General features: G+C 38.0%; 1 protein-coding gene across 3 annotated transcripts; it reads left to right on the top strand.

Moving 5' to 3' along the window:
* Positions 1-55,619: 55,619 nt before the first annotated feature.
* Positions 55,620-119,105, top strand: GPR141 (G protein-coupled receptor 141). 3 transcript variants are annotated; one of them, XM_027102168.1, is made up of 3 exons: positions 55,620-56,052; positions 114,274-114,413; positions 116,328-119,105. In XM_027102168.1, exon 3 carries the CDS (start codon positions 116,342-116,344, stop codon positions 117,251-117,253), a length of 912 nt encoding a protein of 303 aa, XP_026957969.1. In that variant the 5' UTR covers positions 55,620-56,052; positions 114,274-114,413; positions 116,328-116,341; the 3' UTR covers positions 117,254-119,105. The 3 variants fall into 3 exon arrangements, with proteins under 3 accessions (XP_026957969.1, XP_026957970.1, XP_026957971.1); XM_027102169.1 differs by lacking the exon at positions 114,274-114,413; XM_027102170.1 differs by lacking the exons at positions 55,620-56,052; positions 114,274-114,413 and adding an exon at positions 115,183-115,499.
* The last annotated feature ends 25,074 nt before the right edge of the window (positions 119,106-144,179 follow it).

Raw genomic sequence — 144,179 nt, 5'->3', positions numbered from 1 at the left:
GATGAATTTAATGTAATTGTGTTCTTTTTTGGTCAAGGCAATTAATTAGAGGCTTAACTAAATATGATTTGATTGTCATATTTTTCAGATTATTTGAAAATTCACAAATCTTTTGTGAAACAAATCATGTGCTTTGAGTCAGAAAAATGTATACTGTGTCTACCTGAGGCCCTTCTATCCAAGAGCCCAAGGATGGGCTGGTCCAAGACCTGTGGGGCAGTTAAAGTCAGGATGAGCACAACACTGCCGAGATAGCCTCTTCTTTCCCATAAGGGCTGGGTGAAGGTGCAGACTAAAGCTTGGGAGTCGGTGGTGTGTAGCCATTCGTAATGAGAACGTTAGCAAAAGCGGTGGGAAGGGCCCAAAGGGCTCTCCACGGCCCATGAAACCTCAGCACCACCTGGGGACTCGGGAGAACCATGGCTGTAGTGGGGAGAAGAGAGGGCTCAGGATTTGAGATCCTCTTCTCACGAGCCATAGTTCTCCTTAAAAGAGCATAGTCATGCATCTCCTGTGTTGCCTTTGTCATTCCATCACTTTAACAAAAATGCACAAAACCAATTACTATGAAGACATGGAAACCCAGACAAATTGTCCCAAGAAGTATCACTTGTTGATGGCAGAGCCAAGTCTTAATTAAAAGCTGAGTCTCAGGACTCCCGATATGAGGGCACCCACAGCAGGACGCTGCTGAGTGCTAACTGCCTCATGTCACCTTTAGGTCATTTTGCTGTAGGAGCTTAGCATTTATACCAAGAAATGAAAGCTTATTTCGGCAGCTGGAGACGGGGAGGACAAAAGAACATATAATAAAGGTAATATTTCTTTTGTTAGTAGACTTCAGAGCTAGGCAGAAGGGACTGGGGAATAAATAATTTAAAACCATGAGACATGTCTAAACCCACTGATCTACACGAAGCTGGCGTCTGTGACTAGACATGAGGCTTCCATCTGTCTGGTTTCCTCTGGGTAGTTTTAGTCTACGATTCTTCCTGCTAAAGGAAAGATGCTTATTACACAGTTCAGTGGCACTTAATGCAAATTTGAACTATGTGAATTTGAAACAGCGTGACCTGGAAGTAATAACAAGGTCTCAACTGGTTACTCAAATTTGAAATTTAAAAAAGCGATAAATTCCTCAAATTAAAAACAAATTCACACAACTGATTACCTTTGGAATGGATAAACAACAAGGCCCTACTGTACAGCACAGGGAACTATATCCAATCTCTTGGGATAAACCATAATGGAAAAGAATATTTTAAAAAGAATGTCTATATGTGTAAAACTGAGTCACTTTTTTGTACAGCAGAGACTGGCACAGCATTGTAAACCAACTATACTTCAATAAAATAAAAATTCTCACAATTTCAAAGCAGGGGGCCTGTATGAATTGCATCCTGTGTTCACACTATTGCCAGGCGACAGTGTCACTTCAGCTGCTTAATGGAAATACCCTGCTTTCCCTGTCAGAGGGCTGTGGATCACCCTCAGGTCTGCATGCACCAGAATTTCTGCAAGGGGTTTTGATCCCTTTTGTGCTGTTATTTTAATATTCATTGCTACTTAAACATTTAAAAATTTCTGTATCACATAACTGTATCATCCAAGATGTCACTGTCATATTGCTTGTGCAAGTGCTGAAAATCAGGTCTGAAAATCAGTAACTTTGCAGTGAAATTTACATAAAATGCCATTACACGAGCCAAGTGACCACTGGGATAGGCCAGGCAATAAATTCAGTGAGTCCCCAAAGGAAAATATTAGAGAAGAGACTGAGAAAAGAAAAAAAGAGATATTAAAGAACAACATGATAAATACATCTTGAGATAATTGTCCCTCCACCTTGCCCTCAACTATTGTTTTTCCTTTAGAAAAATTAATTATGAAAGCTTTATATCATATGAGGTTTTGGGTAATGAATCCTTGATATAAATAAGGATACAGTGTACCTAAGTTATGGGTTAAGTTGTGTCCCCTCCAAAATGTGTTGGAGTCCTAGCCCCCAGGGCCTGTGAATGTGACCTTATTTGGAAATAGGGTCTTTGCAGATGATCAAATTAAGATGAGGCCATTAGGGCGGTCCATAATCCAATATGACTGGTGTCCTTATAAAATGTGGAAATTTGGATGCACAGACAGATATGTACAGAAGGAAGATGATGTGAAGACACAGGTAGAAAGCCGTCTACAAGGCGAAGAGCTCCTGAGGGTAGCACAAGCTGGAGGAGAGGCGTGGGACAGATTGTCCCTCACAGCCCTCAGAAGGCAGCAACCCTGCTCACATCTTGATTTCAGACTTCTGGCCTCCAGAACACTGAGATAATAAATTTCTGTTGTTTAAGCTACTCAGTTTGTGATACTTCGTTATGGCAGCCCTAGCAAACTAACGCACTGACTGACTTTTGTTTAAATAACTCATTTTTGAAAAGGGTACAAACGTTCCCAATGTTTTGGCCAACAGAGGACCCTGAGGAATGCCTACCTGTTAGGTTACCAGTCCCGAAGGGAGAGCCTTTGCTTTCTCACAGTCATTTACATAAGTTCATCAGGTAAACTTCGAGGCTGATTGATTGTACAGCAAAAGGGAGAACTTTGATTCGGGTGAGGACACTGCAGGGCGATTTTGATCACTGCTTGGATGACCAGGCACGCTTCCCAGCTCCCACTTACAACAGAGCTGGAGTACAGTGGTGGGAACAATCAGGAAGGTTGAACTTCGCCTAAGGAGGTCCGAGGCAATGTCAATAACCTGCATTTTGGTCAAGAGCCAGATGTGTACAGGTACAGAAGAGCATGGCTAAATGGAGAGGTGAGGGCAGCGGTGGGCAGGTTGAGGGGAAGAGTCAGAGCTGAGGCGCAGAAGGGGGTGCAGTGGGATGCACCACAGTTTAAAGTGCTGCATAGAGCCGGCACCCCAAGGGGGATGAGGCTGGAGTTTTTGGTGGACAAAGACCAGGTTGGTGGGGACAGAAACAGAAGCCCTTCCCTCTGTGCGTGGCCAAAGGTGACTGGCAGGGCCATCCCAGGTGGAAGGGAGGGGCCAAAGCAGCCTGGGCTGTCTGCACTGGGCAATTTTGGAGTAACGTGTCTAATTATTCACAAAGCAAAATTTGTGATGGGTTTCTCGGGGTGATGCATATTTCATACACAGGTTGGTGATTTGGGAGATAAAACCAAGTGTCAGTTAGGCTGCTGTGATTTCTGAAGCAAAAGTGTCTAATGAGGACTCTGTGTACAGAATATGAAAGAGAGTTCATCGAAGAGGTTGGTACACAGATGCATCTCCTAGTCTTGGAATGGCTCGGACCCCTTCTCATCCAGCGGGCTCCAAGTCTGTGCTTCCATTTCTTCCATGCATCCCTCCCTCAGTCATCATATGAGCAAACATGGAGGCAAGCAGACCTGGTGGGGGGGAGGTAGGGGATTATGTATCTTTGGGGGAGGGTAGTCAAGACAACAGTCACAAAAATAGCAATGGGAATCACAGTAACGAATATTTCCTGAGGACTTCAGATGTGCCGGGCCCAGAATTAAGTACGTTGATTCTCACTGTAATCATGCAAGAAAACTATTATTATTCCTTCCCCATAGATGAGAAGCCAGTGTTTCCCAGACGTCAAATAAATGCTCTATGTCACACAGATGGTAAATAGTAAGCTATAATAATATATGGTATTATAGCAATATATAGTAAATAGAATCCGTGGCCTGGGTTTTCCTCACCACAACTCTCATAATAAAACGAGAGGTTTGAGGCACATTAGTCCCTTGCCACAAGCTGTGACAGGGGTGGGGAGGGAGAGCTCACAGGACAGCTGGCTCTGTTTTTCCTAGAGAGGTCTAGTAAGTGGCTGTGGAATGAAATGACAAGTGGGCCTAGTGTGTGTAAGTTTCAGGGGAGGGAGAGGGGCTTGCTATATAGTGAAATTCAGATTTCCTCAGTATGCGCAGCAATACCCGTCATTAGAAAAAGGTAAGGCAGGGGCAATAACAGCAAAAGAAATTCATGGTTTGGTCTACTTGTTATTACTGTGAATTGCTGTTCCTTCCTATAGATTGACATTCTGAGGTTATCAAGATGAAATTTCAGACATGGTCCCTTTGCCCATTATGTATTGCAAATTGGAGAGTAACGTTTCCTTATCAAACACTGTTTCAGGGAGGTTGATCACATTTGAGTTCCTCCTCTGCTCCATTTTCAGCTGGCAAATGCTGGCCGAGCTTCGGTGGTATTTGTGCACGCAGTCATAAGCTGTCATTTGGGTAATAAAGCGGAGGGAGTCTATCTTGAGAGTATGTTCTCCAGCAGAGCCAGGAGCGTTCTGTGCAACTAGAATTACGTGAATTATTAAGCTTATAGCTGAGTTAGACTATAGAACTTGGCTGAGGTCAAGGTGGGCTTGAGGGTGGCCTGCATGAGGCCATCTGAAGGCTAAGGTGGTGCAGTTGAGTGGAGGCCCAGAGGAATCCGGGCATGGGCCCCTTGCTTGGGCTACGGAAATGATCCTGTGTCAGGCAGAGAGTCTGAAGGGCAGGGGAGGCTGGAAGGAATGGTGGGGACCTGGGCCAGTGTCCTCTGCAGAACCCACGACGCTGACTCTTCCTCTGGCCAGCCTGAGCCATTCTGTGCCCACCGTTAGTCCAACAGGCTGCTATATTAGTTTCCTGAGGCTGTTGTAAAAATGACCTGAAACTTGGTGGCTTATAACAACAGACGTTTATTTTCTCATGTTTATTTTCTGGGGGCCAGGGGAGGATCCTCCCCTGCCTCTTCCAGCTGCGGGTGGCTGTCAGCCCTCCTTGGCCTCCTTGGCCTGCATCACTCCAACCTCTGCCTCGATGGCCACAATCCCTCCTCCTCTTCCTGTGTCACCTCTCCTGTCTCTTATAAGGACACTCATCACTAGATTTAGGACCCACCTGAGTAATCCCGGATGATTTCATCTCAAGATCTTTAACTTAATTACTTCTGCAAACACCCTTTTATGAAATAAGGGAACATTCACAGGTTCTAGACATGAAGAAATGGAAAAATCTTTTTGGGAACCACCACTCAACCCATCCTACGTGCCAAACGAGGGAACTGTGAGGACCTATATTTTTGTTGTTCTTTTATATTTTATTTTTTAATTTTTTTGTGGTACGCGGGCCTCTCACTGTTGTGGCCTCTCCCGTTGCAGAGCACAGGCTCCGGACGCGCAGGCTCAGCGGCCATGGCTCACGGGCCCAGCCGCTCCGTGGCATGTGGGATCTTCCCGGACCGGGGCACGAACCTGCGTCCCCTGCATCGGCAGGCAGACTCTCAACCACTGCGCCACCAGGGAAGCCCTTTGTTGTTTTTTTAAAAAAATGTTTCTTGGTCTCTGTGTCACACATATTGCCTGGGCTTGAATTTTTGTGGGTGGCATTTAGTTGCAAAGGGAGCCAAACTTCAGGGTGTCTTTTAACCAAAGCTATGCTCCTAGGTGACCTGTAGGTGACTCTCCTCTCTCTGGAGCCTCCCAATCTAATACTCTGCAGCTCCTCCTCTTCCTGTGCCCTTCATCCCATGGTGGGCACATTAGGCTCAATAACTATTAAGAATGCAAGGCATGGGAATTCCCTGGTGGTCCAGTGGTAATGAATCCACCTTCCAATGCAGGGGACACAAGTTCGATCCCTGGTCGGGGAACTCAGATCCCACACGCCACAACTAAGCCCATGCACCACAACTACTGAGCTTATGAGCCTCAATGAGAGAGCCCACGTGTCGCAAACTACAGAGCCCATGTGCCCTGGAGCCTGTGTGCCACAACTAGAGAGAGGCCTGAGCACCACAACAGAGGCCGCATGCATAACAAGAAGATCCCGCATGCCTCAACGAAGATCCCATGTGTCACAACTAAGACCCGACACAGCCAAAAAAAGAGGAAAAGAAATAAATATTTTAAAAAAAGAATGCAAGGGACTTCAGAAACCATCTAATTCACATGGGTTCAAGTGTTTAGCACAACTGTAACCGGCTCTACCCTAGACTCATGACAGATAATTACTTATGGTGACACCAGTCCAGCTGGAGCCTCAGACTTCTCAGGCCAGTCCTCAGAGCAGCCACTGCCACAGGTCAGAGTTAGCACATGAAGGGAAATCTCTTTGTGACCTCTGACCCAAAACTAGCCTCCTTTTCTGGATAAGGAAACTGAGACCCAAAGAGGAGGTGAGAATTGATAAAAGTGGTGCTCTACCCAAGGGTTATTTCAACACTTCATTTCCCATCTTAAAAAAAAAAATCAGATTAACAACCCCTAGATTCTTAAATTATGATTTTTTTCCATCTTCACAACACCTAAGTGTTGACTTGATTTCCTTTTTATTAACAGCTCCCTCCCTACCCCATGCAGACACATGGAACCTGTCACTCTACCAACTTGACTTATGACATACCACACAGCCATTCTGCTCTGCACCTTTCAGGCCCCACCTGCTAACCCATATAAAAAACAAAATTTATATTAAATGGTATTTTAGAAAAATTATCATGCCCTAAGCTGAACGTCATTTGTCGGGAAACAAAGCATATGTTGACAATTTTGTTTTGGATTCTTGGCTTGGGGCCATTTGAGTCCTAGGGAGGAGAAAGAGAGCCCCTCTTGGGGCATCCCCATTGTCCCCTGCAGTATTGTCCCTGACACCTCCTTTTCGCATGAGCAGTTCCCACTGTGAGGCTGAGTGGCTGAGATGCTGACCTCCTTAGAAATTCAAACTGGCCCTGTTTAGACCTATTGTTAGAAAAGAACAGCCCTAAAACATCACATTCAACTCAGCTTCTCCAAATAGTTCTTTGGGCTGCTACGGTTTGGGGGGAAATGGGCAGCATCAGCTTGGGAAGGGTTAAGAGAACAGGAGTGAACATATCGTGTTTGGAAAAAAAATGAAGCAATAAGGTTAGAATCAACGTTTAGTTTGGTTTATTTGCTTCTAAGGGACTAGTCCATTTGACACATGGGATGAAGGGACACTGAAGGGGGCTTGGGGTAGAAGGGACTGCAGTTTTCAATGACTGAAGGGCCATGTACAATAATATTCCATATTAGCTGCACAGCAACCCTCTGGGATAGCTGCTTTTGCTTCCACTTGGTTTCCTGGAGCAGGAAACCAAGGGTGGGAAAGTTTGTTATTTGCCCAACATCAGGTAGTAAATGGCAAGTGAAGTAATGGATTTTCAGTGTTTTCTTCTAATTAAATAAGATATACCAAGAAGAATCTGTAATAATTCCTCCGGCTGTTTTCTTTCTTGAATATGCATTTCCCTAGAAAAAGAATCTAGGAGTAAATGAGACAGGCACAATCATTAAAAGGAGGAGTCGAGGAAGGCGTCATCGCAGGCGGAGAGCTGAGATGGAGTACAAGATACAAGAGGACGAATTACATGATGATGTGTATTTCCTTTGTACATCCCAAACTGGAGCTTATTGAATTCCTGAAGTCCTTCTCGAGCTCTTCTGCTAATCTGAATTTTGCAGACCTCAACAGCATTGTTTGTTACATTTTGATTATATTTTGAGTGACTATTAGGGCCACCATACTAGGTGCTTGGCAATAGCTAAGATTAGATATCTCATTTAACCCTCACAATAACTTGGGATGGATGGAGTAGGTACTGTCATTTCCATTCTACAGATTAGGAAACCAATGCAGAAGGTTACATAGTTTGCCCTAAATCCCAAACCTAGGGCAGAGTGGGATTTACCTCCAAGGTTATGACTTTCCAGTGTGTTCTAGGTAACATTCTCTGGTTTGAAACTCTGCTGAAGGCAAGGAGAGTGGCTTGGTTTTCATTTGTTAGTTTCCCTTTAATTGGGGAAGAATGTATCATCAATGAGTCCCTTTCTTTGTTCCCTGCTGCTTTTGTCCCTTTAATATCTAGAGTCCTGACTCATTCCAGTTTGGTTTGTATTTCAACCAACTGAAACCTAATCCCTGATACTCTTAGCTGAGACACAGCATCAAATATTAATCCTCCAGGGAAAGTGTTTTAAAAAGGAGACTCTGGAAGGGCAAAAGGCCTTTAAGACTCAGATGCTCTACTAACAGAAACTGAAGCAGGCTGACGAGGAAGATGCTTTTGAGAGGAGAGATCTCAGAGCTTCAGAACAGGTAGAGAAAAAGGTGTGGCTCATGGACATGCAGCATCGACACCACTTGGGAGCTTGTAGGAAATGCAGCATGTGGGGTCTGCGCTTTCACAAGATCTCCAGGTGATGTGGGAGTACATGCATTACAGTTTGAGAAGTACTGGTCTAATCCACACTCTGACCTCTTTGTCTGAACTCAGGCAATGGACTGAGTTCAGAGCTGGAACCGAAAGATGAACTTGAACCACCTTTTTCAGGTGATCAGGCTGAGAGGCAACTTCAGGCATGAGCAGCAGAAAATCAGATGGGGGCCTACAAGAGCTGCCAGTTTGTTGGGAAACACAGTCGACCGCTTCAAAACCAAATAAATGGGCCAACCTCATCGTGTTGTGGCTGAGTTAGCAAAAATCTACCCGTCAAATCCAGTCCAAAGTGCTTTAGCTTTAGATAAGCTATATCTAGCTAGCTCATCTAGCATTCAGGGCAAATGTAAAATAGCCTAAAATTTGTATTAGCAGTTGGCGAGATGGCCAGATCCCTTTTCCTCTGGGAACCAGTGCATTCATTTCTCTCACAGCTCAGTTCATGAATTAACTATTTCCCCTGGAACTGAAACCGGAAGAGTTTCTCTGAGCAAAAAGCAATTTCGTTCCCCTCTGATATCTTTCTAAATGCGGGTTAGCTTGAAGCTCGGTGCTACCCTGCTCTTCAGAAATGCTCTAAGCTGACCTGTTCCCCTCTCTCCACAATGTCATCTCACAGATAAATCAGAGCCTAAGAATCAGCAGAAAAAGCAGCCCCAGAACTTGGCATTTTCTCAGTTTACCACACTGAGTTTTTGGCAAGTCTTTTAAATTTTAAGTGTTTAAAATTTTCCCTAATATGATATCATTTACCTCACCATCTTCTCCAGTGGTGAAGGTTAATGAGATGATGCAGTGGCTTTGATCTCGTGGGGAGAAAAAGAAGCCTATAAATTTATCACACACAATGACTAGGTATAGACAAGATTTTTAAAAGGGAGGATAAATCATTAACACAATTACAAAGCCACATTAACACGCCACCAAGCTGGTCCTATTTACAGGTGTGGCCATCACAGTTATTCCGATGAATGAGGGTTCTGGCTCTAACACAGCTGATGCTTTCATTCTCCTGGGGCATACCTTGTCACGTGTCCCCATTGCCTTCCGAGTTACTTCCCAAAACTTCCATTTTTGTGTTTTGACCTTTGCTCACCTTTTCAAGCTCAATTTTTATCACTGCCTATCCCTCCTTTGCTGTAAAGCCATTTTCTATTCTCATCTAACACACCAGGATTGCTCTCTCTCTTCAGGGTACTTTCTTATGACATTTACTTTTCTTTTTGCTCAGAATACTCTTCTCCCATCTTCCCAACATCATCACCTGGCCAGTCCTCATGGCCCCTTAGGTCTCTGTTGCCTCCTCCGGGAAGCCTCTCAGGGTCTTCCAAGCCTGGGCAGAGAGGGTCTCACGTGGCCCCATTGCATCATGTGCTTAAATCTTGCTAGTAATCCCCTGCTTATGCATCTTTCTCTTTCCCTACACCAGTGGTTCTCAGCCTTGGTGACACACTTAGAATCACCTGGGGACATTTGAAAACTCCAGATATCCAGATCACACCCCAGACTAATGAAATTTCAGTCTCTGGGGATGGGATTCAGGTATCAGCTCTCCTGGTGATTCCAAGGTACAAGTCAGTTTGAGAACCACTGTACTAGGCTGTAAACTACGGAGAGTGGGGAGAGTAACAACAATTACCGTAATGCTTGATACATAATTGGCACTCAATAGAACTTGAATGAAAGAGTGAATGAGGTGTCGGGGCCTCAGCTTTGCAGATCCTGAACTTTGCTTCCTAGGTCACCACTGGAGGATCAGGTTGTTAGGTACCTGAGGCCCTGAGATTCATCTTCGACAGAAACCAATTAATTTTATTTTCAGCAAATGCAACCAAGTTAACCAGATGCTTTTATCACCCTTCCTCCCCTGCTCTTGGTCATTAGCTCATTCTTTTCCCAGTAAGAAGGCCTCCTTAGAAAGCCAGATTAAGATTAGATAAGAAAAGGGAAGGAAGCTGAAGGTCTTACAGGATGTTTTTATTTGGCTGTGATGCTGATAAACATCAACTTTCTACTAAAAAGATCCCGTGGATATTCTAGGTATTTGATATAATTTATCTGAAAGGGCTTTGAAAACTATAAAACATCTTCGTTGTTATTATTATTGCATTTCACTTATTCCCATAACAAATATTCAGAGGGTCTTTATGATTGCACTAGATAATAGGAATATAAAATGGAAAAAGGGCCATTGCTGCTCCTGTGGAGAGAGCGTGCTAAAGTATCCTCAGAAAGGGTCGTTGACACCCAGATAAATCCAGGAACTCAGAGAAAGAAGTGCTATCCAGCTGCGGCTTCCCCCGGAGGGTGAGTACTGTAGGAGGAGAAGCCATTCTACTTACGTGCATTTCCTCAAGGCCTCACACAATTCCTGGAACATAGTAATTATATCAATTATCAAGATAAATAATGGGCCATTTGGTAATTAGGATTCTTTTAGTTCCAGGTATTAGAAAACCAAATAGATTCATCTAAGCATAAAAAGATACATTGGAGGTGGACTTCCCTGGTGGCGCAGTGGTTGAGAATCTGCCTGCTAATGCAGGGGACACGGGCTCGAGCCCTGGTCTGGGAGGATCCCACATGCCATGGAGCAACTAGGCCCGTGAGCCACAACTACTGAGCCTGCGCGTCTGAAGCCTGTGCTCCGCCACAAGAGAGGCCATGATAGTGAGAGGCCTGCGCACCGTGATGAAGAGTGGCCCCCGTTTGCCACAACTAGAGAAAGCCCTCGCACAGAAATGAAGACCCAACACAGCAAAAATAAATAAATAAATAAACTCCTACATTGGAGGGATCAGGGTAGTTCAGAAAGTCAAAACCAATATCAGAAAAAAAACCCACAACCTAAAAACAGAGCCTCAGGAAGGCTGTACCCACGACTTTTCTAAGGACTTTTGTCACTGGAACCTCGGGCCCCCTCGGTGTCCCTCACCTCTGCTTCTCTTGTGTGTGTCAGGTTCCTTTTCTCCTCCTGCAGGTGGGCTTGGGGCAGGCAGTAGGCCCAGGAGCAGCTGATGGCTCTGGACTCACATATTCCCAATCTTACCTCCAGAGTAGAAAGGGCTGTCTCTGGCGAGCTCAAGTTACACAGTTCCATGGGAAGGGCTCTGATTGCCCAGGATGAAGATGTTGCCAACCCCAGACTAGTCCCTGAGGCAGAGTATGTGTGTCCACCTGTAAGAGGACCAGGGTGTGTGGTCCTCAAGGAAGGCAGATGTTCTTCTCAGAACAGTACCACTCGCTGGCATGTGGTTGTTACAGGAGACCCCTGAGTCCATCAGACAGTGTTTCCCAATTATGAGAAACAGGATTAACAGGCTGAGGCTATTAGGTGCAGATTTTTAGGAAAGGAACAAGGAGTTCTACCTGCCACTCTATAGGCAATTACAACTACAATGAAGGCAAATATAACTTTTGCAAACCCTAGACTAAAATTCCATCTGTCTAGAAATCATGCTTACTTGCTTTTATGTTTCTACCAAAATTAGGATGACATTTACCCCATATTGTCCCAAATCTGGTAAGATAAGTTATGATCATACCTTTGGGCCTGGATGCAATAGCAAGAGGGTAGAGATGGCTGCCCTGCCCTGGAAAGGGTCATGCTGGTTGCTCACAGCGTTTTGGTTGCTTCGAGGGCCATCACCCACTGCTTGGGGCTCCCTGCAGGTCTGCAGCTGAAGAAGCCCTCCTTTATCCAGGAGTGCAGGTGCTATTTAAATATCCCCTGGTACTTCATTTAATAGGGGATTGGAGAGTGAGACCTTGAGCAAGTTTCTATTTCTTATTGTCCTGAAATTTCCATTTTAATGCAAGCAAACGACTCCAACATCCTCTTGTTCAGAACAAAGAGGCTGGTCTTAGACCAGTAATATTTCCATGGTTCTTTCTGATGGTTCAAAGTTCCAGAAGCAAGGCAGAGAGTGCACTCCACTCAAAGGTGGAGGATTGGAATAAGCCTCTGGGAAGAAACGTCAACTCCCAGTGGGAACTGGGATATTGGAGGAAGAAATGACAGGGAAAGGATGATGTTCCTCAAGGTTTTCATGTGACCTTTGGAAATTGGGACTGGCAGAAATGATATGAAGGCAGAGGTCACTGAATCCTGCTCATATGGAGCCAGACAGATTAGATGGAGTGGGGACAATGCACAGAAAGCAGATTTTCCAGGATCAGGGTGGATTCAGAACAGGTCCAGGGCCCTGGCATAGGAAGTACAAAGTAAGGCCCCCAAAAGGATTTGAGATCCAGGTCAAAAAGTCTGAACAGAATTGAAGAGACTAAATAGAGCTGTTGTGGGAGGGCTGAGTCAAGAATACCAATGATGGTTGGGCATATCACTGGGCTGGGAAAAGGGGGTAGGGGTAGTCTTCTCTACATTGTCTCAATTGTCCTGTCACCTGCTAGTGACCCAGGAAGATATGATGACAGTAGCATTCCTAGAGCTCATTTTAAAGAGGACTGCCTTTCTGCAGCAGGCCAAATAGACAAAGTTCCCATACAAATTGCTACTGAGTGTTTGCTACATTTTAAATAGGGTTCTTAAAAAAAAAAAATAGGGTTCTTTGGCGAAGCCACGGTTCAGGGTAGCAACAATTTTTCTAATTGCTATTTAAACAAACAGTGCATCTATGCTTTTGCCCTCTGCTAACGTGATTGCTCTCGGGGGCAAATGATTTTTTGCTTAACCAAATGAATTAATAGATCTGTGGCTCTATTGAGTGTAGCTCTCCCTCCTACCACTCAGATAGACACAGGGTTTGAAGGCAGGGGACAGAATATAGAGAGAATGAGTGGCTTTGCATGAGAAATTGAGTTGAATTCAGAGTTTGTGTGGACAGAGAGAGGGAGGGGGTGGAGGAGGAAAGGGAATCAGCTGAGTACGTGATGGGAGGCTGGGCCTTGAGGAGAAAAGAAAAGCATCAAAAAACCTTAGGCTGGTCCTCCTGGTAGTAGGACTGGCCAGGGGACTTCTAGAAATAGCAATGGCCACCTTTCAGTTGTCTTACTTTATTGAAAATATGACTTCAAGAATAGGATGTTAAAGTGCATTACTCATTTTAAAACCATAAAGGAAAATGGTGTTTATAAGTTTGATTGAAAAATATTCCATTTTTTGGGTGGAAGACCTAAATAGACATTTCTTCAAAGAAGACATACAGTTGGCCAACAAACACATGAAAAGATGTTCAACATCACTAATTATTAGAGAAATGCAAATCAAAACTACAATGAGGTATCACCTCACACTGGTCAGAATGGCCATCATCAAAAAATCTACAAACAATAAATGCTGGAGAGGGTGTGGAGAAAAGGGAACCCTCTTGCACTGTTGGTGGGAATGTAAATTGGTACAGCCACTATGGAGAACAGTATGGAGGTTCCTTACAAAACTTAAAATAGAGCTACCATATCACCCAGCAATCCCACTCCTTGGCATATATCCAGAGAAAACCTTAATTTGAAAGGATGCATGCACCCTGATGTTCACTGCAGCACTATTTACAATAGCCAAGACACAGAAGCGACCTAAATGTCCATCGACAGAGGAATGGATAAAGAAGATGTGGTACATATATAAATGGAATATTACTCAGGCATTAAAAAAGGAACGAAATAGTGCCATTTGCAGAGACGTGGATGGACCTAGAGATTGTCATACAGAGGGAAGTAAGTCAGAAAGAGAAAAACAAATATTGTATAATATCGCTTATATGTGGAATCTAGAAAAATGACAGAGATTAACTTATTTGCAAGGCAGAAACAGAGTCACAGATGTAGAGAACAAACTTATGGTTACCAAGGGGGGAAGGAGGTGGAATGAATTGGGAGATTGGGACTGACATATATACACTACTGTGTATAAAATAGATAACCAATGAGAACTTGCTGTATAGCACAGGGAACTCTACTCAATGCTCTGTGTGACCTAAATGGGAAGGAAATCCAAAAAATAGTGGATATATGTATATATATGACTGATTCACTTTGCTGTACAGCAAGAAACTAACAAAACATTGTAAAGCAACTACACTCCAATAAAAATTAATTTTAAAAAGAAAAATATTCCATTTTCATGTATTCTTTTGATGCTCTGTAACGTAAGCCCTGCCCCCAACCATTGCCCCAGGATCTTTGGTCAAAGTGATCGCACACACTTGCCTTGTGTAGGGAGTTTTGCGGGAATCAAGGAAGAAGGGCTCATATTCCGTGTTTGGTCTGTGTCAGCTGTAGAGAAGGGAGCATCAGCAAACCTGAGGAGAAAATGATGAGAGGATTTGGCAGGTGCAGAAAGTCACAGCAAGCAACGCCTGGGAGAAATGTGGAAGTGCGGCAATTACCCACTCACTGGGCAAGGGCCTTCATGAACTTTTTCCTTGCTTTTAATTATTTTTAAAAGATATTTCAACCTTTTATATTAATTGAAAAGTTTCAACATCCTGAAATGTTGAAAGAATAGCACTCTGACTTCCTTAAGCCCACTACATGGAGTCAAGGATTATTAACATTTAGCCACAATTGCTGTATTTCTCTTTTTCTATGTATGTTTTAAATTTTTATTATTCACCTTATTTTTGGAGGAGCCATTGGCATATAAGTTGCAGGGCATCATGACAGTTGAACTCTATAGACTGAAGCATATATTTCCTAAATATAAGCCACTGTCACTTAAATATTAAAAGGCAGGGTGAGCCCTAAAAGCTGAGGAACTTGGAAAGCACGGGTGGTTGGCATCTTAGTTACAAAGTAAGGGACAGAGAAAAGGCCCCCACTGCACCTCTCAGGGAGTCTGGCCCCAGCGTAGGTGAAGCAACGTGGGGAGATAACCCTCCCACACCTTCCCCATGCCCGCTCCCAGCAGGTTTACTTTGTAATGTGAAAATGGCTTCCCAGAGAGATTCATCCTTGTCTCAGCATCACCCTGTCTCTCTCTCTCTTCCTTTTCTTCTCCCCATGGCTATTTTCTCATGTTCTCTTTTCTTGAGTCTGTTTCTTACTCTCTTACTCTGTGGAACTGACATCTCCTTGTCACTGACTTCCCAGGCTGGGTCCAACTTGGGCATCCCGAATCTTAGAGGGCCGATGTGTTTTGGGGGAGGGAAGAGTGAGGGAAGTGTAGCAGGGGAGCAGAGGGAGTGGTGCTTGGGAGGAAAAAAGAGGTCTTGGATGCCATTGAGCCCAGCACAGCCCCTGGCACTCACTTGGGTGAAGGCTGTCTTGGACACACCCTTTCTCTCCCCGTGTCTCTGTCTTCTCTGTCTTTCTTTCTGGCTGTCTCTGTCAGGTCCTTATATCTGCCTGTCTGTCCAGTCTACCTCCTCTCTTTACCATTTTTTTCCTTCCTCATGTTCAAATGATGCTGAACTTGGAGAAGGCTGTTGAAGCAGGGACAGGATATGACCCTCAGCAGCCTCTGCTCTTTTGTTCAGGATGTTTGTGTCCAGACAACATCTGAGAAGTGTTTTGGTGCCTTTTAAAGGAAGGCAGCATGTGGCTGTGAAGAATAATGTTGGAAATAATGAATAAGGAGAAAGGCATAAACTACTTTGTAATTTTATGTTTGTTTCCTTTTGGGTGTAAGTGCTCATGGAATAAATGGGTATCATTTCAGTGGGCGGGATGCTTTTTTTACCACGCTGCTCTTTGTCTCTCTGTGGCCTTTCCAGGAGGATGGAATCTCCTCTGTGCCAATTAAGGAATTAAGGAAGACAAAGGAGCTGCATTTCTAGAGTCCTGCAGAGCAGGTCTGCTAGCCATCAACCTGAGGGCTGTGCAGACAGACCCCCGGGGTCTCCTGGAGCTGTACAAGGACAATTTATCAAGAAACTGGTAGTTCAAATGGCATCTAAGCAGGTGCATCTCCCAGAGCAAACACTGAGGACCCTGTAACGTGCCTTTCAAGCCCATAGCTCACCTCAGAACACCCAGGCCTCTGGTTATTGTTACACTGGACATGGCTGGCACCCAGGCATAGCTGCTGAGCTGAGGCACATGAAAGAAAATCAATGGGACTTTTTCTATCCAGCATCATTTCATCCTTCAAATTGGGTCTAACATAAACACATAATCTGGTTGGGCAGGCAGGTTCTTAAGCAGGTACCGGAAGTAACAGGAGCCACTTACAAGACAGCCATGCTGGGTTTGCTCCCTCTGAATTTTGTGTTAATCATTGAAATGTGATTTTCCCATTTTCCAGGAGAAACCTCCAGAGGATATTAAGATTAGCTGCAAATAAAGTTACAGACCCATCATCTTTAAATTCAATGTAACTGATATTTATTCGAAGCCAGTTCTGTGCCCTGCATTGTGCTGAGTCTGTAGAGAGATGCTCAGATGGCTGAAGATAACCTCAGACATGAGACAGGTGACAGAAGCCCAGGGAGAGTGACAAGAATTGGGAAGGGAATTGGGAAGCCCTCCTACAGCAGGTGGGATGGTAGAAGCAGGGACACAAAGAACACAAAGGACTTTGGTGGGTGGGAAAGGGACGTCCAGAGGGAGACAGCCAACAACATGAGATGCTGCAGACTAGAGCTTTTCCTGGAAGTGGAAAGTAAGAGCAGATCAATAGTCGAGCTGTTGGGTGGGAGGCTGTGAAAGCCTTTCTGGGAGTTTTGGTGTTTTCATTGTGTCATGGGAAACCATTAAAACTTCCTCTGCTTTTTGAAATCAGCATGAACTGAGTTTATGTGGAGGGCTGACTTTTGGAAATGGGGATTTTGTTGTATGCTTACACTTTAGCAGAAAATGTAGAGCTTTGAGGTCAGAGAGACTTGGGTTCAAATCTCAAACTGAACATTCAAAGAGAAATGAAATAACCCTGAGGACTGGGCTGTCCTTCCCTCCCTCCTCCCCTCCCTTCTCTGCTAACAGACTTAACTTTCTGAGTTGTGTTTTTCTGCAGCTTGGTCAGATAATACTTACCCCATGTGAAGTCATCAAGTGTCTAACATGAACTCACTTAACCGGGAGCCCAGTCAATCATTCCCAGATACAGTGTTTACCTTGACCGTGTGTATTTGTCAAAAGGCCAAATTTTCACTTTTCTCATTCAGTTCCTCCCCTGGGTTTCAGTTATCCTGGATGGACTCAAGCACCTCTTGCTTTATCAATCTTTTCCTAATGATTCTAATTAATAGTACGCATTTTATGTAAGGCTTATGTGTGTGTGTGTGTGTGTGTGTGTGTGTGTGTGTGTGTGTGTGTGTACATGGGATGCAAAGGGAGTTTGTGAGCAATGGTGAAGCGAGACAGAGTTGTCCAGGCAACACTGGGCATGCTGCCGAGCACTACCACATTGCCGGGCCATTGCCACAGTGGATTTAACTCTGGTGCTTGTTCCAGGCCCTTCTTTGCTGCAGATACTCTTTAAACCAAACATTCTAAATAAAGCCTTGGTAGGTGGGCAGCCACCTGGATGAAATTTCTCATTTCAAATCTGAAAATAAGGGACTTCCCTGGTGGTGCAGTGGTTAAGAATCTGCCTGCCAATGCAGGGGACACAGGTTCGAGCCCTGCTCCGGGAAGATGCCACATGCTGCAGAGCAACTAAGCCCGTGCGCCACAACTACTAAGCCCGTGCACCTAGAGCCCGTGCTCCCCAACAAGAGAAGCCACCGCATTGAGAAGCCTGTGCACTGCAACAAAGAGTAGCCCCCACTCGCTGCAGCTAGAAAAAGCCCACGCGCAGCAACAAAAGACCCAACACAGTCAAAAATAAATTTATTTTTTAAAAAATCAAAAAACTTAAAAAAATCTGAAAATAAGATGCATTGCAGTATCAACCGCAGAAGCAAGGACTTTCTAACTGAATTTTAAAATTCTGGCCAGGTCAGGTCTATCAAACTTTTTGCCTCAAGCATTTGGCAGGGAAAATGTTTCAGTGTGAGCACAGGCAGGGCAGGCATTTCACAGATTTCCCAGGGACCACAGTGTAGAGGTTTGGAAGGTGTGGACTGTCTCACCCCAGAGAAGCTCCTGTGACCCTGCTCCTTGTCTTCAGGGCACTCACCTTGGCTTGCAATTATAGACTCATCAGTGTGATTTCATCTTCCTCCGAGACCGTGAGCTCCGAGAGAACAGAGACGCTGTCTAGCAGAGTGCCTGGCACACAAAAGACTTTCCATCATGGGAAGGAAGAAATGGATATTTGCTCACTATGTATATATTTATGAGTTCGTGCCAACTGAATGCTAAGTAGACAACAAATACATCATTATCAAATGTAGCTGGGGAAGAACATTAATGTTTGTATAATTTGGATTTTTAAATGTTATATCAAGCCCTAATTAGCTTTTCTCCTCCAAACTGATATTCTAAATAAAAATCCCTTTATTTGGATTTTGAGTTTGTTTGCCCTGGTGCTCCAGTAACAGTCTTGCATGCAATTAAGATACACACATACAGTAAAAGAACAGGGCTGTGGATTTTAGTATTTTTCAAAACATTAAGCAGAGGCAGCTGCCGTTTTAAAAAACAAAATATTTAATTATTGGCAAACATCTGTTTTCTCAACTGTAGTGCAGTTAAAGGTTTTTTGTAGAAGGAAATGAAATATGAAGGTAAGCGTGAATTGACCAAGAATCACTCAGAAACCAAAGAAAACTAAATGTAGGGAACAAAGGGTATGATTCAGGCAAGAAAAATTTCTCGAATCCATTGCATCCATGCTGAACTAGAAATGGAATAATGACATGAATAAAGCTTCATTGATGAAACATGAGAGTTATTGAAACAGATGGAAAAGGCAGGGTATGAGATCAAATACAATTCACTTGTGCTGAAAAACAACTTTAGTGGCAATGTTTCATACCACGGTTAATATAAAATAAGTCATTATTGGAAAAGAAGAAAGATAGCTCACTTTATTACATCACATCAATAATGCATTTTCTAGAAGCTCATCATGGTCCTTTCCATAAAGGCCAAATAACACAGAGAAATAATCTTTTATGTCTGCTTCTGCCTTCCTGCCTAGAAGGGTGCATTTCATTATTCTGTTTTGGTTCAACCTATCAAAATTCTCAAGGGGTTTCAATGCAGATGAATCCAGGCACTCTATGTAGACATCTAAAATAATTCAAGACGAAAAGAAAAAAGTAAAATAACCTGTTTCTATTTCCACTCTCAACCTCATCATAGCAAAGTGCTTTTTGTTTTAATTATCTCATTTCTTCACTTAGTTTTGACTTTATAGAAATGGCCACAGACTGTGAGTGCACTTTTATTCTGTAATTTTTATCACTTACTACGCGCCAGGGGCTGCTGAGTGTGATCCAAATTCCTAAATTTTTGGTCTCCTTAGCTGGAAAGGGGCGTATAACACCTGCCTCATAAATCTTGGTTAGTATTCAATGAGATAAAGTAAATGAGATGTCCACAGCAGGATCTGATACACAGAGGCTGATTCCATTTGTTCTCTTATTCATTACCTGCTTTGACAACAATAATTGTTGATCACTCATTAAATGCTTCCCTATAGGAATGTAGAATCCAGTGTGTGAGAAAGACAAGCAAACAGAAAATGGTGTGCGATTAATGCAATGATGTAGGCATGCACAGGGCACCTGACCCGCCAAGCTGGGTGGTGAAGGTGAGGGAGTGGGAGGGTTCCAGTAGAAGGAGCTGTGAGAAGTCAGGAAGGGGCGTGTGGGCAGGAGCAAAGGCCCAGAGCAGGAGGGGGAGCTTTGCTATTTTTAGAGAACTGAAAGTAGTTCTGGCCAGCCTTGGACTGTGGTAGAACAGATAGTAAGAGAGAGTCTCATGGCAAGTAAAGGCCAGATCATGAAGAAACTTACATAGCTTCTAATGAACTTTGGACTCTATTATGAGAGCAACAGAGAGCATCTCAGTGTTATTTTTTAAAAAATAGTATTTGTTTCTTCAGATTGCAGTTTACTTGTTCATTAAAGGGAAACACAGAAAAGTTTATAAATGAAAACATAAATAGAAAGCCTCCACGGTCCTCTGATCCTGGGATAACCATCATTGATATTTTGCTGTAACATTATTCACGATAAGTTTTATTGCTTTTTGATGTTGTTATAAATGTTGCATATTAATTATAAAAGGAAATCACAGATAATTGAAACATAAATTCGAAGATTCATTTGAATCTTCTCTGCGTGTTGATCTTGTTCTTAGTCTCTTTTTGTCAATCTCTTTAATGTTTCTTACCCTGTATGTTATTTTTAATATATCAGGAGAGTATTTCCATATCACAAAATTTCATGTATAGTATAATTAATAATGAGAGAATAAACTATTTTTGTATAACAAAATTATTTAACCAATTTCCCGTTGTGAACATTTATGCTTCTCCAAATTTTTACTCTGAATAACAATATCATGACAAAAATTTCATAGCTAAGCCTTTCACAGATCTCTAAAAATTTTTATAGAATAAACATTAGCAATGGCATTTAATATATTATATACTATTTATAATATATTGTGTATTATATACTGTTATATTGCCCACTGAAAAACAGTTCGAGTTTTTCTCCTAGTAGGCATATATGTCTGTACCCCAGTCACTGATGTCATCAGGTTTTTTAATAGACAGTTTTATAGGTAAAAATGGTAACTCATTATTGTCAATTTGCATTCCTTTGCTTAATAATGAAGTTAAGCATCTTTTCATGTATCAGGTGGTTAATTTTCTCTTCTCTTCCAAACTGTGTTAATGAACCTTTGCCATTTATTGTATTAATTATTCTCTAATTAAATCTTACATTAAGGAGATTTACCCTTTGTAGTATATATTGAAAAGATTTTTGTTAGTAAATAGTTTTTTGTTGAATTATGTTCATGGATATTTTGTAGCTTGGAAGCTATAGCAAAATAGTTTTCAACATTTCAATAACTGAATTCATCAATCTTTTTCTTTATGCTCCTTTACGCTTGTGGCATTGGGCTTAGAAAAGCATCCCCCCCACCGCATGACTGCATGAGTATTACCCATGATTTATCCTGGCAATTACATTTTTATCCACGTGGAATTTATATTTATGTAGTAAGTGAGGGAGAATTCTAATTTAGTTTTCTTCCCCCCCACCCCTGCCGTGCCATGCTTAGCCAGCATCACTCTATGTGTTGATCAATCCAACCTTTCATCCTTCATTTAAAATGCCACTCATGGCTGACTCATTACTAATCATTGCCGTTTCTCATTGTTTTTTAGACTAATAGAACCCAATTGTCAGGAGCAACGGGCACATATTTCCTTGCAGCTGACTGTGTGTGCCAGAGAGCAGAACAGCTCACATCTTATGAAGTGGTGGTCTCACTGTTAAGTGTCATTTCACCTTTTTCCTTCCTTGTTCCTGAAATATGAGGTGGATGCTGTTAGTCAGTGAGGTAACCATCTTCCCACCCTGAGGCAAATCCACCTGCTGACGATGGTGGGACCGGAGGTCAGAGAACTCTGACCCCAGGTGATTTTCTGGAATAATCATGCTAGCTCTAGACGTCTTGGTTGTGAGAAACCGAAACTCCTCTTTAGTGAATTCTGCATAACTGGATTTCTGTTTCATGCAGCCAAATTTATCTTAACTGATAAATCACTTTCACAATGAATGTATTTTTATACATACTAGAGGGTGTTTCAAGGCCTTCTAATATGTGTCATTGATTTGTATACCCTACATTATTCTGATAGCACAGTGTGTTAAATAATGTGGCTTTACATCTAGGATTCCAAGTCTTCCCTACTCTATCCCTGATTGTTTTTCTTCAAAAAGTAACTTTTTTCTTTTCCTTTGTTTTGTTTTCTTAATGGTGAACATTGCTCTTCACACAGATGGCTGCAGAGGCTCTAAACTATAATCCAGGCATACACAAGCGTACAACCCAGACCAATTAGCCAGATCGAAAGTAACCTGGCTTCTTACCACAACTGCCCTGTAAACATTACAACTTTCTTTCCTCCAAAATGACCGTAATCTCACACGAAAACAGTTACTGTGGGGGAACCAGGAATCTGGCTTTGTAGCCAAAAGTAAAATGAAAGCAGGAAATTCTGTGCCTTCCACTGGATTGCTCTGCTGTTCTTACTCTTGCTTTCTGTCCCTCTTTTTCAGCCTATCCACGTTTGTTCTCAGTAGGTTTGAATACGCCATCTGAAACTTCTTTGGAGCTCACCACAGTGCTGATCTGCTTTCTCCCAACAGGAGTCTTAACAGATACTTGTCCCAGGGCCCAAAGCCCTCCACAGAACCTTTCCTTGGGGTGGATTTTGTTCGACCATCACATCATACTCTTTCAGGGCGATGAACTAGCTGCCCAATAACCAGCAATTCTGGTCGGGTCATGTCAGCTCTGTAAGGAACCATCCTGGCCCTGCTGGCTCCCCCTCAGCAGCCTACTTGCTTTTCTTGTACTGCATTTCTTAAGATAACTTGATATTTGCTTTGTCAGAGTCATGTTGTCTCTCTAGCTATCCAAGCCTTCATTTATGTCCCTGATTGGAGTTGAAGCATTTTGTTCAAGTCTAGGATACTTCTTTTACTTTTTTCCTATTTACTTCCTATATTTTGTGGTTATGGAAAATAGGAAAATTTTTCCATTTCCTAATAGTTTATTTTTTATTAATATACTTTTGAGCTTTTCTTGGCTGACTGATTACCTTGTTGAACATTCTTATGATTTCAACTTTTACTGGGTGGCTCTTTTCAGTTTTTTTCCTGATAACCAGTCATTGTAAACTAACACTATATTTTCCCCTCCCTGTATTTGTGTCTGTTATTTCTTTTCTTTCATCAGTACCCCAGTGGGAATATATAAGCATTCTTACATAAGTGTGCTGAGTCTTTTTTTCTTTTTCTGACTTTAGCAAAACTGCCTCTAATCCATCATTGTGAAATTTTATGTTGGCTCTTAGTTTTGAAGTACACTCCCGTTCTGGTTTTCCAAAGTGTGTTAGCAAAATGAATTTTGTCATTCCCTGTTCTACCATCTATCAAAATGATCACCTGCTTTCCCTTGCTTTCATCTATTGACATTGCTGAATATTTCTCAAACAGTTATCAAGCACAGCATGTCAGGCATTAAAAAAGATTTTATAATCAACTAAATTTGGAAAGACTGAAGACAATTGCTCCTTCTTGTATATGAACAAATTAAAGGCACTGAGAAGACTTGAAGCCAGGAAATTTCTTTGACTTTTTCAATTCAGCTTTTTCATGAAAAAGTTAGATTTTCTATCTTATTTAGGGTTTGTGCATTAACATTTATACATGAAGATGCAATACGTTTTTTTTTTACCCTCTGTGTGTTATTTCTATTAGGGTTAGGAATCAGGATTAGGTTAGCTTTTTTTTTTTTTTTTTTTTGCGGTACGCGGGCCTCTCACTGTTGTGGCCTCTCCCATTGCGGAGCACAGGGTCAGCGGCCATGGCTCACAGGCCTAGCCGCTCCGTGGCATGTGGGATCTTCCCGGACCGGGGCACGAACCCGTGTCCCCTGCATCGGCAGGCAGACTCTCAACCGCTGTGCCACCAGGGAAGCCGAAATGTTAGCTTTTTAATATTAATAAGGAAATTTTATAAGCTCAAAAAGAATCTAAACAGCAAGGACATACATTTTAGGATCTGAACAAACTTGTCTGAGAAATGGCTCCCCAGGGGCAGCAGCTTTTGCACTTCGACAGCTTCATCTTTTTCTTTCATGAATATTGCTCAGTTCAGGTTTATTTCCTTTTCTTGTTTTAATTTGGTTTCTTATTTTTCCTAAAAGGTCATCAGTATCAATGAAATTTTCAGAGTTTCAGCATGTGATTATACATAACATTCCCTAGAACTTAAAACAAAATATACCCCTTTGTATTTTTAGTTATATTCTCTTTCTAATTCCAGATGTTTCATATTTTCTTTATTTTTATACTGATTTGATTTTCAGAGATTTGTTTTGATGACTGGTATATTCAAAGAATCAATATGTATTCATTTCTTGCAAAATTTTTATTTTCCAATTAGTTAATTTCTGCTTTTATCTTCATTAATTCTTCTCACCGGCTTTTTTAATGGTTATTTATCATTGCTTTTCTAACTTCTTCTTTTGAATATTAGGCTATATATTTTCATTCTTATTTAATGGCAAGTACATTCAAGGCTATACATCTTTCTCTTAATACAGGTGTAGCTATCCCTTGCTGGATGGCAGGGCATAAGCCTTTCCACGAGTCTAGTCATGCTTGGAGGACCTTTAAGCTCAGGTGGGAAAACAATAGCACTAGTGATCTTAGGAAGGCTCACTGCATTTTGGAAACAGCAGAGATTCTCTTCCATGCCCCCTCTCTCCATGCACAGCTGGGTAAATAAATGTTCAGTTTCTGAATTTAGACTGCCCAGGCTGGCATTTCAGCTCTGACACCTAAGAGCAGAATAAGCTACTGAAGGTGCAGGAGGACAATGCCGCTCACGGGCTTACACATGGTTCGTCCCCTCTCCAAATTTGCTGTACTGCCCTTTACTCTGATGAAGCCACCACTGTTTGGAGGCAGAGCAACCTGCAAGGTGGTCTCCTCCCAGAGTCCAGGCAGGAAGTGGGAGGAAAGCCCCTCTGCCCTTGGCTTTCCCCTAGCCTACTCTGGGACTTTAGACCAGAAGAGGAGATCGGGATCCAAGTGCCTCACTACTTTTCTATCCTTCAGTCACTTTCTTCCGTCTATTTTAGGGACCAGAGTGCATTTTTTTTTCACACTTTCATCTTCCACTGAGGCTTCTTTACATCAGGCCTCCCCCTTCTCAAACCAAGCCTTTCGTATTGGCCAAGATACAATGATTCACAGTTAGAAAAAACAAATCAGAAAATGTTTTTTAAAACACTGTACCCATTACACAGACACCAATACCATTTCTCTGAAAAATACTTATGTATGTTATTTCTTGAATTCAGAGATATCAATGACAAATTCATCACCAATAAAAAAAATCCTATTAAATAAACTAAAAAACTGATTTACCAATTAACAATGGCATACCTTTAAATGCAAACCACTCTCTTTAGTTTCTCAATCAAAGTTTAGGTCTATGATTTTTTTCTCATTAAAAGTCAAAGGTTTTTCTGAAAAATTTTGGCTATGAGCAATCGATTATGTACTATACCATGAAAATAATATTTTTTTTTACAACCCAGGTGACTGAACTTGAATAATTTAGAAGATTTAGGTTTAACAATAAAATATAAGTCTTATCAAATAACACTAGGGTTTTTATCTGCATTTCCTATTCTATTAAAGGGGTTGTTTTGCTTTTTTTCCTTAACTGAATTATGTCTAACGGTTAGTTAAATAGCTTCTATTGAAAGTCAGTCAGTAACTTCTGACAAATAGAAGTTCATTTCCTGACTGGCCTCTGTGCATAAACAGGTCACTTCCACATATCTGAGCATTGAAATGTGTCATATATTTAGAGATACCCAGCAATGACCAAAATAAAGGCAGAAATTAATTAATAAAGAATATCATGACTCCAAAAGTTTGGTTGTTGAAAGACTACTAATATTGATAACTTTGGCAAGACTGATAAAGACAAACAAAAAAGAAGACAGAAATGACATTAGGAAGGATAAAGGAACATCAATACAAGATCTATAGGTATTGAAAGGTGATAAGAAAAAACAATGAACAAGTTTACACCAAAAAATTTAACAACTTAGATGAAATGGAAAACTTCCTTGAAAAAAACCCTCACAATTTACATAAAATAGCATAAAATTAAATAGAAAAAGTGAATAGTCTCATCTCTATTAGAGAAATTGAATTCATAATTAAATGCTTTCTTTCAGAGAAATGTCTAGGCTATTGTGGCTTCAGTGATGAATTCTAACAAACATTTAAAGAAGAAATAAAACTAATATTACCCAAGTGCTTTCAATAAACATAAGATGAGGAAATATATCAAAACTTGTTTTATGAGGCCAACATAACATATTGCCTTTGATGATAAGACAAACATATTAAAAGATATTATAAGAAAGGAAAATTACAAACTTATAGTGTCATTAACTTAGATAGAAAATTCTTAACAAAATATTGGGATATAAAATCCAGAAATATATAAAAAAGATAATACATTATAACCAACTGAGTTTTATTCCAGCAATGCAAGGTTAGTTTAACTTTTGAAAATCAGTCAATGTAATTCATTATCTTAACAGAATAAAGGAATAAAACCATATGATCATTTCTATATATACAGAAAAATATTAAATATCTATTTATGACAACACCTCTCAGCAAATTAGAAATAAAGGGAAGCTTTTTTTAACCTGATCAAGGACACCTGCAAAAAAAACTACAGCTAATATACTTAATGGTAAAAGACTTCTTTTCTCCCTAAGTTTAGAAATATGGCAAAATTTCCCACTCTCATCACTTCTATTTAATATTGTACTGGAAGTCCTAGCTAGTGCAATAAGGCATGAAGATGAAATAAAAAGTATACAGAGGAAAGGAATAATAAAAAACTATTTTTGTTCATAGATGACATGATTATATATGTAGAAAATTCTAAATGAATCCACAAGAACAACTGAAATTAAAAAGGGAATATAACAAGCTCACAGGATAGAAGTCAAGATGCAAAGTTAATTTTATTTACATACACTAGCAACAGCCAATTAAAAAATCAAATTTAAAAGCCAACACCATTTAAAATAGAGTCAAAAATTCAATATACTTACAAATGACATGTACAACTTCTATGCTGAAAACAATAAAATATTGCAGAGAGAAATTAAACAAGACCTATACCATGGATATATATCTATCCTTATGCCAATAGCATACTTTATTAATTAGTATAATTTTATAATAAGATTTAAAATCATATACTTGTAGTCTTCTAACTTTTTTCTTCTTTTTCAAAATTATTTTAGCTATTCTAGGTCCTTTGTATTTCATTATAAACATTAAAATCAACTTACTAATTTCTACCAAAATGTCACTGGAATTTTGAAAGGGATGACATTGACTCTATTAATCACTTTGGGAAAGATTCACTTCTTAATTGAGTTTCTCAATACATTAACATTGTATTTCTTTGCAGTTACTTAGTTTTTCTTTAATTTCTCTCTGCACTGTTTTAAGGGGGTCCAATTTAATTTTGTTTCATTTTATGTTGTAACTCTTTAACAATGGGATAATCATCTCTCAAAATCCTTCACATATTTACCTGTTTCAATTCCTCTGGTTATAACCAATCTCCTGTCACTACTGCCACACATCCTCCTCCATGCAGATGCTTTTCTATAACATGTTACTTGGCCTCTGACACCCTATGCTGGGGTTCCCCCCAGTGTGGGCATCCTCCTCTCCCTGCTTGGACTTCAGCACTGTGTGCCAGCCCAACCTTGTGTGCGTATGACCTCCTCATTCTGCTTTGGCCCTGATGTTTCATACTTTGATTCCCAAACATGTAAATGTCCACCTTCCTTCGTTGAGTTCTCACGCCTAACACTGGGTCCTCCTAACCAACACACACACACACACACACCCTTCAGGCACAACCCGAACTCTGATATCCTATTTAAGGCCTTTCCTCCTTGAGCCTTCTCACTCTACTCAGGCACTACCACTCTGTGTCACATGGGGACACTCCACTAAATAGCTTTGAAAGTGTATTATTCCAAAAATGGAGAGAAAGGAAGGGAAGAGGAAGAAAGAGGAAGAGCAAGGTGGACTTTTTAATAAATGATATTGGCATAACTAGATACCCATTTGGAAAGAGACAAATCAATCTATCCCTCTACTGTGTACTAGAATAAATTCAAATTTATTAGAAATTTAAATGCAAAAGATTATATAAATACTAAAAGAAAACATGGACAAATTCCTCTATGGATTAGGAGTGTGGAATACTTTCCTCTTACGACTCAAATTCCAGAAAAAAACTTTTACATGATAAGGCAAGTAAAAAGACAAATGGCTGACTTGGAAAAATACTTCAACTTATATCACCTCATGCATAAAGGACTTCTAGAAATAGAGAAGAAAAATTTCAACAAATCTTTAGAAAAAAATAAAAGTAATGCAGATGGTCCTGAAGTGTGAGAAAAGATGATCAACCTCACTCAGAATATGAGATGTGTAAATTAAAATTTCACTGAGATACCATTTCTCACATACCAGATTGGCAAAAATCCAAAAGTATGACAGCATGCATCGTCAGCAAGGCTGAGAGAAAGGAAAAACTCTCATTCACTATTGGTGATATTTAGCAAAATTACATATGCATTTACCCTTTAACTCAGCCATCTCATTTTTAATAATCTATCCAGAAAATACAATAGTAAAAATACGAAAAGATACATGTTCTAGACTATTTATTGCAGCACTGTTTCTGATAAGTAAAAGCCTAGAGACCAGACAAATGTAGACTAGTAGAGGAATAAGCCCTAGTAGGTCAGGACACTGGAGGACCATGCTGCATAAAGAAGATGCAAAAGCTCTCCGTATGTCACTATAAAGGGATCTCTAGGATTTTTTATTTAATGAAAAAAGCACTCTGGAGACAAGCTTGCAAACTATACTAACTTCTACCTAAGAAAGGAGAGGATACAAATATATACCTACATTTACTTATATTTAAAAACCAGTGGAAGGATAAACCTAAGAATAGTTATCTCTAGGGGGAGGGAGAAAATAGATTGGAAGGGGTAAAGACAGAAGCTAGACTTCTTTGCATGTATCTTATTTAGTAGATTTGATTTGGAATCATGTATATTCTTCACATTATTATGAACAAAATTAAGTCTAAGTAATAAAAGGCAAAATGACACAAATGAAACTAACTCTGTATTGAGTTGGTGGTTTTATCAGTGAGAGAAAAATTATTTCATTGATTGTAAAACACAGTAATTTGACAGTATATCCTTTGTGGAATAGATCCTATGGACAAAAAGAACAACAAAATTTAGCTGTTTTTAGTAATCATAGTGTTAATGTTATGGAAATTTTTTTTCCTAAACCAATGTGTGTATAATAAGGGTGTGTACACATGCACACATATGTGTGTGTGTATATATATATGGATAAAGCAAATAAGTAATTATGTTAATGCTGTTGAGTCAATATTTTCAGTATAAGAGGAAAGAGATGCAAATATAAAATCAAAGAAATTGTGTAAAAACCCATAGGCCTAAATTTGAATTGTAAATACGAACTTTATAAAAACCTGATGAGTTTTCTCTTCAAAAGTTACATATTTTCTAAGTTTGTCCACTGAAAAGGACTAGAAAAAATGACTAACCCAGAGCAAAGATCATCCCAAGCATCCAGACTGTAGTCCCTGAACACTCATTTCCATAAAAAGAACAAGAGCTCTTTGAAGAGATAGCTGATTCCAGGTCTGTGGCAGCAAATGTACAAAATTAGCCTGAAATCTCAATATTGAAAGTAAGGAGATTATTGAAAATCACTGGAGCCATATCAAAAGGACTCAAGAGGCAACTTGAATTGGCTTCTACTTGTCTCAAAAATGGGTAATTGAACCATCAATAGGGATAATAACTACAGTGAATTGAAGTGTAGTGAACGTGTTTAATCCATGAGTTCATAATGCTTTGAAGAAAAACAAACAAACTTGTGATCACTATTAGATGCTAGGGAACCAATTCATTCTGAAAACTGGTAAACAAAGGGAAAGCATTTATCCTGTAATTTGTATACAAACTATAATGAAGACTAAATATACATACATATTCATATTCCATTGATAAGAAAATGTTCTTTATAAAAGAATTCTAAATGATAAATGCAGAAAAAATGAGAGAATTAGAATACCAACATTTCACAACCCCTAATGAAAACTGCATCTAGGCAAAGAGTATCAAAGGCTATTAAAATTATTTGGTTAAAACTAATAAAAGGGCTTCCCTGGTGGCGCAGTGGCTGAGAGTCCGCCTGCCGATGCAGGGGACGTGGGCTCGTGCCCCGGTCCGGGAAGATCCCACATGTCGCGGAGCGCCTGCGCCCGTGAGCCATGGCCACTGAGCCTGCGCGTCCGGAGCCTGTGCTCCGCAACGGGAGAGGCCACAGCAGTGAGAGGCCCGCGTACCGCAAAAAAAAAAACAAAAACAAACAAAAAAAAAACTAATAAAAAACTTTACAGTGGATTGCTCAGGTTGGCAACACTTGAATCTACTGATCAATTTTAACACAACAAAAACCAGAGATACAATCAGATACTGTGTGACGCCTAAAGTGATGCAAAAGGAAGTACAAAATACCAGCTATGAAGTATTCTTGCCAAACATCGAAAATGAATCTATCAAGCCTCTAAGTACAACTGTACAGGAAACACAGGGACAGAAGAGCATGTTAAACAGCACTCTGGTGACATATCAGTGAAATCCAGTACGTGGAAGACTCTACAAATGACCCACTTTCTTCAAAAGATAAACAAAATACAAATAAAATGACAAAGGAGGGGGGAACTATTGATTAAAAGAGACACAAGGGATATATCAACCAATACAAGATATGGATTGTTTGGCTTCTGAGTCTAACAAGCCGGCTGTAAAAACAACCAAGTAACAACAACACAAAAACAACCAACCAACCAATAAACAATAAAAACATTTATGTGATATATTGTGATACTAAGATACCAAGGAATTATAATTTTTAAGTATAACAATTGTATTGTGGTTATGTTAAAAAGAAGAGTCATTATATTTTAGGATTGGCACATTCATTGAGGAAATATTATAATACCAGTGATTTGCTTCAAAATAATCTAGTGTTATGGGAGAAATGGTGGGGGTATAAATGAAAGATTTTTCATGTGTTTAAAATAATTGAGGGGCTTCCTTGGCAGTCCAGTGGTTAAGAATTTGCCTTCCAGTGCAGGGGGTACGTGTTTGATCCCTGGTTGGGGAGCTAAGATCCCACATGCCTCACGGCCAAAATAACAAAACATAAAACAGAAGCAATATTGTAACATATTCAGTAAAGACTTTAAAAATGGTCCACATCAAAAAAATATTAAAAAAAAATTGAAGTTTGAACCATGGGTGCATGGATTTATTGTATTATTCTTTCTACTTTTGCACTTATTTGGAATTTTCCATCGTGAACACACAAACAAAATCTAGAGGGTTTACCTATGCTGAAGCCAAGCAGATTTCTTAGGCAATGTCTTTGGAGATAGGTACCACATAACAAGCATCTCCTTATTCTTACCTATTCAAATTTGGTTATCTTTTCACAGTTAGCTAAGAACTTATCTCAGTGATTAACACACTCTTAATTGCCTTTTACTTCAACACTTTCTACTATAGCACTAACCAAATGTATTTTTTTTAATTTTCAGAATTTTATTCCAGCTACAGTTCTCTCTTCTAAATCACATGTATATAAAACATGTCCCCATAAGTAACCATTGTTTTTGCTTATCTATGGTTGCCTGCATGTCATAGGATCCCCCTTTTCATTCATACAATTTTTTAAACAAGCATTAATAGTTAATACAATGCTTGCTATATGTTCTAGACTGACATAGGTGCCTTAGGCAACACGGAATAAACAGAATTACATCCTTCTCTTCAAGGAAATGGCATAGGTAAAATAACTGGCACATCACAGGAGAGCTACAGAGGTTGATGCCCTTCCCTTCCTGTGTGCCTGGTGGTGTTCAGAAGGGCAGGGTACACAGTCGTGGAACAGAAAGCACAACTCGTATTATCCTGGGTGTTGTATTCATGCTGCCACCATACATAGTATGTGAATTAGGTTTAACCTAAGGATTGACTATAAGGTATCTGAAAAAGCATCCTTGATTTTTCCCAAGACCCTGGCTTTACAGTGGTGTGTTAGTTTCGGCTTTATAACATAAAGAATCAGCTATACATATACATGTATCCCCATATCCCTCCCTCTTGCCATCTCCCTCCCACCCTCCCTATTCCACCCCTCTAGGTGGTCACAAAGCACCGAGCTGATCTCCCTGTGCTATGCAGCTGCTTCCCACTAGCTATCTATTTTACATTTGGTAGTGTATATATGTCCATGCCACTCTCTCACTTTGTCCCAGCTTCCCCTTCCCCCTCCCTATGTCCTCAAGTCCATTCTCTACATCTGTGTCTTTATTCCTGTCCTGCCCCTAGGTTCTTCAGAACCATTAAACCATCAAGATGTAGTTTAAATGTATTTTAAATCCAAATCAAAATAGAAAAATGGATTTCAGAGGCATCTCAAGCATTGTGCCAAAACTCAGGTTGAGATAAGACAAGAGAGCAGAACAAAAAGAACCTAGGTATCCAGCATTTATTGTGTGTTTGAATGAATGAATGAATGCATAATTACTGTTAAATGCTTTATATGTATATAGTATTTGTAAAATATTTATGTATATAAAATACATACCACATGCACATATAGTTTCTTTAAATTTCCCAACAGCCCAGTAAGGTCATCATTGTAGTTGCTATTATTTTTACCAAAATTTTACTGATCAAGAAAGGTGACTAATTCAGGTTACCTGCTTAAATATGTGCTATTTTTACTAAACCTCCTAGGAACAAGGATTGTGTAAGTTTCCTTAGCTGTCCATTCTTTCTTGTCCATACTGGCCGTTTGGCTCAGTACAGAGCTTGGCCCTTACCTTGCCCCCTGTAAGAGCTAACAGCCCACATTAACCAGTGTCATGGTAATAAGAATGCATGTCCTCCTCTGCCAAGGCCAGTCAGGAAGCAGGTCTTTGTGTTCTTACAGTATAGGCACTTCTGTGTGCAGAAGAGGCTGAATTTTTGCTAGATCTTGCTTTGCAAAGCTTTGGTTCTCCCCTTGGGGCCTCACATGTATATACAGGACAGGCACTGCTTACGAGTCCTTTATCATCAATCTTTTATTAGGTTTTTCATATCTTTGGTGAGTCCTTTAGATTACAAGCTGAAAAACTTATTTTTAAAACTGAAGTCCAGCCAGCATATTATCCCTCCAAAGTGTCTTTTATTAAAAACAAAAGACACACACATGCCTCACACATAGAAAAAACTCACACTGCCAAAAGACCCATCAAGGTCTTATTGTATATTAGAAGAGAGGCACTATTTCTCCGGGCAGCATCCTCCTGGTCTCCCTGGAGACCATCAAGAGGACAAAAGCAACGTGAAAGTCATAGGAGCTTCGTGGGCAGTGGAATAACAAAGGCTGATTGTAGCCTTTTCAGGTGAGGAGCAGTCCAGAGAAACAGCGTGATTCAGATATAGGAGCTATTATTTTGACTTTACTACTGACTGGCCAAGGAGACTTTGCAAGTCACTGAATTTTTTGTGATTCAGTTGCCTCATCTAAAAGTTAAAAACAAAAGATATTGCTTCTTCCTTCCTAAGCATTGATTATAGAAACGCTTAAGAGGAAAGACATATTTTCCAAGTGATTGAATTTGGACACTAAACAAAGGACTCCAAGAGTTTAGTAGTCATTAGACGATTTAATATTTGGCTTTTCTGAGCCTCATGTGTAAAATAATCCTCAGCTGAGATGAGCTCATGTATTTGAAACACATACCATGTAATCAAAGGGTAAACACACTGGCACCCAGTAAACATTTCCTACACAATTGTTAATTATAAGACAGAGCATGATGTAATGATTTTTATAAACCACATGGTTTAGAAACAGACAAGCCTGGGTTGGATTCCTAGTCTGCCCTCATTTAACCTTAGTACAATAATAAACCTTGCTGTTTGAACACTTTTTAAATGGGGAAATAGTTTTTGTTTTTTTTTTAACATCTTTATTGGAGTATAATTGCTTTACAATGGTGTGTTAGTTTCTGCTTTATAACAAAGTAAATGGGGAAATAGTTCTATTGTGAGGAGTAATTATGTAAAGTACTTAGTGCAGTGTCTGATACATAGGAAGTACTCAAGAAATGGTGGCTTCTGTCTAAATATTCATGCACCCATCCATTATGTGTCTATGTCTACAGTGCAGCCTATCATATTCTGCAATACTTGCTTCTCTGAGACCAAATCACATTGGAAATGTTGACTCACTGAATTCACAAAGCTGCATCCAAAGCTTAACCATTTTGCACAGGGGAATATTAAGATGAGAACATGCAACAAAAATACCTCCTTGAAATACTACCAGGTTGGAAGATTAAGGGCTCTGTGCACACACTGTGCTATGGAGTGCACAAACAGTAGTAGTTGCAGTATTTGTGGGTAATTATTAACATTTATCATCTCTGTTTCTTTGTACCACTATCTCAGTTTTCTGCTATAAATCTGGATGTTTTATTTTTTATTTGTGGTAATAATTTGGCCTGGCATCTTTGGAGTTCTCTGTTTTGCTATTACTTAATTACAGATAGTATCATTGAGAAAAAACACTGGAGTTTTTGGTGCTCTAATGTCTGAAATCAATTTATGATACTGGGACCAAGCCCCATGGTCAGCACATAGTAACTGTTAATATTCTCTTTCCCCTCTAACCTAATTTCGTTGTCAAGGAAAGATATGTAGTGTGATTTAAGCAAAAGATGATTATCTGAATAGGTGGAGTCTCATTACAGCCAGCATAATGGCCTGTCATACTTGCTTGGTTATATCTGGAGTCTGCGTAAATGAGTATATATTGCCATTATATATAATTTACTTGATTTTAAAACATTTCCACAGATGGTTTCCTGTAAGTACTTGATCTTTTCTTTCCTTAACTTTATTAATCAGCCCTTTCCCTGATTTTTACTTACCTAGAATTAAATTAAACTCTTATTAGAACAAAAAATTTATCTGTCCTAAAGATATCTGATTTTCAGATCCTGAAATTTCTACAAATACTTTGCAGAGCTTATCACATTAAAAACTCTTACATTTTAATACTGTTACAGCATAAATGCTAAATATAAAAATACATTAGTTTTGATATTAGTATTGAGTTCAGCACCGAGTTAGAAGAACTATGTGTACAAAACAAAACATAACAATGCACTACCTCCTAATAACAAGGTAACTAAAACATGGGCTTTGACTTCAATGAATATAAAGTCCTAGGGTAACCATAGTCAATAAAAATTCTAAAAAGCCATGTCAACTGCATCTGCTAGTATAGAATTTTTTTAAATAGTATTTTTATTGTTGGCTCAGCAAAGCATTTTCCCTCTAGGCTATCTAATTCTGAAAGCACACACAAAATGAGATGTTAAAATATTTGATAAAATGAGTTTCAAATGAGATAATCCCAGGTACAAAAATGCAGTTAAACACATTGTGTAAAGAAATTAGTAATTAGAATGAAAGTCATAAATTAAAAGGATGAATTTGGCTGATGGAGCTAAAGCTGATACCTGAAGTACGGACTATAAGGCTAAAAGTAAAATATCCCGTTACTTAGTTTAATGATTAAATAGACATCAGTAGGTTTAATCCCTTTGATTTAGCAACCTGAGAATGAACTCATATTTACAAGAAAACCACAACTTTTGTATTTGTCTCTTGCTTGCTATCTGTTGTAGTATCTTGAAGATGAGAGATAGAAAAAATTGCTTAAAAGTTCAGACTATAGTGGATAAAACTGTATTGTATAATTGAAATTTGCTAAGAGAGTAGAACTTAAATGTTCACCCCCCAAAAAAGAAAAGATAAATATGTGAGGTGATGGATACGGATGTGTTAATTAACCAGATGAGGAGAATCCTTTCACAGTGTATATATATATCAAATCACTATGATGTACAATTTATCTTACAACTTTATACGTCAATTATGCCTCAATAAAATGGAAATTAGAAAAAAAGTTCAGACCTTCATTTATGTTAATAATGTAATAGCTTTAAACATCTATTCTGAAATTAATGGCTTTCTATTTTTATTAGGAATCCTGAGAACCTGTGCTGTTTCCCACCCCCTAATTCTCTGCCAGAGGCTTTGAGTTGGGGAAGGAGGTTTTAAAAGATACAGCAAGATTTCAGGTTTTAAAAGATACAGCAAGATTTCCTGCTCCACAATAAAACAATTAAATGAGAATTTCTGAGAAGTTGCCAAGAACAATCAAGAAAGATGTTGCTTTTTCTGCAGAACACTCACTGAAGGATAACATTGCATCTTAGTCAATGAGCAGATTCTCATTATTTATTTAGATTTATCTGGCAGTTATTCTCTGAAGGGCTCATTAGAGGAAATTATTCCAAGATCATATACATTTACAGACATGTTATTTATCCCTATGTTTACTTTCATATTTTTTCATATTTAACCCACAAATATGTCTTGAATCTAGTCACATTTCTCTATCTCCACCACCGTAAGCTTTCTTTTTTTTTTTTTTTTTGGCTGTGCCCTGCGGCATGTGGGACCTTGGTTCCCTGACTAGCGATCGAAACTGCGCCCCCTGCAGACTCCATTTTAAGCGTGGAGTCTTAACCACTGGACCACCAGGGAAGTCCCTCACCACCCTAAGCTTAATACAGACTATCACCGTCTTTCACTTAGATGAGTGGCATTACGTGTAAACTGGGTTTCCCACCTCCACTCTTGCCTTCTCCATCTGTTCTCTACTCCACAGTCCCGTGATGACTTTTCTGCAAAGAAGCCAGCTGGGATTTTGATAAAGATGACATTGACTTCATAGATCAATTTGGGGAGTATTATCATCTTAACAATACTAGGTCTCTGATCCATGAACATATTTACATTTTATTAGTTTTCTTCTAATTTCTTTCAATGATGTTTTGTAGTTTTGGCAGTACAAGTTTTGCAATTCTTTTGTTAATTTTACATCTAAGTATTTTATTCTTTTTGATGCTATTAAGTAAAAATTTTTTTTTAAATTTCATTCTCAGATTATTCATTGCTGCTATTGAAATACACCTGATTTTTATAGGTTGATCTTATATTCTGTAACCTTGCTTAACTCATTAATTAGTGATTCCTTAGGATTTTCTACATAAAATATAATGCCACTTGAAACTAGAGATGGTTTTACTTCTTTCTTTGTAATCTGTATGTCTTTTAGTTCTCTTTCTTGTCTAATTGCTCAGTCTAGAACCTCTAGTACAATGTTGAATACAGGTGATGAGAGTGGTCATCCATGTTTTGTTCCTGACCTTAAAGGGAAAGTCTTCAGCTTCACCATTAAGTATATTAGCTGTGAGACTTTTGTAGATGCCTTTTATCAGAGAGAGGAAATATCTTCTATTCTAGTTAAATTTTTTTTCATGAAAGCATGTTGAATATTGTTAAATGCTTTTTCTGTATGTATTGAGATTATCATGGTAGCTGCAGGGGGTTGGTTCCAGAACCCCTGCAGATACCAAAATCCAGTAATGTTCAAATCTCTTATATAGAATGGTGGAATAGAGTCAGCCCTCCGTATCTGGGGGTTCTGCATATGCAGATTCAACCAGCTTTGAAATTTGATATGTGGTTGTTAAATCTGAGGATGTGGAACCGGAAGATACAAAGGGCTGACTATAGTTTTTGTCTTCTTTCCTTCCATTCTTCAGATTACACAGCCTCTATCAATTTATCTTTGTGTTTGCTAATTCTTTCTTCTGCCAGTTCAAATCTGTTGAACCAATTCAGTGAATTTTAATTTCAGTTATTGTACTTTTCAACTCCAGAATTTCCATTGATATTTTCTATTTGGTGAGACATCATTTTTTTTTTTTTTACTTCTATAACATGCTTCTTTTAGCTCTGAAGTTTATAATGGCTGCTTTGACGCCCTCAAAGGCAATTTCTGTTGTCTACACTTTTTTTCTGTTTCTGGGCAACACTTTCCTGTTTATTTTTGTCTTATCCTTTTTTTGTTGAAAACCAGACATTTTCAATAATATATTGTTGCAAACAGGAATACAAATCTGTCTCCTCCCTATTTTCTTTGGTATTCTTATTGTTTACTTGCTTATTAATTTAGTGACATGGCTGGGCTAGTTCAGTGAAGTCTATTTCCCATGTAGTACGCATGCTCAGATGTCACTCCCTAAAGAGTGCAGCCCTGGGCATGTGCATAGTTTCACTGACCTCCTTCCCCAGGGATGAATATGGCTTTAGCTGGTTCTCTTTGACTGTTTCTTTCCCTGAACACCCTGTTAAGCTTTAGGCAGATTATCACACCAAGCTGTTAGCTTCCACTATTTGCCGGCTGATTTCTCTATTGTTTTTGACAACACCTTGGGTCATAAATTGCTCCACAGTCTGATTCAATTAGAGTTGGGCCTCTTTGCAGAGGTAGTCTTTGAGGCTTGATTTACCCCAGTAGAGCTCTTCTTAGCTATCTTGTTCTCTGGTTCTCTCTGTTATACTTCCAGCTGCTTTACCATTTTCCTTGTTGCTATCAAGGAGACTCCTCTTAATTGCTTACCTCCAAGAACTCTATTGCTTTCATCAGTGTCCTTAAGCTTGAACATCCTCACGCTCTGTTACAAATAAAGAGGTACCTTTCCTGCTTTCTCTATTTTAACTTACATTACCTGTCACTCTCTCTTCATTTGCCCTTCTTTATTTTTCTTCATAGCCCTTGTCTTGACCTGACATTACATTACATATTTATTTATCTTATTGTCTATCTCCTCCATGATAATAGAAGTTCCCTGAGGGCAGTTTAATGCTGTATGCATGATTCCTGTGCCATATGCCTAGTTCCTAGAATTCTGCTTAACATACAGTAGGCATACTAAACGGTGGTTGACTAAGTGATTTAGTGAATAATGAAGGAATAAATAAGTCAACAAACACCACTATCCGCTGAAAGGAAAAGGGAAAATTCGAAGTGAGAGTTAAGTCGTTGCATGCAGATGACTATTCAGAAAGCCAAGACGTCTATGATGAAAAAAAAACATGTTGAGAAAATGAAAATTACAGTGAGATGAGTAGGTCTAATGCCCCAAATGAAGATGAACTCAATAATAACGATGATGATGATGATACTAATGACAATAGCTACACAGCTAACATGAACTAATGCTTATAGGAGGCTGAGCCCTATGCTATGTTGGAATCCATTATTTCATTTAATACTCACAATGATGCTTTGAAGGAGGTACTGTTTTGCAGATGTGTATAGTGAGCACACAAAGGCTCAGGAGTAAATGTAGGGCAGTAACACAACTAGCAAATGACAAAACTGGGTATCCAGACTGGGCAGTGAGATTTCAGAGACTATTTTATTAAATAAGCTATGATAGTATGCCTAAACATACATGATATTAGGAATTAAGGAAATGGTTAAAAATAAAGGAAATAAAATCAGAATCTTCATAGATCCCAAGAGCTGTGGGTGAAAGTGAGGTCATGTTCATATTAATTCTCAAATTATTTTGGCTTATTAACTTATTTCTTGGTCCCCTGTGAAGTCGATTTCTGCAGCCCCCGCCTCCCACAAAAGTTCTGAGGGATTCCTACAAGGTATGTCATTTGTCTCACAAATATTACAAATGTGGTCTAGGTACTGCTGTGTTTCTTCACAAGTTTCCAGTGGGCTTACAGCACCTCCTGCTGGACCTCCTGGTCTCCATGGGTGTCCTGTCACTACTCTGTGGCCCCCATCATCAATGCACTAATTCACAGGACTAGAATCATGATAGTTAATGGGTTCTGAGCAGAAACGAGGACCATGCTCATTGTACTCACTCTGTGTTGCACTTCATCTATGGTCTGGAAATCCAGGTTACCCTACTCATGCCTGAAAGTCTGAAAGTGTTCCTCGTAAAAGGAGATCTTTTAGCCTCTGTAAGACTTAGAACTGAGCCCATGGACTCAGTCTTGGGAAGATACTTGAAGTTGCTTCCATTAGCCCTTTTTGAACCTTTATGTATTCATGTAAACCTGCATGTACAGCCTCCTTTCTCTTCTTAAACCAAAGCAAAAGCACTAGCCTGAATGGATCTATGTGAACTGATACCCTTTAAGTGCTGTTTGCTAATCATGATCAGACACTGTTGAATTCCAGCACTGGTGCAGCCTCAGCTTTAATTGATTGCTTCTGTTTGTCTCCAAAGCTGTTACTCCTGACATTATATTTTATTTTCACATCTGGTTAATTTTCCAACTTGTATGTTATCCTAAGTTTGTGGACCACCAGGGAAGCAACTCGAAAAAGCAAAACGGAGACATGTTGCTTGTCTTCTCTAGGGTTCTAGTCTCTAAAACTCATTGCTAGAGACTTCTGTGGAGAATAGTTACTGAATACGCAAATGATCACTTGGGGAAATGTGTCAAGCTAGAGGAAGGGGATTGCAAGAGTATGCAGTTTCCTTACATTGCATTGGGAGGGAGTGATGTCTTAACTCTAAAGAATTAGAGCAGTTGTCAGCTCTGATGGAGAATGTGGTGAAAACAACGTATACTCTGAAGTCAGACAAACTTGCATTAGAGTCCTGGTTCTTTCACTTCAACTGATTTTAGCAAACATGCATTGAGTGCCTACTGTGTATGTCAGCCACTACTAGGCACTAGTGACAGAGATGAATAAACGATTATCCTGAAATGATACAGTTCAAAGTCTAGATGGGGCAAATCACTTAAAAGTATAAAAAATTAGATAAAATGATGTACTAGATCAGGTGTAGTACGAAGATACCTATTGTTTGAAATTATATCAAGTTAATTGTTCTTAAGCCTCAACTGAATTTTTCATCCATAAAATTGATCATAATACTTTAAAAGATCATTTAAGGCTTGGAAAAATATAAATATATGTATACACATACATACACATACAAACACACACACACACACACAGAAAGAGACAGAGAGTAAATGATAAAGCAAACCCATACATCTTTACCAAGATTTGCCTCTTGTTAACAAGGTTAAATAACCTCTTCAAACTACTGCTGTAAGTTGAAGGATTCAGCACTTGCACCTCTTTCCTCTTCTGTCCCAAAGTTCATTGACAGATCTGAAACATGTATTTTAAAAGATATAATTTCCAACAGTGATGGGAAAAAAAATGAAAGTCTGCTATCAGTAGAGCAGAAGTCTTGAGGCATTGCAATTATGAATCAGAGCTAAAAGAATACAACCCAAAATACAGGCTGGAGAAAAGTATCTCAGATGGGATTCTTTCCTCTCCAAAGAGATCCAGAGAAATTTTAAAGTCAGAGTCAACAAATGCAAACAAGGCAACCATTGGGGTAATTCATTAAAGGTCTTCCTTCAAAATAGCTGAGCTAGTTGGGGGCTGCTGCTTCTCCACTTGCACTGCCCGCCAGTGAAATCTCTGGGGAGACTGGGCTGGACCAAGAGGCAGAGCAGAGGTGGAGATTAGGCTCTACCTTTGGGTGACAGCTGGGAATTAAAAATGGAAAAGGAGCAGTAGACACCAGGCTTTACCCCTAGATTAAAGCCAAGGCAGGAACTGCTGTAGAGAAAGTTCTGACATAGAGATTCCCAGAGAAGCATTTGGTTGACAGGAAGAATGGAGAGCGCCACTCTACTCACTTGACCTCCTGCCCACTCTGCCCAACCTCATCCCCAGGCCCTCCTGTCAACCAACACCACTAGTCCATGATCAGGACTTCTAGCCACAGCAGGAGAATGAGAACTCTCTTTGGGGAATGAAAATAGACTCGTGACCAACGTCTAAACCCTCAACTCAAAATACCAGCATAGAGTTCTAAATCTTCAAATTTTCAAGAAGGCTAATAGTGTGAAACAGAGGCACTGATAAGATGAAGACAAAGGAAATATTCAAGGAAGCAGAGTTAATGGGGGAAACAAACAAAACATTAACAAAAGAGAATTCATAGATGTTATAAATTGAGACAGAGTCCTTGGAAATTAAAAAGAAAACAGTAGATGAATTGAATTGCAAAGCTGATATAAGAACAGATTAGTGGTCTAAGAGACTGAAAGAAGAGTCTCCCAGAATTCACTGCAGAGGGAAAAGTAGGTTGACATGGTTTGCAGAGGTTGGCTCTGACGCTATGCAAAAACAATTATTCTCTGGGGCACTGTCACTATCAACAAAGCTGGTGTTTGCTCTGTATTTCAGAAGCTAAAGACCAAGAAGGGGTTTGAAACTCCAGTCCAGCTGGGTTTTAGTATTAATTGGATGGACTTTGTATTACATAGAATTCATTTTATTTCATGTTATTTCCTTCTCCATGTTAAGGCTTTATGGCTGACCAAGAAAATGAGAGCCTGGATGTGTTTGCCAATGAGAATGGACCATCAGCCTCCACCATCTGTTGCTCACAATTCTTTCCTAAGATCAGCCAGGCAATTGATGTGAAAGGTCTCCTAGGGAGGGTTATTTCTAAATGTCTTCTGGTGGATAGCTTTATAATCGATATAATCTGGAACTCAGAATAGCTTTCCTGTACCTGGTACCTAGTGAGGAGGAAAAGGCAAACTCAAACTCTCTGATCTGCTGGGGCTCATAACCCACGGTAGATATAAAATGCAGATGTTGTGTTTTATTAGGGAAACTCTTAATTTTATGACAGAAACTCTGAACTGTTTATATTTTAAAAAACTCATACAGGAGTTTGCCACCACAGTTTTACGCTGCAGTAGGATGCTTCTGCAAATGATACGGGAGTGTGCTGCAAGGTCGTTAAAGCAGGGCTGGGTCAGCGAGTGTGTTCCCAGTGAGCCGCCTGCCAAAAGTTAGATACTTGTCCGAACCTATGCCTCAAGATAGGTCTTATCGGAAAGAACTTTCTCTGATGTGATAAATACATGCTTTCTGCCTAGACTGCTTATGTGAATAAAGGTGATTTTTTTTTTTTTTTTTTTTAATGACAAAGTTCTCTAAAATTACCGTGGCACAGACAGTTTTAAAAAGAGATTTACTATTTTGGGGAGGCGGGGAATGAGCAGCCAAAATGGGGGTCCGTTTTATTTTGGAACATTTTAAGGAAAGGGATGGGAAATTGATCAAGGAATAAATTTCAAAATCTCTTAATGTGTGAGTTTCTAAAATCCTATATATAACAAGACAATTTTGTTTGTGATGACTCAGTTACAGTAGGAATTGTTGACTGATTTAACAAGACCCTAAAATTTAAAATGGGTGAGTTTACAGCTTAGAACTCATTTCAGAGCAAAATGTCCTTCAAGATTATAACTGGTTACAGGCATTCATACTGCAATTCGCCATCACTCAGGCTAATTCCTGAGAAGCCTGGGAGATTTTTTGCACCATGGTTGGCAAGAGAATAGTCATGAAGCCCACTATGTACCAACTGAACAGATGAGAGCCCTTGAGTTGAAAGAGAAATTTGAAAAGTGTTAGCAGCAGTATCCAGATCAGATGTTTATTCTGGCAAATTTTTAAACTAGAGGTTCTGCCCATTTTCTATGCTCAAAGATAATGCAGAGGAAAGAAAAAAGGTACCAGATAAATTTCAGAAGGTCTACACCTATTCTCACACAATTTTCCTGGGCAAGAAGTAAGAATGGCAGTGCTTTAGTGAAATGTCTGAGATGGCTCAGAATGTTTAACAATTGGATCAAGATTCCAACGATTTGAAACCTTTAGCAGTCTGAAGATGGATCAACCTGGATTTTATATAATATAATATATATATTTGATATAATATTATTATTTTATATAATACTCTTCAGAACTGCTTCAAGTTTGCTCTAGAGCCCTGCATCTAACTACAATTGTTTCTGTTAATGGCAGAAGGCCACAAAATATGGCCCACATGCCAAATCTGACCTGCTGTCTCTTTTTATAAATTCAGTTTTATTGGACCACAGTCATTGGTTTATTGTCTATGACTGCTTTTGACTTATAAGGGCACATTTGAGTAGTTGTGGCAGAGCTCATATGTACTATCTGGCCATCTGCAGAAAAAGTTTGCTGACCCCTGCCTAAAGCATCCCATAAAATGATATATGTGGGCTTCCCTGGTGGTGCAGTGGTTAAGAATCCTCCTGCCAACGCAGGGAACACGGGTTTGAGCCCTGGTCCAGGAAGATCCCGCATGCTGCGGAGCAACTAAGCCCGTGCGCCACAACTACTGAGCCTGCACTCTAGAACCCACGAGCCACAACTGCTGAAGCTGGTGCACCTAGAGCCCGTGCTCTGCAACAAGAGAAGCCACCGCAATGAGAAGACCGCGCACCACAATGAAGAGTAGTCCCTACTCACTGCAACTAGAGAAAGCCCATGCGCAGCAGTGAAGACCCAATGAAGCCAAAAATTAAAAAAAAAAAAAAAATGATATATGCTTCCTGAAGATGCTTATTCAAACTAGGACACAGAGTGGTGAATAACAATGTGTTACAAAAGATAATGAGTGCATCAGTATAGATAAAACTCAACTCAAATTAAACTTTGTTGTGAGCCTGTCCAGTGGAGAACCTAAAACCTGCTGGGGTCACTATTGTGACATTGGCCCTGTTACAGGATGTACCCACAGATATTCCAGTCTATTGTCACCATAGCTACAGGAGGTTTAATTCTCTGTATATCTACATGGTTGTGATGCAGCATCAGCTGGTTGGAGACAAGCCTCTGCCACTGAAGAGCTGTGTCCTGGGCTGCAGTCAGAGACATGACATGATGAGCATCATTTTTCACAAGTCTCACTAGAGGTGGCAAACAGCCATCCTTGCAGCATTACCACATCAGGATAAAGGCTGACCAGGACCAAGATATATCATTTAGATTTATATTTTCAAAAAGGTGAAATATTTAATAAATAGAAAAGAAATATATTTTTCTATAGTTATCCTAGGGCCACTCTTTTTTTTTTTTTTTTTTTTTTTTTGCGGTACGCGGGCTGCTTATGGCCTCTCCCGTTGCAGAGCACAGACTCCGGACGCGCAGGCTCAGCGGCCACGGCTCACGGGCCCAGTCGCTCCGCGGCACGTGGGATCTTCCCGGATCGGGGCACGAACCCGTGTCCGCTGCATTGGCAGGTGGACTCTCAACCACTGCACCACCAGGGAAGCCCCGGGCCACTCTTATTTAAAGCAAAGTTTTTGAGGAGAGTGATGTGGACGTAGTGGTGGCAAGAGTCATTCCCTTTTTCTCTTCTTTTTGATTCACAACTAACCAGACAGCCATAACCCATCAAAAGTGCCTCTGCACAGTACACCAAGACACCCGGGAAAGCCACCTTTCCACCTGTGAGAAGTAGATAGGAAGTGGATAGGACCTCAGAGGAAGATGTGGATCCACACCCACTGGCCTGCCCACCCCCACTTGCTACCAAAAGGAAGAAGGTAATCTGGAGAGTGCAAAACTGGGCACTCATGGGAGACAGAGAAATTGTAGAGGTGCAGCCCACCTGATGGGAGAACTCAGCAAGCCATCAGAACAGGATGGAGATGAGTTTGGAGGCAGAGGAAAAGGAGGAACAGGCCAGGGGAGCCTCACAACCCAGACCGACACTGCCACTTGCTGGGATTGTGGTGGTGGCAGGGGCGACCTCTCTGGCAGAGGAGGTGGAAAGTGAAAGTGTGTAGCATGGAGAGTCTGTTCAGTAAAACAAACCAAAACCCTGTGTTATAGCACCATCTTCTGGAAAGCAAAAGAAAAGTTTCCAGTTGCTAGATTGTTGAACTGTCAGAATCAAAGTAAACAAAGCCTTCCTTCTGTAAATAAGAAAGGTATCTGATACTTCACATGCAACAGAAGAGGCACATTTCATCAACCACTATGAAAAATCATGTTAATACGGTATCACGAAAAGAAAATGGCAATTCTCCAGCGGTAAAATTCAAATGCATGAAGTATTGCTACTTAAACTGATAAAAGTTCAAAATAGTTGTTGTGAAGAAATTCAGCAAGCTACAGGAAAACTCGGAAAGACAAGTTAATGAACTCAGGAATAAAATTAATAAACAGAGGGAGTACTTTACCAAAGAGATTGGAATTATTAAAAAGAACCAAACAGAAATTCTGGAGCTGAAGAACTCAATGAATGAGATGAAGAATGTATTAGAAAGCATCAGTTGATCTGACGCAAGAGAGAATAAGTGACCCAGAGAAATTTAAAAATGATTCAGGTGGAAGAGAAGAGAGAATTAAGATTTTTAAAAAGTGAAGAAATCCTGTGAGAGCTATCAGTTTCTATTGGGAAAGCCGATATAAGAGTAATGTATCACTATGGTTAATAATACTATGTATTATTATAATACTATATATACTATATTATAAAATACTATATTATAAAAATGATTATATATTTAAAAATGATTCAGGTGGAGGAGAAGAGAGAATTAAGATTTTTAAAAAGTGAAGAAATCCTGTGAGAGCTATCAGTCTCTATTGGGAAAGCCGATATAAGAGTAATGTATCACTATGGCTAATAATACTATGTATTATTATAATACTATATATATTATATATAATACTATATTATAATACTATAATACTATGTATATATTATAATACTATGTATTACTAGTACTAGAATACTAGTATCACTATGGTTAATAATACTGTATTGCATATTTGGAAGTGTCTAAGAGTAAATCTTTAAAGTCCTCATCACAAGGGAAAAATGTATCTATTTAAGGAGACAGATGTTCACTAGACTTATTGTGGTAACCATTTTTCAGTATATATAAATAACAAATCATTATGTTGTATATCTGCCACTAATATAACAATTAGTTATATGTCATCTATACCACAGTAAAAATTTTTAATAAAAATAAATAAAATTAGGAATGATGACATTAGATGAACTTGATTCATAGTTGTGTCCTCATCACAAAAACACCACATTTAACTAGCTATTTAATTGTCTGAGATGGCGTGTAAGAGAAATATATGTATTTTTTAATACTATTATAGCTTGTCAAAACCTTGTGGTCCTATCCCGACTGCTATCCCTACTGGGAGATAAATTCAAACTAATTTAGTGGTCCAGATGACTATCTTTCTAGTATTGAAGAACTGAAGGAGGAACTGTAGATATCTACTGATTTTATTTGCTTTGGGCAATACTCCTCCTAGAAAAGCAGAAGCAGGGGTTCTTTGTATGCTCTACCTCCTGTGTTGGCCATGGAGAAAGAACTGTGAATAAGTGAAAAGGTAGCTTTCACATCTTTCATTCAGAGTGTCATGCACCTATAGGACACTTTTGGATGTGGCATTAAAAAATACATATAATAGACATAATAATAGCCCTATTCTACAGTTACCTGAGGACTATATAAGATAATGTGAAGAAAATACTTATTGAAGGCATAAATATCCAATGGATGCTAGCTAACAGGGTTACTAATCATTATTAATCATTAATGCAACTCTGACTAACATGATACCAAGTAATAACAATATTGCTGTCCTGGGTATATACCCAAAGAAAATGAAAACACCAACTCAAAAAGATATATTCATCCCAGTGTTCATACAAGCATTATTTACAATAGCCAAAATATGGAAGCAACCTAAGTGTCCATCAGCAGATGAATGGATAAAGAAGACGTGGTTTATATATACAATGGAATATTACTCAGTCATAAAAAAGAATGAAAATTTGCCATTTGCAACAACGCAGATGGACCTGGAGGATATTATACTTAGTGAAATAAGTCAGACAGACAAAGACAAATACTGTATAATATCACCTATATGTGGACTACAAAAAATAAAAGAAATGAGTGAATATAACAAAAAAGATTAACAGATATAGAGAACAAACCAGTGGGCAGAGGGAAGGGGAAGGGGAAAGGTAGAGGGTTAAGAGATGCAAACTACTATGTATAAAATAAATAATCTACTAGGGTATATTGTACAGCCAATATTTTATAATAACTACAAATGGAGTATAATTTATAAAAATTTTGAATCACTATATTGTACAACTAAAACTAATATAATAGTGAAAATCAACTATAACTTAATAAGCAAAATAACAGTATTACTGTTAACAATAATCTTGGGAAAGTTATCAAAATATTTCTGAGTTTTTCTCCATCTGTAAAATGAGACTAATGATTCCTACTCCCTACAATTGCTGAGGGGATAATATAATTATTGATTAGTTTTAATTGAGATATAATTGACATATATTAGTTTCAGGTATACCACATAATGATTTGATATTTGTGTATATTGTGAAATGATCACCATAATAAGTCTAGTTAACATCCAACCCTGCACATAGTTACAAGTTTTTTTTTTCTTGAGAAGAGAACTTTTAAGATTTACTCTCAGCAACTTTCAAATATACAATACAGTATTAACTAGTTCCACCATGATGAACATTACATCCCCAGGGTTTATTTATTTTATATAAAATTCTTAGTATCTGCTTGGCACATACTAAGCAACCATCCATCCATCCATCAACCCATCCACTCACTCAGCAATCATTTATTGAATGTATACAATGTGTTTTGTGCTGTTTGCTAAGTTTTGGTCAATTGGATGTAGATAAATCACAGTCCCTAATTTCATGGATCTCATCTTCTGTTGAACTGTACATGACATATGGACATTGGATTAAACAAATGAGTTTATTATGGTAGAGAAATTAAGCTTTTGGTGAACAAGTTGGGGATGATAGCAAATGAGAGAGAGAGTGTGAATGGGAAGACTTGTACTCCCAGGTGAAGGAATTCAAAGACAAAGAGACACTCTCTAGCAGAGTGCTGGCCCATGTGACGAGGCCCATGAGTGATGTTGCACAAGCAGATGACAGGGTTCCCAGCAAAGGCAGGAATCAAACTAACATGAAGCTTCTGGAGCTATGCCGTTAAGTACAATGCCTGGTACAATAAGTATTCATTGAATAAATTAATAAATTTATCGTTCAAGAAAAAAATGTACTCTGGAGACACAGTGACCAAAATAGAGAACTGAGACAAAAATGTTAAGTAAACAGAAAACCTGGGGAGATTTTTTTTCAACGAGAATGAAACTTTGGGGGCTGCTAAAGGAAAGGTCTATTGCAATTGTCTCTTAAACTTCTCTGGCAAGAGCTGCCCATTCTCAAGTAAACGCTCTCAACCTCTCACTTGAGGAGTGAGTGTTAGGTAACCAAGGAAACCATCATTGATGAGTTCCAGGGTAGGGCTCAATCAGGTAGGGAGGCTTCCTGGAACTGAAAAAGCCAAATCTACCTTAAGCTACAAAGGGCAAGCACAGATCCACTAAGGGGAAGACAAAGCCAAACAGTTGGGAGCTGGGTGTACATGGAAATGGATGATGAGGCAAAAAGTTAAGGTTAAGATCAAGAGAAAAAGCCCAAGACTATTTCTGAAAATGGGGTGGGGATGTGTGAAGCTCAGATTAGGTGCTGGCCTGGCTTAGCTTAGAATAAAGGTTTCTGGTGATCCAGTTACTAGATCTATTTGGGGTATGTGTGTGTGTGAAATTTATTGGTGAATAAATACATTGAAAACTGAAAGTCTTCCCCAATGTTCTAAGATTTCCTGCCTAAGTCAAAATACCATTAGATTTCTTATCTATTTACAGGAGGGCAGTCTCCTACAGTGCAAGGGTTGATGCTCTGCTTCTAGAAAACCAAGTTCTGTTTTAAAAATGGCACCATGAAGCTTGTTTCCTAGGAATTACATAGACCTCAAATCTAGTCCCTTGCGGAGAGGAAGTATAGATTTGAGGTACATTTATGTTTCCTCATATAATTAATTCATTTGTCACCCTAGCAACTGCCCTGAAATGCCTTACAATATCCTGACATGCATATAAATAGAACTCCTCATACTATGAGAAGCCAGGTGAGTGTTATTAGTTATTCCAACAACAGAAGTTTTATGGTGTAGACTTCAGGGTGGGAGCCACAGTTTGAATATAAAGGCATCATCATCATCATCACTGTCATCCTCACTATGGTTGTTCTCATCATCATTACCTTCCTGTATAACAGTACTTCTTTACAGGTGGCAACTTTTCTTTAATAACTAAATATAGTGTCTGAATGCATTAAATAGTAAAAACTTTGGGCCTTTGCACTCATGGGGATGTTTGATAGTCTGTTTCAGAACATTCTGTATGTGGAGTTGGCAATTCATGGAATAATTTACAGGGAAAATGCTGCTTTAGACAAAGTTCATGCACATCATAAAACAAATCAAAGCAAAATTCTCCAGCAGAGGCCTAGGCAATTAGCCTATTGTCTTAATTAGCAAAATGAGGCTCAGAGAGTCTATGTGGTTTTTCTGAGGATACTCAGTTAACCAGGTGAAAGGGAGGAACTTGAACGCAGATGATTTCCAAATCCTTGTGTTCTACTGTGAGTACAGAGTCCACATGCTAATTCACGTGGCTGGAAAGTTAAATTGTGACAGGGATATCTTGGACATGTTACCAGAATGAAGATGAACAATATTCATTAGACATAGGTTATGTGGTTTTCATCCAGGTATTCAGCAAGGTAGCTGCTGGCCATATTGACATTCTGGAATCCTAGGCTGTATGATATCTGGAGAATGGCTCTAGCTGAAGGACACACATGAATGGACTGTTGCCCAACTGGAAGCTTTCAGGTGGCTGGGAGAGGCCTTGAGCTTCAGTTATGGTCTATTGGACACCTTGAATGGCGACGTGGTGATCAGATTTAGGATCCAAAAAGTTATGGAAAAGCCTGGAGCAAAGTAAAGTTTAGCAAAGATCAATGCAAAGGTCTTCTCTTGGGTCTAAACCACAGGATGGTGGAAAATGTGCTTGTGGGAAGCTCTTAAAGAAAGCACCATATAACAAAGAGACATCATTTCACAGGTCAGAGTACACTGAAGGCATTAGGTGCCATTCTGGATAAACTGTGAAGAAGGAGGAAGTTAACTAAACTGAAGGGTATTGAAAGCAGAGTGGCCAGGAGGATGGAGGAGCTCAAAGCCACACCACACATGTATTGTTTTAACAGAACAAAGCTCCAGGCATGGAGAAGAGAAGACTGGACAAGTCAAGTATTATCAGCACTTACAGTGCTGTCGTATAGAAAAGGGATTAAGTTTTTCTCTGTGGTAGAGGGGGAATTGAACATGTGGGTAGATGGTATAGTGAGACATTTCAGCTTGTAAGTAATGAATAGCTTTAAACATCAGAGCTGTCAATGAACAGGTAGAGACTGGATGATTACGTGGAAGGTGTTTCTAGTATCAGTGCCTATCTTCAAACACTGAGATTCTGTCTTCATAGATCCCTCTCTTGCTCTTTAAATATTTGACATTTTATCATCACCAGCCTCATTTTTATATGGGGTGCCAATATTGGAAATCATTCTTTTTATGTGATTAAGATGATTCTGAAGATCTGCAGCAGAGTTCAACCAAAGTGTACTTTGCACATTGATTTAATAGGTAAGAGCTGGAAGTTCACAAATGCCACATGCAAATTTTCTCTTAATGAGCTCTAAATATGGATTTGGAGCGAATTGTTCTGGCACTATTTCAGTGGGGATGAAGCACTGACCAAACATATTTCAAAGTGAGGAAGAGGATGTATTAGCATCATATCCCGGAAAATGAGCAAGAGCATGCAAGGAATTTGGAAGAGGAGGACACTCCATCTCAAGCCTCAAGGAAGAAAGAGACTGTTGGCTGAATCCTTATGTGGAAATAATAGAACTGTGAAAATAATTAGTGTTAAATCAAGTATAGCACCGAATTTCCAGTGAGGGTCATTTTTTCAAATAAACTTTTACTGTTTCAGTATAATGTACAGACAGAAAAGTGCACCAATTATAGTAGTACAACCACAGAATTACCGGGAGCAACCACCCAGACCAGGAGATAGCACAGAAGTCCCCCTTCTTTCAGTTACTCCTCTCATTTATCCCAGAGGTAACAACTACCTGATTTATAATATCATATCCGTTTTGCCAGTATTTAAATTTTGTATGAACATAATCACACAGCGACTTCTCTTGTGTCTGGCTTCTTTTTACTAATACATTGTTTGCAAAACTCATCTATGGTTTTTCATGTAGCAGTACTTTATTCATGTTCATGGTAAGAGCAATTCTATACATCCCACTTTTTTCTGATAATACGTTTTATTTTTGATTGACATCTGGAAGATTTTAGACTTGGGCTGTTATACCTACTGCTGTCTCAAACATTCTTGTAACTTTTTTGGAACACATACATACGCATTATTTGTTGGGTGTGTATCTAGAAATGCAATCACCAGTTCATGAGATATGTGTATACTCAGCTTTAGAAGTAAAGCTTTAGTTGTGCCATGTTTCCACTCCTTCTAGTAGTATATGAATATTCTATTCACTCCAAACCCTCTGCAACACTTGGTGGTGTGTTTATTGACATATATATACTAATATGTATAAAATAGACAACTAGCAAGAACCTGCTGTATAAAAAAAATTTTTAAAAATTTCAGCTATCTGGTGTGTAGTGATATTCCATTGCAGTTTTTATTTGCATTTCCCAAATCACTAATAAGAGTGACCAACATTTTGTGGGTTTATTGGGAAATTTTTTGCAAATTGTCTGTTAATATATTTTGTGTATACTAACTTTATTGTATTATCTGTCTTTTTCTTATTGATATATATTTGATATGAGTCCTTTGTCAGTTATATGAACTACAAAAATCTGGAATTTTTATGTATAAAATCAGGGCTCTTGCAAATAAAGATAGTTTCATTTCTACTTTTCCAATACTTATACCTTCTATTGATTGTCTTGCCTCAACACACTGGGTTAAGATAGATCCTAGATTAGAATGCAATGTTGAATAGTATTCTAATAGTCAGAAGTCATCCTTTACGTATACCTGATATCAAAAGAAAAGCTTTCAATATTTTCCATTGAAGCATGATGTTTGCTATAAAATGTTGTAAACATCCTTCTATTCTTAGTTTGTAGGTTTTCTTTTCTAAAATCACAGATAGATGCTGAATTTTATTGAGTGATCTTTCTGCCTCTGTTTGAGATGATTATGATTCTTCTCCTCTATTCTGTTGATGTGGTGAATTGCATTCATCGATTTTCACATGTTACACCAGCTTGCCCTCCTGGAATAATTGTATTATCGTTTTTATATATCACTGGATTTGCTTTGCTATCATTTTGTAAGAGTTTTGTATCTATATAAATAAGAGAGTGGGCTCCCTTAGGTCCTTTAATGTAATGTTCTTACCAGTATTTGCTACCAAAGTTACAATGACCTCAAAATATGACTTGGGAAATTTTTCCTCTTTCTCTGTCTCTGGAATAGTATATGTAAGATTGATTTTTATTTCTAAATGTTTGGAGGAATTCACTAGTAAAACTGCCAGGCTTGGAAATTTGTTTTCAAAGGATGTTAGTTACAGATCCAATTTCTTTACTACATATTAAACTATTTGGATTTTATATTTCTTCTTGTGGTATTTTGGCAGTTTTGGAAAATTATGGCTTTTAAAACCATCTAATTGTTTCATTGAAATTATTACTCTAAAGCTGTTATGATATCCTCTTGTTTTCATTTTCTTAACTGTGGGATCTGTACTGAAATCCCTCCTTTGAATAAAATCATTCTTAATATTCGTGTTTTGTGCCCTCTTTCTTTTTTTCTTGACCTGTCTTTCAGAGATTTATCAAATTTTAAAACCAACTTTTTTTAAAAAAACAACTTTTATATTGATTTTCTCCAGTGCATGTTTGTTTAATATTTTATTGACTTTTGCTTTTATTTTTATTATTTGTTTCTATTTGTTCTCCCTAGGTTTATTTTTCTTTTAACTTATGGACATGGATGCTTGGAGAATTTATTTTCAGCTTCACTCCTAATATAAGCATTTAAGTATGGTGTTAATTGTGTTCTGAAAGATTTGACAAGTTGAAGTTTCATTATCATTCAAAGAAAAAGTTTCCTAATTTTCATTTGTATTCATTTTTTTTAGCCTTTGAATTATTTAAAAGTACTTATATCAAGAACTTTTCTAACATAAGAAAGTTTTAATATTATCTTTTTTGTTATTGATTTCTAGCCTAACTACTATTGTCAGAAAATATACTGTGTATAATTTTAGTTTTTAGATCTCTGTTGAGATTTCCTTTATACCCATCACTTAGTTAACTGGCTTTGACATTTGATGTGAATTTTGCTCTTGCTGGATATAGGGTATGTATATTAGGTCAAATTTATTGATGGCATTGTTAAAAATCTACTATATCCATATGGAATTTTTATCTGCTTGGTCTATCAGTTACTAAGAGACATCTGTTAAAAATCTTCCTATGATAATGGATTTGTCCATTTTCCTTTTAATTGTGTCATCATTTTGCTTTATATATTTTGAAACTACATTATTAAGTGCAAGAAATTTAGAATTGTAATATTTTAGAAAGATTGTGGCATTTATCATAATGAAATTCCCATTGTTTATTGCCAATAATGCTACCCTTTTCTGCTTGATTTCTCTGCTTCTCAGTGGCCAGTTATAAACAGGAGCACCTTGAGTAAAAAAGAGTCAAAAATCAGGTTCACTTTTTGTACTTCTCTTCTCCCGGGGATTTGGTTTCTTCAGGTTCTCACTGCCTGGCCAGCTTTCTAAAGCCAATAGAATTTATATGCTATCCAATTTTTTTAGTTCTTCTCAGAGGGTGGGTTTGTCTATAACAGTCTTCTCTACCATTACTAAGAATTGAAATTCCTCCAGCATGAGTTATTTTGAAGCATATAACATTTTTATTCCTATAACACAAATGGTGCACATCTGCCGAAATTGAAGACTTTCCAGATGTAGAATACTTCCCTTGCAACTGAAAAAACAAAATCAGGTGCATTTATAACATTATGTTTGAAATGAGAAATGTGAACAATGAGTAACAAGAGCTGCAAAATGTTTGCCTAGAATATTAGTATTCCAGCATTGCAAAGGAGACCACAAATCATCTGAAGTTACCAAAATCATAATTCTAATTTGGGCCTTTAAAGTAGAGAGAACTCAGGGACGGTACAAGTTTGATGCTCCCGTAATTTTTTTTAAATAAAGAAATGTCAAATTAGAGTTTAAAAATTCGAGTGGTGTTTAAAATGTTGATATTTAATAAATTAGCAATCTAAAGTCACAGATTTCTATATGTTATTAGGTGATTTACAAGATAATTACAATATTGATAAAATGTTAATTTATAGTGTTGCATAAAATGGCAGGCAAGTTAGAGCAGTTTGAGGAACTTAGTTTTCTTTCAACATTTGCAGTATATCTTTATCACTGTGTGCAGAACTTCTTTTGAAGATAATGTTCATGGTCTAAAAAACGAGGCTGTGGACTAACATACTCCCCTCCTCTGGCACTATAATAGACTCTGGTTCAAATATCCTCTTTCTTAACTCTAATTAAATGAGCTGATGTTAGTGTCATGTTTTAGTCAATATTATATATCAATGACAGAGCTAATCACCAAAATACATTATAAGAGTAGGAGTCCTAGGTCCCCAATGGGGTATAGAACAACTCCGTAAATTTTCTGAAAGGAATATATATATATATATATATATATATATATTCTTCCACCCTAAACACAGCACACAGTTCAGCACACATTTTTATAATATCACTGCCTTTTCCCCCCATTCTCTACAAAATTCAGTTTGAATAATTTTTTTTAAAATGGGTTCTCATAGTAGTCCTAAAACCTTAAAAAAGAATTTCTTGACAGTTGGCCTTCCTATAATTTTGCAACTTGGACTGTTCATCTTTAAGAGCTTGGTTTTTCAGTGTTAGTGTGTTTGAAATGGTCTTGAGGTTTTGTGGTTGCTGTTGATTCTTTGCAGAACTTAACTTAAAACACTAGCTTCCTTTTGTTTGGTGAACCGGCCAGGCCCTGTGAGTGCATGCAGACCGTGGAAGTGCCCAAGCAGCCTTGTCATTAAAAAAGAATCAGATTTGGAATTCAGACAGATGGCCTAACTCTGCACATTTCCCTGAGAAATCTGGCTTTTTCAGGTAAGTGCAAAAGACTTGGGCTGGGGGGCATATGAATAGAGGTTATGCATAAAGAGAGCATGCCAGACTTACCAACGTAGTCCTAGTTCAGAATCTGCAGACAGTCTTACTGTGAAAAACAAGCTTATGGGACGAAGTGAGAGAGTGGCATGGACATATATACACTACCAAACGTAAAATAGATAGCTGGGGGAAGCAGCCACATAGCACAGGGAGATCGGCTCTGTGCTTTGTGTCCAACTAGAGGGGTGGGATAGGGAGGGTGGGAGGGAGGCTCAAGACGGAGGGGATATGGGGATATATGTATACATATAGCCGACTCACTTTGTTATACAGCAGAAACTAACACACCATTGTAAAGCAATTATACTCCCATAAAGATGTTAAAAAATATATTGAAAAAAACCCCAAGCTTATCTACTCTGACCACAACTCCTCCTTTATAGAAACAATTGTTTTGTTCTTCCTGTGTAGTACACACTACTCTGAGTTTGACACCTAATTTTTATTAGTGGTTAAATATGGACAAAAATGTTTTCAAAATCGATCAGAAAATTAAAAAAAGGACTGTGGCTAAAAACCTCATAGAAGTCTTTAGGGGATCTGGTATTGCTTTCACATATTATTCATATGTTTATCTTTTTTTTTTTTTTGCGGTACGTGGGCCTCTCACTGTTGTGGCCTCTCTTGTTGCGGAGCACAGGCTCCGGACGCGCAGGCTCAGCGGCCATGGCTCACGGGCCCAGCTGCTCCGTGGCATGTGGGATCCTCCCGGACCGGGACACTAACCTGTGTCCCCTGCATCGGCAGGCAGACTCTCAACCACTGCGCCACCAGGGAAGCCCCATATGTTTATCTTTTAAGTAGTTTTATTATTTTTTATTATGAAACTCTTTAAACTCTATTATTGCTAATATTGTCATATATAGTTTGAAACCATTTTGGCAGCCCTAATCGATAGAAGAAAACAATCAATAGCAATCAGGTACTTTGAAATTTCTAAAAGAATATATTCAAGATAGCATGTGTGATTTTGTGATAATGGTTATCATAATTCTTTGCATTCCATTTTTACAGTATGACATGACAGGAGGAATCTGAAAATAGCTTTAAAAATCACTTAATTAGAAGTTAACAACAGCATCTGTTCAAATATTTTCCTTAAGTAAGTTCCTTCCATACCATTATTTCCTTTCACAAGAAGTATTGCATTTCAAACATGTGGAATGGAAAATAATGCAAAGTTTAAAAAAGTAGTCAGTAATGCGCAGCCTGAGTTTCACAGCTTAGTCTTGCTTCCTTAACAAATTTGTAATATGATTTTGGATAGGTCATTTAGTTCTCTGGATTTCAACTTCCTGCAAAAATGTCCAATTATTTATCTAAGAAATTGTTTATCAAGTACTCCAGATTTACAACTCCTTGTTTTCTTTTTTATTGGGTTTAAATCAATCAGTCAACAGTTTAATTGATCAATAGGAGTAATGAGAGACCAATGGATGAGAAATTAGGAGGTATGAATTCTAGTCCTCTGTTTTCTAGTAATTGACCGAGTGATTTAGAAGATTTTCTGACCATTCTAGGGCAAGGATTGGCAAACTTTTTCTATAAGGCCTAGATGGTGAATAGTTTAGGTTCTGCAAGCCAAAAGGCAAAGTTGAAGATAATATACAGGCTCTTACATAACTGTTTAAAATGTAACTATTTGAAAATGTAAACGCCATTCTTAGCTCAGGCTGTACAAGAAGAAGAAATGAAGAAGGCTGGATTTGGCCTCAGGGCCATAATTTTCCAATCCCGGTTCTTGGCAATGATTTTTAACAGTTATAAAATGGAAGATATAGACTAGATTATGTGACCCCAAAGGAGTTTATGGATGATACTTAAGGTAATCCACCAATCCCCTAACATTGTATACAAAAATCTAAGTGTTTGTAAATATGTGCTTTTTTTAATGGGAAAAAAGTTCCAAAGATTTCATTAGATTTTCAAAGTGCTCTAAAACCCAGTTAAGATTAAGGACCACAGGACTAGCTGATTCCTAAAAATTCCAAATCTAAAATTCAAGGGAATGCTTATTGGGTGTCTACCATGTCTAAGCCTCTGTGCTGGCACCATAAGAGATGTTAGCATATTATGACTAAAATAACACATCAAAAATATTTTAAAGAATATTTTAATATGCACACATCAGTGATATCCTTCCAAGTAATAACCCTGAGAAAAATTCTGTAATTGGCCAAACATTTCTGAAAATATTGCTTTGCAAAATGTCTTCAAATCTATTATGAGTTATGTAAAAATATTCATCAAATATTTTCATTGTCCTATCTTGTTTTTGATGACAATGGCATTATTCATGAAAATCATAATCAAACTTAATCTAAACAGAGTCTCTTTCCTAAAAATATGATTTCCTTAAAGGCAGGAACTATGCTTTTTTTTAATCTTTGTATTCTAGAATGGTGTTTGTCACTGAGTACTCAACATCTCTGGAATGAATATATGAATGAATGAAAAGATAAAGACACTGTCATTAAGATTATGTACAATAAATACTAAAGGCTTTGAACCCCAAATGCTCTAAAAACAGTAGTTACTAGGTCCAAAGATTGCTTTTCTTTTCAACTTTGGACGTAACTGGGATTTCAAAATACTTGGTCAACTAAAGATTATACTTCCTGGAGATTAAGCCATTTTTTAAAAAGAGCGAAGTCAAAAAAAAAAAAAAGCGAAGTCTGTTGAATTTAATTCACATGTTACAGATTTTCCAATAACTTAGCCTCTGGGATCGAGGGACTGGAGAGTGAAGTTTTGTTAATGAATAGCAGCATTCTCAGCATCAGGTAGAAGTTGTACCAGCTGAGCATTACACATAAATGGAAGGTTTTCCTGGGCAATCCAAAAGTCAGATCTAATAGGGTTTAGGATATCACTCTGCTCCCTGATAAAGAAGTTCAGCCTGACCTCCAGTGCATGCTTAATTGACGATGCCAAAATCTGAGCACTGTTGGCTGGGGAGTCCCCACAGCTACAGGGGGTGGGAAATGACTTGAGATCCAAACATACCTCTCTTCTCTCTCTAGGAATAATTTCATTTTCTGAAAGAGAAATTCAATCTACAATAGCTGGTTGTAAACTTCCCTAAAATTCTTTAGGGAAGTTTAAATCCTAAGATTGAAAAAAATTTAAGAAACGTTTAAAGAAAAGACTACAGAGCTTTGTATAATCTGGTGCTATGCCTGAACATCCTTATTCTAAAGGGTGCGTCCTACTTCCTCCCCTCCCTTCACTCTCCCTCTGCCTCAGAAACTGTGAGGGAAATAGCAACTTGCTGTTCACTTTGGGGTATAATTATAGAGTGTGCCTGTGCAGTATCTGTGCATTAAGTGATATCATTTGTTCAATTATCAATATTTGGAGGTTTTGCATATCACTGGATCTCCTTAGAGATTAAGACTAGTCAGACAGAGTCCCAAAACCAGAAGCTTCATACATGGAATCTCAAATATATAGCTCATTTCTGTTCTTGGTCCAAGGTCTCGCTTAAGTGATGATGAGGAGCTCAGTCCCCTCCCGAAGATTTCTGGAGACCTGGCTCACACGTTCTACAAATCCACGACAGGGAGTGCCCCTCAGTCTAACTGCTGCCCTCAGGTCTATCTGAATATTGTCTCTCCACCTCTCTGGTCCACTTTATTCCAACAGGTGGACAAGGTCCCTTCGGTTTCCTCTCAAACACAACTAACTTGAACCTGTGACATGCCTTTTTGGGGCAAACTCTTTCTTAGAGGACCAGATAATCAATATTTTAGGTTTTGAGGGCCATACAATATCTGTTGCAACTACTTAGTTCTCCAGTTGTAGTATGAAAACAGCCAGAGATGACACATAAATAAATAGGCATTGCTGTGATCAGATAAAAACTTTACAAAAACATGTGGCTGGGCCATGGGCTATAGTTTTCTGGCCCACGAATTATATGAAGGCTTGATAACAAGCCTAAGAAATTACAATGTTTTAGACAGAAATGAAAAACTCAAAGTTAGAGATCACCTGCTAGAGGCATCAGCACTTCTTCCCAGCAGCCATTCTCATTAGCCCTGGTGTGAGGCCATGCTGCTGGGGCCTACTTATCATCCTGGGCAGAGGTCTTCTCCCCTCCTTATCTTTACATCCACAAATTCAAGTCTCTTCCTTCCTACATTAATCCCCAGTTAGAGGGTGTCAAAAATAAGTTCATATCATAATTATCTCTGAAGAGCAAGACCCATTGAACAGAACTGTGGCCCACCTAGGTCTGAAGCATCTTCAGTACTCAGAGTGTCACTTACCTTCCATTTGTACAGCTAAAGGCTCACCAGAATTATGCTTTCTTGCCTAAATGGAGAGTCCACCCTAAAAAACTCTTTTCCTGTTTCTTCTTAAAATTTTGGTAAAGTATACATAACAGAAAAATTACCATTTTAACCATTTTTACGTGTACAGTTCATTGGCATTGAGTACATTCACATTATTGTGCAACCATCGCCACTATCCATCTCCAGAACTTTTTCATCATCCTGAACTGAAACTCTGTACCTCTTAAACAATAACTCCCCATTCCCCCTACCCCAGCCTCTGGTAACAACCATTTTACTTTATGTCTCTTTGAGTTTGACTATTTTAAGTTATTCACATAAATGGAACCATAATATCTGTTCTCTTGTGTAAAAAGCAAATTCTTGCTTCTATACTTAGAATCACATGAAAAAATAAACTGCCTATCTATTCTGGCTTCCAGCTATCTCTGGTCTAGAAATATTGGGGACTAGTCTGAGAACCCCTGACTATATACTTTTCATAAATTATATCCCACTACTCTCCAGTCTGTTTCCTCTGCATCAACTATTAGCACATCTCCTCTTTCCTCAAATGCACATCACACATTATTTTCTTTGGAATATTGTGATCCACACTTTTAATGCCACCAAATTACAATGGTTTTAGGAGCTCTGTGAACCAGGGGCAGAGCAATATGTTTATTTCTGATTATTTCACAGCAGATACAGTGCCACTCATGTAATTAATTCAGCATAGACTGCATAAGATTATTTTAGTGCAGGTCTTATCTTTTCCTAAACTGTAATCTCTTTGCAAAGCCATGACCCTATCAAGCACAGACTGTATTCTATGCAAGGGCTTAATTTAGAGAAACTTTAGTTGGTATCTGAACATGAGATTCAGGAATTAAGAAAAAAATCGTCACATTCATCAATTCCCTCCCCCGCTTTCTCCCTCTCTCTTTCTGTCCATACTCCATTAAACATAATCTAACCTACAAACATCTCTACCAAGAGCAAAATTGTTAAACTGGTCTGTTTCAGATCTCTTCCCATGAAGAAAGTTTGACATAAAACACTTCAGTTTCTCTTAATTTCTCTTAATTTTCAGAAAAAAATTTTGATAGGAATATAGGAATTATTATATCTACTTCACTCTTTATAATATTATAGAGAGAAAGACATACAGAAATATTCAAAGATGTTTATGATCCCTGCTTTCCAGGAGACAATAATATAGTTGGAGAGACACAATTTATCCATGTAAAACAAATGCAAAGGTCATAAGTCATTATGAGACTCTATATTTGTCAAATGCTTTGTAGCTTATAAGAAGGAGGTAGGTATATTAATCTTTATTTTACTATTAATTTTTTCAGAAAATTTAATTAAGAGAACGTGAAAGTTTAATGTCGAATTTCCTTTAAGGGAAAAGATCTGGAACAGACCGATTCTAAGACTTTTCTCTTGGCAGAGGCAACTACAGAAAAAAAAAAAGTGGTTAGATAATCTTATTAGATCACATAAAAGGAAAAAGAATAAGTGCAAATCATTAGTCAAATGATTGGGTGGGTAACTAGTTTTCTAAAACAGGTCTTCAATAGTATTAAGTCTTATTAGAAAAAATTTAAAGTGTTTTATCAGGAAAGCTAATTGCTTTCCAGAAGAACATGTGAACTGGATTACACAGAAAACTCTGTCCTAGGCCAGGTTTGAGACTATTTTTCCTTTATACTGCAAATGATGAAATCGAGGCTTAAGGTCACCTGGATACCCTGGCAGATCAGGAGAGTGAATTTTGTCTTCAAGTCCCGACTTTTCCCCATCAGCCTCCATACTCAGGCATGAGTTGTGTGATGCAGACTCTGAGTACTGGGGTAATTCAGTGAGGAGGAACGTGCCTGAAGACAGAGAGGTCTGAAGGTTGAGACTCTTAAATGAGACTTGATGTGTGGATGAAATTTGGAGAAACAACAAGGAATATGACACTCACTTACATTAAAGTAGTGATTCTCAAGGTGAGTCTGTACTGGAATCACCTGAACAGCTTGTTAAGGGCACCAATATCAAGGTCTCCCCATAGATTCTGATCCAGGGGTCTGAGGTGGGGCTCTGGACATCAGTGGTTTGACTGATCTCCCAGGGTGATTCTGAAGACTTGTGGTTGGGTGGTTGGTTCTTTCTCATCCCATATTCCTAACCTTGTATTGTAAGTGCTCACAGCAGGGACATAACTAACAGCTGCTCTGAGGGCTTAAGTCTAAGAGAAGGAGGAATGGAGAAGTTTCTAAGATGTTCAGAGAGACAATCTATGCATCCTGGCCCCAGTGCCCAGCACTGTGTGATATATACAAGAGAGGCTGTCACAGGGGGAGACAAAGGCTTTATTCCTTACTAGATTGGCTTTCTTTATAAAAAGTTGTGATTCTCTCAGCCATTACACACTTCTAAGTGACACACACATCTTCCATGCCCCAGACCTTGGTCAGCTTCAACAACCCTTAGCTTCTTCTGTCAGTAAAAGGTAGATCACAATATCTAACTCAAATGAGAATTATAAGAATCGAAAGAAATAACGTTTGAAAAATGCCTAGGACATAGTATTATTCAATAATTATTACTCTTCTTCCCTGCTACCACCATTGTACAGTTTATAGTTTTTATAATACAAATAAAACAAACTGAAACTATTCATATCTCACTGTCAACAACTTTCAGCCAAAGACCACAGGGACACCTGTAGTTGGACAACTTGGGTTTATGATTCATTGCAAGGAGGGAAAGCACACACCATGGGGAACCATGGGCACCTCAGTGAGGCAGTGTTAGAAACAATCTATTACAGGGTTTGAGCTTTCATGGGGTGATTCAGGGGAGTGTCTAAGGATGTGGGGCTTCATTCTGTACTGGATGCTGTCATAAGGCAGAAACAATTTTACACTCAATGAAGAAAAAGAAGTCATTAATTTTAATCAGGAAAGGGAGTATTTGGTATTTTATGGATGGTCCTGTGACCTTGTTTTTGTCTATGCTTAGATAAAATTACACAGGGACCTTGCTTTGTTTTTTTTTTTGATACAGCAGGTTCTTATTAGTCATCCATTTTATACATATTAGTGTATACATGTCAATCCCAACTTCCCAATTCATCCCACCACCACCACCACCACCACCACCACCCCGCTTTCCCCCCTTGGTGTCCGCATGTTTGTTCTCTACATCTGTGTCTCTATTTCTGCCTTGCAAACCAGTTCATCTGTACCATTTTTCTAGATTCTCTATATATGTGTTAATATACGATATTTGTTTTTCTCTTTCTGACTTACTTCACTCTGTATGACAGTCTCTAGATCCATCCACATCTCTACAAATGACCCAATTTTGTTCCTTTTATGGCTGAGTAATATTCCATTGTATATATGTACCACATCTTCTTTATCCATTTGTCTGTCGATGGGCATTTAGGTTGCTTCCATGACCTGGCTATTGTAAATAGTGCTGCAAGGGGACCTTGTTTTGTTTCATTTTATCAGAGTGACTATACCTGAGAGATCCCCCTTTCTCTTTCTTTCTTCTGAGATGAAACAGAATAGAAATTTAGATTTCTATTTAAACTTATTTAAATAGAAAGATTGAACATTTTGGGGGCACTTACTAAATCATGCTTAGCTTTAATCCTCCCAACAATTTCACATGTATATTATCTACATAAGGGAGGATTTGAAGCCAGATCTGACTTCTAACTATAGAAGCTGCCAGTCTGGTATGCTACCACCTTGTTGCGCTGTGCTTTGGTCACCACTGGAGACCATGAATAAATTCCTGCCCATCATTCTAAATGGATCACAATCAAGTTTACTTACAACAGAAAAAAATCCTTTGATCTATAATCAAAGTCTGGCAACATTTTTTTTTGTTGTTGTAAAATAACAGATAGTAAATATTTTGAGCTTTGTAGGCTATACCATCCCTATCATGACTACTCAACTGCCACTGTAGCAGGAAAGCAGCCACAGATCGTACTTGAACAGATGAGCATGGCTGTGTTCTAATGAAACTTTACTTATAAAATTGGTTGGCAGGTGGGATTTGGCCCTTGGGCTGTAGTTTGCAAACCTATGCTCTAGATTACAAGTAGCCAGAAATCCCAAATCAATTTGACTTTTTAAAATTGTATTTTACATTTTGAATAATTAAATATGTGTAAATTGTTAATTTTAAAAATTGTAACTATGTGTAATAGTTAAATGTTTATAGATATAAATGGGTTTATTTAATCCGGGGTTTGTTTATTTATTTAAATAAACTGCCAATTTCTAGGCATGATAAAGAATCAGGATGGTGCCTCATACCATTTGCTTCTCTGATCCTATATAGTGAGAACTGGAGCTTGAGAGGCCAAAGGGCCTAACAGGTAGTCCGTGCCTCCTTTCATTATTTCTTAAAGGATAACTCTTGTTAGCTAAAATGAAGCTCAGGGAGTTGAACACTTGTCCTCAGTTATCCATATTATGGTAGAGCTGGTGTTAAGCCCCACAGTCTTTTCATTACACCCTATGCCTCAATTTTAATAAATTATGGAATTGATGGCTTGGAAGCATGCTAAGATGCTTGGGTTGCTTTCTGAATCATCAAAGAAAAATTATATGATCAGAATAAACTTAGTGCGACATGTATTTTGTTACAGTTTAACTCTTTGAAAAATTTGGGTTAGGGGGTGAATGTGGAAACTGAAATTCAGTAGCATAGCATCGGAAGGGCATTGCATGTCTAGCCTCAACAGCCAATTCCCTTTTTATAGATTTCTCTTTCAGCAAGGCATAACATAGTGTCTGAGCTAAAAAAAAAAAAAAAAGATCACCTACCATCAGCATGTCAGATTGTCTTCATTTGTGACTTGAGGGTAGAAAGATGGGGTGAGGCATATCACAGGAGATGTTCTACTCTGAATCTTCCCAAGCACATGTGATGCCACTGCTCTGATGAAAAGGGATTTTTAATTAGAATCTCCCATTCTTCAAATGTGCAGAAAAAATGCAAGTGTGTATGGGCAATTGACATATGTATTTATATGATTTCATACTTAAAATTGAATATCACACTGATATTTTTCACGTAAATTAAAAGTCCTATAATTTAGACATTTATTTATACCATTTACCCAGCTCCTACATATTTCTATGATACAGCCTACTAGGCAATATTCTTTTTTATAGAAGAGTCTAACCTATGTTCTTTTCCTCCCATAAAGCTTAATTTAAAACCCATCTGCCCCAGGAAATCTATGAATAACCCAGCCTGGGTGCTTCATTCTTCCAGTCCAACCAGGATTTGTACCCTCAGCTTAGACTATGAAGCAAATGTGGACCCCAGTGATGCATGAAACTATGTAGCTGTGATGAAACATTTTTATAGTAAATATACCCCTAAGAATTCCATTTGAAAACTTAGGGACAATAAATCTCACAATTCACTTGTGATTTAGCAAGCTACAAATAGGTCCTCCAAGGGCTCAAAATGGAATATGGCAAAAAAGAGAATGTATTAATATTTTTCCTGAGTTTCTTCCTCCAACCTCTTATATTGCTTTGTGACATAATAATAATAATGTAATTATTATATAGTATTATATAGTAATAATAAATATAAATAAATAACAATTAAGAAAATGATAGTCTATATATTTCTTTGTATGTTTGAATGGGCTGTTGCCAGAGGAATGGAGGGGAGTCTTGCTTCGTGACCCAAGGGGAGACTTCTGATAAGCACTGTCACTCAATGCAACTCCCTCCCTTTTATTTCATCCCTACCTAGAGTTGCCAAAGTTAGAAAACAAAAATACAGGGCTCCCAATTAAATCTGAATTTCAGATAAATTGTAAATAATTTTCTTTTAGTATAAATATGTCCCAAATATTACATGAGATACTTATACAAAAATAATCATTTGTTTATCTGATTTCAAATCTGAGTATTCTGTGTTTTATCTGTCAACTCTACACACAAAACCTTGAGCTTCAGTTTTCACATAGTGAGTTTTCTGGTTTGAAAGAATTTGACAGACCAATCACAAGCCCTGAAATTGAAACTGTGATTAAAAATCTTCCAACAAACAAAAGCCCAGGACCAGATGGCTTCACAGGCGAATTCTATCAAACATTTAGGGAAGAGCTAACACCTATCTTTCTCAACTCTTCCAAAATATAGCAGAGGGAGGAACACTCCCCAACTCATTCTACGAGGCCACCATCACCCTGATACCAAAACCAGACAAAGATGCCACAAAGAAAGAAAACTATAGGCCAATATCACTGATGAACATAGATGCAAAAATCCTCAACAAAATACTAGCAAACAGAATCCAACAGCACATTAAAAGGATCATACACCATGATCAAGTGGGGTTTATCCCAGGAGTGCAAGGATTCTTCAATATATGCAAATCAATCAATGTGATACACCATATTAACAAATTGAAGGAGAAAAACCATATGATCATCTCAATCGATGCAGAGAAGACTTTCGACAAAATTTAACACCCATTTATGATAAAAACCCTGCAGAAAGTAGGCATAGAGGGAACTTTCCTCAACATAATAAAGGCCATCTATGACAAACCCACAGCCAACATCGTCCTCAATGGTGAAACACTGAAAGCATTTCCACTAAGGTCAGGAACAAGACAAGGTTGCCCACTCTCACCACTATTATTCAACATAGTTTTGGAAGTTTTAGCCACAGCAATCAGAGAAGAAAAAGAAATAAAAGGAATCCAAATCGGAAGAGAAGAAGTAAAGCTGTCACTGTTTGCAGAGGACATGATACTATACATAGAGTATCCTAAAGATGCAACCAGAAAACTACTAGAGCTAATCAATGAATTTAGTAAAGTAGCGGGATACAAAATTAATGCACAGAAATCTCTGGCATTTCTATACACTAATGATGAAAAATCTGAAAGAGAAATCAAGAAAACACTCCCATTTACCACTGCAACAAAAAGAATAAAATATCTAGGAATAAACCTACCTAAGGAGACAAAAGACCTGCATGCAGAAAATTATAAGACACTGATGAAAGAAATTAAAGATGATACAAATAGATGGAGAGATATACCATGCTCTTGGATTGGAAGAATCAACATTGTGAAAATGACTCTACTACCCAAAGCAATCTATAGATTCAATGCAATCCCTATCAAACTACCACTGGCATTTTTCACAGAACTAGAACAAAAAATTTCACAATTTGTATGGAAACACAAAAGACCCTGAATAGCCAAAGCAGTCTTGAGGGAGAAAAACTGAACTGGAAAAATCAGACTCCCTGATTTCAGACTATACTACAAAGCTACAGTAATCAAGACAGTATGGTACTGGCACAAAAACAGAAATATAGATCAATGGAACAGGATAGAAAGCCCAGAGACAAACCCACACACCTATGGTCAACTAATCTATGACAAAGGAAGCAAGAATATACAGTGGAGAAAAGACAGCCTCTTCAATAAGTGGTGCTGGGAAAGCTGGACAGGTACATGTAAAAGTATGAAATTAGAACACTCCCTAACACCATACACAAAAATAAACTCAAAATGGATTAAAGACCTAAATGTAAGGCCCGACACTATAAAACTCTTAGAGGAAAACATAGTCAGAACACTCTATGACATAAATCACAGCAAGATCCTTTTTGACCCACCTCCTAGAGAAATGGAAATAAAAACAAAAATAAACAAATGGGACCTAATGAAACTTCAAAGCTTTTACACAGCAAAGGAAACCATAAACAAGACCAAAAGACAACCCTCAGAATGGGAGAAAGTATTTGCAAATGAAGCAACTGACAAAGGATTAATCTCCAAAATTTACAAGCAGCTCATACAGCTCAATATCAAAAAAACAAACAACCCAATCCAAAAATGGGCAGAAGACCTAAATAGACATTTCTCCAAAGCAGATATACAGATTGCCAACAAACACATGAAAGAATGCTCAACATCATTAATCATTAGAGAAATGCAAATCAAAATTACAATGAGATATCATCTCACACCAGTCAGAATGGCCATCATCAAAAAATCTACAAACAATAAATGCTGGAGAGGGTGTGGAGAAAAGGGAATCCTCTTGCACTGCTGGTGGGAATGTAAATTGATACAGCCACTATGGAGAACAGTATGGAGGTTCCTTAAAAAACTACAAATAGAACTACCATATGACCCAGCAATCCCACTACTGGGCATATACCCTGAGAAAACCATAATTCAAAAAGAGTCATGTACCACAATGTTCATTGCAGCTCTATTTACAATAGCCAGGACATGGAAGCAACCTAAGTGTCCATTGACAGATGAATGGGTAAAGAAGATGTGGCACATATATACAATGGAATACTACTCAGCTATAAAAAGAAATGAAATTGAGTTATTTGTAGTGAGGTGGATGGACCTACAGTCTGTCATACAGAGTGAAGTAAGTCAGAAAGAGAAAAACAAATACCGTATGCTAATACATATATATGGAATCTAAGAAAAATAAAAAAAGGTCATGAAGAACCTAGGGGCAAGACAGGAATAAAGACAGAGACCTATTAGAGAATGGACTTGAGGATATGGGGAGGGGGAAGGGTAAGCTGTGACAAAGTGAGAGAGTGGCATGGACATATATACACTACCAAATGTAAAATAGTTAGCTAGTGGGAAGCAGCCGCATAGCACAGGGAGATCAGCTCTGTGCTTTGTGACCACCTAGAGGGGTGGGATAGGGAGGGTGGGAAGGAGGGAGACGCAAGAGGGAAGAGATATGGGAACATATGTATATATATATAACTGATTCACTTTGTTATAAAGCAGAAACTAACACACCATTGTAAAGAAATTATACTCCAATAAAGATGTAAAAAAAAAAACTACAGAATTTGATACAATTTCCTGTTCAGCCACATATGAGCCCTTAGGCAACCTATTTAACCTGGAGGTAATAATTCATATTGTAGAGACTTGTCATAAGAATTGCAAGGAGAGAATGCAAATAAATCACCTGGGGTAGGGCCAGGAATAGGCAGCTGCTCAGCAAACACTGCCCAAATGTTTAATTCCTTTTCTTCCTTCAAATTCTTTCAATTCTTCCCCTAACCTTTTTGGGAAGAATTAGGTGCTACTCCCTTTTCCCTCACAATAGGCTGTACCTATTTCATATGGCATTTATTATACACAACTTAAGGCCTGTTTTGTAATGATAATAGATACATTAATTTCTTCTTTCCTCCCTCCCTTTTTTTGAAATTAGAGTTTACCTTGCATAGCATTTAAATTTTTTTTCTTTCAAACTTTCCAGTTTCTTTTATTTAAGATGTATCTAAATAATGGACTTCTAATGGAATTTTTTGTTTACATCTTTATTGGAGTATAATTGCTTTGCAATGGTGTGCTAGTTTCTGCTTTATAACAGTGAATCAGTTATACATATATCCCCATATCTCTTCCCTCTTGCGTCTCCCTCTCTCCCACCCTCCCTATCCCACCCCTCTAGGTGGTCACAAAGCACCGAGCTGATCTCCCTGTGCTATGCGGCATAAATCTGATAATCTTTTTAAACTGTAGAGTATGGTCCACTTAAATGAATTATTAATGAAAGGTGCATCTAATTTCTACCTTTTAATTTTTTGCTTTCTATTTGTATACATTTTTGTAGGTTTCATTTTTTCCCCTCCCTTCCTTCCTTCCTCCTTTCCTTCCTTCCATCTTTGTGTTCTTTTCTTTTGGACTAATTGAACTTGTTTTTTCTTCACTTCATCTTTCTCCCTTTACTAGTTTGGAAGATATACATTCAAGTTTTATTCTTTTAGTGCTATTAAAGAATTACGAACTTCCATATAATTTAAAAACCCTGAAGTTAAACAATGTCTTACTTTTTTCCTAAGCAATATACAGATCTTGGAATACACTGACAGAGAACCCCCTTCCAACATTTATATATGATATTATTGCCCAATATTTTAGTATTATCTTGTATTTTAACCCAATAAATTAGGGACCCTTATTATTGTTGTTTTATACAAAATCTGGTTAGATTTACCATATATTTAGTTTCCTTGATTTACATTTTTTTTCCTTTGTAACTTAGACTTTCCTTCTTGTATAACTTTCCTTCTTCCTTAAATATATCCTGTACATGTTCCTTTAGAAAGAAAAAGTTGGTGTTACTCTCTTTCAATTTTTGTTGTACGAAAGGTCTTTTTCTTGCCTACATTCTTGAAAGACAATTTTGCTGTGTATTCTTTGTAGGTTGATGGTTATTTTCACTCATTGTTTAAGGTAATATCTTACTATATTCTGGCCTCCACTGCTGCTTTTAAAAACCCACCTGTATCTGTGAAGGCTTTTCTTTTTAGGTGATCCATCTTTTCTAATAGGCTGGCTTAGCGTCAGCATCTCTTTTTCCTTAGTATTCTGCAGTTTCACTATGCTATGTCTAGGTTTGGATTTCTTCTTATTCACCCTGCTTAAGAGTTTTTGACCTTACTGAATCTGACAATCGATGTTTTTCATCAAATCTGGAAAATTCTCAGCAATTATCTCTCAGAAAATTGCCTTTACTTTGCTCTATCGTCTATTCTAGAACAAATTTAACCTCTATGTCACTTCTTTTTTGTGATAAGAAATGTATATAGTGTGTTTGCTCTTATTATTTTCCTTTCTGAGCCACACTCTGAGTAATTTTTTTCATATCTATTATATAGTTCACCAATTTTTATTTTCTTTGTCGAATATGTCTTTTGAGATTCTGGTTCTATGGGTATATTTTTCATTTTCGAAATACAATTTCGTTTATTTTTCAAACTGCCTGATCAATTTTTAAAAATCACTTATGCTAAATATTTTATTTCTTTATATTTTTACATTTGCACTGGGATTTGTGTCTGCCATGTACTTTCAGCCAGATATCCAGAAACCCTGAGCCATTTTGAAAATTGCTTATACTGGCCTCTCTTCAGTTTGTTGGGAAAACACTGAGGGAAGGGATAGAGTGAGTCCTCTGACTTAATAAACCTGATTTGAAATGATAAAAAGATGAGGGTAGTGGCATGGACTTATATATACTACCAAGTGTAAAATAGATAGCTGGTGGGAAGCAGCCACATAGCACAGGGTGATCAGCTCTGTGCTTTGTGACCACCTGGAGGGGTGGGATAGGGAGGGTGGGAGGGAGACGCAAGAGGGAGGAAATATGGGGATATGTGCATATGTGTAGCTGGTTCACTTTGTTATAAAGCAGAAGCTAGCACACCATTGTAAAGCAATTATGCTCCAATAAAGACATTAAAAAAAAAAAAAAAAGATGAGGGTCTGACAGAAAAGAAATCAAACCCTGAGGTTGGGAATTCAATTTGAGATTGAGACAGTGGTTTTCATCTTTGGATGCCCACTGGAAATATTTGAAGAGCATCTGAAAAATTTGGATACCTTGGCTCCTTCCCAGAAGTGGGAGCCATGCATCAGTCCTTTTCAAAAGCTTCCCAGGCAATTCTACTGTGCAGCCAGCATTGATGCAACAGCCAGAGCATCATGGAAAAAAAAAAAAAAAGAAAAAGAAAAACACAACACTCTAGGTGTTCCAAACAGGGAGGAATTTAATGTAGAGGATCAGAGGCTGCAATTATAATCAGCAATTATCTCTCAGAAAATTGCCTTTACTTCGCTCTCTCCATCGTCTATTCTAGAACAAATTTAACCTCCATGTCACTTGGAGGGCTATAGGAATAGAGATTCTATTGGAAGGGCTATTAGAATAAAGATTCGGGGCATCTGCTACATTTTTTTGTAAATCAGGAGGTACAGGGATCTCAGAAAACCACCACTGAAGACGACAGCCATGTATGCTCCAAGGAGGGTGATTCAGAGGAAGACTGAGACCCTCCACTAGAAGGGGTTGTCTGCTGTCTCCTAAGCCCTCGGGCCTGGATGCTGTTGACACAGGAAGAGTCACGGCTTCTCTTCAGTTTCACCTTCAGATTGTGACGGGGATATTTATTATTGGTGGCATCTAACACTAAACCCTCTGGGCAGGGATTCTAGGGGTTGCAGAGAAGGGGGGAAATGGTGCAAATCTGTCAAAAGATTGAGAATCACTGGTTTGGGATGGATAAACTTCCAAAATTCAGAGCACAGAGGGACTCAGGCCTATCAGTAATTCGGAACATCAACATGCTTGTAAAAGATCCAAGAAAGAGGCTTGAGGTTAAACTCTCCCAGTGGACAGAACTTTTCTCAATACTCCAGATTTCTGTTAAGTACCAAGAGGAAGTGGAAATATCTTTTATCATCCTACAGGGCCTTTAACTTTTCCAGCAGTGATAAGAATTCACAAATGAATTGCAAAAAGAATCTACAAGAAGAATCTTAGTCATATGAATCAAAAGCTATACTTTGCAGAGACAGCTGAATCTGGTATTCAAATGGAGAGGTTTATTGATGGGTGCCATGAAAATGCAACTACAAAAAAAGGAAAATGCATCTGATACCAAAGCTCATGTTCTTTGCTCTTCATGCCATTGCCTCTTTATAAGCAAGTGACAGTTTGAATATTGTAAGGCTCTTTTCTTTCTTTCTTTTTCTTTTTTTTACAGAAATCTTATGGACTGTAGACTCTTGCAAAGAGAAGGGCATGGATGAAGGAAAATAAGAGAAAGCCCTTCTCTTGTTGGTAGCTCTTCTCCTCTTTCCTCCTTCTGAGAGTGACCACCCACCTGGTGTGTTCCTTAGTTCTCTGTCACTGCTATGGCCTCTTCCTCTTTCTCTCCTGTGTTTCCCCAACCTTCTTCTCTTCTTCCCCTTACCTCCTTCCTGTTAAAGTGTCTGGTAGTGGAGCTGGGCAGAGATGTGGTCAGATCTGTGTGGGGTTTCTCAGGGGTGAGGTAACCTCAGACCCTGAGCCTAGGGAAAAAATATCACCCTAGATTCAGACAGCTGTACCCTAAACCTCCTAGACCTTCTCCTGTCATAATAATACTGAATGTTTACTGTTTGTCAAGATGGTCCTAAATGTAGTGCTTAGAACCATGACTTGTACATATTTAGTACCTTAGTAGAGCACCATTACTAAAATGTTCACAACAGCCTTACAAAGTGAATAATCTTATTATTCCCATTTTATACATGAGGAATCTGTAGACTTTCAAGAGACTGAATAACTTGCTCAATTTCAAATAGCTAACACCCAGATCAAGTGGTGAGCACTCCACTGTGTTCTGAGTTTTCCTGATTATAACATGTTTATGCCTCCAGTTCTGTCATTATAATATTTATTTATTTATTTGCTACATTGGGTCTTCGTTGCTGCGTGAGGGCTTTCTCTAGTTGCAGCAAGTGGGGGCTACTCTTCGTTGTGGTGCACGGGCTTCTCATTGTGGTGGCTTCTCTTGCTGTGGAGCAGGGGCTCTAGGCCCACGGGCTTCAGTAGTTGCAGCATGTGGGCTCAGCAGTTGTGGTGTACGGGCTTCAGTAGTTGCAGCATGCGGGCTCAGTAGTTGTGGTGCACAGGCTTAGTTGCTCCACGGCACGTGGGATATTCCTGGACCAGGGATGGAACCTATGTCCCCTGAATTGGCAGGCGGATTCTTAACTACTGTGCCACAAGGGAAGTCCCCCTGCCATTATAATTTAAGAAGGACACTGGCAAACTAGAATGTTCAAATAATCTAGTCATATGAGGAAGGTGCTGGAAACTATACCATCTTTATCACCATCATCAATGATGAACATTTATGGAGTGCAACCTCTATACCAAGTTCTATGTGATGTGTTTTATGTAGACTATCTGCATGCAAGTAAAACATTTAGTACAACAACTTTATGAAATATGTACCATTATAGTCATACAACTGACAGACAAGGAAAATGAAATATGGGGATAGTAATTAACTTGCCCAAGATGGCCCAGCTAGTAAATAATAAAGGCAAGACTCCAGTGCCAAAGCTTATAATCCTACACTATGCTGAAAACCTTAGTTACTTGCCTGAATAAGAAAAGATGGCAGGGTACTGAGAGAAAACAGAGAAGGTAGGAATATTCAGTTGATGAAGGAATATCATTTAAAAAGGAAAAACAGTTACATTGTAAAGACCCCAAGAACAGAACTCTAACTGTGGTGGGGTTGTTAGAGGAGGGTAGCCTTCTGTACGTACAATAAAGCACCTTCCGGCTATTATTTTTGTCTAACAATACCACAGACTGTCTCGAAAAATAAAAATGTGAATTCTGTGAAGCTGAAAGTGTCTGCCTGGGTATGAAAGAAATTTCCTAAATTGAAAAGAACCTTGGAATGTGAATGACCTCTCAGATAATATGTGACCTCTAAGATGCTTTGAATCTAGAAGTTAGCTCATTTAGACCATCACAGCAGCCCAGTGGATTTAAGGTTATAATTTTATAAGTGGCCCTACTGAAGCATGATGAGGAAAAATGGCTAAACCTGGGTAAAGAACTAATTAGTCAATGAACTGAGCTCTGAATCTGGTCTTTCATTCTGTCAGCATTTTTTTCAAATTGTCTCCTAAATAATTACTTGGCAAAAAAGCCGGCCAAAAGCAGTCTGTGTTCCAATTACGCAGAGAGTTGTTATTCTTCCTGAATTTATTTTTGTGCTAAGAGGCACATTTCTTCTTCCACAGTTTAATGGGAGCTCTAACAGGGTGGTGACAAAAGAAGGTGTCATTTGCAGGGAGTAGTGAAAGCTAAAACTGCCCTTGTAAGACCTGGAAGTAATAATGTCATGTCTCAGAGGAGCGCTGTGCTTGCAGGAAAGGCACGTGTCCCTCGCGGGAAAGGGCAGATGACTTCAGGAAACTGATGAGGGGGAAGAGGGAGTCATGTGCAGGGACTGACCCCAGATAGCCAGGGTTTATTATGTATAACCCTTGGCTGTATTAGGTAAGAGGGTTTGAGCAGCAACAAAATATCAAGGTCCAAATGCCTTGCTTAAAGTACTCATTCAAATAAGTAATAATAACGGCAATTTTACATAGTTTACAATGCATGTTCAGGTACGGTATATTACCCACCTCTTCTCAACATTTTACATACAAAGGAAACTGTGAACTTAAAGGCTTATAAAAACTTTTTATACATTGTGTCTCTTTTATCTTCAAAATGACCTTGAGATGAAGGTGTTATTAAGTTATATTTTTAACTGAGCCAAGGAAAACTATATATAGATGCACAAGCCATAGCCCCTATTCTGAGTGTATCTAAGGCTGTTGTTTGTGTCTGTCATCAAAGTCATTATTATCAGGCAGTTAAGAAATACAGGGCAAACAATAAGTTCCTACTGTATAGGACAGGGAACTATACACAATATCCTGTGGTAAACCATAATAGAAAAGAACATGAAAAAGAATGTGTATATATACATATATATGTATATATATATACATATATATATATCTGAATCACTTTGCTGTACAGCAAAAATTAACACAACTTTGTAAATCAACTATACCTCAACAAAAATTTTTTTTTTACTTTAAAAAAGAACACTGAAATGAGAAAGGAAAAAAAAAAGAAATATAGGGCAATTTTGCATGATGGAGGAAATATTAGAAGAACTAATAGTTTTAATTGTTTTAAAATATTTTTATAATAATGAAAATTTATTCTTATTATTGAAGAAAATTTGGAAAACACTGAAAAAGTCTTCAGAAAGAAATCAAAATTATTCATGATCCACCTGCCCAAAGCAACTACTCAAATATTTGATAAAGTCACTTTCAATAAATACAGTATATAAACAGACTTGTCTTCTTTATCACAGGAATTTTATATTTTATTTAATATTTCTTTATAAGCATTATTTTAGTGGCATAGTAGGTCATATGGGTGTAGCAGAATTAACTTACCGTTAACAAATCTCTTTGCGTCTAGTGTGTACATTTTGTACACATTGCTAATATTGCTCTTAGTAATTAGTAGAAGAGGGATTACTGACTCAAAGAGCATGATTGCTTTTCATGAACTTGCCATACACTGCCAAATTGATTTCTAAAAATGTGGTCTCAATTTCAACTCTAATGAGCAGTGCTACCTTATCTTTGCCAGCACTGAAGATTGTCACAATATTTTACTTCACTAGATGAAAAAGATCTTAGTGTTGTTTTGATTTTCACCGATGGCAATGGTTTTTAAATACCTTGCCAACACAACTCATTTAAGGCACAGATAAAAGAAATATCTGTAAAGGGATGTCTTGAACTAGATGTTTCCTGCCAAGGGTGAAGTTCAGACAACCACAAGTAACCCCCAGTGGGTGTGCTAAGTACTTAAGGGAGAGGGGGGCTTGGGAGTTGAGTGTAAAAGCTGGGAGCACAGTAGCAGGGACTACAGTGTGTCTGTTGTGTGTGAGCTGGCCTCTCTTCCCTCCACCAGGAGTTTTTTATTGAGTGAACAGTCATAGAATGTCTGTGTGTGCCCAGCACACCTGCACTAAGTTTCCCCTCTGCATTTGTCCCACAGCGTGGATTCTCTGTTCACAAAGCCCTCTCTGCAGAGGGTGAAATGAGGATGGGTTCCTAGTAGAGAAGCTGAGAGTACTTGGTGATCTGGAGGGAGCCCCACTGGCAATATCTCCTTTCAAGGCATTGAATTTTATCATATTTACTCCTCAAAACAGAAAATGGAAGTATATCTATCTTTCACCATTATTTGTCTTTTTTAAAGAAAATGTTTTCTGCCCTTACTCTTTTTTTTTTCAGGTTACTAATTAGAACTGTTATTATGGAAAATTTGAGATATACAGCACAGTAGGGAGTAGTGAACCCCATGTACTCATTACCCAGCTACGGCCAGCTACAATGATGCAACTCCCAGCTGCTCTGGTTTGATTTATTACACCTACCCTGAAACTGGATCATTTTGAAGAAAACCCCAGAAAACCCCAGATGTAATATCATCTTATCCATAAATATTTTGATATGTATCTATAAAAGACAAGGATTCTGTTTAAAAAATAACTCTAATACTATTATCTTGCCCAAAATATTTTTTTAATATCGTCAAATAGCCAGTTACTGTTAAAATTTTTTTTCACACAACCTTTCTCCGTGTCTCTGGATAACATATCAGGTTACGAATCAAAGGCCATTTTTTTTAAAAAAAACATAAACCTGATGCCTGAAAGATGGCAAAGAGTGGTTACATTTCTGGTGGCAATGCATGAGCTAGATGGGGACATTATTTTAAAAAACAAAACACCTGTTAAGGACATTGCATTCAGTTAGTTACTGCCAGCAAAATGCTATGTGATATGTCATCCCAAGACTCAATAGCAAAATGAGCGTCAGCCAATTGGTCTAGCCCTAGATGGTCAGCTCTGCAAATCTCAGCTGGTCTTGCTCCAACATCCTGTGTCTGCTGACTGAGGCTGGACTCTCCTGGATGATTTAGCTCCACTCCGTGTGTCTTTCATCCTCCTTCTGGGACCAGGGGCTAGCCCAGGATTCTGTTCTCATGGTAATGGCAGAGGCACGGGGAATGGGCAGAAATACTGCCTCTTAAGGTCTAAGTGTGAAACTCTCATACTGTCATTTCTACCTTAATCTTTTGGCTAAAGCAAGTCACTTGGCCAAACACAGTCAAGGGAGCTGGAAATAAATTAGGGACTTCAAAGTCACAGGTCGGAGGGTGTGCATAAAGGGAAGGGTGAAGAATTGGGCAAACAATGCCCTGCTACAAATATACACAGTGTGATACCAATCAAGTCAAACAATTTACATATAAGAAAATTCAGATAAAATATCATTAGATTCTGATGCTAATTTATAATGCTTTCTTATGGATAAACTGTTAAAAAAAAACAAAACAGAAACCTTAGCCAATGTCTCCCAGGCATATCTCTTAGGTCTTGTTTAGATTTCTCTTCCTTTTTGCTGCCTAGATTCTAAGTGCTTTTCTGGGTTCCACATGGTTCCAGGGTTACACTTGTCTGCGTTGAGCCTTATTACTTAATGAAAGTTCCCAGACTCTATATCTGCAATTGTTCCATCACTTTAAATATATGTCGTCTTCAATATATGCTGCCTTGTTGCTAAAGAACCTCCAGTTCACTGCACAAAATACCCATTAGTTACATATTTACATGATTGAAACCTTATTTCTCTACTTGACTATTCTGTGTAATTGCAGCAACCATTTATTAAGAAGTTCTTAATGCAAGCCTCTAAACTGGACCTTTTGCATCTCTTTGTTCTCTCATTTAACAATTCTTCAGTGTTGTTAGTGTAATCTTCATTTATAAATAAGGGAACTGAACCCAGGGAGATTAAATAAATTGCTTAAGTTCAAATTGATAATAGTATCAAAATTCAAATATGGTCATTTTTGTCTGCAAAGTCAATGGCTTTTCTATTATTTTCTGCATGTCTTTTGTTTCATTCTCTTCTTCCCTCCTGGACCTGGGTTTCTAGATTTTCCTCTGAGATACAGTGAAGGATAGGTTTTATGCCAGATATTTTGGTGGCAAATGTTGGTGGGATCCTTTTTTAGTCTCTTGAGAGTCTATGGGTTTGGCAGGGCATGTATTATTATCTTCTATAAAGCTGAGGTGGTAATATTTTAAAGTGAAGAGATGTACACAGCCAATAAGTGGCAGAGCTAGGACCCAGGCTCAGGCTATTTTTCTCCTATATATATCCTTTAAATTACTACATTTAATCATGGTAATCAAAAGAGTGATAGTCTACAGTTTTGCTAATGGAACTAATAGGTTAACTTGACTCCAAAGGACTGTATTTTCCTATAAGGCTCAGGAATAGTAATAGAGTGGGTTTTCCTCACATTACAACAAAATAAAAGGTAAGTTGGTAGAAGATAATTACTATGCAGGCTTACAGTCTACTAGATTCTAGAGCATTATGTTTGTAATAGGATTTTTTTTAATAACTTAGAACTCTTGGTAACTAACTGCTGGTTACCCAACTTCTTAGGCAATTCAAGGTAAAGGACGATCAAAAAAGAAGCAACCTCGAATTTATCCAAATAACCTTGAATAAATCAAACTAAATTTACACCTTTACATTATCCTTATTTTCCAATGAATACTTTTTACTGTAAAGGTCTAATTTGAGAAATCGAGAGTTTATTTTTCTTTGTGTTTTAACCTGCCATTTGTGTAGCAAGTACTATTACACCATGGTTTGTTACTATGTTGTGTAGAAACAGGATGTAAGTTCTTTGCAATGGCTTCCCATTAATCAGTGTCTCAAGCACTAGGAGTCTCAAAAATATGAGTCCTGGTATGGGTTAGTTGTATCCTCATGAAAGTTGGAAGATGAAGTTTCGTTCCTGAGTATTATTTATCTTTTTTCTGAATTCTTCAGAACATGCTATTATAAGAATTTCAGGTTATTGATATATTTCAGGGTTTTACCGTTTTTTTTTTTGTTTTGTTTTTTGACAAAGACCTCTAGATGGGGAAGAAAAGAAAGGGAAACTATTGAGATTTATGGAGTGGCTGCTCAGTGTCCAGGCCTATGCTGAGTGCTTTACATAATTTACCTCATTATTGGTTCCATATTACAGATGAGGAAATACTGTAATAGCATTTTATGAATGCAAACTGGATAAAACTTTAACTTCTTTAATTATCAGTTTTAGTGGTTCAAAACTTGATAGGGGATTTTGTCTCCTGTTTTTTTGTTTTTTTGTTTTTTCCTATTAGAACGTATTTCATATACCAGATACCTAAATGTCTACTGACAAGCTATCACTAACGAGCATCATGAGCCTAATGTATGTTGATTTCTGTTATGGTAGTGAAATGACTGCAACACTTCTAAGTCTAAATATACTCACTCTACTTAGTAAAAAAAAGAGAATTTGGGGAATTCCCTGATAGTCCAGTGGTTAGGACTCGGAGATTCCACTGCAGGGGCACAGGTTCAATCCCTGGTCGGGGAACTAAGATCCCTGAAAGCCACGTGGCACAGCCAAAAACAACAAAACAAGAGGATTTGCCTTTGCCCAGCATTCCCAGAAAGAGTCCTGAAATTCTTTCTGACTGGACCATCTGAGGTCGTATGTCCATCTTGAACCAATAATTGCAATTATGTATAAGATGGGGGATGAAATGTACTACTCAGTTTACCTTAACCCAAGTATAGAATCCCATCTTTGAAGCTGAGGCATGGAGTCAACTTCTTGAGAATGACATAGATCCTGAAATGGAAATGATGGGCTTTGAGGAAGGCAGAAACGGAGCCTGAGGAGGCAGGCAAACACATCTGTCTACAAATCATTCATTCTTGCAATTAACCATGTAGACAACAGTCTTGCTAAGAACCATGGGGGAAACTGAAAAGAATTAGACACAGTTCCTGTCATGGGTGTCTATATTTCATTATAGAGAGGGAGAAGCTAAATTAATGACTATAATGACACCTTGAAATGATGTGAAACAAAACTGGTACAACTAAGTATTAGGGTGGGAAAGATTCCTTGGAGAGGAATAATGGAAAATTCTTAAAGGAAATGAAAGATGACTTAGAGCATAAAGGACTACTTTTTTTTGGCCATGTATAATATGTTGCTGAGAGAAATTAGGACCCAGGAAAAAAGTAAGATTTGTTAGGGAATAGGATGGACAGAGATTGGAGGAAGTAATATCCAGGGCTTTAGTATAAAATGTAGCACCCTAAAGAACAAAAATTATCCTATTTCACTGTTTTACTTGGATCTGTTTTTTCAATAAGAATGGTAAAAAAATAAATTAGTGTGTGATCAAAAGTATCATTTCTTGTTGGCTGAAAGTGGTAACTTCTGTATTCTCAGGTGAGTTAGTTCTGTTGCTCAGGAATCCGTGTACTGCAAAGCATGTTTTTCTTTCAGTTTACATGATTCCCTTAAGAATTTCTATTTCTGAATGAAGTTTCAACTTTATCTACTTGTATCTCATTTGTTATAAAAGAGGACATAATGTTGCTGAACTTTCAGCTAGGTTTTCAACTCAAACTCTTTGCATCTGAGCATTATTTTCCCTTACAGACTGCATAAAGTGTCTCCCACAGGGCCAAGGGTGTTGTGAGCATTTATTAGGACCCAGCTCTATATAAGGTGCCCAGGAAGATATGTGGAAGGTTCCCTAGCCAAAGACCCTCAATTTTCCATGATGGATATTATCACAGTGGAGCAAGGCCATGTGTAAACCATGGCTATTTCTGATTACAGACAGGTCTTCCTAATTGTGTGTGTCTCTGACTAAGATTAAAATTTACATCATTTTTATAACACATAATAACTGTCAGCAGGGAATGTGGCTGCAGAAAATGTGGACTGAGGCTTTGCGAGAAGAATGAGAAGCTGCTTCCAAATCTACGAAAGGGAAAAGCTACACTTCTTTCCTCTAGTCTAAAGCATATGGTCTAAAACAAAACAAGAAAAGAGAAATACAGACATATCTCTTACTGTCACCACCCTTCCAAAAGTTAAATGCATTGAGGACATCTCTGAACAACCAGGACTAGATCATCAAGATCTATGGAGGCTGTGTGTTTGCTGGTTGACACATTCAGCCCATAATGGAGAGGACCATGTTGCTCCTTAACAAACCCTTCAAAGTTTGTTGTCTGTTCTTTGTGGTTCATGCTGTTCCATCCCTTGACATTTCCAGTCTCCTCCTCCTTTCATCTACTCTCTTTCTGCCTGCAAAATCCTTTCCATCCTTCAGTTCCATTTCAAAAGCAGCCTCTCCTGTGAGGCCCTCCTGGATTCTCCCTTCTCCCAGTGCAGCTTGTTCTCCCCCCACCACTGTGCCCTCAAAGCAATATCTCATTCCACCTGCATGTATTTCTACTACATGCATCTGCCCCCTACACTAGATTATAAGCTGCTTGAGGGCAGGCCTGTGTCTCCTTTTACTTTGTGTCCCTCATTCATTACTATATAATCTTTACATATCTCTTGGGAAAACATATGCATCTTAAATATAATTATTCAAAGACAATAAATACACCAGGAAATGGATCCCCTGGTCTCATAGCTTTGCAATGTATTCCTTTTTTCTCTCAGGGATAAAATACATCAATTATATTGAAAGTTTCCACCATTAAAAAGTTTATACCTAGTAAGGGAGATTAGAAGTCTTAAATTCAACAAATAATCAACAAAATATTTAGTGTTTACTACGGACCTTGCATCATAATAGTGATGGACTAAATAGTCATGGTCACTGTCTTTATGGAGATTCTTGCCTAGTGAGGAAAATGGTCAATCAATATACAAATTAACAGATACATTAACAGACATTGTATTAAATGATATGAAGAAAGTGAATGATAATTCTGGATAAAATAGAAACTTTAGGGAAAATGTGGGTTAGAAAGGCTTTTCTGCTGGTGAGTCTGATTTGAGGCAAGAAGAGTGACACCCATTCAGGGAACTTCTTGAAAGAGCCACCAGTAGGCAAAGGAAACAGGACATTTGCCAACTGGCACCTCATCCACGTAAATCTTGGCTCTTCTGAGGTCTCAAGGCTGGTAGAGAATATGAAGATATCTCTGACTCATAGGACCTTAGGGAATTTTTTAAAGTTTTGGATGTCCACCCACAGCATGGAATTTGAAGATACATAAATCAAGCAGAGCTCAGATTCATACTCTTTTATTTTAGACTTCCCTGATACGTGGGGTGTGTGTGTGTGTGTGTGTGTGTGTGTGTTTTGAGGGGGTGCAATATAGAGGCATGAAGAGTCTGTTTTACTATTTGTAAATGAGGAGTTTCATCAGATGTTCTTAACTTCCTTCTGCAATCTGCGAAGCCAGTGGTATGGAACACAGCCAATTTGTACTTGAAAATGTTCACACAAATCTGGGGGGTTCTGACATTACAGACTCAGAGGTTCTGCCACAATTCAGACTTTCTTCTGCGGGTGTTAATGTAAACACCAAACTAATATGCACCTGTATTAGTTTCCTGGGGGTAACATAGCAAATCATCACAATCTTAGTGGCTTAAAACAATAGAAATTTATTCTAACACAGGTTGGAAGCTAGAAGTCTAAAATCAAAGGCTCACAGGGCCGCACTCCCCTTGAAGGGTCTATGGGAAAATCATTCCTTGCCTCTTCCAGCTTCTTAGAGGCTCCAGGCATTCCTTAGCCTGTGGCTGCATAAAGTCCAATCTCTGCCTGTCTTCACATGACCTTCTCTTCTCTCTGTGTATCTCTCTTCTGTGTGTCTTTTTTAAAAAAATAATTAATTAATTAATTTACTTTTGGCTGCTTTGGGTCTTCATTGCTGTGCGCGGGCTTTCTCTAGTTGCGGCAAGCAGGGGCTACTCTTTGTTGTGGTGCACGGGCTTCTCATTGCGGTGGCTTCTCTTTGTTGCAGAGCATGGGCTCTAGGAAACGCGGGCTTCAGAAGTTGTGGTACACAGGCTCAGTAGTTGTGGCTTGTAGGCTCCAGAGCACAGGCTCAGTAGTTGTGGTGCGCAGACTTAGTTGCTCCATGGCATGTGGGATCTTCCCCGACCAGGGCTCAAACCTGTGTCCCCTGCATTGGCAGGCAGATTCTTAATCACTGCGCCACCAGGGAAGCCCCTGTGTGTCTCTTTAAAGGACACTTGTCATTGGATTTAGGGTCCACATGGATAATCCAGGATGATCTCATCTTGAGATCCCTAACTTAATTACATCCACGAGGATTCTTTTTCCAAATAAGGTCACATTTATAGGTTTCTGGGATTAATAATTGAACATATCTTTCTGGGTGCTGGCCACCATTCAACCCCACTGCACCATCTTACTCAGAAAACATGGGAAAGGCAAGGCATTTCTACTTTCATTGTACATAGCTGTAGCTTAAATAAATGAATATAGAAATATTAGCCACAATACTAGCATGTCACCTGAGATGAAAAAACATCATCCAGGGGAAAAATATTGAGGATAAGTCAATGACACAGGTTTTTGATCTCCAGTGAATGCTTTTCACTGTTGGCCATTCTTGGAACTTGAAAGTCCAAGTCCTTTTTGAGTATTCTATCTTAAGAATAATTCTATGGCCAGAATCCAGAGAAGCTACTGATACTGGTATTTGGTAGCTTTAAGAAGCTGAGGGTTAATCAGAGCCAAGAAAGAAATGCCTTTGGCTGTCTGGTAATCAGACCATCACAAGGCAGTTCTGTTGTCTGAGCCTAAAGCGGAAGTCTGGGTGAGCTAAGAGATGGAGTTAAGATAGGACTGCAAAAGCCCTGTCTTTGTTAAATTATGGAATCTCAGGATTGGTCATCTTATCTTACCATCAGATTCAGTGATGAGTTTTCTGTACAACAATCTGCCAAGAAGTTTTCCAATCCATGTTTGAATATCTGGCACCTCTTCTTTCATCGGGCATTAATGGTTCGTTGCTTCTTCTACCCATTTTAACTTCTGACATGGATCTCACCCTGTGTTTAATAATGGACAAAATGGTCCTCTTTTCCTGTACAGAGGACCAAAATGCTCCTAGCAACTTAGTTTCCTCTCTTCGAAAATATTGAAACGTACCCTTTGCCACACGTATCTGAGAGTCATGAGTCATTTTTGTAAGAAGGGACTAAATTATCTTATCTTAGAATTCACCTTGACTGTGGTTAGAATATGCAGTTCAGAGGCAGCTGGGTAGCAAATCAAAAACAAAGGAGTGGGGAGAGCTGAGAATTAGATGGGAAACTGAGGAGATAAGTGGCACCTCCTCCTACGCTGGGATTTCTGCAAGAACTTACTTTAGCCCCTGTGGGATGGGATAGGGGATAAACTTTGAAGGAAAGAGGTGAGGGAATAAGAGCATAAGGCAAAGCTTGAATTCTTCCAGAGATTCTATTAGAAATAATGCAACGATGAACGGAAGCAGGAGCAGCCCTTGGAAATAGGGGCCAAAATGAATAACAGAGGAAGGAGTCCCTAAAGAACTTTAGAGCCAGGCTGGAATATTTGAGGGGCTGGCTGGTCCTGGGAGGGACACATCTAAATTAATGCGAGGGTATGGAGTGAAAGACAGAAGCAGCAGAATGTGAAGATGTTTTTTGGGTTCAGAGAGACTCAAGACCAAGAGGGGGCTGGAAAGCAAAACCAGGAACTAGGCAAAAAGCAGTCAGAGGAGAGGTGTGGTATGACTCCAGCCTGACATTCTTAGGAGAAGACTGTGTCCCAGATGCTCATCAGGGATCCCTGGGCACCGGGCAGCAGGCACTTACATAGAGCAGCCCCTCGTGTCCATCGATAGCTAGACATGGCTCTCCCTGGGCTAGATTCATCTGGGGTTGGGCAGCTAGTCAGGCTCACTTTAACCATCTCTGAGTGTGATTTCCAATCACAAAAAGGGGGAATTATGGACTTACAGTTCAAGAAGTGAAAAGGAATTAAGAAAGGGGCTCAGGACTCTATCTTCAGGACAAATCAAATTTTGGTAATTAAACTTTAATGTGGTTTTGTTTTTCTATTATCGTGCAACCTGATGAACCACTTCTCAAACATTTATTGGCTTTAGAGAATATCAAGTGGGCCTATTTAATTACTTCTCCAAGTCTTCTGCTAGTATTCAAATTAACTGCCTTTAAATACCCTGGTAACTGGTCATAGATGTGTAAACAAGTGCAGTGGAGAAACAAGGACCAACTATCTAGGAGAATCCCCACCTCAGAGGAAAGCAGGGCTGCAGCAGGATGGAATGTCCACTTTTTTTCACAGGAGGAAGACTTCTGTACTGCTGCAACTCTGTGAACTGGCACTCAGCATTTGGGATTCAGTGCTGCCACTAGTTAGCTGAGTGAACCTGGGAAAGTTTCTGAGCTTTTCAGAGCCTCAGTTTCTTCATTAAGGATAAAAATACCCAGATCCTAGACTTCTTGGGAGGATTATAAGTAACGTATGTGACATTTCCAAAACGAGGAAGAACTGAGAACATGGCAGCTCTGTTATCAACAAATTGTGCTAGAATCGACATGTCCATTGTTGATGAGAAAGCACAGACCCAGAGGCACCTGGGACTGAAGATGAGAGAAGGGGGAGCCTCAGCAGATTTGCCTTGCTAATTTCTCAGTAGCTTTGACTTGTGGAAAGCCTTACTGCTCTAAGATATTTCACATTCGCCTTGGAGGTATGGTGCCTTCCAACCATAGATGTTGATGAGTTCTCAAACGAAAAGTCATCTTTCCCTTAATAAAGAGACTCAACATTCTCTAAAGTAATTTCCCATTCCCAGTCCTCCCTAGATGTTCTGTTGGCAGTGGCATCTTGACTTGTTGGCAGATTAAATTGAGCTCCAAGACAGAGGTCAATGATTTTTCCAGAGCTCTATTTAGATGTGAAGCAAAGACAGGATTTGAACAGGAGAATACCTGTAGAACTTCTGGAATACTTTTCTTTCGTTGTTGGCTTAGCTTGCTGAGGGCTGAGGGTATGGTTTCAAGGGGCAATGAGTTACTTGAGGACAGCATTTTACCCATAGTTCCTCGTTTTGCTCATTTCAGTATTCTGCCCATAAGAACAACTAATAAAGATTGCTGGCTGATTGGAGTCACTTGGATAAAGTATTTTTAAAAACCTGCTTGATAGTAACAGCTTAAATTAGAAAGCAGGAAGAAACTTTTTACTTTAAATGAATATTTTGTATCTGTCAATGTAAAACAATTTGGCACTGTAAATCTAGATCCATAAATATTTTCATGTCATACAACCACTCTTTTCTTGGATGCCAGCTTCTGGAAATAATCCAAAATATGTAAAACGCTTAATTCACAAAAATGTTTATCATAGAGTTATTTATAACAACAGTAAGTTGGAAATGTCCCATTGCTGAATATTTGGTTAAATAGCATTTGAAGATGACCACTTGATGGGATGTTATTTAAAAGTACAGAAGCTTGGGGCTTCCCTGGTGGCGCAGTGGTTGAGAATCTGCCTGCTGATGCAGGGGACACGGGTTCGAGCCCTGGTCTGGGAGGATCCCACATGTCGCGGAGCAACTAGGCCTGTGAGCCACACCTACTGAGCCTGTGCGTCTGGAGCCTGTGCTCCTCAACAAGAGAGGCCACGAGAGTGAGAGGCCTGTGCACCGCGATGAAGAGTGGCCCCCACTCACCACAACTAGAGAAAGCCCTCGCACAGAAACGAAGACCCAACACAGCCAAAAATAAATTAATTAATAAACTCCTACCCCCAACATCTTCTTTAAAAAAAAAAGAAGTGGAGAGCCGGCCACCCTCTGAGAGTCACTGTCACCAAGGAGGGGTGAGCAGGGGCCCCTGACCTTCCCCACAGACACTGCCTGTAGTCCCTTTCTGAGCTCCCCACTCCAACTTCCCCCGTTCAAAAAAAAACAAAAAACAAAAATAAGTACAGAAGCTTCAAGGCTAAGTCCTTCAATATATCACTAGTGAAAAATATGGGTTGAAAATTGAGGTACAATGTAATTATATCTATCTCACTAACATAGATGAATAGAAAGATACTAGCAGAAAATATACTAAAATATTCAAGAGAGTGGAAAAATTCTGTTCATCTAATTTTTCTTTAGTTTTGTTGCCTCTTTCTGTAATAAAATAAAACACAGAAACACTGAGAAAAGTAAAGGAAACAAAACCATTGTAGTTATTATGAAGGAAAAAAAATGGAGAAGATGAACAAATAGATAGTTAAGCACCAAAAATGGTCAGAGTGGTGCTGAAAAGAAGAAAGCCTACTTGTGATACTCTTGATGAAACATACTCAGCGTGAATCATGTGAAATGAAAATGTGAAAAGCAGCCTCTTTAGTGATATCCTATCCTTACTTTGTTAAGTTTCAATTCTTCATTGGGCTATATGCAAGCTTAGAGGCGAGGAAGTTACTAGCATGGCCGACTACCGAGTTTTGTCTCTCAGAAGCCCTCCTCCCTTACTGGTTACCTGACAGGTTGTTTCTGTCTTTGGGGCTGGGGTGGATTAAGGAGGCCAGGTCCTGTGATGAAGGTGGCAAGAAGACCATTACAGCCTTGGGCATAGGGATTTCCAGGAACACACTCCCACAGGTTTAACATTTTCTGGGAAAACACAATCCTTGGGCAACTAGGTATTTCTTTGGAGCAAGATTTCCAGTAAGGAGGTGAGGGACATATGCGAGCGTCAGAATTCACATTTACTACCAACAGACCTCGATATCTGAAAAAAGCTGCCCCTGGGAATGGAAAGAACTCACAGATTGCTCCTTATTTTGGAGAAAGTAGGTGGTAAAATAGTGTGCTGAGGTGGCTTGCAGGGCAGTGTGGCTCTTACTCTGTACAAACACAAAGGCTCTGAGTTTCACCCTCGTGGGGATCTGACCCCAGCTTTCACTTCCTTATGGGTCACCAGAAATTATCAAGTCGGGAACAAGGTTTAACTCCTCAAGTGATTGCAAAAATAATAGCTCAAATCCAGAATGCTGTTGTTTGTTGAAACTGAATTTTTTCATTTGTGAGGCTGCAGGTCTATAACTGTACTTAAAATTGCCCAAGCAAGGTTTTTTTTTTTTTTTTTTTTTGCTATTTTAGTTGAAGAACCAGGAGATTCCTTTCAAACTTCAGAAATAGTATAAGCAAAGGAAAATGACCATGAAAGGGTACAAACACAAGGAAAAAACAGGCGAGGGGTGACTGTTTAATATGTTACTTAGGCATATAATTCTTTCAAATGGATTTCTTTTTTTTTTAAATTATTCATTTATTTATTTATGGCTGTGTTGGGTGTTTATTGCTGCGCGTGGACTTTCTCTAGTTGTGGAGAGGGGGGCTACTCTTCATTATGGTGCATGGGCTTCTCATTGAGGTTACTTCTCTTGTTGCGGAGCTCGGGCTCTAGACACACAGGCTTCAGTAGTTGTGGCATGTGGGCTCAGTAGTTGTAGCTCACAGGCTCTAGAGCACAGGCTCAGTAGTTGTGGTGCACAGGCCTAGTTGCTCCGTGGCATGTGGGATCTTCCTGGACCAGGGCATGAACCTGTGTCCCCTGCATTGGCAGGCAGATTCTTAACCACTGCACCACCAGGGAAGTCCCTCAAATGGATTTCTTTAGGGCCGATATTTCTGTTTTGTGTTTTCCACCCTGCTTCTGATATTTTCAGACAGATTTTTTTTTAGCTACCCTGAGGTGGTTCTTAACATGGAGCTGTCATTCCAGAGTCTTTTCTCAAAATATTTTGGATAAAATGCTGTTTGATTTTCCCAGAGTGATTAAAGTGAATGCCCCTATTTGTTTCCAACAGAAATAACAAAATGTAATTTGTTCTAAAGGTATCTCAAAGTCAAGGAAGCCATTTGTCCACAACCTTTCTCATGTTTTTGCCTCTTCTAGCTGGGGCTGGATATTCATTGTGGCTCCTATCTGGTGTTCTTGAAGAGGGATATATGAGGGTGGGCTTAGAGCATGGCTCTGCCATGTAGAAGCTGCCTTTTACCTCTCTAGGCCTCTGATGCCCTCCTATAATGGTGCTGTGTCATGGGAACAGTTCTGGACGGGAACAGGATTGCTGAGATTAAGCTAGTGATTGCAGTGTTAGGTAAGGAAGGTCCCTGTGTGGGCCGCAGTGTCTTCCTCAGTTTAAATGGACACAAGAAGCTCTAGGTTTCACCCTAATGCTAAGATTTTGTGATTTTTGTCTTCTGATCCCTGGCATAGGTGTTCCTCTGGCCCTGCAGACACAGTGGTAAAGTATACAGCTTTCATGGATCCTTTCTTTCCAGAAGGGTCCAAATGTGGGTGTGGAGGATGACAAGGAGAAAGTCAGATGACAGTGATAAGCACTATGAAGAAATAACTGGGGTAGGACTTGTTTTCTGATATTGAATGATCAGGAAACTGTCACCCACAGTCCCTTCTGTTCAGTGTGCAGCAGGAGAAGTGATCCAGGGATGGAATGGGAAGCAAAGAGGAATGAAGAATAAGGTCTGAGGGACCAGGCCTTTTATCACGAGCCTGATCAGGTCACCCAAAGCTCCCAGTTACTGGCACAGCGGCCACTGTGGGTCATACTTCATTATTCTGCTCCCGACCTTAAGGCAGCCACTTAGCCATTGATCCTCTGTATTAATTCTTTGCCTTTGTCAATAAATATCTTCTCCCATTTGGTGCGTTGTCTTCATTTTTCATCCTTTGCTGTGCAGAAGTTTTTCAGTTTGATGTAGTCCCATTTGTTTATTTTTGCTTTTGTTTTCTTTGCCTGAGGAGATATATCTGGAAAAATATTGATAAGACCAATGTCAAAGAGTGTACTGCCTATATTTTCTTCTAGGAGTTTTATGATTTCAGGTCTTACCTTCAAGTCTTCTATCGATTTTGAGTTGATTTTTGTGTATGGTGTGAGATAGTGGTCTAGTTCCATTCTTTTGCATGTAGCTGCCCAGTTTTCCCAGCACCATTTATTGAAGAAACTGTCCTTTCTCCATATGTATATTCTATTCGTAATTAATTGTCCATGTATGTGTGGGTATATTTCTGGGCTCTTAATTCTGTTCCATTGATCTATGTATCTGTTTTTTCTCCTAGTAGCTGTTCTGATCAATATAGCTTTATAATATGGCATGAAATCAGGGAGTGTGTTACCTCCAGTTTTGTTCTTTCATCTCAAGGTTTCTCTGGCTTTCTGGGTCTTTTGTGGTTCCATATAAATTTTTGAATTTTTGGTTCTATTTCTGTGAAAAATGTCCTTGGGATTTTAATAAGGATTGCACTGAATATATAGATTGTTTTAGGGAATATAGACATTTTAACAATGGTAATTCTTCCAATCCATGAACACAGAAATCTTTCCATTTATTTGTGTCTTATTAAATTTCTTTCAACAATGTCATAATTTTCAGTGTACAGGTGTTTCACCTTATTGGATAGATTTATCTCTAGGCATTTTATTCTTTTTGTTGCAACTGTAAAAGGGATTGTTTTCTTAATTTCTCTTTCTGCTAGCTCATTGTTAGTGTATAGAAATGCAACAGATTTTTGTATGTTGATTTTGTACCCTGTAACTTTACTGTGTTCATTTATTATTTCTAATAGTTTTTTTGGTTGAGTTTTTAGGGTTTTCTATGTAAAAAAAAAAAAATTTCTATGTAAAATCATGTCATCTGCAAATAGTGACAGTTTTACTTCTTCTTTCCAATCTGGATGAGTTTTATATGTTCTCCTTGCCTAATTGCTCTGGCTAGGACTTCCAATACTATGTTGAATAAGAGTGCAAGAGTGGGTATCCTTGTCTTGTTCCTGATTTTAGAGGAATAGCTTTCAGGTTTTTACCACTAGTGAGATGATCCTATGGTTTTTATCCTTTATTTTGTTAATGTGGTGTATCACACTGATGGATTTGTAGATGCTGAAACATTCTTACATCCCTGCAATAAATCCCACTTGATCATGGTATGTGATCCTTTTCATGTATTGCTGTATTCAGTTTGCTGATGTTTTGTTGAGGATTTTTGCATTTATGTTCACCCGAGATATGGGCTTGTAACTTTCTTTTATGGGGTTGCTTTGTCTGGTTTTGGTATCAGGGTAATGTTGAACCTCGTAAAATAAGTTAGGAAGCATTCCCTCCTCTTCAATTTTTTGGAAGGGTTTGAGAAGGGTAGGTATTAAATCTTCTTTAAATGTTTGGTAGAATTTACCTGTGAAGGCATCTGGTCCTGGATTTTGTTTTTTGGGAGGTTTTTGATTATTATTTCAATCACTTTATTTGTGATCAGTTTATTCAGGTTTTCTATTTCTTCATGATTCAGTCTTGCAAGGTTGTATAATTCTAAGAATTTGTCCATTTCTTCTAGGTTGTCCAATTTGTTGGCATACAGCAGTTTATAATTTTCTCTTATAATTCTTTGTATTTCTGTGGTATTTGTTGTTATTTCTCCTCTTTCATTTCTGATTTTATTTATCAGAGACTTCTCTCTTTTTTTTGTAGCTAAAGATTTGTCTAGCTAAAGGTTTGTTAATTTTGTCTATGTTTTCAAAGAACCAGCTCTTAGTTTGATTGATCATTTCTACTGTCTTTCTAGTCTCTATTTTACTTATTTCCACTCTGATCTTTAATATTTCCTTCCTTCTAACTGCCTTTGGGCCTGGTTTGTTCTTCTTTTTCTGGTTCCTTTAGGTGTAAGTTTAGGTTACATTGTTTATTTGAGATTTTTCTTGTTTCTGGAGGTAGGCCTGTATTGCTATACAAACTTCCCTGTTGGTACCACTTCTGCTGTATCCCATAGATTTTGATATGTCATATTTTCACTTACATTTGTCTTCAGATATTATTTGATTTCTCTTTTGATTTCCTCTTTGACCCAATAATTGTTCAGTAGCGTGTTTTTCAGTCTCTTCATTTTATCTTTCATTTTCTGGTTGCTCTATATCTCCATTGTTTCTTTTTCCTTGTGCTTCCGTCTGCCATTTTGGTTTGGTGTTTTTTTATAATGTTTTTCTTGGTTTCCTCTTTTTTCTGTTTTGTGTCTCTGCTCTAGACTTATGTTTTATAGTCGCCATAAGTTTATATAAAACGTCTCATGGATAAAATAGTCCATTTCTGCTGATAGTATCTTATCTTCATTTACCTACATGAGATCCATCCTTTTCCTCTTCCCCTTTTGTGTTTTTGTTGTTTCAAATTATCCCTTTTTATGAGTTTTTGCTTTTTTTTACCAAATTGAAATAGCTATAGTTATTATTTTCTGCTTCTTTTCCTTTTAACCTTTATGCTTTAATAAAGTGTTCAAAAACATATGCTGATATAGAGTTACAATTTTTTTATCCTGTCTGTCTATTTATCACCTTACTCAAAGTTCTGTGTATTTTAACCTTTTGTTTCTAGTAGAGAAGCTCCTTTCAACGTTTTTTACAAACTGTGTCTTTACTGATGAAATCCCTTAGCTTTTGTTCGTCTGGGAAAGTCTTTATATCTCCTTTGTACCTGAATGACAACTTTGCTGAATAGAGTATTCCTGGATGACAGTTTTATCTTTCAGCATTTTGAGAATGTCATCCCATTCCCTCCCAGCCTGTAGAGTTTCTGCTGAAAAATCTGCTGATTGCCTAAAAGGGGTTTCTTTGTAGGATACAATCCTTTTCCTCCTGGTTGCCTTTAAAATTCTTTGTCATTGATATTTTTTTTTTTTTTTTTTTTTTTTTTTTTTTGTGGTACGCGGGCCTCTCACTGTTGTGGCCTCTCCCGTTGCGGAGCACAGGCTCCGGACGCACAGGCTCAGCGGCCATGGCTCACGGGCCCCGCCGCTCCACGGCACGTGGGATCTTCCCGGACCGGGGCACAAACCCATGTCCCCTGCATCAGCAGGTGGACTCTCAACCACTGCGCCACCAGGGAAGCCCTGTCATTGACTTTTGATAGTTTTAATATATTGTGTCTTGGAGAAGGTCTTTTTGCATTGAGGTAGTTAGATGTTCTCTTAGCTTCACAGTTGTGTATATCCAGTTCCTTCCCCAGGTTTGGAAAGTTCTCAGCTATTGTTTCTTTAAATAAACTCTCTGTTCCCTTCTCCCTCTTCTGAGATACCCATCACCTTAATGTTTCCCTTCCTAAAAGAGTCGGATACTTCTTATAGAGTTTCTTCATTTTGGGGGATCTTGATTTTCTTTCCTCTTCTATCTGTATCATTTCTAGATTTCTATCTTTGAGCTCACTGATTCCCTCTTCTGTATGGTCTGCTCTGTTTAGAATGCTTTTAATGCATTCTTTATCTCATTTATTGAGGTCTTTAGCCCCAGAATTTGTTTGGTTATTTTTTTAGAGTTTCAGTCTCCTTGGTAAAGTATTGCTTCTGTTTACTAGTTTTATTCCTGAGCTCACTGAACTGCCTTTCTGATTTTCCTTGTAGCACGTTGAGTTTCCTCATGATAGCTTTTTGGAATTCTCCTATCAGTTAGATCACAATATTTTGTGACTTTAAGTTTGGTTTCCGGAGAACTGTCATTTTCTTTTTGTAGTACCATGTTACTGTGGTGCTTGATGACTTCTTCCTTTGCTGGTGCATCTGAAGTATTGCACACCTTTCTTCTTTAGGTAAAGTTGTTTTTTGTTTTGTTTTTTCACTTGTCTCTAAGAATTCAACAGGTTAGAAATTAAAGGCCTTTCTTTCATTTTCCAGTAGTTGGCACTATAGCATGAGTTTCTGGTTTCTCTTACCTGAGCTGCCTCTGGTTATATTTGAGAATTGGCACTTTCTGCCCTTCACTGCCTGTCAGAGATGTGGCCCACAGCCCTCATTATCACTGCTTGTGCCTCCAGCATCACTGGTACCTTGCTGCTGCCCATGTCACTGGCATCACTGCCTGGGGCACCGGAATGGTAGGCTCTGCCACTAAGCTCAGGATCTCCTGATTTGCACACTCCCTCACCACGGGGGAGGGGAAGGTGATGGGGAGCTGGGGTGGTGCAGGCACCTCTGCCATGTCTGGTGCTGTTAGGTTCACAGGCTCTGCTGCTGCACACAGAGGGCAGAAAGGCTGGAGTTGTGGGTTCCTCTGCAGTTGGCAGGATAGGGTCACAGGCCACCCACCACACTGCTGCCCATTTATCCATGGCTGTGTCTGGGAGGTGGCTGGGAGGCCAGAGTTGTTTGTACCTCCTCCTCTGCTGCTACTGAGTTCTCTGGGACTCTGGGCTCAGCTGCTGTGACTGGTGACCTGGGATTGCAGGTGTCACCTCTACTGTTTTTCTGGTTCTACCTCCTCTATTTGTTCCAATGCATCCACTTTTAGATGTACAGATATGTGGAATTCCCCAGCACCCTGGTGTGTTGGGCAGGGGCACCTTTGTTGAGTTGTGGATGTTTTACTGGTTGCAGATTGAAGGGGAAGAACAAAGAGAGCTTCTCACATCAGTGTGATGCTGATGTCATTCCCCGACTACTTTATTTTGGTATCCCATGTAACTTTTTCATGTTACTAGAACATACATTAATAGTTCAAGGAAGCTCTGAGAGAGGTAAACTTTCTGAGCGTTCATGTATATCTTTCCTTTTCTCTCCATCTCAAGTGGTGGTTTGGTTGAAAGCAGACTTCTAAATTCAAAATCATCTTTCAGAACCATTCAGATTTTTTTCTTCAGCATTCACTATGTCAGAAGTCTGATGCTGATTTTTCTTAAGTTCTTTTGTAGAGTATCTGGATTCCCCCCCTCCACCACCCCATGAGAACTTTTAGTACGTTTGGTTTCATCCATTCAACAGTTATTTATTAAGAAGGTATTATGTGCGAAGCTGTGTCCCCAGTGCTGGAGGTAAAAAAGTGAACAAAACAGAATTTCTTGTCCTCAAGGAGTTTGAATCATAGTGGAGGGAGCAAGAAGGCAAACAATGAAAACATGGTATGTCGGTGATAAATGCTGTGGAGAATAATAAAGTAGAAAAAGAGGAAAAGGTGTGCTGGGTGGAAGTGGTCAAGTGTTGACATTTTAAATATGGAGGAAAGGAATCAGTGAAGTACCTTTGGTCAGAGATGTGAAGGGGGTGAAGGTGCAAGTTGTGCAGATATGTGGGGAAAGAACATCCTGAAGAGGAAACTTCATGTGCAAAGGCCCTGAGGTGGGAACATGCCAGGGATGTTTGAGGGAAAGCAAGGAGTTATTATGTTTAGTTGGAATATACCAGTGGAAGGGAGAGTTATAGGAGATAAGATCAAAGAAAGAGAGTGTGAGGGAAGAGGGTTTAAATTCTGTAGGGCCTAATAGACTATTTTCCAAATTTTGACTAGATTCTGAGTAAAATGAGAGGCCATTAGAGGGCTGTGAAGAGAGGAATGACTTACATTCTGACTTACATTTTGAAAGATCACTCTGGTTGCTGAACTGGGAATAGACTATAGGGGAGGCAAGAGTAAAAAAAGGGAGAATTCATGAATTTGTTATAATCCCAGTGAAACATGTTGTGGCTTGAATTACAGTTGTAGCAATGTAAGTGGTGAAGAGAAGACACACCTTAGATTTATTTTATTTTTTTGTAATTTTTAACTTTGAAAAATTTTATACTTACAAAAACATTATATGAATGGTACAAAGGACTCCAATATATCCTTAACCCAATTCCCCAATTGTAACGTTTACCACATTTACCTTTCACTTTTTATATATACATATTATAATATTTTGATTCATTTGGGAATAAGTTGAAGACATGATGCTTTTATCTCTATGACATGCAGTATATATTTCCTAAGAACAGTACATTCTCTTAAATAACCACATACAATAATCACAGTCAGGAAAGAAACACTGATGCAATTCTGTTACATCATCTGTAGACTCTGTGTCAATTGCCTCAGGAATGTACTTTATAGAAAAAAAATCTGGTCCAGGTATCCTATGTTGATTATTTTGAAGAAAAGAGGATAGAAGTTGCTTACGGAGTGGAGCTTAATTTGGGGAGAAAAAGAGGAATCAAGGATAACTCTAAGGTTTTTCACTCAAGCAACTAGAAAGTGGAGTTACTATCACCTGAGACTGGAAAAACTTTGAGAGTAACAAGTTTATGTGTATGTCTGGGACGTGGGGGGAGAAAGGTACAGAAGTTCAGTTTTGGATGTACTAAATTTGAGATGTTTATTAGACATCCAAGTGGATATGTGAGTGTGTTCTTTGTGATTTGAAATTCCATCCTGATTCTAAACATGAATCTCTTTATTGTTTCAGCTCAGCACTGGGTGAGATCCACTAACATAAAGATGTCATCTTTTTTGTGTGTAGGAGATGGTCTTCGATTATGAGTACTCCATGCCATTTTGCTCTCTCCAGATGATGTTGGAACTTCTAGATTTGCCCTAAGTGTCTTGTAGCATTCATTTTCAATATTCTCTCTTGGCTATTTCTTTGTTCCATCTGTGAGAATCTTTCTGAACATTCTTACAAGCTCACCAATTGGGTTTTTGGTACATCTATTATTCAGTAACAACTATAACTGAATTTCTTTCTCATCATTCTCTTCTCTTTGATGGTATTAATTACATTTAAATTTACTTTTTATCCTTTGTCCTCTTAGCAAACTAGCTAGTCTGTTAGTTCATTTGCCTGCGGAGTTTGATTTTTTTTTAATGTGGCATTTGTTTTCTTTAAATGTCCAGTGATTATTCCTGTCTTTTTATTGTTGATTTAATATATAAATGTCATCACTTGCTAACGGATGTACGTGAAGCACGCAATGTCCTCTCCAACCTGAGTCTTCAATTTTTGTTAGTTGGGGGTGAATTCTCCTATGTGGTGTCAACTTGCACCGATCCTTATAATATTTAAACATGATCAGCATAATAGCCTGCTAACAGTATTAATCTTTTTGTCCTGCCTTCCTCCAATCCTTTCTCCATTCTGTTGCCCAAAGTAAGCTTTTGGAATTGAAATATTAAAACGTCATTTGATATTTTACAATTTGCACCTTTATAATTTTCAGTAGACAAGCTTCATCTACAGATATTCACCTATTTTTCTACTCATTTACCTAATATTCCTGGCACATCAGATTATCGGTAATTCCCTGAACATGCATCCATGCCTTTTCTCAGACTCTTGTCTCTACCTGAGTGCTCTACCTCTTTCTGTCTGCCTCTAGAACTTGAATGCATCCTTCAAGATCCAGCACCTGTTACAAATCTGTGCCCAAGCATTACTCTATTGCTGCTACATTTTGATGCCTTCACTCTCCACTGCATTAAATAAATTACTCCCCTTTCTGAATTCTTGTGGCATTTTCCTGTAGGTGTAGGTGTTGTTGTAAATAACTTATGTACCTCTTTCTCCCCTACTAGACAGAAGGAGATTTAAATGCAGGGAGGGATATGTTTTATTAATCTCAGAATATTAACTACCTACTAGATGAAAGATACTTAAAATAATATGATTTCTTTATTGAACGAAGTGAGAAATCCCAAAGTAGATTATAGATGCACTTCTAGAAAGGAGAGGTGGTCCTGGGACCTGAAGTCTAGGCACTCATGAGGATATGGATTGCCTAATGCTATTTTGTAGGACTGTACATTTTTTTTTTAGGATTCTCAACTCGTAGACTGGCCTCTAATGTTGGTTCTATCATGGATTCCTTATAAAACAGCCACAGAAGCCACTTTATGTCTTACTTATGATATGGAGGTAGGCCTCAGGCCATGGGTAATGACCACTGGGGCCCAAGCAGGGTTGTGAGCAAAGCATGGGGAAGGGAACTGGTGAGACTCAAGGAAATAGCCCCTGCCAAGCCTCAGGCAAAGCTGAAGAGTTCTCCTGTGTGGGTTGAGGTCAGAGCAGAACAATGAAGAAATTCTTCAGGGAAGATGGGGGAATCCTGGTGCTCCAGTGGTGGAGAGGCTGGATATAGAATTATAAAGGCTGGCGGGAGAGATTTAGTATGTCATGCTAAGACATTTATACATCTCTGAGAGGCAATGGGAAAACAAGCGGGAGTTTTTAAGAACAGAAATAAAATCATTTAGGATATAATTTAGACCTCAGTCTCCTGTGTCAAACTGTACATTTGGGGTCTATAGAGAGAAGAAACAACTTGTAGGTATGAAAAAAAAAACATTCCAGGAATAGCAAGAAGGCCTGTAGGTCTAGAGCATCAGCTGAGGGTGGGGTGAGCAAAGAGCGGTCATGACAAAAAGTATGCTTTGAAATATAAGTTGGGGTCAGATTACAAATGGCTTATATGGTGTGTACGGTGTGTGGTGTGGTAAGCGTCAGACTTCATTCTTTTCACTAAAAGGAACCAAGGAAGCGTGGTTGTTTGTTTGTTTGTTCTTTGCCACTTGGCTTGTGGGAGCTTGAGGGATCTTAGTTCCCCGACCAGGGATTGAACCCGGGACCTGGGCCCTCAGCAATGAAATCTCAGAGTCCTAACCCCTGGACTACCAGGGAATTCCCCAAAAGTAGGAGAATGAGAGAAGGCAGAGGGAAACTGGAGTTTGAGGCCAGGCTTCTTGCTGTGCTTCAGGGGTCAAGGACAGAGATAAAGAAGAGCTCGCTGCCCAAGGCACGGTGGCTCACAGAGAGCCGGGGAGGCAGCCCTGCTCCTTAGGAGAGGGTGCCCTGGGCCCACAGTTTATTCTAAAATCGTGACATCAGTTACTGAATTAGATCCAAACGCAGCCCTTTCAGGGATATGTTTAATAAGGTCAAGGTGGTTTTTAACCATTATTTCACACATTCAGTTAAAAATTCATGCCTACTATAAAAAAAACACTCATGTTAGTTCTGAAAGAAATTCAACATTAAAACCAGATACACAATGACTAAAATAAAAAATTAAAATGGGAATTAATGAAGCAATGAAAGAAGGAATGAGACACTTAGGTGAAGCATTTTGAGAAAGCAGCTGAGAATGTATAAGGGGGCCAGAGAGGGCTCCTGAAAGAAAAGGAATTTGAGTTTCGACCTCAGGAGTGTGCAGAAGGGAATGAATAGGGTATAATATTTTGGGAAGGGGAAACACAGTAAGATATTTGGGTGACATATCTAAGTAACATCAGCAATAAATACTATAGATGCTGTTTATAAAAAATTCCCTGCGCACAAGACTCTTAGATAGCCTCATCCACCAGAGAGCAGACAGCAGAAGCAAGTTCCTGTTCCTGTGCAAAAAAAACCACATTCACAGAAAGACAGACAAGATGAAAAGGCAGAGGGCTCTGTACCAGATGAAGGAACAAGATAAAACCCCAGAAAAACAACTAAATGAAGTGGAGATAGGCAACCTTCCAGAAAAAGAATTCAGAATAATGATAGTGAAGATGATCCAGGACCTCAGAAAAAGAATGGAGGCAAAGATCAAGAAGATGCAAGAAATGTTTAACAAAGATCTAGAAGAATTAAAAACAAAGAAACAGAGATGAACAATACAATAACTGAAATGAAAACTACACTAGAAGGAATCAATAGCAGAATAACTGAGGGAGAAGAAAGGATAAGTGACCTGGAAGACAGAATGGTGGAATTCACTGCTGTGGAACAGAATAAAGAAAAAAGAATGAAAAGAAATGAAGACAGCCTAAGAGACCTCTGGGACAACATTAAATGCACAACATTTGCATTATAGGGGTCCCAGAAGGAGAAGAAAGAAAGGACTTGACAAAATATTTGAAGAGACTATAGTCGAAAACTTCCCTAATATGGGAAAGGAAATAGCCATCCAAGTACAGGAAGCGCAGAGAGTCACATACAGGATAAACCCAAGGAGAAACACGCTGAGACACACAGTAATCAAACTGGTAAAATTTAAAGACAAAGAAAAGTTATTGAAAGCAGTAAGGGAAAAACAACAAATTACATACAAGGGAACTCCCATAAGGTTAAGAGCTGCTTTCTCAGCAGAAACACTACAAGCCAGAAGGGAGTGGCATGATATACTTAAAGTGATGAAAGCGAAGAACCTATGACGAACATTACTCTACCCGGCAGGATCTCATTCAGATTCGACAGAGAAATCAAAAGCTTTACAGACAAGCAAAAGCTAAGAGAATTCAGCACTACCAAACCAGCTCTACAACAAATGCTAAAGGAACTTCTCTAAGTGGGAAACACAAGAGAAGAAAAGGACTTACAAAAACAAGCCGAAAACAATTAAGAAAATGTCATAGGAACACACATAACAATAATTACCTTAAACGAGAATGGATTAAGTGCTCCAACCAAAAGACACAGACTTGCTTAATGGATACAAAAACAAAACCCATATATATGCTGTCTACAAGAGACCCACTTCAGACCTAGGGACACATTAAGACTGAAAGTGAGGGGATGGAAAAAGATATTCCGTGCAAATGGAAATCAAAAGAAAGCTGGAGTAGCAATACTCATATCAGATAAAATAGACATTAAAATAAAGAATGTTACAAGAGACAAGGAAGGACACTACATAATGATCAAGGGATCAATCCAAGAAGAAGATGTAACAATTATAAATATATATGCACCCAACATAGGAGCACCTCAATACATAAGGCAACTGCTAACAGCTATAAAAGAAGAAATCGACAGTAACACAAAAACAGTGGGGGACTTTAACACCTCACTTACACCAATGGACAGATCATCTAAAATGAAAATAAATAAGGAAACAGAAGCTTTAAATGACACAATAGACCAGATAGATTTAATTGATATTTATAGGACATTCCATTCAAAAACAGCAGATTACACATTCTTCTCAAGGGCGCACAGAACATTCTCCAGGATAGATCACATCTTGGGTCACAAATCAAGCCTTAGTAAATTTAAGAAAATTGAACTCATATCAAGCATCTTTTCTGACCAAAACGCTATGAGATTAGAAATGAATTACAGGGAAAAAAACGTAAAAAACACAAACACGTGGAGGCTAAACAATACATTACTAAATAACCAAGAGATCACTGAAGAAATCACAGATATCAAAAAATACCTAGAAACAAATGACAATGAAAACACGATGATCCAAAACCTTTGGGATTCAGCAAAAGCAGTTCTAAGAGGCAAGTTTATAACTATACAAGCCTACCTCAAAAAACAAGAAAAATCTCAAGTGAACAATCTAACCTTACACCTAAAGGAACTAGAGAAAGAAGAACAAATAAAACCCAAAATTAGCAGAAGGAAAGAAGTCACAAAGATCAGAGCAGAAATAAATGAAATAGAAGCAAAGAAAGCAATAACAAAGATCAATAAAACTGAAAGCTGGTTCTTTGAGAAGATAAACAAAATGGATAAACCATTAGCCAGACTCACCAAGGAAAAGAGGGAGAGGACTCAAATCAATAAAATTAGAAATGAAAAAGGAGAAGTTACAACAGACACGGCAGAAATACAAAGCATCCTAAGAGACTACTATAAGCAACTCTATGCCAATAAAATGGACAACCTGGAAGAAATTGATAAATTCTTAGAAAGGTATAACGTTCCAAGGCTGAACCAGGAAGAAATAGAAAATATGAAAAGACCAATCACAAGTAATGAAATTGAAACTGTGATTAAAAATCTTCCAACAAACAAAAGTCCAGGACCAGATGCCTTCACAGGTGAATTCTATCACATATTTAGAGAAGAGCTAACACCTACCCGTCTCAAACTCTTCAAAAAAACTGCAGAGGAAGGAACACTCCCAAACTCATTCTATGAGGCCACCATCATCCTGATACCAAAACCAGACAAAGATACTACAAATAAGGAAAATTACAGACCAATATCTCTCATGAATATAGATGCAAAAATCCTCAACAAAATACTAGCAAACAGAATCCAACAACACATTAAAAGGATCATACACCATGATCAAGTGGGATTTATCCCAGGGATGCAAGGGTTCTTCAGTATACACAAATCAATCAATGTGATACACCATATTAACAAATTGAAGAATAAAAACCATATGATCATCTCAACAGATGCAGAAAAAGTTTTTGATGAAATTCAACACCCATTTATGATAAAAACTCTCCAGAAAGTGGGCATAGAGGGAACCTACCTCAACATAATAAAGGTCATATATGACAAACCCACAGCAAACATCATTCTCAATGGTGAAAAACTGAAAGCATTTCCTCTAAGAACAGGAACAAGACAAGGATGTCCACTCTCACCAGTATTATTCAACTTAGTTTCGGAAGTCCTAGCCATGGCAATCAGGGAAGAAAAGGAAATAAAAGAAATACAAATTGGAAAAGAAGAAGTAAAACTGGCACTGTTTGCAGATGACATGTTACTATACATAGAGAATCCTAAAGATGCCACCAGAAAACTACTAGAGCTAATCAATGAATTTGGTAAAGTAGCAGGATACAAAATTAATGCACAGAAATCTTCTGCATTCCTATACACTAATGATGAAAAATCTGAAAGAGAAATTGAGGAAACACTCCCATTTACCATTGCAACAGAAAGAATAAAATACCTAGGAATAAACCTACCTAGGGAGACAAAAGACCTGTATGCAGAAAAGTATAAGACACTGAAGAAAGAAATTAAAGATGATACCACCAGATGGAGAGATATACCATGTTCTTGGATTGGAAGAATCAATATTGTGAAAATGACTATACTACCCAAAGCAATCTACAGATTCAGTGCAATCCCTATCAAATTACCAATGGCATGTTTTACAGAATTAGAACAAAAAATGTTAAAATTTGTATGGAGACACAGAAGACCCTGAAGAGCCAAAGCAGTCTTGAGGGAAAAAAACGGAGGTGGAGGAATCAGACTCTCAGACTTCAAACTATACTCTAAAGCTCCAGTAATCAAGACAATATGGTACTGGCACAAAAACAGAAACATAGATCAATGGAACAAGATAGAAAGCCCAGAGATAAACCCACACACCTATGGTCAACTAATCTATGACAAAGGAGGCAAGGATATACAATGGAGAAAAGACAGTCTCTTCAATAAGTGGTGCTGGGAAAACTCGACAGCCACATGTAAAAGAATGAAATTAGAACACTCCCTAACACCATACACAAAAATAAACTCAAAATGGATTCGAGACCTAAATGTAAGGCCCGACACTATAAAACTGTTAGAGGAAAACATAGGAAGAACACTCTTTGACATTAATCACAGCAAGCTATTTTTTGATCCACCTCCTAGGGTAATGGAAATAAAAACAAAAATAAACAAATGGGACCTAATGAAACTTAAAAGCTTTTTCACAGCAAAGGAAACCATAAACAAGACGAGAAGACAACCTTCAGAATGGGAGAAAATATTTGCAAATGAATCATCAGACAAAGGATTAATCTGCAAAATATATAAACAGCTCATGCAGCTCAATATTAAAGAAACAAACAACCCAATCCAAAAATGGGCAGAAGACCTAAATAGGCATTTCTCCAAAGAAGACATACAGATGGCCAAGAAGCACATGAAAAGCTGCTCAACATCCCTAATTATTAGAGAAATGCAAGTCAAAACTACAATGAGGTATCACCTCACACCAGTTAGAATGGGCATCATCAGAAAATCTACAAACAACAAATGCTGAAGAGGGTGTGGAGAAAAGGGAACCCTCTTGCACTGCTGGTGGGAATGTAAATTGATACAGCCAGTATGGAGAACAGTATGGAGGTTCCTTAAAAAACTAAAAATAGAATTAACATATGACCCAGCAATCCCACTACTGGGCATATACCCAGAAAAAACCATAATTCAAAAAGACACATGCACCCCAATGTTCATTGCAGCACTATTTACAATAGCTAGGTCATGGAAGCAACCTAAATGTCCATTGACAGACGAATGGATAAAGAAGATGTGGTACATGTATACAATGGAATATTACTCAGCCATAAAAAGGAACGAAGTTGGGTCATTTGCAGAGACGTGGATGGATCTAGAGACTGTCATACAGAGTGAAGTAAGTCAGAAAGAGAAAAAGAAATATCGTACATTAACGCATTTATGTGGAACCTAGAAAAATGGTACAGATGAACTGGTTTGCAGTGCAGAAAGTGAGACACAGATGTAGAGAACAAACGTATGGACACGAAGTGGGGAAAGCGGCGGGGGGTGGTGGGGTGGTGGGATGAATTGGACTATTGGGATTGACATGTATACACTGATGTGTATAAAATTGATGACTAATAAGAACCTGTATAAAAAAAATAAAATAAAATTTAAAATAAATAAATAAATAAAACAAAAAATTCCCTGGCTCCTTGTATTCATAATGGATCATCTCCCTGGAAGCAGAAACTATAGCCCTTACTTTCAGGTCTTACAGAGGTCAGCTGCACTCTTTTGCAAAAAGTTCATATTATAGTAGACAATCAAGTGAGTAAATAAATATATTTGTATTATTTCCAGGTAGAAAGACTTCGATGCCAGGAAGATATTAGTCAGCTCAAGGCCTGCAAGTGATGACAGCACGGCTGGCTGGGAACCTTAGAGCCTGTCTTCCTCTTCTTCCTTCTTCTTCTCCCCCTCTTCCTCCTTCTTATTCTTTTCTTTTTTCCTCTCCCTTCTCTATCTTTCCATCCCCCTTTTTCTTGATTTCTCTCTTTTTCTTTCACTAACTCATTCAATCACTACAGATATACTGGCCACTTACCATGCAGTAAATATTGGGCTAGTGCTCACATTATTTTTTTCTACAAAAATTGAGTGTGAGGTGGAGTCTTTAAATAATAATAACTAGTGTGTCTCAAACATTTGATCCAGGTGTCTTCTAATTTCAGGCTTTTTCCTCTTCAAAATGTCTGTCCCAAAGCACAGGGCAAATTTCCAAACCTGAGCCTGAATATTAAAAAATCCAAACACATAGCATCTAAACTTGACATCCAGGAGGAGAAAGAGAACTTCTCGTTTAATAAGAGAGTATATATTATCTGCAAGTGTTTACTGAACCTCACTTGTCAAGTTCTATATATAACACATGTCAAAGCCCTCAACTGAGCTTGCCCTTGAGCGCTATGACTGTGGGTGGTGGCTCAATTGTTTCAGGTCCCCAGGTCCTGCCTGCGGTGTTTGTCTCCCAGGCCCGTCTGTCACACAGCTTACTGCTTCTCTCAGACATCCTCTCGGTTCTTCCAGGGTAGGACTGTTCTCATTAGCAAGCTATTATTCTACAGTGATGCATTGGAAGCATTTCTGAATGGCATTTACTATTTTTGTGTGGTTCAAAGTTTTTGAAATGAAGGCATTTCTTTCCAAGATTTTTAAGCTTTGAAATTCCAATTTTGTGTAAAAACTTGAGCTATCCCCTATTCTTTGTGGGTGTCCAACTCTAACACATAAAGTAATAGGTTAGGAAACATTTAACCATCTAGTTTCAAACAAATCCGTTTACTTTGGTTGAACTGATGTTGCTATTGTCACTGAAGTAAACCACTGTATAAAGAAATTTGACAGTAAGAAAAATATGACATTGCTCACAATGTCCCTACACAGGTGGGAAAGTGACTGATAGTGTGGACATACACAGTCACGGCTACAAGCAAGTCATTTATGTAGGAGAATTAAGTGCTTCTCTGAGAAAGAATGAAGGAGAGGAGAAATAAAATTTTTATGCCAACTAATTAAAATTTTCTATTAATCACTGGAGTCATATCCCACATGCAGAGGAATACTTCTTGGACACACATTCCCCGCCCCCCCCCCCCCCCAAGAAATTGGGCCCAAATCCCTATCTGATCTCCTTTACTACCTATGACTCTCAAAAGCCTTTACTGCTTCATTGTCTTCTTCCTCTAGGCTCCATTCTAGTTCTGTTTGGCTTTCAAAAGCTGATGAGCCATCCTGGTGGAGGAGGACAATTGTGTGAAATGGAGCAGTCTTCAAGAGAACAAAAAAGAGAAAGTGCCATGTAGAAGGAGGCAAAGAGGAAGAGAGTTTTTAAACAAGGAACACCCTCTAGGAAGAAAGAGCCTTTTAACCTCTCTTTTCTCATTGTGTTACCTAGGCCACAGTGGAGATGGTTTCCTTGGGAGTGATGTGAGTGAGAGTGTGCCCCCTGCAGGCAGGCTGAGAGAGTGCACAGCACAGCTTAGCCAAAAGATACGGCAGAATGCAGCAGCTGGGATTTAAGGCAGACCATCTGGGAGTCTGCACAATAACCCTGATGAACATGTATGCAAAAATCCTTGACAAAATATTAATAAATCAAATTCAATGGCACATTAAAGAAAATCAAACATCATGACCAAGTGAAATTTATCCCTGTATGCAAGAATGGTTCAATATACATAAACCAATCAATGTGATACACCTCATTAACAGAATGAATGATAGAAGTCACACAATCATGTAAATAGATGCAGAAAAGGCATTTGATAAAATTCAACACCATTTCATGATAAAAGCTCTCAAAAAATTATGTGTAGAGGGAACTTACCTCAACACAATAAATGCCATATGTGAAAAATCCATAGTTAACATCAGAATCAATGGTGAAATACTGAAATCTTTTCCTATAAGATCTGGAACAAGGCAAGGATGCCCATTCTTGCTGTTTCTATTCACCACGGTACTGAAATGAAAAAGAAATTAAAACAGCAATTAAAAAGAAGTAAAAAGAGCAAGAAAAAGAAATAAAAATCATCCAAATTGGAAAGAAAGAAGTAAAATTATGTCTATTTGCAGATAATGTTATCTAATATGTAGAAAACCTTAAAGACTCTACAAAAAAACCTGTTAGAACTAATCAATGAATTCATTAAACTTGCACTATACAAAATCAACATACAAAAATCAGTTGCATTTCTATAAGCTAACAATAAACTATCTGAAACAGAAGTTAAGGAAACAAACCCATTAACAATAGGAGAATAAAATAGAATAAAACACTCAGGAATAAACTTAACCAAGGAGGTAAAAGACTTGTACACTGAAAACTATAAAACACTGATGAAAGAAATTAAGACACAGAAATAAGTGGAAATACTCTGCATTCATAGACTGAAAGAATTAATATTGTTATAATTACTACTCATAGTAATCCATACTGGCATAAGTGATCTGCAGATTTAATATAATCCCTGTCAAAATCTCAATGACATTTTTTACAGAAAGAGAAAAAAATCCTAAAACTCATGTGGAACAACAAAAGACTCTGAGTACCCAAGTAATTTTGAGCAAGAAGAACAAAGCTGGTGCCATCACATTTTCTGATTTCAAAACATATTACAAAGCTATCATAAAAAGCTGTAATACAAAATACATTACAAAGTATTACAAAGCAAATTGTATGGCACTGGCATATAAACAGACACATAGACCAATGGAACAGAATAGAGAACCTAGAAATAAACCCATGCATATATGTCAACTGATCTTTGACAAGGATACACAATGAGGAAAGGGTAGTCTCTTTAATAAATGGTCTTGGGAAAACTGGAGGGAAAAGAATGAAATTGGAGTCTCATCTTATACTACACACAAAAGTTAACTCAAAATGGATTAAAGACTTAATTGTAAAGCTTAAACCACAAAACTCCTAGAAGAAAACATAGGGGAAAAACCTCTTGACATTGGTCTTGGAAATGAATTCTTGGATGTGACATCAAAAGCATAGGCAACAAAAGCAAAAACAGACAAGTGTGATTATATTACACTAAAAAGCTTCTGCCGAGGAAAGGAGACCATCAGAAATATAGATCAATGGAACAGGATAGAAAGCCCAGAGATAAACCCACACACCTATGGTCAACCAATCTATGACAAAGGAGGCAAGGATATACAATGGAGAAAAGACAGTCTCTTCAATAAGTGGTGCTGGGAAAACTCGACAGCTACATGTAAAAAAATGAAATTACAACATTCCCTAACACCATACACAAAAATAAACTCAAAATGGATTCGAGACCTAAATGTAAGACTGGACACCATAAAACTGTTAGAGGAAAACACAGGAAGAACACTCTGTGACATAAATCACAGCAAGATCTTTTTTGATCCACCTTCTAGAGTAATGGAAATAAAAACAAAAATAAACAAATGGGACCTAATGAAACTTAAAAGCTTTTGCACAGCAAAGGAAACCATATAAACAAGACGAAAGGACAACCCTCAGAATGGGAGAAAATATTTGCAAACAAATCAATGGACAAAGGATTAGTCTCCAAAATATATAAACAGCTCATGCAGCTCAATAGTAAAACAAACAAACAACCCAATCCAAAACGGGCAGATGACCTAAATAGACATTTCTCCAAAGAAGACATACAGACGACCAAGAAGCACATGAAAAGCTGCTCAACATTCCTAATTATTAGAGAAATGCAAATCAAAACTACAATGAGTTATCACCTCATACCAGTTAGAATGGGCATCATCAGAAAATCTACAAACAACAAATGCTAGAGAGGGTGTGGAGAAAAGAGAACCCTCTTGCACTGTTGGTGGGAATGTAAACTGATACAGCCACTATTTACAATAGCCAGGTCATGGAAGCAACCTAAATGCCCATTGACAGACGAATGGATAAAGAAGATGTGGTACATATATACAATGGAATATTACTCAGCCATAAAAAGGAACGAAATTGGATCATTTGCAGAGACGTGGATGGATCTAGAGACTGTCATACAGAGTGAAGTAAGTCAGAAAGAGAAAAACAAATATCGTGTATTAATGCATATATGTGGAACCTAGAAAAATGGTACAGATGAACTGGTTTGCAGGGCAGAAACTGAGACACAGATGTAGAGAACAAGTGTATGGACACCAAGGGGGGAAAATGGCAGTGGGGTGGTGGTGGGATGAACTGGGAGATTGGGGTTGACATATATACACTAATATGTATAAAATGGATAACTAATAAGAACCTGCTGAATGAAAAAATAAAATTCAAAAAAATATAATTAAAAAATTAGAAAAAAAAGAACATGAGGGATGTATTACGTTCAGTGATTAGAAGACATATTGAAAAGCTATTACTATCTGTCTGAAGTTATCGGTATCTACAATTTTAATGAAAATCCATTAAAAACACTAGACTTTTTTAAAGCAGATTCCAGAACTTATATGGAAATGCAGAAGGTCAAGTATAGCTCAGGTGATCTTAAGGAAAAGAAAGCTAAAAAAATTGCACTACCTGCTATGAAAACTTACTATACTGCAACAGTGATTTAGACAGTGTGGTATTCGCACATGTATAGATTAATAAACCAGTGGAACATACTGGAGACCTAAAAATGGGCTAAATTGACTCATATGTGGTCACCTGATTTATGACACAGTTTAGTGTGGGTGAGGATGGTATTTCCAATTCCATGTCAATTGCTTATCTATATGGGAAAAAATAATCATGGTCTCCTACCTTACTTTATATTAAAAAAAATCAATTCTAGATGAATTGTATATCTAAAGATTAAAAAAAGAAGTTAAATAGAAGAAAACAGTATACTATCTTTAATACTTTTGAGTAGGCAGATTCCTTAAAAGAACATGGAAGTGCTGACTGAAGGAAAATTTGACAAATTGGTAATACCAAAAATTAGATGCTCTGTTCATCAAAAGATAACAATTAAGGAATGAAAGGAAAGTGGAAGAAGATATTTACAATACATATCTCCAACAAAGGAGTAATATCTAGGCTACATAAAGAACTACTACTGATCAATAAGAAAAAGGCAGACAACCAAATAGAAATGTGAAAGACTTTCAAAAGGCACTTCACAAAACAGGATATGCAAGTGTCCAACAGATACCTATGAATGTGCTCATATTTACTATTCATTAGGTAAATGCAGATTAAAAGCACAATGCAATACAACTATATCAACTACAATGGCAAAAACAAAAAGGACAGAAAATTCTGAATGTTCTCGAGGTTGTGGAACAACTGAAACTCTCATCTACTCTTAGTGGGAATTTATTTCAGAAACTGCGGTTTTCACTGAAACTGAACATATACATACCAAACAATCCATCAATTTCACATTTACGTAAATTCCCAACAGAAATGCTTATTTTCACAAAAGATATTTATAAGAATGTTCAGGGCTTCTCTGGTGGCGCAGTGGTTAAGAATCCGCCTGCCAGTGCAGGGGACATGGGTTCAAACCCTGGGCCGGGAAAATCCCACATGCCGAGGAGCAACTAAGCCCGTGTGCCACAACTACTGAGGCTGTGCTCTAAAGCCTGAGAGCTACAACTACTGAGCCCACGTGCTGCAACTACTGAAGCCCAGGCACCTAGAGCCCAGGCTCTGCAACAAGAGAAGCCACCACAGTGAGAAGCCTGCACACCACATCAAAGAGTATCCTCCACTTGCCACAACTAGAGAAAGCCCGAGCACAGCAACAAAGACCGAATGCAGCCAAAGATAAATAAATTAATTAATTAATTTTAAAAAAAAGAATGTTCAGAGTAGCATTATTTTTTTTCATTTTTATTTTATATTGGAGTATAGTTGATTTACAATGGTGTGTTAGTTTTGGGTGCACAGCAAAGTGATTTAGTTATACATATACATATAGTTACTCTTTTTTCAGATTCTTTTCCCATATAGGTTATTACAGAGTATTGAGTAGAAATCCCTGTGCTACAGAGTAGGTCTTTGTTGATTATCTATTCTTTATATAGTAGTGTGTATATGTTAATCCCAAACTTCTAATTTATCCTTTCCCCTTTGGTAACCATAAGTTTGTTTTCTAAGTCTGTGAGTCTGTTTCTGTTTTATAAATAAGTTTGTTTTCTAGATTTCGCATATAAGTGAAATCATATGACATTTGTCTTTCTCTGTCTGACTTACTTGACTTAGTATGATAATCTCTAGGTCCATCCATGTTGCTGCAAATGGCATTAATTCACTCTTTTTTATGGCTGAGTAATATTCCATTGTATATATGTACCACATCTTCTTTATCCATTCATCTGTCGATGAACATTTAGGTTACTTCCATGTCTTGGCTATTGTAAATAGTGCTGCAAAGAACATTGGGGTGCATGTGTCTTTTTGAAGTATGGTTTTTTCTGGATCTATGCCCAGGAGTGGGATTGCTGGGTCGTATGGTAGTTCTATTTTTAGGGTTTTTTAAAATAAATAAATTTATTTATTTATGTATTTTTGGCTGTATTGGGTCTTCGTTTCCGTGCGAGGGCTTTCTCTAGTTGCGGCAAGTGGGGGCCACTCTTCATCGCGGTGCACGGGTCTCTCACCGTCGCGGCCTTCTCTTGTTGCAGAGCACAGGCTCCAGACGCACAGGCTCAGTAGCTGTGGCGCACGGGCTTAGTTGCTCCGTGGCATGTGGGATCTTCCCAGACCAGGGCTCGAACCCGTGTCCACTGCATTGGCAGGCAGATTCTCAACCACTGACCACCAGGGAAGCCCCTACTTTTAGTTTTTTAAAGAACCTCCATATTGTTCTCCATAGTGGCTGTACCAATTTACATTCCCACCAACAGTGTAGGAGGGTTCCCTTTTCTCCACACCCTCTCCAGTATTTAGTATGATTGTAGACTTTTTCATGATGGACATTCTGACTGGTGTGAGGTGATAGCTCATTGTAGCTTTGATTTGCATTTCTCTAATAATTAGCGATGCTGAGCATCTTTTCATGTGCTTTTTGCCCAACTGTATGTCTCCTTTGGAGAAATGTCTATTTAGATCTTCTGCCCATTTTTTGATTGTGTTGTTTGTCTTTTTGATATTGCATGAGCTGTTTGTATATTTTGGAGATTAATCCCTTGTGGGTCACATTGTTTACAAATATTTTCTCCCATTCTGTGGGTTGTCTTTTTGTTTTGCTTATGGTTTATAGCGTTATTTATAATAGCCCTGTAAGTGGAAATAACACTACTGTCCATCAACAATAGATTGGATAAATGGTGAAATAGTCATACAATGACACAATATACTAAATAAGATAAAACCATACACATGAATGAATCTTAAAGCATATTGTTGAGTGAATTAAACTAGATACACACAAAAAAACGACACTGAGTTTATATAAAATTCAAAGTAGACAAACCTACTATGTGGTTTTAGTTGTCAGGATAGTGATTACCTTCAGTGAGGGTATGTTTATTATGTTAAAATTCATTGAACTGTATACTCATATTAGGGCACTCTACTATAAGTATGTTAGTTTTCAATGATAATATTTACATTAATTTAAATAACTTCATTAGATTCTATGAATACAAAGGAAAACTGGATTTTTCCTTGCTCAGTCTTGTTTGGAAGGCAGAACTGAATTATGGTCTGTGTGATAAGTGCCATAATAGAGGTAAGCATGGTTGGTGTATTCCATGGGACAAAAGAGGAATGACATCCAATCTGAATTGAGAATGCATATTAGGAAAGGCTTCCTGGGAGAAATGATGCCTCAGTTGATTCTTAAAAGATCATAGGAATTAACCGGGTATATTAGGGTTGTTAGTTGCAGACAACAGAACCCACTTTAGCTGGTTTAAGCAGAAGGTGTTTATTAGAAGGTAACAGTTTACAGAATATCATGGAATGTCTGGGAACCAGGCTTGGCTGCTACAAAGACATGCTCCATGTAGAGAAAAATATTCAATACTACCATGTGATTAATAGCAGAAACATCACTAACTATTGCTTCCTGAAATTCATGATGTATAGCTCTGGAGACCTGTGCCATTGCTGTCCCAGAGCAACCAGACATTTCCATTACTGTCTTGCCAAATGATCTAAACTCTCTACACATTGATATCCTTCACTTTGCCTCCAAGTTTTGCAGTAGTGCAACAAACTGGCAGAAACTAGTTCACATACAACCACTATAACTGCAAAAAATCTGTACAGAAATTTTCTGGCAGACCAGAAAAGGTTAGAATGGATGTTGAATGAGCTAACTTATGGGATCTGCTGTAAACTAAGTAAAGGGAATAAGTAAATAAGAAATCCAAAAGGAAGGAAGAACAGGGACTTCCCTGGTGGTCCAGTGATTCCAGTGCAGGGGGCGCAGGTTTGATCCCTGGTTGGGGAAACTGGGATCCCACATGCCACATGGCACGGCCAAAAAAAAAAAGAAGGAAAAGCAGCTTTTAAGATATACTGGCATACAGCTATGTGAGTAGAACCAAATTTCTTCATGGCCTCCCCCCTTCTTATGTTAAGATTTAGAAGCTTGGGCTTAGGAGATGCACACGTGCACACGTGCTTCTCCATGACTTACAATAATGAGTGTGTGTGTGTGTGTGTGAGAGAGAGAGAGAGAGAGAGAGAGAGAGAGAGAGAGAGAGAGACTTTGGAAAACTTGGCAAATGATATCCAGACTGGGGCTCAGTTTCTTCATTTGAAAATCAGTATAGTGATACATGTACAATACACAGGACTGCTTTGAGGGTCAAATGAGACTATGTTCAGGCAAGCATCTCATGTAGTACCTGGTACATAGAAGAGATTTAACATGAGCTTCTTCTATCTGAAAGAGAGAGACCATGGCAGTTGGTGATAAGGAAGGAGGACTTGAGAAAGATGATATGCAACTGATCATATTTTCTTCTTTTAGAAGCTGGTCCTTCTAGGTAAATAGCTGAAAAAATGATGAGCAGAACTTATGGTGGCACGTTCATCCTTGAATCAGATATGAACACAGTATAATTTCACATTTACCTGATGGAACTACTTTTCTACAGAGAAAAATAAAAGGCAAGTACAGAGATTACACATCACACAGAACCAGTATAACATGAGGCAAGTTTTAAGGTCGGCTGCAAGGAAATTCTATTCCATACCCAGGAAAGTAGAGGCTCTCTGGGGCCAGGTTATTATTATTTTTTAATTAGTCTTATTGAGGTATAAGTTCTATGCAAGAAAATTCACCAATTTTAAGTGTACAATTCAATGAGCTTTGACAAATAACTACAATTGTAACCAACACAATATAAAACATCCCATCATCCCATAAATTACCCCATGCCCCTTTGAAGTTAATCCCTTCCCCTGCAACCTGGGCCCTAAACTACACTGATCTGTCACATTAGTTGTGATTGTTTAGAAAAAGAAATCATTCAGCATGTAGTCTTTTGTGGCTGGCATCTTTTATTTAGTATAGTGTTCTCAACTTTATTGCCCTTCTAAAGAGCCTTTTTAGACCTATTTCCCTAATTATCTCTCTCCCTCTTATGAAATTTTAATGCCACAGATATACTGTTTGTCTGTTTATGTACTATATGTATATCTGTATTTTATACAGTAAAAGTAAGATTTTTCACACCTCCAGAACAAATGTTTGCCCCCTTGGGGGCAATATTACCCTATTGAGAATACATGATTTAGTATAATGCTTTTTCAATTCATCAGTATTTTATCAGTAGTTGGTTCATTTTTATTGCTAGGTAAGTTTGATTGTATGAAGAGATGTTAAAAAAATGAATAATTGCAAACATGTTACAAAGTGCATAATTATGAAGTGCATAATTCAACTACTGCTCTTCCTTAAATTTGAGCCTCAGTTTCCCTGGTATCAGTAAACAGACCTCTTATCACCTCGTTGTTCAAGTAAGAAATCTGAGAGTCACTGAGACACTTCCTCTCCCTTCATTTCCCAATATACAACTCATGTCAAATCCTGTCAATTTCATCTCTAGATTATTTCTTGAATCTGGTCTCAAGGGATCAGATTTTGCCACAACTCAGAACATTCTAAACATGCAAGAATTTTGAGTTTTACCTTAGAAGAAATGGGAGGCCATTGAAGGAATTTAAATAAGAAAGTGAGGTGTCCTGATTAGAGTAAGTAAAGATTAATAAGTATTTAGATTAATACGTCTTTATTATTTACTATATTTATTAATTAGTAAATAATAAATTAGAATGTGGATAATAATTAGAAGGGCCCAAGACTGTATAGGGAAAGAATCTTTCAGGAGTCCAGAGGAAAAATGATAGTGGTTCTTTTATGAATTTAAAGGTGGGGGAATGGGAGAATTAGGAGACATGCTATATTCTTAGTGGGGCCCATGATAAAAACTTAGCCAAGGTCTCACTTTTAGATGATAATATAACTGTGATGAGAAACTCAGATATACCCTCCTATTGTTTGCTGCTGCCTTCATTTAGCCCGTTTTTTAGCCAAACTCATCAGCATCCTAAAGGAATTAAGCATAAATATTCTTGGATCATTTGCTGATGAGCTGGAAGGAATTAGAGAATTATAATGATACATAAAAGAAAAAAATATTCCACGTATTTAATGCACCCACTCATCTTTCTGTCCATCTTAAGATTTGTTTTCCCCCAGTGGTTGCTACAGTAATAGTGTCCATGTATCAGCTTCAAATGGTCTGCAATCAGTTTTATGCAAATAGTTTTTACTGTGTAGATATACAGACCTCTTGATGAGGTCTTTAACCATTAAAGGTCAAGAATCAATGACTTAACTGTGCTTTCAGTGTAGAGTACACAGAAATGCATATGACAATAATCTTCATTCTTAAGGCACATAAAGCTTACGTCATGTAAACAGATAAATGACAAAGTCACATTGCCAGTGCAATGTGAACAAAATATGAACAAAATTCTGGAAGTTGGTTAGTTATACTGGTGCTTTATCTCTTCCAGGTGACTCCTGAAGTATGGCTGACCACAATAGTTCCTCCTGCAATAACCCTATAAGGTCACCCCATTTAACCAGGCTCTACTTCATAGTGCTCTTTGGAGGGCTGGTGGGCATCATCTCCATTTTGTTCCTGCTGGTGAAAATGAACACCCGGTCTGTGACCACCACAGCAGTCATCAACCTGGTGGTGGTCCACAGTGTTTTTCTCCTGACAGTGCCTTTTCGCCTGACCTACCTCATCGAGCACACTTGGACATTTGGGTTGCCCTTCTGCAAATTTGTGAGCGCCATGCTGCACATCCACATGTACCTCACATTCCTGTTCTACGTTGTGATCCTAGCCATCAGGTACCTCATCTTCTTCAAGCACAAGGACAAAGTGGAATTCTACAGAAAACTGCATGCTGTGGCTGCCAGTACTGCCCTGTGGCTACTTGTGATTATCATTGTGGTGCCCCTGGTTGTTTCTCAGTATGGAATTCATGAGGGTTATGACAAATACCACTGTTTTAAATTCCAGAAAGAACTTGTTTATGCATATGTGCAAGTCATCAACTATTTGATAACCATTATCGTCATAGTTATTGCAGTGATTCTCTTTGTCCTCCAGAGCATCATCATTGTGTTGATGGTGCGGAAGCTACACCACTCCTTACTATCCCATCAGGAGTTCTGGGCCCAGTTGAAAAACCTGCTTTTTATAGGCGTCATTCTTATTTGCTTCCTTCCCTACCAGTTCTTTAGGATCTATTACTTGTACACTGTGGCACATTCAAGTGACTGTAATGACAATGTTGCATTTTATAATGAAATCTTCTTGAGTCTAACAGCGATTAGCTGCTTTGATTTGCTGCTCTTTGTTCTTGGGGGAAGCCGTTGGTTTAAGCAAAAGATAATTGACCTATGGAATTGCCTTTTGTGCCGTTAACCACAAAGTATAGTATTCAGAATTACTTCCTTAATATTGAGAGTGGAAACAGGAATAGTTATTTCATTACTTGATTAAAACCATGCCTTAATACAGCCAAATAAAAGGACTATAAAATGTCAGAGCCTTCATTTCAGCCCTTATTTAATTCCTACCATCTCTGAATGATACATATACAAAGACTAGTAATGTTCAATTTACCTGGTGTTGCAATACTGCATTATTTTCCAATATAAAATATCTACTTGGCCCATCCAGGTACCATGGTTTAATGGTTTCTGAGTTTTACTAGCTTATTTTAGTTTCCTCAGTTTGAAACATGGTCTTTTCTTAGGCTTTGGATTGGACTCAGCCCTCTAGTTCTTTTCATTCCACTTAACCTTAGGTAAATTAATCCTGATCATGGTCATTTCAAAGACACAAACTCTATTTGGCTAACCAGATGAGATGACTATTCAACTCACACCCTCACAAAAAGGGGAGAGAGTAGTAAAAAACTTTTTTAGATTACCATAACTTTGGTGGGAAGTCACTTATCTAGACATCAAGAGAAACAGATCTCTTTGTGGCCTTCTGCTATAATAATTTTCTAGATTTGTCCTTTGAAAGGTTTGGTTTAAGGACATGGGATCAACTCCCTCAATATCTCCAAAAATCATTTAAAAGCTTACTGAGTATATCTAAAAAATGGTGAAACTGTAACTTAGACAATATTCCTGACCAATATGCTGCTAGGCATTAAAATGAGTTCCCAAGGGAAGTGATTTAATTTTCCCCCTTTCTGTTTTTTGGAGGATTTCTAGATATCCTGGGCCACAATTTAGATTTCCCTTGCAGACAAAGTTATACTGAAATCTTAGAGTTCCCTCTCACCCTTAAAGTTGTGTCTTCAATTAATTAAAAACAATATTGTAAAAAAAAAAAGAACTCTTGAGAAATATATGGGAAAACCATTAATTTAGGCTATGAGATGGGGCTGCTAAATTGAAACACAGGCTTATGGATTTTTTTGCCTTGTGCCCATATTTCTACTATTTCCCTCAAAGTTTCACAATCTTGAAACTTTCCAAAGAACTGATCCAGTTTCATATTTGAGCCTTCAGAACCTGAAGCAATTCATGGTAGGAAGAGAAGAACGGAATGAATTAAGGTAACTTTTTTCTTTCCCCAGCAAGATAAATGTTCAGGATTTAAAGATTTTTCTTTATTTGTTATACTCTATGCATCCACAAATTTATCAGATGAATAAGAAATACCCCTGGAGGTTTTATGATCACTAAAATTGCTGAGTCATATAAATTAATTTTGAGGAAGAAAAAGCAACAACATACATACATGACTTATCCAAATTTTTTCCTGCTTTAAACTTTCACTTATTCATCTTTCTTTCTTTTTAAGTTATAGTTATAGTTTTTAAATTTCTTATTTGTCTTCTTTTCCCACCTTTTCTTAGTTTTTTCCTTCTCATTTGACCCATAATATTTGTAAGAAAATTTCTAAGACCCAAAAAAGTTGTGAGAAAATTTGTTACACCCATAAAATGTGTAAGAAAATAATTATAGTAAAATATTTTAAAAATTTAAAAATTATTTATGAAAATTACATCATTTCTCTTCTTATATATCCATATCTTACTGTCATAATATCTGTTAGCTTGTAGATTGTATTGCTCTTCCAGACTTTAAATTATGTTGAGGTCTGGCAATTATGCTTTTCTCTGTATTATCAGATATTATAATAAAGGGCCTATTTTTGTGGACCTATAAGAAATACTATCCCAAATATAGAAATGCAATATATAAAATATCTTATTCATTAATATTTACAGAATAAACAAAAAATTTCAATTTGCCAGTTTTTTGTCTCTATTTGCTTTACAAGTGAATCTCATGCAGGAGTGGGGGTGACACTGGCCTCTCAGGCCACTTTGGATAACACTATTATAAGAGAGTACCACTGGCATTTGATGGCTGGGGTCAGAGGCTAGACACCCTGCCTTGCACACAATTCAAAATTATCAGGTCTTGCTGTGTTTTTGAATGTTCTTCCAGACATTTGTGAATTGAAACATATGCTCATAATAATCAGAGCAGTTAGTTAGGTTTTATTCAGTTTTCATAAACACATAGTATTTTCTTGGTATGGTTTTAATTTTCTGAAATTTCCAGAAATGTAGCTACCATAGATATTGAGGAAAGATTTTACTCTGTTTTTCTCAGAACTTTAAAAAGAATTGTTCATTCCTTTGGAAAATCACATTGTCAATGGCAATATCATCTGTGACATTAACAAACAACATAACACACCTGTAAACAATATTTGTAGTTGCAGTATTCAGGTTGATATTAGATATAGGTGCCAACATCAGACTGCCTCATTTTGTCTCCTTTTGTGATCATGTCTGAGCATTTACACAGAAATACATATATTTTATTATAAATAACTTTCTCTTTCACTACTCATTTATATTACAGTTAGAACATTACATGTATGGAAGGGTTGTATTATCTATGAATTTTATTTTAGAATGGTAAAAATGTTGCCAAATATTTGCAATAAAAAATAAGGCATTGGGTCTGCAAGGATTGAGAACCACTGAGCTACCACAAACAGGGTCAGTTTAAAAGGGAGAATTGCCAGTTATGACATTATGGACTGGAAAAATATTCCTATATTTTGGGAATACTTAACCTCAGTGTGATTCAATTATAAATTATTTCTTTCATTACTGTAGTGATTAGAAGAATAAATGCAACTTTTAGGAAAATACAAAAAGAATATGTATGTATTTTTCCTTTTTGATAAGACAAAGGTATTTCCCTGAGCCTCACAACTCCCAGGTTGGCTCTTGGTCAATATCTACCAGATTTTGAACCCACAGATAATGGCAATTTTTTTTTTAATGAAATGAGCTTTGCTTGAAATGATTCAAGAAGTGTTGAAAATCCCCAAATCCTTCTTAATGGGACTGCCATTAAAACTGCATTCCTAGGTTAATATGGCACTTCTTCTGAAGGACAGCAGCAGTCCAATCCCCTCCAGTCATTAGCTCTTGAGCATGAAGACAATGAGGTGAACCTTTGTAAAACTGCCATTTCTTAGATTTGGTAGATTTTGCCCACTTAACCTCTAATAAGATAAGGCATAGACCAAGGACTCTCATACCTATTGGGGCTGATAAGAACAAGGAAACTCTCCTTGTAATAGGGGCTGACTAAAACATTTTGAAAATAGTTGGTAACAAAAACCCTATGGTAAAGGGGCATGGTAATGGTGGATTTACTTGAAAAATGCTGAGAAATCTCAGGAGGCCAAAGGGCATCTATAGGTATCAGAAACCAGGCATCAGCCAGGGAACCTGATTTTGGTCTTGGGCATGGCTGAGCCCTGTTTCTGTGACAGAACGAGAATGCTAGGCATTTACCAAGACAAAACTCAGAAAAATGAGCAAGTTCTATTTCCTGAAGGGATACACACATGGACTGGAACTTCCAGAGACAGGAGCTGGGCCCCAATGTCAAAATGTACCTGATGGAGGCTTCAATATGAGACATATTGTAAAAGCTATAGTAATCAAAACAGCATAATGTCAGCATAAAAACAGACACATAGGGCTTCCCTGGTGGCGCAGTGGTTGAGAGTCCGCCTGCCAACGCAGGGGACGTGGGTTCGTGCCCCAGTCCGGGAGGATCCCACGTGCCGCAGAGCGGCTAGGCCCATGAGCCGTGGCCTCTGAGCCTGCGCGTCCGGAGCCTGTGCTCCGCAGGGGGAGAGGCCACAACAGTGAGAGGTCCACATACCGCAAAAAAACAAAAACAAACAAACAAAAAAAACAGACACATAGATCAATGGAAGAGAATAAAGAGCCCCCAAATAAACAAATGCATATAAATTAGTTTATGACTAGGTGCCAAGAATATACAATGGGGAAAGAATAGTCTCCTCAATAAATGGTGCTGGGAAAACTGGACAATCACATGCAAAAGAATGAGATGGGACCCCTATCTTGTACCATATGTACAAACCAACACAAAATGAATTAAAAACAGATTCAAGATCTGAAACTGTAAAACTCCTAGAGGAAAATATAGGGAGCAAGATCCTTGACAGTTGTCTTGGCAAAGCTTTTTGGATTTGACACCAAAGGCAAACGCAACAAAAGCAAAAATAAACAAGTGAGACTTCATCAAAACATAAAAGCTTCTGTACGGAGAAGGAAACCAGCAACAAAATGAAAACTTACAGAATGGAGAAAATATTTGCAAATCATATATCTAATAAGGGGTTAAAATATACAAAGTACTCACACAGGTCAATAGCAGAACCCACCATGATTCAATTAAAAAATGAGCAGAGGAACTGAATAGACAGTTTTCCAAAGGAGACATAAAAATGGCTATCAGGTCCATGAAAAACTTCTCAGCATCATTAATTATCAGGGAAATGCAACCAAAACCACAATGAAATATTAACTCACACTGTTAGAATGGCTATCATCAAAAAAATAATAACAAATGTTGTTAAGGATGTGGAGAAAATAGAACCTTATGCACTGTCGATAGGAATGTAAAGTGGTACATCCACTATGGAAAAAAGTATGAAGTTTCCTTCAAAATTAAAAATAGAACTATCATATTATGCAGCAATCCAATTTCTGGATGTCAATAGCTAAAGAGGGGCTTCCCTGGCGGTGCAGTTGTTGAGAGTCCACCTGCCGATGCAGGGGACACGGGTTCGTGCCTCGGTTCGGGAAGATCCCACATGCCACAGAGCGGCTGGGCCTGTGAGCCATGGCCACTGAGCCTGCGCGTCCGGAGGCCTGTGTACCGCAAAAAAAAAAAAAGCTAAAGAAATTGAAAACAAGATATCAAAGAGATATCTATACTCCCATGTTTATTTCAGCATTGTTCAACAATAGCCAAGATATGAAACAACCTAAGTGTCCACCAACATATGAATGGATAAAGATGTATCATATATATATATATATATATATATATATATATATATATAAAATTCCATATATGGTATGTGGAATCTAAAAAAAAAAAAATCAAAGTTATAGTCGTAGAGAGTAGAAGGATAGTTACCAGGGGCTGGGATGGTGGGGGAATTGGAGAGATGTTGGTCAAAGGGTACACATTTATAGTTATGTGAGTATGAATAAGTTTAAAGACCCAATGTACAGGGATGATGACTATACTTATACTATACTGGGGACTTCCCTGGTAGTGCAGTGGGTAAGAATCCGCCTGTCAATGCAGGGTACACGGGTTCAAGCCCTGGTCCAGGAAGATTCTACATACTGCAGAGCAACTAAGCCCGTGCGCCACAACTACTGAGCCTGTGTTCTAGAGCCCACGGAGCCACAACTACTGAGTCCATGTGCCACAACTACTGAAGCCTGCGCGCCTAGAGCCTGTGCTCGGCAACAAGAAGCCACCACAATAAGCCCGTGCACTGCAACAGAGTAGCCCCCGCTCGCTGCAACTAGAGAAAGCCTGTGCACAGCAATGAAGACCCAACGCAGCCAAAAATAAATTAAACTAAAAAAAATATACTGTATTGAACCAAGGAAATATGCTGACTATAAATTTCAGGTGCACTTGTCACAAACAAAACATGGTAACTATGTAAAGAAAGAATATATTAACTGACTTGACCGTAGTAATCATTTCACTATGTATATGTGTTGGGTTGGCCATAAGGTTCATTTGATTTTTTCCATAAGATGGTTCTAGTAGCTCTTAGTTGTCTTTAACTTCATTTGAAACATTTTTGCTAGATTATATGTGACAGCCGTCATATCTGTGTGCATTTAAAAAAAGACTTACTAAAATTGGTGAATTTTTGTGTAGGCATTTTAATATTGAAGATGGAAGAAAAAAAGCAACAATTTCAGCATATTATGCTTTATTATTTCAAGAAAGGTAAAAACACAACTGAAACGTAAAAAAAAGATTTGTGCAGTGTATGGAAAAAGTGCTGTGACTGATCAAATGTGTCAAAAGTGGTTTGTGAAATTCCCGTGCTGGATGGAGATTTCTCACTGGACAATGCTCCACGGTCGGGTAGACCAGTTAAAGTTGATAGCGATTAAATCAAAACAATAATTGAGAACAATCAACAATATACCACACAGGAGATAGCTGACATACTCAAAATATCCAAATCAAGCGCTGAAAATCATTTGCACCAGCTTGGTTATATGAATTGATTTGATGTTTGGGTTCCACATAAGTTAAGCGGACAAAACCTTCTTGACCATATATCCACATGCAATTCTCTACTGAAATGTAATGAAAACGTTCCATTTTTAAAACAAATTGTGACGGGTGATGAAAAGTAGATACTCTACAACAATGTGGAACGGAAGAGATTGTGGGGCAAGCGAAATGAACCACCACCAACCACACCAAATATCCGTCTTCATGCAAAGGTGATGTTGTGTATATGGTGGGATTGGAAGGGAGTCCTCTATTATGAGCTCCTTCTGGAAAACCAAACGATTAATTCCAACAAGTACTGCTCCCAATTAGACCAACTGAAAGCTGCACTTGATGAAAAGCATCCAGAATTAGTCAACAAAAAATGCATAATCATCCATCAGGATAACTCAAGACTGCATATTTCTTGGACGACTAGGCAAGATCTGTTACAGCTTGGCTGGGAAGTTCTGATTCATCCACCATATTCACCAGACATTGCACCTTCGGATTTCCATTTATTTCGGTCTTTACAAAATTCTCTTAATGGAAAAAAATTTCAATTCCCCGGAAGACTGTAAAAGGCACCTAGAACAGTTCTTTGCTCAAAAAGATAAAAAATTTTGGGAAGATGGAATTATGAAGTTGCCTGAAAAATGGCAGAAGGTAGTGAAACAAAAGGGTGAATACGTTGTTCAATAAAGTTCTCGGTGAAAATGAAAAACGTGTCTTTATTTTTACTTAAAAAACGAAGGCACTTTTTGGCCAACCCAATATATCAAATTGCATGTTATATACCTTAAATATATTTAACTTTTATTTTAAAAATATTGTAACTATAGTATTAGCTTCTCACTTCTGTCATATTGAAAATACTATCAATACAAGTTTTCAAAAGGAAATGGCAAATGTGTTCTTTATTTTAACACTAGATGGCAGCCCAAAGTAACAATTGTATCTGTTTTCAAAGCTTGTTACTTGAGTTTTTAGCTTAATTTATTTAAAAAAGGGGGTGGGATAGAGAAAAAAAGAAAATGAAACAATAATAACAATCATATTGTTTTCGAAACTCTGCGATAGATTCTCAGGGGTTTTTTTTTCCTTAAAAGGGATATTTCATAGTAACTCTTCCTGTGTGAAGTAGATTGAGAAGATATTGTTAAAATATAACTCTTTAGTTATAAGGGCAAAAATAATTCTGAAAGCAAATATTTTGGCTTAAGTCATATTTAGAGATTTTCATGCTTTATTTCAATAACAGTATCTGCAACCAATTTTTGAACCCAAATTATGTTGATTCTTGCAAATAATTTGTAGAGAACACAGTTGTTTTTGTAGAGAATTGAGATTTAGGTGACCTATTATTATTTTTTAATGTCTGAAATTTGCATAACATTTGAATTACTTTAACACAGGATTTCAGGAGACTTCTCTACATCTTAAATCCTGAAAAGGCTGGAGTATATGAGGAACAAGCCAGTACCTTACTGAGGTTTCCCCTTCAATGACAGACAGCCTTTGATTAGCTCAGGGAAACTTTTATTCTTCTGACTTGTAGATAGTGTGATGAAATATTTCTCCAACTATTATGCTATATGATTTATGACTGCTGAAACCTATATCAGCCAAAATAAAAGAAAACTAAGAAAGAGAAAGCAAGTTAAGATTTATCCTGTCACAAGGTTGAATATGTGGTGTCCATTGCGTGCCAAGCAGAGTGAAGTGTTCAGAAGATTACCAATGTGAAAAATTTGGTTGTTGTTGCTTTAATAATCTCAAGCTTTCATAACAATTACGCATAGAACACAAATAACTTCTTTTTCTGAACCATTTCAGGGTAAGTTGCTGACCTGATGCCCCATCACTTCCTAATATTTTAGTGTGAATTTCCCATAAACAAGACCCGTGTCTCCTACAAGTCATTATACAACCTTCAAAATTGGAAAATTAATGTTGATTCAAGACTACCATCTAATCCGCAGACGCCATTTAATTGTCATATTTCTTCAGTCTCTTTCACTCTGGAACAGTTCTTAAGTCTTTCCTTGCCTTCCATGAATTTAACACAAACTAGATTTTTTTGTAGTTTGTCCCTCAGTTTGGGTTTGCTTCATGATTAGAGTCAGATTATCTATCTTTGGTAGTAATATCACAGAGGTGATGCTGTTTTCTCATTATATCTCATTGCCATGAGGTGGTCCACAATTTTAACTTGTCTCATTACTGATGACATTCACTTTGGTCACTTAATTAAGGTGGTATCAGATTTCCCCACTGTGAGGGTTTTTTTTCTCTTTGTAATTAAGTATTTTGTGGAAAGCTATTTTGAAGCTGTGTTTAATCCTATTCCTCAACAAACATTGGCCAGCTATCATGAAAATATGCTTACTATCACTAGCATTCAAGTAAAAGCAAAGAAGGTAACAAACATTTTTATCATAAGATTTTTTAAAAGTTTGAGAAAAATCTCCTAATGGTAAGGGTGAAAGGCAATATTGTTAGAAGTGATATTAGTACTGCTTTTTGGAGTGCAATTTGGAAATAATAAAATAAGTTTTAAAGGTATATATTTCTTGGTATAGTAATTCTATTTCTATATGTCGGTCTTTAAGAAATCCACAGAAATGGACTGTTGGGAATTCCCTGGCAGTCCAGTGGTTAAGACTTGGTGTTTTCACTTCCATGGGCCCAGGTTCGATCCCTGGTAGGGGAACTAAGATCCTACAAGCCAAGTGGCGAGGCCAAAAAAAAAAAAAAAAAAGGAGAAAAGAAAAAAGAAATCCACACATGCACAAAGATGTATGTTCAAGAGTGTACACTGCAGGGCTTCCCTGGTGGCGCAGTGGTTGAGAGTCCGCCTGCCAATGCAGGGGACGCGGATTCGTGCCCCGGTCTGGGAAGATCCCACATGCCCCGGAGCGGCTGGGTCCGTGAGCCATGGCCGCTGAGCCTGTGCGTCTGGAGCCTGTGCTCCGCAACGGGAGAGGCCACAACAGTGAGAGGCCTGCGTACCACAAAAAAAAAAAAAAAGTGTACACTGCAGCATTATTTGGATTAGCAAAAAGTCAGAAATGACCTAAATCATTTCAACTGGGGTGATTAATTAATAAGCTATGGTATATCCATGTTCTGGAATTCTTTTGAGTTAGTTGAAAATAAATACAGGTACATGTTTTAACTTAGAAGACTTCCATATTATTAAGGGGGAAAAAAAGTGAGTTGTATCCCTTCTCCATATCTTATGCTATATGCAAACATCCAGTCTTTCACCAGATCTTGTCAAAATATATCCTGAATCCAACTACTTCTTATCATCTTCACTATTATCATCCTTTGCCATTCAAGGCCCAGCAAGAAACAGGTGGCTCATTAAAACCAGCTAATTTGAGGAAGATATAGTGAAGGGATTGTTTAAAGGTATGAGTAGAGTTTAGGAAACTCAACAAGGGATAGTATAAAATCTTGGGGTTACCAAAGCACAAAGCCTTATCATTATAGGTTTAAAGGGGCAATTGATGGGAGATGTTATAGAACCAGGAGAGAACAGATGTTTGGACAGGGGCCGCTCAGGAGAAGCTATGGTAGAGGAATGGACCAACTCCTGTGACCCTGCAGGGAGTGAGCCTGGAGAATAAGTACCCTCCTAACTCTCCTCCTGTTCTCCAGTTTCTGCCAGTATCTCCTATTGGCTGAATCAAACCAGCCTTCTGGGTACAAAACACCCGTGAAGGATAGAAAGGGATCTGGAGAGGCAAACAGAAAATATCCAGCACACACCCTAGTCCAAGGCGCTATCTTCTCTTGCCAGAGCCTCCTAACTGCTTCAAATTGTTCTCAGAGCTTTCTCTCTTGCCTCTATTGTCACTTAAGAAGGAGTTAAAGGGTTCCCTCATTTCTCTGCTCAAAATTCTTTAAAGGCTTCTCATCACACAATAAAATCCAAAGCTACTGGCCATCTCTCCATCGTCACTACCAACCATTCTTCTCAAGGTCACTTGCTGTTCCTGCCTGGAACGTTCTCTCCCCAGATATTCCCATGGTTTTTCCCTCTGTTTCATTTGCATTTCATTGCAGAGATGAAAATGTCACCTCCTCAGAGAGAACTTCCCTGATCTTCTCCTCAAAAATATACTTATTATACTCTATTCCATACTTTGTTTTATTTTTCTTCACATTAATTTTTAACCTCTGACATTATATTATATGCTTATTTGAAATTTAAAAATCAACTTTCTCTTCAAATTGCTTTTAAAAATTTTTTTTAATTAAAAAGATTTTTTTACTTAAAAATGTTTCTAAATTTTTATACAGTTTTAAAGGTTACTTTCCATTTACAGTTATTACAAAATATTGGCTATATTACCCATGTTGTACATCCTTGAGCCTATCCTACACCCAGTAGTTTGTACCTCCCCCTCCTCTCCCCTTCCCTGGTCCCCCACTGGTAACCACTAGTTTATTCTTCTCTCTTCAAATTGAACGTAAGCCTCAAGAGGGAAGGAATTTTTTTTCCTGGTTTGTTTACCATTGCAAACTCAGAATACAGAATAGTTCTTAGCAATAGATGCTCATTAAGTACCTGTTAATAAAGGAATGAATGAATTAACGAACCCTCCAGAATATAGGAGGAAGCAAGAGCTTTTGCAATGCATACGAATAATCCACAATACACCTTTTGATATATACATAAATAACCAAAAATAACAGCTTTTAAATTATGGTTTTTATTGAATTACAATGTAATCACGTCACAAAACAATTTGGTCTGCTCAATGAGTAAAATATTTTTTATATTTTAGTAACCTCAGGAGATAAGATAGATTTTCTACTCATTTCCCAACAATGGTTGCCAAATACAAGCCACTCTATTACTGACATAGGACTTTGTATATCCAGCGAAATCAACACTTTCTAAAATGGTCATTATTATTAACTGATTTATGAATTTATCTAGCTATCGAGCTTTGGGATAGGTATAATTTAGTGTTTATAAGCCATTTTCTTTAAAAAGTCTGCTCAGTAGTTAATGGCTTTTGTTAAGACCACGGAAAAAGACTTGAAAAATTGCCCTTCTGAGCTAAAAACAAGGCTGGAAGTTTAAGTCATTCAACTCAGTTTGCTTTCAGTGGGCATATGAGCCAGTTCACCTCCTGTTTATTTTCTTTGGTAATCTGAACAATTTTGATAGTACTGCTTTAAAGCTAAATAAAAAGAGCTCACTTTATAGAAGCATGGTATCCGTACGAGTCTTACAATAATTTTTAATATGCCCCAAGGAGATGACTCTTTAATGGCAACTATTTCTCTACATTATTATTATTTTATTTTATTTTTTGTGGTACGCGGGCCTGTCACTGTTGTGGCCTCTCCCGTGTGGAGCACAGGCTCCGGACGCGCAGGCTCAGCGGCCATGGCTCACGGGCCCAGCTGCTCCGCGGCACGTGGGATCTTCCAGGACCGGGGCACGAACCCGTGTCCCCTGCATTGGCAGGCGGACTCTCAACCACCGCACCAACAGAGAAGCCCTCTACATTATTTTTGTTTAAGGAGAATGATCCTTGCTTGAGCAGGAAAGGAATCAAGGACTTTAGATATTGACTGTGTTTTCTGTTGCTATACAATTATTCTTCATTAAAGAATAAAAAGGAATATTAAAGACTCACAATAAACATATTCAATTATTTTACATACACTTTCCAATTAAGTTCTCACCAAGCCAAATTAGGTACTAGGCTTTTACTAAAAGTAATTTATGATCCAGGATGTTATTTTTAAAGCCCTAGAGATTTGATTAAATTTAGCATTTTTTTTTTTTTTCGGACGCTCAGGCTCGGCGGCCATGGCTCATGGGCCTAGCCGCTCCGCGGCAAGTGGGATCTTTCCGGACCGGGGCACGAACCCGTGTCCCCTGCATCGGCAGGCGGACTCTCAACCACTGCGCGACCAGGGAAGCCCTAACAGTCATTTTCAGTTATATGTTCACCTTTGTTGTATTGCTTATGATCCTCTTGGCTAAAGTAGCTTGCAAAGCTCAGAGTAACTTTTAAGTTACAGAGGGCTCCCCATGTACCCATCACAAAGCCTTTTAACACGCCACTGAGAGAATTCTCTCAGGAAGCAAATCCCCTATCACAGATTCATTCAATCACAAAGATTTGTTTCAAAGCAGTCTGAAATCTGAACTAGCCCAGTAAGTCTACCAGCCAAAACCTCACAGCCCTACCCTTGCATCACTACTCAAACATTTCCTTATACATGAAGACGTTTTTATTTTCTCTTTAAGATAATACTGAATAATCTAAAAGTCCTGTTCATTATAGCACCTTGAACATAAAAATAAGTCAGAATTGGCTGAAGACCAGAAAGAGTCAATCATCTTAAACTGAAATAACTGTGTTGGCAAGACCTTTTATAATTTTTAGGAGTTATAATCCCATTCTCGCACTGTGGAGAGGCACAAAGTTGCCTAGGATGTACTATTTAGCATGACAGATTTGGTGGTGGCATTTTTCCAGATCCTCTCTCAACTAATCTGAAATATTACAGCTGTATTTAAAAGGCCAGATAATAGGGATGTTTGCCTCCATTTACATAATAGTCATTGTTCTGGTTATCTTCTTCTGTGTCACAATCCAGAACTTAGTGGTTTAAAACAACAAGCACTTTATTATATTTCACAATTTCATTGGTCAGATATTTGGGCATGGCTTAACTTCTTCTGTTCCATAAGGCATTGACTTAAGTCACTTAGTGGCATTTAGCTGGTAGATGGGCTGATCTGGAGGGTTCAAGATGACTTGACCTCACGTCTGGTGCCTTGATGGGTATGGCTAGAACACAGGCTCAGACTATTGACTGGAGCACCTTCACATGACTTCTAGAGCATGATGAGCTCAGAGAAATCTGCCTTCCTACATGGCAACTTGTTTCCCCAAGAATGAGCGTTTCAAAAGGCCCAGGCAGAAGCAGGGCTTTTTATGATCTAGTTTTGGAAGTTCCAGAACATCACTTCTGTCGCATTTTATTCATCATGCAAGTCACTAAAGCTAGCCCAGATTCAAAGAAGAAAAGGAACGGGCTCTTTCTTCTGTCTCCTGATGGCAGTATGGCATGCTTGTAAAGGGAAGGAAGAAATTGATAGTAGCCCTCCACCATCACGATGGTACTGGAATCATGATGACTGTGGAGCAACACCAAGCAGTCCATCTCCAAATGATTACTTTACAAAAAAGAAGTATCTTTAAACTACTGCAATCTGTAGCAGCTATGATCTATAATTTTCAATTCTAGGCCTGAAATATCTCCTAGTATTTTTGATACTTAGTAATTTTGATACTGAATTATTCCAACCCAAAATATCTAAGACCTGTATGACCTGGATTTTCATTAGTAGTATTTTTTATCCCAGTGATAGTTTTGATCCTTTGCCAAATAAAATTTTGTAAGCTATTCCAGGTAAATGTACACATGGGAAAACATAGTACATTGCAAATCAGAAGTTAACAGTAAATCATGCCATCTTGAGCCAGCAAGATATACACTTTATCACTGGGGCCTTATTTTCCCACATGAAAAGGGGATTAAAGATGGTATTTAACTCAGGGGTCACTTAATAACAGGAACAAAAGAGGGGATAGATAAGATTACAGATCCTACAGACTTTAAAAAGATAATTGTAATGAACACCTAAATGCCAATAAATTTGACAACTTAGATGAAATTAACAAGTCTTTGAAAAACACAATTTACCAAGACTAGTACAAGATCACAAAGAAAATCTGAATAGTCCTGTTTCTATTTAAAAATTTGAATTTGTTTTCAAAAACTTTTCCACAAAGAAAACTCCAGGCTCAGGTTATTTTGCTGGTAAAGTTTACTAAACATTTAAGGAAGAAAATGAGATAATCCATGTTCAAAATGATCAACAATCTTCTAAATAAAGGACACTGACATAGAATGGGTTAAAACAAAATAAAAAAGAGGGTTTAGAAATGAGTGTGAAACAAACTTTCCATAGGTTCTCTTTAAATCCCACATTTTAAATGCAGTAAAACAAGTTGAGGAGGAAGAGATAATCAAAAAAAAAATTGCTAGAAACATGTCTCAGAAAAAACAGTTCCAAAGTATATTTTGTTTCATTTTGTCTTACTTTAAAAAATATAAATTGCCATAGTTTATGTGGAATTGGATGCTATGTTAAAAAACAGGCATATTGCTAAGAAAGACAAAATTGAATTCAATTACTCTATAAAATGAATTGATATAAGATTTAGGAAGATCAGTAAATGAAGCATAGCATTATTCATGTTATGATGTGGCATTAAGAAAATCCATATTGTGTTAAAGTGTAGTGAAAATGACTTTTCATGTCTAAATACATGAGTATGGTAACCAGAACAATCATAAACAGTAAATATGTGTCACTTCAAAGGAGTTAGCAGCAAACATCTTATGGCAATAAGATTGAAGGACAGTTTCTAAGTCTCAGAGTATACTTATTTTGCTCCCAGTTCAATCATGAAAACTGTGACTAACTGAAATATTTACAAACACTTCTAGTAATAATATATCTGTGAAGATATAGAATAAAATGTAGGTGGAGTATAAACTTCATAAAATAAAATCCAAATCAAGAGATAAATCACTCAAGATGAAGATAATTGTCTAGAAAAATATCAAAGTCTTCCCTTAAAAATTTCACTTTAGGGAGTTCCCTGGCAGTCCAGTGATCAGGACACGGTGCTTTCACTGCCGTGGCCCAGGTTCAATCCCTAGTCAGGGAACTAGGATTCCGCAAGCCGCATGATAAGGCCAAAAAAAAATATTTCAATTTAGAATTTAGATAAGTCCAACATAAGGAAGATTTAGGAGTAGCCAATAAGTCACCTATAGTATTATTGGGTTTTAGGTTTTTAAAATTTTATTTATTTTGTAAATATTATATATATTGCAATTGAAAACAAGTCTTGGAGTAAATATTTTGTGACTTTCTTAGGGATGCCTCAAATTGAAAACAGTGATATGTATATTTTTAACTATCTTAAACTTCTTTGCCCCCATTTAAATCTTTGCTAAGGTTTTCATCTCTTTTAATGTTATAACTTCTATGGCTTCTTCTCTATTTGCTGTTAACGGGTAAATTGGAGATATACATTACAGCAAAAAATAAAGCCAGCACAGTTACCTAACAGGCTTTGAGACTGAACAACATAAAATTTCTATTAAGTTCTACAACATTTAAAACTAACTAGATCTAAGCATAATGCAATATACTTTATCAATCATCTATCATTCACCAGAGGACAGAGAGCAGAAGTAAGAAGAACTACAGTCCTGCAGCCTGTGGAACAAAAAGCACATTCACAGAAAGATAGACATGATGAAAAGGCAGAGGGCTATGTACCAGATGAAGGAACAAGATAAAACCCCAGAAAAACAACTAAATGAAGTGGAGATAGGCAACCTTCCAGAAAAAGAATTCAGATTAATGATAGTGAAGATGATCAAGAACCTTGGAAAAAGAATGGAGGCAAAGATCGAGAAGATGCAAGAAATGTTTAACAAAGACCTAGAAGAATTAAAGAACAAAGAAACAGAGATGAACATTAAAATAACTGAAATGAAAACTACACTAGAAGGAATCAATAGCAGAATAACTGAGGCAGAAGAACGGATAAGTGACCTGGAAGACAGAATGGTGGAATTCACTGCTGCCATAAAGTACAGAATAAAGAAAAAAGAATGAAAAGAAATGAAGACAGCCTAAGAGACCTCTGGGACAACATTAAACGCAAAAACATTCGCATTATAGGGGTCCCAGAAGGAGAAGAGAGAGAGAAAGGACAAGAGAAAATATTTGAAGAGATTATAATCGAAAACTTCCCTAAGATGGGAAAGGAAATAGCCACCCAAGTCGAGGAAGCTCAGACAGTCCAATACAGGATAAACCCAAGGAGAAACACACCGAGACACACAGTAATAAAATTGGCAAAATTTAAAGACAAAGAAAAATTATTGAAAGCAGCACGGGAAAAACGAAACATAACATACAAGGGAACTCCCATAAGGTTAAGAGCTGCTTTCTCAGCAGAAACTCTACAAACCAGAAGGGAGTGGCATGATATACTTAAAGTGATGAAAGGGAAGAACGTACAACCAAGATTACTGTACCTGGAAAGGATCTCATTCAGATTCCATAGAGAAATCAAAAGCTTTACAGACGAGCAAAAGCTAAGAGAATTCAGCACCACCAAACCAGCTCTACAACAAATGCTAAAGGAACTTCTCTAAGTGGGAAACACAAGAGAAGAAAAGGACTTACAAAAACAAGCCCAAAACAATTAAGAAAATGTCATAGGAACACACATATCAATAATTACCTTAAACGAGAATGGATTAAATGCTCCAACCAAAAGACACAGGCTTGCTGAATGGATACAAAAACAAGACCCATATATATGCTGTCTACAAGAGACCCACTTCAGACCTAGGGACACATTAAGACTGAAAGTGAGGGGATGGAAAACGATATTCCATGCAAATGGAAATCAAAAGAAAGCTGGAGTAGCAATACTCAAAGCAGATCATATCTTGGGTCACAAATCAAGCCTCAGTACATTTAAGAAAATTGAAATCATATCAAGCATCTTTTCTGACCACAACGCTATGAGATTAGATATGAAATACAGGGGAAAAAAATGTAAAAAACACAAACACATGGAGGCTAAACAATACATTACTAAATAACCAAGAGATCACTGAAGAAATCAAAGAGGAAATAAAAAAATACCTAGAAAAAATGAGAATGAACACACGACAATCCAAAACCTATGGGATGCAGCAAAAGCAGTTCTAAGAGTGAAGTTTATAGCTATACAAGCCTACCTCAAAAAACAAGAATAATCTCAAGTAAACAATCTAACCTTACACCTAAAGGAACAAGAGAAAGAAGAGCAAACAAACCCAAAGTTAGCAGAAGGAAAGAAATAATAAAGACCAGAGAAGAAATAAATGAAATAGAAACAAAAAAAAATAACAAAGATGAATAAAACTAAAAGCTGATTCTTTGAGAAGATAAACAAAATTGATAAACCATTAGCCAGACTCATCAAGAAAAAGAGGGAGAGGACTCAAAGCAATAAAATTAGAAATGAAAAAGGAGAAGTTACAACAGACACCACAGAAATACAAAGCATCCTAAGAGACTACTACAAGCAACTCTATGCCAAGAAAATGGACAACCTGGAAGAAATGGACAAATTCTTAGAAAGGTATAACCTTCCAAGACTGAACCAGGAAGAAATAGAAAATATGAACAGAGCAATCACAAGCAATGAAATTGAAACTGTGATTAAAACTCTTCCAACAAACAAAAGTCCAGGACCAGATGACTTCACAGGTGAATTCTATCAAACATTTATAGAAGAGCTAAAACCCATCCTTCTCAAACTGTTCCAAAAAATTGTGGAGCAAGGAACACTGCCAAACTCATTCTATGAGGCCACCATCACCCTGATACCAAAACCAGACAAAGATACTACAAAAAAAGAAAATTACAGACCAATATCACTGATGAATATAGATGCAAAAATCCTCAACAAAACACTAGCAAACAGAATCCAACAACACATTAAAAGGATCATACACCATGATCAAGTGGGATTTATCCCAGGGATGCAAGGATTCTTCAATATACGCAAATCAATCAATGTGATACATCATATTAACAAACTGAAGAATAAAAACCATATGATCATCTCAACAGATGCAGAAAAAGCTTTTGACAAAATTCAACACCCATTTATGATAAAAACTCTCCAGAAAGTGGGCATAGAGGGAACCTACCTCAATATAATAAAGGCCATATACGACAAGCCACAGCAAACATCATTCTCAATGGTGAAAAACTGAAAACATTTCCTCTAAGATCAGGAACAAGACAAGGATTTCCACTCTCACCACTATTATTCAACATAGTTTTGGAAGTCCTAACCACGGCAATCAGAGAAGTAAAAGAAAAAAAAAAATACAAACTGGAAAAGAAGTAAAACTGGCACTGTTTGCAGATGACATGATACTATACATAGAGAATCCTAAAGATGCCACCAGAAAACTACTAGAGCTAATCAATGAATCTGGTAAAGTAGCAGGATAAAAAATTAATGCACAGAAATCTTCTGCATTCCTATACACTAATGATGAAAAATCTGAAAGAGAAATTAAGGAAACACTCCCATTTACCATTGCAACAAAAAGAATAAAATACCTAGGAATAAACCTACCTAGGGAGACAAAAGACCTGTATGCAGAAAAGTATAAGACACTGAAGAAAGAAATTAAAGATGATACCACCAGATGGAGAGATATACCATGTTCTTGGATTGGAAGAATCAATATTGTGAAAATGACTATACTACCCAAAGCAATCTACAGATTCAGTGCAATCCCTATCAAATTACCACTGGCATTTTTGACAGAATTAGAACAAAAAATGTTAAAATTTGTATGGAGACACAAAAGACCCCGAATACCCAAAGCAGTCTTGAGGCAAAAAAATGGAGCTGGAGGAATCAGACTTCCTGACTTCAAACTATACTATAAAGTTACAGTAATCAAGACAATATGGTACTGGCACAGAAACAGAAATATAGATCAATGGAACAAGATAGAAAGCTCAGAGATAAACCCATGCACCTATGGCCAACTAATCTATGACAAAGGAGGCAAGGATATACAATGGAGCAAAGACAGTTTCTTCATTAAGTGGTGCGGCAAAAAGTCTACAGCTACGTGTAAAAAAATGAAATTAGAACACTCCCTAACACCATACACAAAAATAAACTCTAAATGTATCAGAGACCTAAATGTAAGACCGGGCACTGTAAAACTCTTAGAGGAAAACATAGGAAGAACTCTCTGTGACATAAATCACAGCAAGATCTTTTTTGATCCACCTCCTAGAGTAATGGAAATGAAAACAAAAATAAACAAATGGGATCTAATGAAATTTCAAAGCTTTTGCACAGCAAAGGGAACTACAAACAAAACGAAAAGACAATCCTCAAATGGGAGAAAATATTTGCAAATGAATGATCAGACAAAGGATTAATCTGCAAAATATATAAACAGGTCATGCAGCTCGATATTAAAAAAACAAACAACCCAATCCAAAAATGGGCAGAAGACCTAAATAGACATTTCTCCAAAGAGGACATACAGATGGCCAAGAAACACATGAAAAGCTGCTCAATTATTAAAAATTAATAATCCCTAATTATTAGAGAAATGCAAATCAAAACTACAGTGAGGTATCACCTCACACCAGTTAGAATGGGCATCATCAGAAAATCTACAAACAACAAATGCTGGAGAGGGTGTGGAGAAAATGGAACCCTCTAGCACTGTTGCTGTGAATATATACTGATACAGCTACTATGGAGAACAGTATGGAGGTTACTTAAAAAACTAAAAATAGAATTAACATATGACCCAGCAATCCCCCTACTGGGCATATACCCAGAGAAAACCATAATTCAAAAAGACACATGCACCCCAATGTTCATTGCAGCACTATTTAGAATAGCCAGGTCATGGAAGCAACCTAAATGCCCATCGACAGACGAATGGATAAAGAAGATGTGGTATATATATACAATGGAATATTACTCAGCCATAAAAAGGAACGAAATTGGGTCATTTGTAGAGACATGGATGGATCTAGAGACTGTCATACAGAGTGAAGTAAGTCAGAAAGAGAAAAACAAATATCGTATATTAACGCATTTATGTGGAACCTAGATAAATGGTACAGATGATCCGGTTTTCAGGGTAGAAATCGAGACACAGATGTAGAGAACAAACGTATGGACACCAAGGGGTGAAAGCAGGGGTGGGGTGGTGGTGGGATGAATTGGGAGATTGGGATTGACATGTATACACTGATGTGTATAAAATGGATGACTAATAAGATCCTGTTGTAAAAAAGAAAAAAAGAATCATCTATCATTCAAATACCGCCACTAGAGATAGCATATTATTAGGTGTTTCCACAACTTAATTGAGGGCTTACTAGGTGCTTAAGGCATTCAAAGCATGATACCCCAAAATATACCACTTTGACTAAGGACTGTTTTGAGCTGCAGGCAATTGAGAGGATGCATATACAGAAAAAACTGTCTGTCCTCTTTCTTTCTGCTAGGAAGGACAGGAGGATTCTTAATCACCAGAGACAACACCAGACTCTTATCAGCACCAGAGGAATCTACATAACAAAACTTACTTAAAGAGCCTTTATCTGCCATTCGTCCCCTCCCCCAGCCCCATATATTCACCTACCCACAGTTTGCTGCCTCTAAAGACCTAAACCCCTTTTCCTTTGTCTTGGCAGTTTTCCTTTTTAAGAAACCATATAAGCCCCAAGTTCTGCCCATACCTTTGAGTTACCCATCACAGTGAGTTCTCCCATGTGTATGTCGGATGGTAGAGGGTATAGGGATTTCTTCTCCCCTACACTGACAAAGGTAAGTTTTTTTGGTCCCCACCTCTTAGGAACTTGCAGTCTAAACAGAGACTGATACATAAGGAGGTAACTGTGACAAAGAATGATTTAGTTATATTAATGATATGAAGAGTCTGCAAAGACAGAGTGAACAACTGACTAGCACGAATATCTGTGTGTGTGTGCATCAGTGTGTGTGTGTGTGTGTGTGTGTGTGTGTGTTGTTACCTCTTGGAAGAGGTAACATTTAAACCTGTTCCTCAGTGATACACAGGACCAACCAACCCCCCAGGAAGTTCTGGTTCAGTTCTTTCCAGATTAACAAAATGAAGACGAAAGACAGATGAGATGTGTGGGACCATTTTGTCTAAGTTGGAAGCAATTTCTCCCATGACAAACACTATGTGTTAAAATCAGGGTCCTCCATTCGCTAGTATTAGCAGCGGCATCTCTTCACCTTCAGTATTTTGCTGTTGCTAACAAAGGAGTGGTCTACCTCATTGTGCCTTGGACTAGCTTTTTGTCTTTTTTCCCCTCATTAAAAGGCTTTGTTTACAGTACTTTTTTTTTCAGAAATGCATCTCCGTGGTTTTTTCCACTAATGTGCTTCTGCCTACTGACAAAGAAGACTAGAATTTTATTACTCAGGAAACTGGATTTTTCAGGTCTTCTGAGTCCTACCTCTATGCCTCTCCTATATCCCACTACATTATTTCCCGTTGCATTTTATCATTTCCCAAATTAATGAAACTAAACAGGTGAACTGAAATTTGATATGCTGAAGGATGTTTCAAACCTCCAAATCACCAAATTTTAACAAGGCAAAATAAATATCTCTTTAACATATTACTTGATGTTCCAAAGAGAAATAGATGCATGCTTTCTTATTTAATGACTTGCTGGGGATTATTTGAATAATCGGAATGGTGTCTTTTTGCCCTTCCCTCCTCACTCTCTCAAAAGTTTCTTCTCATAGTTTAATACCACATCATTGAACTGACTTCTTTTTCATCTGTGGTTTACATATGTTCTAGTCTCATAACAGTGAATTCATTTTTACCTAGACTAAGCAAGGTTGAAAGCTCAATAAAATTAACCTCATTTCACATTTATGATGTTCTAGTCCACTGTGCATATTTAAACACCATGCCTTTTTATTAATGGAAATTCTAAACCATGCACTGAAAAAAAAAAAAAAGATTAGGCCTGATCTGAATTTGGCTCCTGCTCCATTGCTTCTCATTTTGAATTATATTCCAGCAACTAAGAAACAAACGAATTGAACTTACACAGTATTTTCTAATAATTAAAAATAATACTTATTTAATATCTGAAATAAATTTTCTGACACTCTATATAGTAATTTGAACATTAAAACTTATTTTCCATAAAATGTGAAACAACACTGGTCTAAAACTCGTAAGAATTCTTGTGTAGAACTTACCCAGCCTGCTTTTGGATATGGGTCAATTTTTTTTTCAGTCCTAGTTTTACTCCTGATGAATAGAACTCACAAAACTGAATTGGTGGTTTTTGTGTACTCAAATCTAGGATAGTAGCTTTCCCATCTCTATGTTTCAAGGTTTTTAGAGAATAAAATAGGTAAAGAGCTCTATGCCTCTCTAAAAAATGGCACAATGTGGAATGTAAGGCAATACTGCCTTGACCAGTGCTGTTTAAATTTTTTGGAATCATTTGTCTCTTTCCTAACTTAACAGAAATTATGGGTTCTCTTTCCAGAAAAATTCCTGCACACAAAATTTTGCATTAAATTTTAGGGCATCCAGTGACCTTCCTAGAGGCTTCCCAAAGACCTCCAAGTTATAAAACACTAGTCTAGAAGGAATGCTACATCACCTTTACTAGGTATTGTTTATGGCATGCCATAAAAGATTTAAAGTAGCATTATTTACAATTCACGTCAATAATTTAACAGAGCCTACCTGAATAATGGGGCAATAATATATTCATGGAGCTGCAAATTGGTTAATTTATTTGGTGGCTGTCTCAATGTGGAGCCAGAATTAGACCCAGCAAATAGTTGCTGAAATATGGTTTAGTAGGTGCTGTTATTCACTTGACAAATATTTATGGGGCTCCTATTATGTACTAGGAATTGTGCTAGGCAATGAAGGTAAAAAGCCTGTAAAATCAACACACTTTAAGGGTATGAAAACTTACATTGGGGGTATGAAAACAAGTAAAGAGCAATAATGATACTAGATGATAGGTATTATGACAGGGTAAGTAAAGGTGGCAAATAGAGTAAATAAGAAGGGCATCTGGAAGGGCAAATGAAGGCTCTCTAAATAAAATAATGAACAGGTCAGTCCTGAAGGATGAATAGGAGCTAGCCCATATCTCTTACACATGTGCTTAAAATGTCAGCATTCTTTGCGTCTTGTTACAAAAACTGCTGTCCTTCATTACCTGCTCCCTGGAGTCAACCCCTTCCAATGATACATGCAGATTCTTTGTGTATTACCTCAAAATAACACACTTAATTTGCATTTTAAAGTTTCTGCATTTAGGCATTATCTTTTGATATCCTACTATGGTCGATGAGGATTTTGCTCTCTTTAATTACCTCATCTTCCAACCCCTTGTTCCTGGCCTTAGCATAAACTTATGCACACATACACACATCCCTCCCATGCCATACCTCATCTTCCCATTCTGTCAGTGTTTACATTGTATTTACAATATTTTGACCATGTAAATGCAGTTATGTACTAAGATATGATGGCTTGAACTTTCCTGTACATTTTGCATCAATATTTGTCTGTCTGGATAGTTTTCTCTGTACTTATTATTAACTCACCTCTAAATTCTACCCTAGATATGTAAGTTTCCTTTGAAGATGTTCAACACATTAGTTATTCTATCAATGTTCATTTTCTTGAAGAACTCTATCCCTGAGCCATCTGATCTACTACAATTTGGACTGCTGGCTCTCTAGATCTGTGGTCCAGCTGTCACGTTGGGACTGCCTTTCACCACCAACTCCAGATTTCCTTTGCTTCTTTCTTGATTTGAATTTCCTTTTTCCTACTTTTAATCTCTTGATCAGTTTAATGATAAATTAAATCATTCTAGACTAATCATTCTGTTGATTTTCTTTTATGGCCTTATTTCCCTAGGACATATTTTCCAATAGCGTCCTTGGAAAGGGTACAGAGGAGGCAATATTTTGAGAATCTGGATATAGAATTTGATCTTAGAACTCTTTTTTCCCTCATAATTTTCAAATCATTGATCTCTTGTCTTCTTGCTTCCAGGATAGCCATTCAGGGGTTTGAAGCTGTTCTATTCTTGAACTTTTGTGTTGCATGTGCTTTCTTGCTGAAAGTCCTCTTTTTGTGTCTAAAGTTCTGATCTTTACAAATAATCTGCCTTGGTGTACCTATTTTCATCCACTGTTTTCAGCACATGATGGGTCTTTCTATCTGGAAATACATGTTCAATTCTAGAAGATTTTCTTGTACTATTTCTTTTACTATTTCCTTTGTTATGAATTTTTAAAACGACTACTATTTGGATAACCAACTTCCTATATGTATTAGTTTTTTAGGACTGCCATGATAAAATACCAGAGACTGTGTGGCTTAAACAACAGAAATTTATTTTCTCACAGTTTTGGAGGCATGACCAAGGTATCAGCAGGTTTGGTTTCTCCTGATTCTCCTTTGTTTGCAGCAGACTGCCTTTTCACTGTGTAACTCACATAGTCTTTCTGTGCTCTCAAATTCCTGGTGTTTCTGTGTGTTGAAATTTCCTCTTCTTATAAAGACTCCAGTCAGATTGGATTAGGGCCCACTCTAATGGCCTCATTTTATTTAACTAAATCACCTCTTTAAAGGCCCTATATCCAAATACAGTCCCAGTCTAAGGTACGTTTTTTTAATGCTTCAACATCTGAATTCAGGGGTAGGGGACACAATTTAGCCCATAACACTGGACTTGTTTATTTGAAGTTTACTGTCACTTTTTCATTTGTGATTCACAGAAATCAACTTCTTTTTCTCTTTATTTCCATACAACCTCCTCATTCTTGACCATCCTTGTCTGTTCCTAGTATATATCCTCCCTTTCAGAACTTTCCTTTTACTCTTTAGCTATATTTATCAAGACAAAGTGGAATAGAAAGATTCAAAAAGAATAAATTGCTTTGAACTTAATACTTAATACATGATGAAATTCCATTTCATTTTTACTCCATAACTTCTCCAGGCTTTATTTTTACCTTTAATCCACATATACATTCATTCATCATTTAGAAATTTTCACTATAGATTTTATTGGATTGTTGGTACATATAATACTGGCATTGTTAAAGCATGACTACCTGAGTTATAGTACCAAGATGCTAATCAGTGACCATTAAAAACAGTCAAATTTATTGATTATTTAGGAACAACAGATTCTTTAACATCTTCTTTCAAAGGAAAAAGGGGCATACATTTTAATGCCTAAGATGAAAATAATCACATTTAAGTCATTTTTAAGGGCAGAATGTTGTTTTGGGGGCAAAATCCACATCACTCTTAACCCAGTGCATTGTGAAAAATCCACTTTATAATCAATATATAATAATCAATATAATTATTTATCATATATTTTCTCTTAAATATCAAATAAAGCATACATTTCAAATATACAGAAAAATCTGAATATGTGTTTATTAATATAGCATCCCTGTGTGATTATCAGAGAATTAAAAAGTAGTTTTAATATTTTTATCCCCTTAGGTAATATGTTTTACTACAAATAACTGAAGTAAGAGAAGAATATGTTAATAGTTCACCCAACATAAGATATTTTGCTAATTTGTTAGGCTATTTAAGCTAAAATTTCTTAATTTAAAAAACATCTATAAGAACATTTAAAATACATTTCTGGGAATCCCCTGGCGGTCCAGCGGTTAGGACTCCACGCTTCCACTGCAGGAGGCATGGGTTCGATCCCTGGTTGGGGAACTAAGATCCCGCATGCCACATGGCGTGGCCCAAAAATAAATAAAATAAAAAAATAAATCTCATATATTTTAGAATCTGTAGGTTCCAGTTCCGATAGTGAATATTTGTCACATTTCCATTACCTGAATGTATGTAATCAAGCCCTTCTAAAACATAGGGTCATTCAATGACCTTACACCTGACAAAAATACAACACTATATTACAATGCCTGAAAAGAAGACAAAACACAGATAGTCGTGAATGGAAAAGCTAACACTAATAAAACAGCACAGATACATGAGATAGTCAATACCGTGGCCCAAGACTCTGGGATCCAGGGCAATCTGGAGCCCTTGGCATAAGTGTGGGGGACATAGAGGTGGAGTCTGAAAAGGAATGTCCATTTGAGGGAATGAATTCTCTCTACTATGAAAATATAAGAAAATGTTTCTCTTACATTATCTAGAAGGTGTAGAATTTACAGAGAGGGAACAGGTGATTAAGTTTACTAGTGATGCAGAACAATAGGTCACCATATTTAATTAGACACTGCATACTATTTATATACATGCTATAGAGAAGACTATTAAAAACCTGAACCTTGGAACAAAACCACTGAGGTGTTTGTGACAGATTAATGATGATTAATGATGGGCTGTCTTTAGGGTTTCTCTGAGATTGTGAGTAAAGTGAGATTATTATGTTAAAGCTTCTTTTATTAAAGTATTAAATATATATCATATTAATTAAACCTAGCTTATTTATTTCAAAATTGGGGATGGAAATAGCTCTGAATTTATATTAAAACAATTTAGCTGATTAGTTCATATTAGAGTTAAACCTACTCTCACCCCTGTAAAGGTTTTATGTTATCCTCTCCAGTAGTGCCTGCTTCTTATTTTCTCTGGGAATAGAGAAGTGGGCCGGTGCGTCATTACAAGCTCAGAGGAGAGACATGAAACTAGAATTTGCTAGCAAGTGGGAAAATAATATGCAAAAATGTCATCCTCATTTGGCTCACATTTTACTGCTGCAGAGAACTAAAGAAGTCAGTTAGCTGCTCCGCCTGCACCCACCCCACTCCACGCCACTTCAACCACTTATTAAAAGGGCAATTGCCCCTTTTCAGAGTTTTAGTGAGTTAGAGGAGCATTCTTCTGCCTACCATAGTGCCTAACTTCAATCCCAAGTTTACTGAATCCAAATCATCAAGTCTTTCACTGTAAATCCCCACTCCCCCTCAAATGTTCTTAAAACAAAGAGCAAT

The sequence above is a fragment of the Aethalodelphis obliquidens genome, unplaced genomic scaffold, assembly GCF_003676395.1.
Source record: "Aethalodelphis obliquidens isolate GAN/ISIS:26980383/991018 unplaced genomic scaffold, ASM367639v1 scaffold5, whole genome shotgun sequence".
NCBI lineage: Eukaryota > Metazoa > Chordata > Mammalia > Artiodactyla > Delphinidae > Aethalodelphis > Aethalodelphis obliquidens.
This window is presented reverse-complemented; position numbering and strand designations above follow the sequence as displayed.

What these genes read in the sequence shown, in the direction of transcription:
- GPR141 (XM_027102169.1), top strand. Translation starts at nt 116,342, where the DNA reads ATGGCTGACCACAATAGTTCCTCCTGCAATAACCCTATAAGGTCACCC.